The sequence below is a fragment of the Rhinolophus sinicus genome, chromosome 15 (genome assembly GCF_057876585.1).
Source record: "Rhinolophus sinicus isolate RSI-liver-muscle chromosome 15, RSI-T2T, whole genome shotgun sequence".
In the NCBI taxonomy this organism is placed as follows: domain Eukaryota; kingdom Metazoa; phylum Chordata; class Mammalia; order Chiroptera; family Rhinolophidae; genus Rhinolophus; species Rhinolophus sinicus.
Window position 1 is genome coordinate 115,900,409 of NC_142515.1, and position 144,179 is coordinate 116,044,587.

The 144,179-nt window shown below is 36.7% G+C and overlaps 2 protein-coding genes and 1 pseudogene across 3 annotated transcripts; 2 read left to right on the forward strand and 1 right to left on the reverse strand.

Moving 5' to 3' along the window:
* Window positions 1–4,319: 4,319 nt before the first annotated feature.
* Window positions 4,320–28,052, reverse strand: ABCE1 (ATP binding cassette subfamily E member 1). The gene is made up of 18 exons (XM_019730763.3): window positions 27,915–28,052; window positions 22,291–22,420; window positions 21,160–21,245; window positions 18,950–19,047; window positions 17,854–17,971; window positions 17,367–17,504; window positions 17,111–17,180; window positions 16,348–16,444; window positions 15,248–15,337; window positions 12,430–12,551; window positions 11,160–11,381; window positions 10,105–10,164; window positions 9,951–10,009; window positions 8,399–8,509; window positions 8,182–8,324; window positions 7,939–8,061; window positions 6,440–6,551; window positions 4,320–4,829 (listed from the first exon to the last, which is right to left on the reverse strand). Exons 2-18 carry the CDS (start codon window positions 22,391–22,393, stop codon window positions 4,782–4,784), a joined length of 1,800 nt encoding a protein of 599 aa, XP_019586322.2. The 5' UTR covers window positions 22,394–22,420; window positions 27,915–28,052; the 3' UTR covers window positions 4,320–4,781.
* On the forward strand, window positions 27,435–81,326 carry ANAPC10 (anaphase promoting complex subunit 10). 2 transcript variants are annotated; one of them, XM_019730764.3, is made up of 5 exons: window positions 27,435–27,572; window positions 29,718–29,844; window positions 37,055–37,145; window positions 49,335–49,455; window positions 80,947–81,326. In XM_019730764.3, the coding sequence occupies exons 2-5, from the start codon at window positions 29,730–29,732 to the stop codon at window positions 81,175–81,177; spliced, it is 558 nt and encodes a 185-aa protein (XP_019586323.1). In that variant the 5' UTR covers window positions 27,435–27,572; window positions 29,718–29,729; the 3' UTR covers window positions 81,178–81,326. The 2 variants fall into 2 exon arrangements, with proteins under 2 accessions (XP_019586323.1, XP_019586328.1); XM_019730769.3 differs by lacking the exon at window positions 27,435–27,572 and adding an exon at window positions 28,094–28,235.
* Window positions 37,450–39,149, forward strand: LOC148755289 (small ribosomal subunit protein uS8 pseudogene; annotated as a pseudogene).
* Window positions 81,327–144,179: the final 62,853 nt, after the last annotated feature.

Sequence of the window (144,179 nt, forward strand, 5' to 3'; positions counted from 1 at the left end):
AGAATGGCTTCCCCAGAAAGCAGAGCCTGAAAAAAAGGCTACATTCAGTACAAGGGTTAGATAGAAAGGTGATTTAGGACCAGGAGCAGCAAGCTGGGAAGAAGGATAACAAGTTAGAGTACGGTTATTGCTGTGTCACAGAACCTGGGGGGATGAGAGGGAGAAGAGAATGTGGGAAGGAAGCATTTATCTGTTAGCTAGCTATGTGAGTGCTAGTGCCTTTCCCAATGAGTCTGTTGAGAAGCCAGAGTATGGGGAAGAAAGCAAGAGGGGTGTTGGTGTTTGAGGGAGTCACTTGAAGTGGATGGTATAAAAAGGTGAGACCACAAGACCAGTGGGCCACAAGAAATGCCCTGTCTAGGGTTTCTCTATACAAGTTTTCTGTAATTAGAAGGGCCTGTTTTTCACTTTGAATAGTTGTTATATTTTCACTTTGACTTTTAGGTCTATGTCTGGGGAATAATAAAAGTAAACACAACCTCAGAGATACTAAATTTATAAATTTTAAGAAACTTCCAAGAGTGAATCATTCGCTCAGAATAGTGAAGCTACAGACTGGTAAAAACGTCATATTAGAATATTTTGGATTGATCTATGAATTCATTAGAAAAACGAGCTTCAAAGTCTAAATACATATTCCTGTGATTAAATTTTATTTTTCACATTTATAAAAATCTTACGAAGATTAAAGATGTAAATACGGAAGATGAACACTGGTTTTTAAGGCCTCCTGTCTTTGACTATTCTAATAATTGAACTGGCAAGTTACTGAGTTCTACAAAATTCTGTGTAGTAAGCTAATTTTTGGACCAACTCCCTCAGATGCATTAGAAAACAATGCTTGTACCTACTCAGGCATATACCTGTCACTGTGTAACTTGTTGCATGCTTTCAGTAAGTTATTTCCTAAATTAGGAGTTAGTAAAAGATGTAAGTCCTTTATAATTTTGTAAATTAGTGTACAAATCGGGCCACAAGGGAGATCAGAAACCAGAGGCACACATGTGACGTGACACCAAGGCTGTGCTGCTCCATGAGATGGATGAAGGGACACGGTTACTAGTCTCAGCTGAGAACTGTCTAGATACGGGCAACAGCCTTGGGTATATGCAAGGTTGGGAGCTGGAACACATTTAAAGCCAGGAGCACCCCACTAAAAATGGCAATTATGGTAAAAATGTTATAGATAAGCCTTTTCTGGCCTGGGTTTCAGATTCTTAAAGGGGAAATAAACCACAGAATGTTAACCACATTTGTTCAGGTTTGAGGTCCCGGAATCTGCACACTAAGATGAAAAGGGGTTCCAAGTGGTAAGATACTTGGGTAACCTGGCAGAAGCAAACTGAAAGTCTTTGGAGAGACAGACCTCAGTGAAGGAGCCAAGGTGACTTTAACCAAACCAGTTTGACTTAACAGTAGCTTAAACAAAAAGTGTTTGTTTCTCTTTCATAGGAAATGTGGAAGTGGCTGCTAGCAGTTGGGCAGTGTTTGATGTCAGGACTAGCATCCTCGTGGCTTTCTTGGCATCGCTCCTCACCTGAAGGAACGACACATCCACAAGAAGCAGTACCAGATGTTTCCTTTGATTAGGAAAGCCAGAGGGCTTTCTGAAATACCCTATGAGATTTCTACTTTCAACTTAGTGGCTAGTGGGTCAACATGGCCCATTCCTAGCTGCAAGAGAGACTAGGGAAATACGAAGAGGACTGTCATGGTTGTCTTAGCCTAATTATGACCCACCACCTGGGGCTGGGCATGCTGCCTACCCTACCAAATGGGCAAGGAACAAGTTTTGAAAGGAAAGGGAGTGTGTCTGGCACACTAAACCTTACAATTGACACAGATAAAGCCTCACAAACTAAAATACAAGGAAACCAAGAGCAAGAGGTATCAGATAATGCACAGTAATGCAAGAGTTAAGTGAACAAGCTCTAAATATTTCAAAAGATTAAAAGAATGGAAGAAAAAAAAAACTTGATAATTCTAGCTGCTTCTAACTGGTTTTGCTTGTCTCTTCTATCCCTACTTTGAACATGTTCAACATCTCATTTGAATCTTGAAGGCGCTCAAGTCCACTAGAACCTGCGTGTGTTCATCTTCTCCTTTCACTAATCTCTTCAGTGACCACGCTGACTTCTGCCTCTGACCTGACATGTATTCTGCTTTACATGGATTATTTATCATTTATCATTATAGGTGCTATTTTTCCTGCCTCTCCAACCCAGAACAATTTCTCGTCTGAACCAGAGTGCTCATATACACCAGGGACTGGGGTAAGGGCTTGACATACACGTATCTAAATGTTAATACAAATGAAATTCTAGAACCAACTGAGTAGTTATCCTGTCCTTCTATTTTCTGTGGTAAGTAGACTCACTCCTTCAATACAATAGGCAAACTGTACACTAGACACCAACAATATACTAAGTTACAAGCAAGCAAGATATGTGACTGGACTTCAAGATGCTAAAAAAGTAATTTCTAAACAGTTGATATGTACAGAATACAAAAATTCAAAGGTAATTGGTATATATGTGTATATATAGTATCAAAAAAATATACATTTTAAGAAAAAACTATTAATATTGTAATATATACTGATAATCTGAATGCAAGTCACATTTGACTAAGGCAATTAAAAGAGGTGCTCAAAATGGTTACCACCGGCGTAATTTTAATACGGTTTTTTCTTTAAAATGTGTATACTTTTTGGACACCCTCTATATGTATGTCTCTTCCCTGTTCTTTAACGAAGCTATTCCCAAAACTATTGTTTCTTGAGTATCCTTTTGTGTATTTTATTATTTTGTGTATTTTCATATAGTTGGTGGTGTAATACGTAAACAGTTGAACATGCTTTTTTGCTTAGAGGTTTTTTCCTAATCAGGACATACTGAGAAGTCTCATTCTTTTTGTGACATCTGCATTGATGATATGTCTGAGTTGGTAATACTGATTTTACAGAAAAATTTTTTCTGATGATACAAACTAAAAGACTTCTATTGCTATATAAAATTTTAAGTAACATCTAAATCCATATTTTAAAAATCCCATTTACATAAAAATTACAATTAATACATATTCTATCATCAGTAAGTAAAAACTGTGCTCTTAATATATCGTAAGTATTTTCTTTAGGGCAGAATACAGCATCAGTAAATATAAATAGCTTTTGGTTTATTTTATTTAATATATTTGAAATAATCATTCACAAATTTAACCTATCTTTAAAAATAGGCACTACTTATTTTAGTATAATCCCATTTATGTACAAAACAAAACTTACATATTCACACTCAGGTAAGTGCACAGAAAAAACATAAAAGGATATATATTATTAAATGCAAACACTGGTAACCTTTGGGAGGGTAATGTGTAGGGAGATAACTTTTTATTCCATGTGTTTCTGTATATTTGAATTTTTTACAAACGTATTTATGGATTACATTAGTTTTTAAAAGGCCTATTTAGGGCCCAGTTAAACCATACTTTCCACTATTTGCATATTAATCAAAGCTTCTATTATTTCAAGGAGCTCTAAAAGTCTGTGCAATAATTTATACTTTTCCTCTCTATTTTGCTTGCTCCATTAATTTAGTAAAACTCTTTTCCTCACTTGAAGCATGTTAGTCCCAGTTCATTTATTAGTGAGAAGTATAATCGAAAGTGGCTTCACACTACAGTTACCCCACTGTTCAAACTGAGGGACTCAAGACTTGGATGAGTTTTTACAACTCTTACTATCCAAAACTCAAAAGTCAAATAGATGTATACAATGTCCTCTAATATACAAACTTAGAAATGAATATAGGAATATTTGGTTCCAGGGGACACTTTGTATTGCTATCTGGGCACTTGTTTGCATTAATGTTGCCTTTAGGTAAATGGCTCACATTCCTTGGCCTGCCCATCAGAAATGCTTGGAAGTTTAAAAAAATACAGATGCTTAGGCACCAACTCTAAAGATTTTGAGCCTGCACTTTTAAGGGAAGCAAACATTCTTTAAAATGCTTTTTCCTAAATGTTGATCAGTGATTATATAAATGTATGTTTAAAGAATGACATTACCTTGAGAATAATTACAGAACATAGAATCTAATAGAAGGCTGAAATAGTAATTTGTATTAAAGTTAGGGTTTTTTTCTTGGCGGGGATAAGGAGGTATTGAAGTAATTTTTGATAGTTTCAAAAGCACCTGAAACATTGTAAACAATGGTTATGTTGGTAACAGCCATTTTCTGACAGTGGTGTTTTGTAATAATCTTCCTCTGAAAGTCTAAACACACCGACAATATAGTGCAAAGACTGAAAACAACAAATATAATCCTGATGTTTATTTATCAAATTTCATCAGTGTTGTCTACGACCAGCTTTTAAAATAAGGGCAGTTTCATTATACTGATACACTTGGCAAACCACGCAAGTACAGAAACCTTTTCCAAGATTTTCCATATTTTTAAAAGGGGGCAACACTGGTCAGCATTTGGTACATGAATATAATACACCTACTGAAAATCTTCCCATACATCATGAAAATTTGGAGGTAATTAGTATAATTTGAAATGTCTTCATTTTAGAATGTTATGCACAAAAAGGGCCTTATCATCAAGAACAGAAAAGTGGCATTTTCTGTGTTCAGACTACAATTTACAACACAACTGGCTTTTGAATAAATTATACTTCAGGCTTCAGAATATGTGGGGCATAAAACCTGATTAAAGTTTTATATGACAAAAAAGCCAATAAATGTTTCTTTTTAAATCCGTATTCTCAGGTTCAGTCTAATCATCCAAGAAAAAGTAGTTTCCACTCTTCTTTTGTTCTACATCCTAAAAAATAAAAGAGAAGCAACAAAGATCAACAACATTGTCCTGTATGTAGGGTACTTCTACTCACAATATTACTCCGCAGTGTTCAGGACAGTGTACCTACCCCTTCCCTGCACACAATGTCTGCTTCTGGATGTCCTGGGTTTGCTAGTCAGAGGCACGATCTACCTTTGCTACCGTCCCTACCAGAACACCTCCCTTGGTTCACCTCAAGTAAAGCTCCTTTACGTAAAATGCCTTAATTACACATGAAATTTTGCTACATAAAATACTGTTTCCAGGAAAACTATTAGATTTCATTTTCGCCATTTTACCTTTAAGCTCCTGGTCCAATAGGTCCCTACTGTCAGTTTGAGAACTGCCTAATACACAAAATGCATATAAAACTTTTCCCCAGTACTATTTACTGACTGGCCAGTAATGATCCATCTACCTACTTGCCTAGCTGCTCCTTTAACTAGGATTAAGGTATAACTAGGATGAGTGGACATAGAGAATGATGAACGTGTGTACGTGGGGACTGAACCACGAGTTTCTACAAAAGAAAATGACAGTACAAAGTTCGTAATGCTTTAGAAGAAATTTTTAGGAAAATAAAGCTGTACATAGTGTTCCTGAATTTAATTCCTGTTTTCTGCTTAATATGGTTTTCAAAACTGAGAAAACTCTTCACACTTAAGTCAGAATTTGTCATTTCATTATCCTGGCCAGAGAAGAACATAAGCCCTTTATAAACAAAATATATAGTGAAGGCTAAAAGCATCCAGACATCATGTTAGGTGCTTAAGAATACATGATGTGTACGATGACCTTGTTGTCTCTGCCTTCCAAGAGCTTACAGTTTAGTAGCAAAGCTAGAGGAGTACAAATATGAAAATAATAAAATTCAGTAAATGTGACAGGTGTGTATAACATACTTCTAAAGCTTGTAAGTATTAAGGATGATGGCAAGAGGACTATGAAATGTAAGCAGCCTTTTAAGGAGGCACTGCAGAGGATACTAAACACATAAAAGGGGTTCCTTAGAGTTCATTCACTTTTTCTTTTTTTTGAGCAACCAAGAGATTATTGCCTTCTAAAAACAAACCATATTTCACAGACTACATCAAGTGTAGGGTACACAATTATTTTAGGTACCACAAAGAAAAACATTGCCAATTAAACTGACAAAACGTTTTTCTACTGTTTGGAATTGTATACTCATTGAAGGAGCTTGTTTGAACTCTACAGTTTACTCATGTTGCTCCTGTGCATCCACAGAAGAAAAATACATGAGAAACTGATTAAGGTATGCATACAAACTTGTTTCAATGAATTAGTGTCACCTTCCTGAAGGCATTTTAAATGGCAATTAAACTCAACACATTTCAACAGTGTGTACAACTCAGACAATATCAGCTCTCAGAGAGACAACTCAGGCAGTAATGGCAGCTACATCATAATCGCTGACTATAACACTTAAGTATGCCACCAGATATTAAAATGTGAAAAACATGACTTAGAATTAATGAAATACACAGATTTTAATGAAACAGTCTTCCAATTTGAAACATGCCTTTCAATTATTTGCACTGAGACGTTACCCATAATTTAAGAGTTTTTCTACATACCTTAATTGAATTGAGTTTGTTTATTCTTGGCCTATAATTGTTTGGGTCCCTTCTGAATGTAATTTCAAGCTGAGACAAAAATTTATTCATGCCAGCCAAAAGGGTCTGAGGACTAGGAGAAAAAAAAGATGAACTGTGATTAAGTTTACCCCCCAAATTTGACTACTTTTTGGGATAAAGTGTATTAATCACTGTTCCTTCTAATTCCCCAATCATAAGTCACCTGATAATAGTATAATCACAGCACATTATACACTCTTTATGTTCAGAAATGAGTTTACTTAGACTTATAGTTTGGCCATAATATTTTTATGCAAAACAAACACTTTCTGATCGGGAAAAAGAAACTTAAGAAGTACCACTTTAGAAAAAAATAAGTAGGAAATTACAGAATTTTAAATCTGACATTTTTAGGGGAGAAGAGACTTTAACAGAAAAGACATTATTAACTAGAAATTTGGTGCCAAAGGGAATATGTATAATATAATGGTTTTGAGTAATAACTCCCTTTAAAATTTCTATGCTTTATTCATCTTTTTTACCCAAACTAGGTATTAAATCATGCTAAATCACATCACACGTGGAAATTTTAAGCATTTTGTAAATACAAAGGGAGCATCATTTGAGTAAGTAATCTTTATATAGTCTAAGAACTTTCCTAACTCTCAGAGAAATACATAATTCTCAATAACTGATATAAAAATTTAAAGTGAAAATAAAATAATTCTGGGAAGAAGTTCAGTAAGGTACTTTTATTGGTTGGATAAATTATTCAAATAGCAACTCCATTCCTCCCTAATATGTGAAAACATTATGTTGGAATCACATGAAATTGCTGTTTTTATAGCTAAAAAATGGTTGAATATCAGTAATTTCATATGGTTCAACCAAACACAAGGTTTTAGCACTAAAAGTTAAGAAATTCCTCATAAATTGATTTGAATGTTAGACTTCTCTACATCACAATTGCTCTCAATCAAGCCAGTAGGAAAAAAGGGGAAAAGGTAAAATCATTCATTTTCACTCTGCTATAGGTCAATACCAGATACGTTGGGTCTACTGTGAACTTTACTACTAGCAGAGTAAGTTGGGCAAATCATGTAACCTATGTGGACCTTGTTTTCTTTATCTGTCATGTAAAACACCTATGGTTTTCAAGGAATTATTTGCAAATCCAAAATCCTAATGTGTTTTGGAAATCCAGATGATGTGGACAAAAGTTAACCTGAAAGAACAGGTGAGGGGCTCAGAACTCTGCATGCTTATCCACGCCAGCTCCCCCCCTCCCCCAAGTCAGGATTTCTATACTGTAGCCTGAAAACTATTACACCCAGTCCCATCCAATATTCGATCTGAATAATTTTGGAAGTCAGCATCATTTCTAGAATTTCTGGCTCTTTCCTTCTTAAAATGATATGACTAATGTTTATAAGCTTATCGGAAAATTTTAAATAATTTTCTAATTGTTAGAGCTCATTATTTTTAGAAAGTAGTTTTACCTATTTGCAAGTGTATTCTTAGATGGAACACCATCAAAAACGATGACTCGATCTGCTAGGTAGGTAGCCATGATGAAGTCATGTTCCACAACAAAGGCTGTCTTCTTAGCATGGAGTATGAAACTAAAACACACAATTTTGAAATCTTTCATAGTTTTATATCATCAAATATTTACATGCTATATTAAGCATGTATGCCAGTACACATAATCAAAAGTAATAGTCTTACAAATAGGACATTACCGTTTGACAACTCGAGCTGCCATCAATCTTTGTTCAGAATCCAAATATGCAGATGGTTCATCAATTAAATAGACATCAGCAGGTTTGCCCAAACAAAGAGCTAAAGCTACTCGCTGCAGTTCACCACCAGATAATGTCTGTACCTATTTGGAGAAGAAGTTTAGCAAACCATGCAGACATCCAGTTTAACGTAATAAAACAAAAAAAATTTGAATACCTCTTGGTCGATGATGTTTTCAATTTGCAGAGGCTTCATTACATCAGTCACAAATTGTGGATGAGTGTAAGCATCTCTTATCTTTTCATGTAGTAACTGTCTAACACTTCCCTGTTTTTAATGGAAAAAGTATTGAAATTTTATTTCAGTACAGAACTAGTCTAAATATGAATTGTAACGAAGTTCCAGAGCAAAAGTATATCAACAGGTATAGATAGTATTTTTATGCTTATCTGTTATTTATTGCATGTTTTAAGATTTTTCAATTAAAAATCCATCATGTCCAACAAGTTAAAAACAATAATTTTAAAATCTGAAAATAGTAAAATAATAAATGTTTCAGGGGAGAAACCATTTGAGAACAGGAATAATTCTACAAGTCAATGTGGGTTTCAAGTTACCTTAAGCAATCAGATAGCACAAAATATACGATAGGGACGAATCTTAAGATGCTGGCTGGTTGTTTTTTCAGGAGAGGGCTGAGTTTAAGAACTTGAAAGGTAAGCTTATCTTAGTAGAAAGTATCAATGACAAAATTTTTATGGTAAGCTAAGCCATCTCAAATAGGCCTAACATACAGTAAGTGTTGAGGTACTGTGTGTAGATACTGCAGTTAAACTCATTACAACACCTGCAGAAACCAAAGGAGATTAACTTCATGTTTTCATGGTTCATCCATATTGTATCAGTATTTTATTTCTTTTTATGGCTGAGTAATGTTAAATTTTATGGATATGCCACATTGTGTTTATCCATTCATCAGTTGATGGACACGGATTATTTTCCACATTCTGGCTATTACGAATAATGCATCTGTGTGCAAGTTTTTGTGTTCAGTCTTCATTTCCCTTAGGTAAGAGTGGAAATGCTGGGTCATATGCCACTATGTTTAATTGCCTGAGGAACTGCCAGGTTGTTTTGCAAGTGGCTCTATCATTTTGTATTCCCACCAGCAAGTACATGAAGTTCGTATCTCTACATCTCACCAATGCTTGTGACTGTCTTTTTGATTAAAGTCATTCCAGTGGGTGTAAAGTGGTTTCTTATTGTGCTTTAGATTTGCATTTGCCTAATGACTAACGATGCTGAGCATTTTTTCATGTGCTTACTGGACATTTATATATTTTATTTGGAAAAATGTCTAGTCCTATCCTTTTGTCTATTTTTACATTGAGTTGTAAGAGTTTTTTTATATATTCTGGATACGAGTACCTTATTAGACCTATGATTTACAAATATTTTCTGCCGTCCTGTGGGTGGCCTTTTTACTTTCTTGATGGTGTCATATGCAGCACAAAACACTAGGTTTTTAAAGGTTTATTTTGGAAAAAGATGCCAATCAGATTTTAAAAGCATTTTCCCAGCAGTGGAAATGAATCAACGACTGTAGTCCTAATACCTTCTTTAGCTACTTTTGATAAAACTGTACAGAAACTAATTTGGACAAGAATTTTGATATAATGAAAGATTAAAGTTACAGGAAGTTACAGGGTGTGTGTGTGTGTATGCGTGTAAACAAACTTTAATAACCAAATAACAGAATAACACTCACAGTAGATTTGGGACTGATTTTCTGTGGCTTATAACTGACATTTAAAACTGGTACTTCTCCTGCAAAATAATGCAAATAAATAAGACAGTAAATGTGAAAGATGTGCGGTTTTCAGTGTGGAACAGAGTAACAGGAGTCAAGATTGTAACAGTACCTCCTTCGTCAGGTTTAAGTCGTCCAGCAAGCATTCTGATAAACGTCGTTTTACCAGTACCTGGCGACGCAACATACAGCAGATTGACTTGAAAGATGCTTCACATTTAGAGTAAGTCTATGTACTACTGGGTTTTAACTGAGAAATTCGTTTTATTTATTTATTTTTGAGAAATTAGTTTTAAAGATACATACTGACACTACTGAATTCTGAAGGTTTTAAAAACAAAAACTTAAACATTCATGATTCATCGCTCAAATATCCTACATTAATTAGAAGGAATATAAACTAGTTAAAGCTTATAATGACCATTTTAATAAATGATAAGCCTATGAAGTATAAGACGGGTTACTTTATAGAAGACTTATATTTAGCTAAAATATCAATGCACACAATTTATTAAGGTAGTATAGTATTGTTATGATAGATATCATTATAAAGTCCATCTCTATGAAATATTTAAGTTAAATGCAACCCAATTCAAAATTCCTCCATTAACTAAAGACTGATACATTGCAACAATCCTAAGTTTTCTTCTACAGTTTTGTAAGCTGTAAGTATACAATTCAAACATTTTTTAAAATCATGAAAGCAATGCCAGATATATGATACTCAAATTCATCTCATATTTATAATGGCAATCTAATATTTAAAAATGCTGGTAATATAACTATTTACAAAGGTAGACCAGTTGTAATTTAAAATAAGAAAAGCTCCAAATGAAAGACTGCATTTAAACTAGATTGCTTCTAAATTACCATTCCTTTCATTCCTAGTTTCTAAGATGAATAAATGACCTACCAATTTGTACAAAGAAAAACTAGCTTTTAAAAACATATTATTATTACTGATTATGAATCAAAATAACAAATATGAACCTGACTGAAATTGAGATTAAATCATAAAATGTGACAAAGTAAACTACACTGAAATGTATGGATTCAATCCAGGCCCCAAGCCTATAACTGAATCAAAGTTTTTCATGGAGGAGTTAAAACTAAGTTACTAGGTAAACAGAACAGACTTTCAAATATCACAAAAGAAGAAAAACTTACCATTTTCCCCCAACATCACCATGATTTCAGAATCTGTAAACTCTCCTGCTACAATTGCTAGCTCAAACTCGCCCATCTTTTTCCTCATTCCGGGATATTTATACATACACATCTTTTTAACCTCCTCTTCATTTGCTGTCTCAGCCACTTTAAAAACAAGTGATGCATCTCTGAATCTCAAATTTTCTGTTGGAACGTAGCCATCCAAAAAAATGTTTATGCCTGTTGAACAGTCATTGACAATAGATTAGTAAAGATTAAGTAAAGACCAGACTTTCTACAGCAATAAATTATTACATAAAAGCCCAAACCCCAGGTTCTCTTGGGAGCAATCTAAGTATAGATTTTAAATTTCTGTGGATTTATGGTAACATGCAGTGAAAACATGGTGTTTTATGTATCTAATGCAAGTTTAAATCATGCACATATATGAGCCTATCACATACACACATACAAAGCATTCTTTCATTATGATGTGACTTTATATAAGACTTTTCATCAGGTTTTATGCAAAAATGCCATTTCTCCTGTTATTTTAAATAAAAAAATTGCAATTTTTCTCTAAAAATTTTAAATACTAAAAATGTAATTTTTTCATAGATTGACAAATTAATAAAATAGTTTAGGGAATAATTTTTTAAATAAACAATTTAAATTGTGACTTCATTTTCACATGAGCTATAATCATACATTGAAGTTATAATTTACTGCATTTTCCCCAGTTTGTAAGAAATTTATAATGAACTTCATTTTTTGCACTGGTATCTGTCTCAGGAACCACTTAGTGGTGGGCTAGTTTTCACTTTTGTCCAATTGCTTAGGTAGGAAGAAACATGGGAAAGAGAGGTCAGACAGTCCCTCTTTCCTGAAAGTTGAAGTAATAAAAATATACTTACTACGCTATTTTATAAGATTTTTAGTCACTGACCTATAATATACTTCTAAACTCTTTTATTTGAACTACTTACTAAAGTATTTTATTAGACTTTTAGATAGTTCTACGAACTTAGGGTACAGATAATGTATACCCTTTATATATAACCTTTATATAATTCTGTTGAGTTATTAAATTCCAGAAGAGCGAAATTTTAGATAAATAATAGAGTGCTATATTAACTATTAGGTCGGTGCGAAAGTAATGGTGGTTTTTGCAATTATTTTTAACCTTTTAAGCTGCAACTACTTTCGCACCAACCTAATATTTAATGTCAACATTTTCTAAGCATTAGAAGTAACAGAATCCAGCATTGTGAAAAGTTTTTCAGGTTACCTTCTCTTACACTAAAAGGCATAGTGACCACACCGTATGCACTTGGCACTCCGTACAAACAGCAGATGAAGTCCGAGAGATAGTCCAGGACACTTAGGTCATGCTCCACCACAATGATGTACCTGCAAGTCAACACAGAGTCTTCAGCGCAACCTCACATGTAGAAGCAAATTAAAACTGTATTGAATTACAACTGCTACATAATGGTTTTTTTAACGACAGTGTCAATTTCAGGAAAATAGATATATTTTTAAAAAATTAAATGTAAAGACCATTATGAAACAAAAGCCATTAAATAAGATTCATTATCAATGTTCATATTTCAAATTGTTTTCCTAAACTAAAAGTTAACATGAAACAGTTATGGATATATGAAATACATGTTTTGCTATAAAGAACATATTTTTAAATAACTTTACAAAGCCAAAACAATTATTATCGACTTAAATCAGATGCAGTGCGGACCAGTGGCTCAGTTGATTAGAAATCGAGCTCTGGGCAATGGTGCTGCTGGTTCGATCCCCACATGGGCCAGCAAGCTGCGCCCACCCCAACTAGAATGAAGTCAGTGAGCTGATGGCTCAGTTGGAGCATGGGTTCTTAACCACAAGGTTGCCAGTTTGACTCCCGCAAAGGATGGTGGGCTGTGCCCCCTGCAACTAGCAATGGCAACTGGACCTGGAGCTGAGCTGCGCCCTCCACAACTATGAAAGGATAACTTGACTTGGAAAAATCCGGGAAGTACACACTGTTCCCCAATAAAGTCCTGTTTAAAAAATATTTTAAAAAAATCAGATGGAGCCTAACCTGTTTATTATTCTGTTTAACTTGTGCATTATTAAGCCCTTCTAAGCGTCCCATACTTGCTGTCCTAGGGGATACAGAGAATATGACAGAATCCTTAACCTGAGAACTTTCAGTGTAGCTGGAAAAGATAAAGAATAGATATGAAATAATACCAAAAAAGACTATACAGCAAAATGTGTTCTATAGATAATAAAATCCAGTGAAGGTCAGAAAGGAAATAAGTGTGTCCTGGAGCACTTTATAAATGGTATGGGATATGAAATGACTTTTGAAGTGACAAAAGTATTGCTAGTGTAGAAACTATTAGGCAAATAGTCATTAACATTTTTTTCTTTTAAGACTTTTATTATTGGGGAAGGGGAACGGGACATGATTGGGGAAGTGTGTACTTCCAGGACTTTTTTCCAAGTCAAGCTGTTGTCTTTTCAATCTTAGTTGTGGAAGGTGCACTTCAGGTCCAGGTCCAGTTGCTGTTGTTAGTTGCAGGGGGCGCTGCCCACCATCCCTTGTAGGACTCGAATTGAACTGGCAACCTTGTGGTTGAGAGCCCACTGGCCCATGTGGGAATGGAACCGGCAGCCTTCGGAGTTAGGAGCATGGAGCTCTAACCGCCTGAGCCACCAGGCCGGCCCCCTTATTACTTTTTTGTAGTATATATTTAGGGTTTTGAATCCTTCATTTATGTTTTTAATTATTTTAAATATTATTTTAGAGTCTCTTTGAAAATATCACCTGCTGTCTGTTGTGTCTGACTCATTTGTAAATGGTTTCCTCCTGTCATTTATAACCCTGGATTTGAGCTCATGAATCCTGTGTGACTGGGGTTGAGTGCATATCCCTCCAGAGTGGTTTTATATTTGCTTTGGCTAAGTTATCAGACTAAAGATTCTAAGACCCTCTTCTTATGTTACTTTCTTATCATGGAGGGTCCTTAGACTCTCATGATTATATAAATTTCAATTCCATATCCATGTGAATAGATTTGAAGGGGGGCCCATCCCTCTACTCCCAGCTAGCTCAGTGAGCGACAAATATAGGTTTTCTTGACATCTTCATGTGCTTTCCCTTTTGCTGATGAGAAAGCAGTCCTTTGAGAGTTCTGGAATTTTATGTTTCATAATCCAATACAAGGGCTTGCTTCGTTCCCACAAGTGGTTATTAAAGCCCAAGACCTATTAGAGAGACCAGTAACATTCCTCCGGAAAGCCACATCCTGTCTTTTCTCTTTATAGTTCTCTCTCTCTCTCTTTCTCTCTCTCTCTCTATTTCTCTCTCTCTCTCTCTCTCTCTCTCTGGCTTCTATTCTCTAGGGATTTCTCTTGCTTTCTTGTAAGATCAGCTGTGTATTAAATCAGTCACTAAGGAGAGGCACAGAAAATGCTGTGTAGGAAAAAACCCTGCGTTCTGATCATAGCTTTGCCATATAGTAAATTTATAACCTAGGATCGGTGACTAGCTTTTCTGAACTTCAACTTCATCTGCAAATGGAAATACCAGCTAAAGAATCTAACTTAGAAGATTACTATGAGGCTCAAATGAAATGGATTTAAAAATTCTGCAAACTACAAAACCACCCTATAAATACAGGGTGTTGTGATTACATGATAGAGGTTATCAAGAACTCTCTTGTGCTCAGTAAGACTCTAAACTACCAGAATTACTCTGGTGATCCTGATAAATGTTCTACTTTTTTTGTGTTTGAATGACATGTCCATTAAAGGATCTGTTAAAGTTAAGGATCTACTTCCCAGAAACCCATTCATATATTCCAGAATTTGCTTATCATTTCAGAGTATTCCTAGTTCCCTGGGAACAGGCAGGGCAGTAAATGAATTTTGCATTAAGAACCTCTGTTCTAGATAGAGGAAGGTAAATTCAAGTAGTAGCTCCAGTAAACCAAAATGGAAAACACGCACATGTATATGAATTTATGGTCCCAGTGTTTAACCTTTAGAAATCTGTAAAACTCGCCAAACAAAATAATACAGGCATATGCCAAATCTGTACTTACCTATCTGGATTTATTAGAGATCGTATAGTAATAGCAGCCTTTAAACGCTGCTTAACATCTAGGTAACTTGAAGGCTCATCAAACATGAAACTATAAAAAAGAAAAGCAAATATAATTTGAAAGACAAATATGACATAATTCTATCTTGCATGTTATTTTAAAGCACTGTAATATATTAATAGTTTCCGATTTAACAACAAAAATCCCCTTTTATCCTAATGAAGAGTCCACCCTGTAATGGTAATAGCCATGCTGTGCAGAGTATCTTCTGTGCAGAAGCAGAAGAAAAAGCAGGACTGCATATCAGGTCTGGGGAGAGACTCCAAGATTAGGCTAACTTACAAATTGTTACCTTCTCATGAAAAATATTCTGATATAGCCCGAAGAAATTCACAGGGCTTTCCTTTTAATTAGCTAAAGTCAGTTGCATTAAGCACATAACGTTTTTGGAAAAGAAGCCAGCGCACAGAATTATAGACTACTCTGTGAAGAGCTAGCCTCCTTTGGATGCCAGAGCAGAAACGTGGAAGAAGATGGGAGCAATAAATATCTGGGAGGAGAGAGGTACCAGAAGGCAGAAGGGAAACTTGTCCTTTTTCTTCCCTTGTCAGTCTCACATGGCATATGCCATCCTGATTTAGAGGTATTTAAAAAACTTAATTTACATCAAAAAGCCCTGAAACCCATAAGTTGTAAAGTACTTATCTAAATAAATGAGTCCCCCCCACCCCCCCGAAGGAGTAATAGGGAGAACGGGCATGGATGCACAACTGTTTCAACATCTTATCTCAAAATTAGAATCTTAGGTACTACTGTGTTTCCCTGAAAATAAGACCTAACCGGAAAATAAGCCCTAGCATGATTTTTCAGGATGACATCCCCTGAACATAAGCCCTAATGCGTCTTTTGAATAAAAAATTAATATAAGAGCAAAAGTAATTGTAGTTTAAAAGGTTAAAAATAATTGCAAAAACCACAATTACTTTTGCACCAACCTAATACTTCTATTAATTTCGCTCAAAACCACTGCTTTATTAGCAGCATTACAAATAAAACTCTAAAATAAGGATTGAGATATATAAAAGTTGTAAGTAACCTACATATCAGCTTTCTGTATGCAAACGACAGCACAAGCAAATCTCTGCAATTCTCCTCCTGAAAGATCTTCCACATTTCGTTCTTTTAGATGGGTTAAATCTACAGAGAACATAGAGGCATTGCATTTAGTGTTTTAAGTTTTATTTCACCTCTTCAAAGCAAAACATACTGCATGTCATTCTGAGTTTGAATATTTTGGTTGAAAATTGTGTAACATAAAAAGTAAATATAACACCTACTAGCGATTTTCCCATTTATTTCAATAATCCATATAAAGATATCTTTATAAGTTCAGGGCCTATTACAACACATACACGATGTGGTATATATACACAATGGAATACTATTCGGCCATAAGATGAAATAGTACCATTAGCGACATGGATGGATCTTGAGATTATAATGCTAAGTGAAATAAATCAGACAGAAAAAGTGGAGAACCATATGATTTCACTGATTTGTGGTATATAAAACTGCAAACAACAAAAGAACAAGACACAAACAAATGAAACAAAAACTCATAGACACTGACAATAGTTTAGTTACCAGAGGGTAAGGGGAGAGGGGGGTGGTAGATGAGGGTAAAGGTGATCAAATATATAGTGATGGAAAGAGAACTGACTCGGGGAGGTGAACACACAATATGATATATAGATGATGTATTATAGAATTGTACATCTGAAATCTGTGTCTTTGCTAATAATTATCACCCCCAATAAATTTTAATAAAACGAAAAACAAAACACACACGAAACAAGCACTTACCAAGCTGTTGACATACAATTGCTTGTGTCTTTGTTTCATCCTTTCGGTCCAAAATAGACCCCACTGTCCCCTGCCATAACATACCAAAAATACTTATTACTATTTTCTTTCAATATTAAAATTAAATCCAGTATTAAAATTCCTTCAATATTTCCTCCAATATTAAAGAGTTACAAAGTAAAACAAGTTCAATTTGATATATCTTTTATATGTCCATTGATATCTATAAAACAAATTACTCCTAAAGTCAACTGACCTTTGCAGCCTTGGGAATCTGGTCTACATATTGAGGTTTGATAATAGCTTTTAGGTCATCTTCTAGAATCTTGGTAAAGTAATTCTGTAATTCAGATCCACGGAAGTAAGTCAAAATTTCTTGCCAATCAGGTGGATCCTAGAAATACAAGTATAATGATCTGAATTTAACAACAGAATTTCAAAGAGGATGATTATATACAAAACAGAACCCATATTCAAATAGTAACAGAATACTTCTGGCTTCTAAGTTAAGATTGAGGTGGATTTAATTTCAAATCAAGGCATACCAACTCATAACAGTTTAATGAAGCTCAGAATAATCAGTTAAGTAACATCAACAGATTTAAAAGGAAGTTTTATCTATATAGTTTCTCAGCATAATTCCACGCATAATCTCGGGAAAAAAAAAATCACACATACACTCTCCTTAAGAGTCTCATAAAACCGACCCAAGGTATTCATTTTTATAAGGTGGTAATACATACATCATACTTTCCAAGGTTTGGCTTTTGTTTTCCTGCTAAAATTTTTAAAGCAGTTGACTTTCCAATACCATTAGTTCCAACTAATCCCAAAACTTCACCTGGTCGAGGGATAGGCAACCTGTCATAAGAATACAAAAATAATAAAACTCAGCCTTAGGTAGAAAAGCTACATATTAGAATGATGTATTTTAACACACTCGCACTCCATACACATCCATTAAGCTAAGGGATATATGACAGATATTATTGGATATTAGAAAAGAACCCAGCCAAGATTAACTTAGACTGTTAATTGTTAGAAATGCATCTATGACAATATTACTCCAAGTTTTATTCAATTTTCATTCAAAGTACATTCTAAATTAATAGTTCTTCTTTACATAAGGCTTAGTTTTAATGTATAACAGAAATGCTTTGATAAAAAATTACACAGCAGGTGCAATCTCACACTTTTTTTTTTGCCTGCCATTTACTTACAAGGAGAAAAGTGCCACATCAACCAGAAATATTCCACTTCATTCTCCCTGCTGCAGCAGGCCCCTTAAAGCTGGCAGGTTGAGAAATACCTTTTTATTAGTTAGATCTAGACTCCCAGATTCAAAATATTAGTGTTTAGTAGATTAAAAACCTCAAAGTACTCCTGTGATTTAACAATGTATGTCCAAGGGCAGAGTAATATTCTCTGTAGATCATGAGACTAACAGATAAATAAAATCAAAGACAAATTTCCTCAAAAGTTATTTTGGGAATAGGGGTATTATTAAAAACAATTATTCTCAACCCCAGTTGTGTATTAGAATCATCTGGGAGCCTTTTCAACTTACTGAGGTCCAGACTCTTCATCCAGCGATATGATGTAATTCAAATGGACTGAAACCTGGGCATTAGTAGTTTAGAAAAGACACCCAGGTAATTCTAATGTCAGCCAGAATAAACCATTGACATATACAATATGATTCTGAATGATATTACAATATTGTATTTCTCTTTAGTGGAAGTATAATACAACTTTTTTCCAATTTTGCATTTCTCTGAAAATTCCAAATGTATTTAACTCTTGACTGAAGTAAAGAGGAATGTTGACTTGAAAATATACCTGTGAAGTTTGAAGGCATTGGCACAATATCGATGTGTTGTTTCTTTTTCCAAGTTGCTTGGTAAATTGACAATTGATAAGGCGCCAAAGGGGCATTTCTGTTATTTAAAGTAAAGAATTAATTTTGTGTTAATTTTTAGAAGTATACACATGACTAAAATGGGTAAAGAACTTTTTATAAGTAATCTTCCAAATGTGGGAGTTGCACAAAGATGTAAAATACCATTTCATTTCCTTTTCTTATTTACTAAAAAATAAAAGTTAAGTTCCTCGAAGGCAAGAATCTTATCAATTAATTTTGTGTTCCCCTTTGTGACTGCCACGATCCTAGGCATTTAAAGCGTGTTCAATTCTTACTGAAAACCTTACAGAACTTGAGGTTTTGTGTGTGTGTGTGTTTTACATTATTAGATAAGAGAAGGCTAAGAGACAAGATAAAACATGGTTATTGAGTACTATACGATTGAATATTCAGCCTATGACAGATGCCTTCCTCTACTTCCTTCTTCCTGTCTTCATTTGCATCCTTTTCTACCTTGCAAAGTCCTTTAAGATCATGGATTGTATCTTTTTTGGTCTATTCCTGTCCCATCAACAGATAGCATACCATTTACACAGAGCAAGGATTAACGTCTTTCTGTTGTGAATTTTAACCATCCCACATGAAAAAGATGCTTCTTATTCCAACTGAGTAAATTTGCACTAAAAAAGGCTTATTCATAGAAAAACTTATTCAAGTAACAGTTGACTATCAATCAGATAAACGTCTAAGGAACAAGAATGGCAAGAACTGGAGGGTCACTTAAGAGTAGTAATATGACTAGAAAAATTTCTCAGGAGTACTGATAACTTAAAAAAGGTACATCCAAAGAGTGTAACTCAGATTAGAGAGCTGTTTAGCAGAACTGTTCAATGAGCTCAGGGACCAATTCAAAAGTCTGTGTGTATAAAGATTTCAGTGAATTCCCATTTTATAAGTCACAAGCACCAGGGAAATTAAAAACAAACAAAGCTCTTGTTTTCTAACAAATTACCACCCTCTAACCAAAACTATTCTTTACATGAGATATTTTTCTGCCAGTGTAGTTACCTCCATTTATAGAATTCTCTTTATTCCACCAATGTACATAAAATGCTTATAGATGGCAAGTAATGTAAACTTGTCTAAATCTACAAGAAAAAAAAATCCATACTGTTTACATAAATGCATTATAATCATCTTAGTGTTCAGGTGGTATATACTACCGCACCCCAGAAAGACTCATCACATTAGTATTTTTACAGCCACTGAAGTGCATACCCAAATTCTGGAGCCTCATGTTTCTATAGCAGTGAAGAAAGAAAAGAGTTCTTCATAAAGTGAACAATGTATTGTTCAAAATCAGATTTCCAGCACCCCAGAACATTGGCAGGCATACAATTAGAGATTAGTAAATATTTGCTGGAAGAAATGCTTCCTTGCTTATATTTTCAGAACAAGGGAAATGCTTTCAGGTACCAATACCAATAAAATCTTCTGGATAGTTTACTAAGGATTCAGAGACCAATGCAAAATATACATAAGCCTTATTAGAATGAATAACAGGGTGGTAAAGGTCGTTTCTGAAATATACCATCTAAGAACAAAAATATTTAAATTACGAACTTCATGCACTGGCTCCTAAATATCTTTTATTAACTAAAGTTGGAAATTCATCATTCTTAAGTCAAAAACTCTAATGAAACATTTTGATGCAACAAAAACTAATTGAAAAATTACACTATTGAAATAAACCTAACAACAGAAGAATGTGTAATACAGAAGAAGTACTTAAAGATTAGGTTAAATTTAAGAATTCTGGCCACGTGCATTTAAGACTTGAAAAAAAATGTCTGTACTATGACTCTTATTTTTTGTATTCATACTTCCAAAAAGTTCTGGGGAAGGTATGCTACAGAATTTCCTTCTTATAAAAGGGTAAAGAAAGAGAGATTAATTCTGGTTGGAAATGGCTTTACAAAATTGAGTATGGCAAGGATAGCTTTTAAATAGGGTGGTTTAATTAAAAAAGCAACAATATTAGATTATTGATATAAAGATACAATTTTCTTAAATTTGTATTCTTTATTGCTTTATATTTTTGCCTCTTTCAAAACAATTATAATGTAGTCAGAATTTTCAGATTTCATTTTCCGGTTACAAATTTAATCCAACAAATAAAATATCATACCTTAATACAAATACCACAACCAATACAAAGAGTTTCAGAAATCCATGCTATTTTGCTCTGGGGTGTAACCTCAATGCATAATTTTCCTGGCAAAGGAAAAGATAAAATTAAGCCATTTTTCCTGACATCCTAATTTTTAAAACATTGTTATTAAGGCAATTATGATTCAAAATTTCCATACAGAAGCAGATTTTCAAAAAACAAAGGCCACACATAGAAATACACTGTCTTAAATCAGTGCTTTGTGGGGATAGATTTCTGAATTTATTACTTACATGAATACTCTTGTCAGGCAAGGAGACGACTCTAAATTTTAATTTTAATTTACTACTGGGGAAGAAAATATGCTAGTAAAATTGTGGCCGATCTTCAAACAGTTTTATTTTTAAGCTGACCGGAATATGTAATTCACAACATACGCCTTGGAGATGATAATTTGACATCAAAGAAAAGAATGAAAAATGTTAGCTAGATCAGTGAAGTTCTATATAGGTGTGTACTCATCTGATATACAGACAAAATTAAAAACTTGGTATTAGGTATATTAACCACAGAATTTCTGAAAGCATGGTAGACTATAACAGATGACATCTAAAGTTTCTTTTAAGATTCTGTAAGCCTATCTACCTCACTAGTATATTTAAAGTAACAATTACTTTAACAGAGCCCTTAAAGACTACCAACAATTCATCAGTTCTGAATGGCTATAAATGTATTTAATCTTGAATATATAGCAACATCTCATGAATAGTCCTTCTTAAGCTCTTTATTCTTGCTTTTTAATGTGAAAATATTATCAAATACATACACATTGACATTCATTTCTCCATGACTAAGAGTAATTATAGGATTTTGTAGAACAGAAAGAATCTTAGTAACTTGAACTCTGGTTTGATTTTATATTCAATAAAGTTAAAAAAGTAATGATACTTATATATTATTCTATAATTAAAAACAATAGAATCATTTAGTAATAAGCAATAAAATAAAATTTAGAACAAAATTTGGTTTTTACATTTCAAAGAAACGAACAGCTAAAGCCAAGAGAATTATGAAGCGATTTCATTTCTCTTAAAATCTTAAATGAAAAATAAATAAATAAATAAATAAATGATCCTCAGAACAGCTTACCCATTCGAACAACAGGGCAACTTTTTTTGCACTCCTGCCGACATTTCTTAGGCTTACATTTGTCATGGTTGACAATAGAAATTCTTGTTAATTTATCCGCCATTATTCTAAGTAAGAATATGCAGCTCTCCTATTAAAGAAAAATGAACAAAATTATGGCACAATGTAATTAAGAGAAATAAGTCATAATGTGTATAAAAATTAGCTAGGAACACAAATTATCACTATATTCAGATATTATCTGGAACCATTATGTTGGTGCAAAAGTAACTGCAGTTTTTACAATCATTTTTAACCTTTTAAACTGCAATTACTTTTGCACCAACCTAATAGTAAAAAAACTAGTAAAAGTAATAAAATAGTAAGGTTGGGAAACAAAAATTTACATATATACTATTTATCAAAAAATTTATATGAAGAAAGAAAAAACCACCATTTTCAACAGTCACAAAAAAAGATATGGGAATCAACAAGATATATACATATGTCAGGAAACATTCAAAATACCACTGAAAAACATAAAAGACCTGAACAAATAGAATAACATGCTGTCTGTTTTTACAATAGAGAATTTATACATTTAATCCAATCTCAAGGAGAAAAAAAATAAACTGGAGAAACCTAATCTACAGCTCTCAATTAAAATGAAAAGTAGTAATAGCCAGAAAAACTGAAAAAGAGCAAGGAGGATGGGGGAACTTACACCTCGCAGATGGAAGAAATGATGCAAGCCTTCAGGAATTACTAGTGATCCCAGTGTGTGAATACAGAATAAAACAATATAGAGACCTGACATGAAAACTAACACATATGATAAAGGTGTTTACTCCTTCCCTCAAACTAATGTAAGATGTCTTATCCATCTGACTATAATGACACTACTGATGAAAATGGCAAATAATTATTAAGGTGCTGACCATCATGTTGACAAACTAGAAAAAATAAAAACGCATTTCTCTAGGAATTTGCAACACAGCTAGGATGAATTCTATGCTAACAGCATTGAAATGAAAAGGAGACCAAGTGACTGCATATATAGACTGCTTACTTTTAAAGCTTTTATAAGTCTTAATATTTAACAGTGCCATCAATTAGGTAGCTAAGGTCAAAGTGAACTTAGAAATCTTTTAAAGTGAACTTAAAAAATCTTTTACAACATTGGGCTTGGTGACATCAGTTTTCTTAGAATGGTGATTAAAGTAAATAATTCCAAAAAGTACCTTAATACTCCAGTTTTTTCCAATACATACAAAAAGCTGAAGCCAAAAGATTACGTATTGACAAAGACATTCTGTTGGCTTTTTCTATCAATGACTGTGATCCTCAATCCTCTTTTTCTTTTTTTTTTAACAGAATGCTTTCCCTTGTAGACGGCAAATATTTCTCACACCTCAGTATCATTAGGCTTGGAGACGGGGATAAGAGGTATCTTGCTCCTCAATGCTGCTTCCAGACTATTATCCTCTCTCCCCTTCACTAAAAAGTCAGCTTTTGCCTCTCAAATCATCCAGCTGCTTCATTTACTGACCGTCAGTCAGATCACTCCATTCTTTGAGGATTTCAGACCTTGGCTAACTTGCACTCTCTTTTACAACCCCTGTCATAATTCTTGGTGATTTCAATATAGTCACAGATGATTCTTCATTAATAGCCTATCCTCTGAGTTCATTAACCTCTCTCCTCCAATGATCGTGTCTTTCACTCTACCTCAGCGCTACTCATTCCTTTGGTCAAACCCTTGATTGCATTACCAGCAACTGCAATCCTTGCATAACCTCCATTTCAAATACCCCATTCTTCAACCACCATTCCTACCTTTTCAGCTCACCCCTCTCATATGCGATCTAATAACCCTTTGAATTCCCGCATTTCTCAGACCTACTATCACTGTCTCTGGATTCTACCACATTTCAATTGTCCCTCAGCCCTTTGTAACTTCACTTCCCTCCACACCCAGCTAAAATTCCCTTGTCCATTACTTATACCCCTAACTACAATCCTGGTTACAGGCAACGCTTCATCTGCATACATACAGCTGAAATAGGTAGAGAAAAAACAAAGCTATGCTGACTGCTGTCATCTCAAGTAAACACTTATGCCAAACAGCAATCACACTATATGTATTTCCAGAGCTAAGTCCATTTGTACACTAAAAGACATCTAAGGAGAATGTTCCAACAATTCTTCCTGTCTTTCACATCAACTATTCTTTGCACTGGCTTATTCCCATCAACATTCACACACTCTGTTATCTGACCCCATCTCCCCCCACCCTCCATTGCTTTATTTCTCCTTCCTTTTATAGCAAGACTACTTGACAGAGTTGCTTATAGTCAGTGTTTCAAATTTCTCTCTCTGTTTTTTCTCTGCAATCCATTCCAAGCTTTAGTGCCTATCATTCCATCACAACAGCTTGTCAGGCCATGACTCGAACAGCTTCTGCACAGATCTCTTTGCTCCTACTCTTACCTCCTCCTACTCCGACCCTTGACAGTTCATTCTCAGTACAGGAGCCAGAACAATCCTCTTGAAGTGTAAGCCAATTCATGTCTCACTCCTCTACTGCAATGGCTTCCCTACTCACTGAATAAAAGCCAAAGTCCTCAATATAACTAACGGGCACTGATCAGCCTGTTAACTTTCTGATGTCATCTCCAACTACTCTACCTGTTAATTTTGTTCCAACCACATTGGTTCCTTGCTGTTCTTAGACATGCCAGACATGTTCTTGCTTCATGGTCTTGGCATTTCCCTCTGCCTATAATGCTATTCCCCCTAGTGATTTGCATAGCTCACTCCTTCCAGTCTTTAATGCTTATTTCTCAGTGAGCCTTCTCTAGCTATACTATCAAAAAATATACCCAAGTGCTCTTCTGTCCCTCTTCCCTGCTTTGTTTTATTTTCCTTCTTAGCTCATTCTATAATATGACAAGTATATCTTTTATATACCATGTTTCTCCAAAAATAAGACCTAGCCGGACAATCAGCTCTAATGCGTCTTTTGGAGCAAAAATTAATATAAGGCCCCGTCTTATTTTACTATAAGACCGGGTATGGTATAATATCATATCATATAATAATATCATATCACGTAACATAATATATAATACCGGTCTTAATGTTAATTTTTGCTCCATAAGACGCATTAGAGCTGATTGTCCGGCTAGGTCTTATTTTTGGGGAAACACAGTATGTATATATGATATATATACACATTTATCTGTATGTGTGTGTGTGTATATGTACATGTATATATATTCTCTCTACATACAGACAATATTATTCCCTCCCCAAGTAGAATGTACTCCATCATGAGGGCAGAAATTTTTGTCCATTTGTTCACCCTAGTGGCTGGACCAGTGCCTAGCACATAGTAGGAGCTAAAACATGTGAATGAGAAAATAAATTTAAATCTTCCTATAGTTTATTACAACTTCAGAAATCTTGCAAGTTACCAGTATTTCATAGTGACAGTTATCCACTAAAGTATATATTGAAAAGAAAAAAATCACTCAAAAGGAGACTAAATATGTACTTAATAAACAAAGTTATCTTAACTAATATGTTCACTTTATACTCCCTTTAAAACCTTTAAAAACCAGTTAAAGTCTCATAATGATTAGAAGAGGAAAAAATTAAATGACTTTTGAATTGCTATGAAAAAGCCACCATTCTAAAAGTGACAACTCCCTCCAAACTGAAGAGTCTTTAGTTAGCTATCAAAATAAAACTGAACACTATACAAATCACTTGGTGAATGACTATGATGAATTCCCCTCTATGGGATAAATCTTTTATCATGAAATTGTTTAAAATTTATTTCTGCCAAACTACTAAAATGTTTCACCTAATATTTTAAAAATCAAGCGACAATAAGAGACAATTCTTACAAAGAAATAAAAACATACCAGATGGTTAATAAGCTGATCGACATGGAAAATGATAAATTATAATGCATTTAAGAAAAATGAATACAGATTATTGTAGAACTGTTCATTAACTCTGTAAACTTACTAAATTTCTATATTAGTTTCAAGAATTGGGGAGGGGGGATTCCTATTCTCTTTTTCAGTGAGAAAGATACAGCACAGTAAAGCTTGGAGGGGGAAAAGTATAGCAGATTCCTGGGAATAAAGAGGGATTGGGAGGTATTTCAGATCTGAAAAAGTGTGTTCCAAATCATTCTCAAACAATGATTCATCAGTCATTCTTCCAGCTGGGGGAAAAAAAGGAGTGAGGCATATATGAAAAGCAAAATTACTATAATACTGTGTAAAAGCATTTAAAAGACAACTGTTATTGAATGATGCTAAGTATCACGTGAAATATTCTAACCTATGATTATTGTAGTTATTAGTCTTATAAAACACGTAAATTGGGAACAGAGCACAACTCTGACTTGAGTCTTAAACTGAAGACATTTAAAAGGAACACTAAACTCATATTGCTTTCTCCACCCCCCACCCCACCAATAATATTAAATGTTCTTCCTAAAAAATTATTTTATATAGGAGAATTTCACTAAAAAACAAAACAAAACAAAACAAAAAACCCCTTTGGTTCAAATACAGGTAAGAGCCCTTTGTTAATACTAACAAAAGCATTATTGTCAGGTAGCTGGTGTAGAATGCATAGAATGTACTGAGGACTGCTACACACATGCCACTATCATAAATGCCCAGTTAGCGGTCCTGTGGAAGAGAGGGTAAAAGAAAAATAAAACATTGTTCTGACAGTTCTCACTCTTACTGACTGAACCGCAAAAAAAAAACACCCCAGAAAAGAGACTTTTGTAGTTTATGGGACGTGGAAATCGGCTTTGACCGTCGTGCCTACAGTCGAACCACTGAAGGGAAATAAAGGCATTTTGAGTAAAGACACCTCCCCTGATATCAAGGAATTTAAATCAAGGGGAAAAGGAAAAAGTCACCACGGGGGAAAGTGCCGAATGCTATGAAAGCGCACCAAAAGAAGCTAAAGGCGGTCAAATTGGGAGACTACCTGGGATAACACCAGCAACAGCCCACAGTACATGTTGCTCAAAGAGAAATTCAGAGCGACGTCTGACCGTCATTTCTGTCAAGACTGGGAGTAGACGAGGAGTATTCAACTTCATGGCGGCAAGATGCCATGACTCATTCCATAATCACCAAACTGGAAAAGGTCACGACTTTCCATAATCAAATACGCACATGTGAGAATAGATTCATTTTACTGTGAAAGTGGAAGAGTGGAGATAGTAAAGAGGATTCCGATTCTGAAGGTGTCTTCCTCTCTGCAAGGTAGGAGCGGGGGAAAGGGGGAGTGGGCGAGGTGGAGGTTGGATGGTTGAAGAGATGGCATCTAGGTCCATTCTCGTAGCCTGTGGCGGGGGTGGCGGGCAACAGCTGCCGAGAGCCGGGTCAGCTGCACCGGAAGCACGACGCGCCTCCAAGCCCGAGCTGGCTCCCGCGCTCCGGCGGTTCCAGCTGTCCCCTCTCACCGGAGCCGGCTGCCACGCGCCGCTGCCATCCCCATCGCCGTCACCTAAGGCCTAACCAAAGGTTCTCGGAGAACGTCCCTACAATCTTTACATCGCAGCAGACCGCAGCCCACGGCCAAACCCCTCTGGGCTATTCACTTACCAGGAGAGAACGATCCCCTTGCGGAGAGGAGCGCAGAGGCCAAATCAGTTCTCGCCGTCACTTCTCAAATACTCAACGTGTTCCTACGGCCTCCAGCCAAAATGGCGGTGCCCAGCAGCCGCCTCGCGCATACCATAGGGACGTAGTGCGCGTGCGCAACAGAGATCGCCCGGCGGGACGGTGAAAACTGACGTAATCGTGCTGCGACGCCAATTCAATGTCGTTGGGGGAGCCAGGTTGTCCAGAGAAGCTGAGTGGGAGTGGCGCGGAGCTGCAGGGCATCCTAAAGCTTTGAGCTGCGGCAAGCCGGGTCTGTTAGCTGTAAGTGCGTGAGCTTTTCCCGACGTGGAGAATGGTTCTAGCGTAAGCCGATGGTCTCTTCCCCAACCCCAACCTTTTTTACTGCTCCCAGTCTTCCCAAGGCCAGCGGGTCAGGAGGGGAGCGTTAGCCATTGCCCATGCTAGCACTTCTAGCAGAGATGTCTAGCAAGACCAACGGAGTCTGGTACAGACACTGCTCGCGGTGGCGTTTCCTCTGTGGCCTTAGCTCCTTCCAAACTGTGTGGCCAGGTACCCAGTCTTACCCGAACTCCGTGTTTTATCCACTTGGTGGCGTCCAGTACCAAGTCCTGCAGTTGAATTTTGCTCGGTGATTAGGGATGAGCCTTTTTTTTTTTTTTTTTTTTTTTTGACAATTTGACATTTTTGGACATTTGACAATGATAGGACATTCAGCTTGTAATATGGCCAGAGGTTTAATTGTCTCGTCATAGACCTTACTTAACTTGCTGGTGGCAAATACTTTAGTTTATGATTGGACCTATTCATTCTTGTATTCATTCAGCAAATTGCTAATTGAGCGTTTAAGTTTTAGGCTTTTGTGAAGTTTACATTCCAGTGACTCTACTATTATTTAGTGAGTATCCAGTGCTTGTGTGGGGATTAGGGAACAACTGACCTCTAATAGGTGTCAAGGAGATGATATACATAATTATTGGTTCAGATTTATAATAGCATGTATAACACTGTGCAGTAGCTGTAACTGCATTACGAAGCAGTTTTACATATTGTTCACTATCCAAGAAGTATTTTTTTTCACGTTTGCTTAGACTTACCAAGATTAACAAAAGATGTGAAAGCCAAAGTAAACTTTTTGTTTAGAATAGGCCAGTTATTCACTTCTAGATCTTGAAGCCATTTTTCTGACTTTATCTTCTATGGTAAAAGCATGTATAAGTGGAGCTCTTGACAACTAGTGGGGAGATGTGATTTTTCTCTGCATCGCTTAATGGATTATTTTAAATGGAGACCAATATTTACATTTCTTGGCATAAGAGTGTTTCAATCTGAGTTTTCTACGGGAAAAACTCAAAGGTCTATGTCTTCCTTTGAATTAAGAATTTTTACTCATAGAAGTATAGGACTATATAGCAGTATAGAATTATAGAGCAAATCAACCTCTGACCGGAAAAGAAATAAAGCCCAGACTTGCCAAAGTCTAGGCTAGAAAAGGAGAGGCTGAAGCTAAAGCCCTGATTCTGTGCCCTTTTGCCTATTATACTCTGCTCTTTTGCAGATCTTGTAAGTCATATTGTATTTTAGAAATTAAAAACCAAATTCCCAAGATTTTTCAATCACAGTGATTGAGTTATCTGTATTTGACAATTAGATAATTAATATCATCCAATGAATTAATATCAAGGGTATACTAGTGATCCATTTTGCTATTACATTTTTATTTTTACCTTTTGTAAAAAGATGCTCAGGTCCTGGTATAATGTGGATGTTCTTTTTTCTACGTAGACTGTTTTAAAAATGACCACACCAAACAAGACACCTCCTGGAGCAGACCCTAAGCAGTTGGAAAGGACTGGAACAGTACGGGAAATTGGGTCACAAGCTGTCTGGTCACTCTCATCATGCAAACCAGGTAAAACAAAACAAAAAAGCTGTTTATTTAAAGAACTACTTACAGGTTCCTTGTGCTCTGGAATGACTTTAATATTCTTTTTGTTTTTATGCTTTATTTTAACTCTGAAATAAATTTATTTGGGTTGTCATTTGTTATGTATTTCTTCCCAATTGCTTCACTAATATCCACTTCAATTTAACTGCATATGTCGTGAGGTCTCCTCTGTATCTTCCCCTGTCTCTGCTATGATTGAGTTATTTGGTTAGTATTTTGTTGTTGTTGTTGTTGGCTATTTCTCTAGATGGGATTAGTGGGTGGTACATTTTCTTGAATGATTACATATCCCAAAATAACTTTATTTTACTCTTGGTTGTGATAGAATTCTTGAGTGTCAGTCCTTTTTCTCTCGAAAGTTCGTGGATTCCATTTCACCATTTCCTTTTTTATCATGTTGCAAATAAGAAGGCCTATGCCTGTATCTCTTTTTCTAAGTAACTTGTTCTTTCTCTCTGCAAGCATTTAAGCTTTTTCTGTTTATTCGTAGGATTCAAGACTTTTGCTAGGTTATGCCAGCATACATACGTATCTTTTCTCATCTGTCTAACCTATAATTTTATGGGCATTTTCAATCTATAGACTCAAGTTCAGAGAAAGACTTTTAGCTTTAGGAACTTTGATTATGATGTTACTGGTTTAGTAGTTGCTTTTCCTTCAGAAACTTGTATTGTTTACACATGAAGACTCCTATAGCCATCTTCCCAATCAGGCCTCTTCTATTTACCCTTCCAATTCCTTTCTCTCTCCTTTCATCAGTAATTTATTGAGGTATAATTTACTTACAATAAAACTCACCCTGTTTAGGCTTATAGTTCTATGAATTTTAACAAACACACAGTCATGTAAGCACCATCAAAATCAAATACAGAATATTTCCATCATCCAAAGAAATTCCCTCATACCCCTTTGTAGTTAATCTTCTGTCCCCTGTTCCCCAAACCCCTGACAACCTCTGATCTGTTTTGTGTCCCTTTGGTTTTGCCTTTCCCAGAAGGACATATAAATGTAATCATACTGTATGTAGCTTTTTGGATCTGGCTTCTTTCACTTAGCATAATGATTTCTGCTAAGTGAAGAGGCTCTCTGTGATTTTTCCATGTATCAGTATTTTATTCCTTTTTATTATTGGTTGCTATTCCACTGTATGGATCTACCACAGCTTATTTATCTGTTCCCCAGGTAATGGACAGTTAAGTTTGTGGTAGCCAGCTTCCAAAATGCTCTTGGTCTCCTGGTATTCATTCCTTTCTGTTGACCCCTCCCACATTGTGTCCAGGTTGGTCTCTGGAGCGGTAGAATATGGCAGAAGTGATGGGATGTGACTTTTGAAACTAGATCGTAGAAGACATTCTGGCTCTGCCTCACTCTCATTTGGATGACTTACTGTGGGGGAAGCTAGCTGCCATTCTGTGAGGAAATTAGTGTCCCCGTGTGGAGGTTGGTATGGCAAGAAACCATGGCCTTCTGACAATAGATAATGAGGAACTGAAGCCTTTTGTCAAGAGCCAGATGAGTAAGCCATCTTAGAACAGATCCTCCAGGGCCAGTCAAGCTTCCAGATAATTGTTTCAGATAACCGTACTTCAATGAGAGTCCCTGAGCCAAACTGCCCAAACAAGCTGTTCCCAAATTCCTATCCCATAGAAATTGTGAAATAATATATGTTTAGTATTTTAAACATGTACCTGCTAAGCTTTGAGGTAACTTGTTATGCAGCAATAGTTAGATAAGGTTGCTTCCAGTATTTGGTGATTATGGATAAAGCTGCTGTAAACATTCAGGTACAAGTTTTTGTGTGGACGTATGGTTTTGTTTTTTGGGCATAAATACTTAGGAGTGGAATTGCTGGGTTCTATTGTTTGTATTTCTCCTTTTCAATCTATACTCGTTATTTCCTTGTTTTTCTTCCTGTATTAGCTACTACTTCCAATATGATGATGCATAGGAGTGGTGAGAAGGGGCATCCTTGTCTGATTCTTGAGCTAGTGGGAAAGCTTCTAGTTTCTCACTATTAAGTATGATGTTAGCTGTTGTGTTTTGTAGATATGTAAAGTTGAGGAAGTTCCCCTCTATTTTTAGCTTGCTGATAGATTTTCTCTGAATGGGTGTTGGATTTTGTCAAATGCTTTCTCTACGTCTATTGATAGGATCATATGACTTTTCTCCTTTAGCCTGTCGGTGTGATGGATTACAGTAATTGATTTTAGAATGTTGAACCAGCTTTACATACCTGGAATAAGTCCCACTTGATTGTGGCATATAATTGTTTTTACTAATACTCTGTTTGCTATATTTTCTTGAGGATTTTTGCATCTATGTTCATGAGAGATACTGTTCTTTAATTCTCCTTTCTCCTAAGTCTTTGTCTGGTTTCGGTATTCCAGTAATGCTGACCTCATAAAATCAATTAGGAAGTATTCCCTCTGCTTCTACTTTCTGCAAGAGATTGTAGAGAATTGGTATAATTTCTTCCTTAAATGTTTGGTAGAAATCACAAGTGAAACTGTCTAGGCCTGGTGATTTCTTTTCAAAAGTTATTAATTTTGTATTCAATTTCTATAAGAGATTCAGATTATCTATTTCTCCTTGTGTGCGTTTTGAAAGAGTGTCTTTCAAGGAATTGGTCCATTTTTATGTTGTCAAACTTGTGCACATAATACTTCTTTATTACCTTTTTTTATTACCTATGGGATCAGTAATGATGGCCTCTCTTTTGTTTCTGATGTTAGTAATTTGTATTTTCTTTCTTTTCTCTTGGTTAGGCCAGTTAGAGGTTTATTGATTTTTATTGACCTTTTCAAAGAACGCGCTTGTGGGTTCAGTGGTTTTTCTCTATTAATTTCCTGTTTTCAGTTACATTGATTTCTGCTCTGATTTGTATTATTTCTTCTCCTTATTTTGGATTTAATTTGCTCTTTCTTACGTAGTTTCCTAAGTTGAAAGTTTAGATTATTGATTTTAGATCTCTCTTCATTTATGTATATATTCCATGCTGTGAATTTCTCCCTAAGCACTGCTTTCACTGCATTCTACAATTCTGATAATTTGTATTTTCATTCATTCTCAAATATTTTGAAGTTTCTCTTGATATTTCTTCTGTGATTCATATGTTGTTTAATCTCCAAATATTTGGGGTTTTTTCAGTTGTCATTCTGTTACTGATTTCTAATTTAATTATTTGTGGTCTGAGAGCATACTTTGTGTGATTTCTCATCTTTTAAAAATTTTTATGTGTATTTTATAGCTCACAATGTGGTCCATCTTGGTGAATGTTACACATGAGCTTGAGAAGAACTGTGTATTCTTGAGATGCTTGGATATTCTGCTGTCATTGGATGAAGTGATCTATAAATGTCAATTTGATCCAGCTGATTGATGGTGCTATTCAGTTCCACCACATCCTTACTGATTTTCTGCCTAATAGATAAAGGCTGAGATTCAGAAGCTAAAATTCCTTTAGTGTCCTGGTTTTTAGTTCCCCTGTTATCTTTGGATTTCTCGAGAGACTCTAATGGAGTCTGAGCTTGCAGTTCTTTGACTTGTGACTTCCTGATATTATATAGGACCCCTGCTGATATATGGTGGTAGGTTGGGAACAAAAGTGTTCTATAATCCTGTGACTAGATCTCTGTCTTTTAGTGGGACTATATTCATGAGTGTGACCCTCACAAGTGCTTCTCGCCTTTTCTTCTCCTTAGGTGAGACAGGAAGGCTAGAGGAGGCTGGAATTAGGCATATTCCCTCTCCATGTTAGTTAGGCTGTGGTAAAACCCATGTTGATTAGGCTCTGCTAAAACAGTGTTCCTTGAAGTCAGGCCTTTATTAAGGAAAATAGAATGTTATGGGTGTGTTCTACAAGGTTCACTTTCCCCCTCCTTCTGCAGGGAGCACTGGAATTTATTTTCTTTATGTCCCATAGTTTTTAGGTGCTCTTTTTTTTCCTCCCCCTACTCTTTTTTTCCCCCCTCTGTGTTTTGCTTTGGATATTTTTTTTTTATTGGCCTACCTTCAAGTCTACTGCTTCTTTCTTTGGCTTTACTGAGTCTACTGAGGACTCTGTATTCTAAGGGATCTTTCATCTCTGATATGGTGGCTTTTTTTTTTTTTTAATAGCTTTTTCATTTGACTTTTAAAGGAGTTTTCATCTCTGTTGAAATTCCCTGTCTGTTCCTGCTTTTCATGTATTAATACCTTTTCCCTTAAATTATTTTGCATATTAATCATCATTATCTAAAGTACTTGTCTGATATGTCCAACATCTGGGTCATATCCAAGTGTATTTCTATTGATTGCTTTGTCTTTTGATAATATTTGTTTTTCTTGTTTGTGTGTCATAATTTTTTATTGACTGCTAAACGTCACAGGTAGACTAGTAGATACTGTGAGAAATGGTACTTGTACTTTGAAATGGATACCTCTTTTCTACTGCCAGTCCTTGATAGTGGGGGGTTGAGTTAGTTAGGAACTGAGCTGGGTGTGGTTTTTTGTTGTGGTGGTGGTGGTGGTTGTTTTGTTCTGTTTTGCTATGGTTACGTTCAGTACCTCACAGGCTTCCTCTAAAAATTCAAATTCCTCCAAAGTCCTTATGGAGGGAGCTGTTGTCCCAGAGGAGTTTTCTGAAGTGTTCCTCCTTCACTCTCCTCTTTCACCTGCATCTATATATACTGTGCTTCAGAGGGTGTCTTTCTACGGTCTTGCTCTGCCTCCAGCAGTAGAATGCTAGGCCTTGTTACTCACTTGTGGGGATGAGAGGCAGGGCTTGTTGTCTGTTTTCCTGGTCCAGCTTCAATCTTAGCCGCCCTTCTGTGCCTGGCCTCCAGGGTGGGGCTTTCTCAGCATTTTGGGCCCTCCTACCTTGATAGCCAACCTCTGCCTGTATCTGTGGCTGGTCTTTTGTGGGAAAGAGTTTTCTGCCCCACTCCTGAGGAAGGACTGTTTTCCTGCTTCTCCCCCAGGTGTAGAGGTTTTTTTCTTTTACTCTTCTCCCAGCGAGGATAGGTCTGTATCTGGGTCCTGGAGTCAATAGGTTTGTTTGATGCCCCTCTCCCAGCAGCTTAAGGCCTTTGTTCCGTAGGAGAGAAGGGTTTGGGAAGGAGGGTAGTACTTTTGCTTTTCCTGTAGTGGTGGTCATGCAAGTACCACTGACATAGGCTTTCCAGTCTCCTGCTCTCCCCCATGTCTTTCTGGGTGTACAGAGAGGGCCTTGGAAGAGTCTGAGAGTCAATGTGAGTTCACCTTGTGTTGGCAATGTCCTTGGCTGCTGTACTTTTATGTTAGCCCACGCTCGGCCTTTAGTAGTTTGTTAAAGTTCTACCAGATTTATTCTTAGGTGTTTGGTCAGTGTTCCTTCCTCCCTTGCTTTACCACACTTGGGACGGTCTGTACGTCCTTTTTCTCCTGAGCCTGGGAGCTGCCCCTTCTTGAATTCCGGGCTGTTTGGTTGGTGTGTGGTTTCAAGCTCTCGAGTTTTCAAGAAAAACTATGAGCTTGTTGCTTATCTAGCTTATCTAGCCTTTTCTTGTTGTTTGAATAAGGCTGATGCTTTTTTCCAGCTTCCTGTATCCTAGACTGCTTCAGAAGTTTCTAATATGCTTTATAGCATCAAATATTCCTGAATTTGCTCAACTCTAGCAATTTTCCATTGCTTGACCTAGTAGTATAATTCTACTGCTGCCCTACTGTGTCAGTAATGGGGTATAAATCAGTGCGAGTTCATGTCCTTTGATGCTATGGCACTTGCAGAGGGCAGCACATAGAAGTCACTGGTTCTCTGAAGATGCCCCAGTGCTCTGACATCGCCTAGGCACAGAAGAGAACAGTAGTTGCCACCACCAGAAGGGTGGTAGGATCACTTAAAAAATGTGTTGGGTATGAAAGTCATGACATTGTAAGTGCAGTGTCATACACTGTACTGCATGTGACTTCTAGCTTTGGACCCATCAGTGAAGTATCACTATATGATTATCATTTTACACATTAAGAATGACTGACTACTCTTTATTAATGAGAAACAACATGAGAAAGTTAATTGTATAACCTTTACTTTGCTTCTCTATGGTCAGGTATTTTTCAGGTCAAGTCAGCAGACAATTGCTAAGTCTGTAACACTGTTGGAGTGTAAAAGATAAAAAAGACACAGTCCTTGCTGTCAAGGAGTTTGTGATCTAGTGGAGGAATTATAGCTTTAAACTAGTCATTATTATGCAATGTAATAATGTATAACTTCTGTTTAATACTTAATAAATGAAAGGTCCTGTTCTAAGTACTTTACTGTTTAAAAAACAATTATCTCAATAAAGTCTCCAAAAATCATATGAAGTATGCCCTCTGATGTATTTTTATCATTTTCTAAGTGAGGATACTGTAGTATAGAAATACTAAGTGATTTGGCGAAGATCACATAAAAAGTGGGAATGCTGGAATCAGGCAGCAGGCCCCACCATGGCATACTGCTTTCCACTAAGTATCGGCTCGGTGCAGCAGTGGCCCAAGGGAAAAGTGATTGGTGCTGCTTGAAAGGATCAGGGAAGTCGTCTTGGAGATGATGCTTATTCTGCGTGATGGAGCAAGAATAGGATTTCACTGAGTAAGGACATAAACGCAAGAGGAACTTTTGTGTTTTAAGTTTACTTTGTCTTGTCCTGTGTGAATTCTTTATGGTACTTTACACAGTATATGCAAAAATGTACAGCTTAGACAAAATGTGGCTCATTGAAAGAATTGGAAGTCATCAGTAAGTTGGGAACAGAGGGAAGTGGCCCAGGTAGAGCTGGCTAGTTAGGGAGAGGCCTGACCATAGAAGCTGTGTTCAACAGTTCATACTTGATTGTAGGGATAGTATGAGGCATTGAAAAATTGTAAGTGTCAAACAGTCAGTGTTTATTCACATTTCAGAAGTGAATATAAATATATACACAGTATATTTAGATGTTCTTTAAAAATTAAAGCCAACAACCAAGAAAACTTGGTCCTAATATAAGCATTTGTGTGTGCAAGTGGTATTGCTTTTAAGACTTGAGGTCTGTTTTAGAGGATAGAAGAATTCTGATTCATTTTAATTTCATCCTATTTACCAACCTTTCTGGACAAATATATATATGCTAATACTACATTTTGAACATATAGTTCTTTCTTGATTGTGAGAACTGATTGTCCCTTGTGGTGTTTTTAGGATTTGGAGTGGATCAGTTACGAGACGACAACCTAGAAACTTACTGGCAGTCAGATGGCTCCCAGCCCCATCTAGTGAACATCCAATTCAGGTAATACATTTTTGAGTTTTTCAATTTGTGTATGCTATAAGTGGACAAAGAAATCTATTTTGCTTACATAAAGTTTAAGAACATAGAAATTATGGTGAAGTGCACTTAACTCCGCTTTTGGTAAGTCTCAGAGATTATTTTTCTGCTTACTTAGAGATTGTTTTCAGTTTACTCTGTCTTATCCTTTCTGAATTCTTTATGGTGCCTTACACAGTCCTTTTATATAGATAATTCTCAAATATACATTTTCATATAGCTTATTTCAGAAAAATATGCTTTGCGTATAACCCAATACAATGACTTAATGCATTGCAGTGAGTACACCTGGAGAGAAGATTGTACATTCTTTAGCTATAGAATATTCATATAACTTCACAAATTTGTATTTCTTTTTTTTTTTTTTTCATTACTTTATTTATTTATTAAAATTTATTGGGGTGACAATTGTTTAGTAAAATTACATAGATTTCAGGTGTACAATTCTGTATTACATCATCTATAAATCCCATTGTGTGTTCACCACCCAGAGTCAGTTCTCCTTCCATCACCATATATTTTCAAATTTGTATTTCCATTTGGGGAAAAAAACTGATTTTAACTTAGAACTTCTAAGGACATTTTCAGTTTTGAAATGCTTACTTTGGGGCGGGGGGTAAAGGAAAATAGCCATATGTTTATTAGTTGCTTTCAATTTTATTAACATAGATGGAAACCAGTTAACTTGGTTATCTTTTCCCATTTCTGCCATTCGTTTAATATTCTGTAGCATTGTATCTTTAGTTTGTTTTTATCTTTCTAGGTTACAGATGAGCAAATTTCTTATGAAAAAGCCAGATAATAAATATGTTAGGCCTTGCGGGCTATCAGGTCTCTGTTAGAACTACTCAGTTACCCCATTATAGCATGAAAGCAGCCATAGGCAATGCCTCGTGACTGAATTTAACTGTTCTAGTTCCACTTTATCTTTCAAGAGTAGGTGGTGGGCAGGGTTCAGCCATTGGCCTGTAGCATGCCAGCTCCTGGCGTAGGGTATTAAATGTATACACTAGAAATAAAAACAGCAACTAATATTTTTTTTAAAGACTTAAAATACCAGGTACTTTGCTAAATGCCTTACCCATTCATTTCATTTAACCTATAGCTATTTTTAGTCCTTATATTGTAGTCTCGGAAGTAGAGACTTAGATAAATTAGGTTACTTACCCAAGGTCAGACAGCAAATGAGTGGCAGAATTGCAATTTGAACACAAGTACTCTGAACTGAGAGCCTGTGCTTTTAACCATTGTACTGTATAGCATAGGGTAAATCGCTTTTCTGTGACAACAAAGGATATTGTTTATAAGTTGTATAATTTAATTGTATTGTATTAGAATGGCAGGGTTTTTTCAGCAAATACAGTTTTATACAGAAGTCCAATGTATTGAACAAAAAATAATGAAAATAACTTATTGAAATAGTGAAGAACAGAAGAATGTTAAATATATCGAAAAGGTCTACTAGCTTGCTGTGTTATTGAAGCTAAAGGCTGATAGTTTAACAGTGGAGATAAAAAAATTTTTTTCAAACAAAAAGAGAAAAGGTCAGGCCCTTCACACCATTTTTCCCTGCTGCCCTCATGGTGCGCAGATGTCCTGGCCGATACTCTCAAGCGCATGGACAATGCCAAGGAGAGAAGCAAATGCCAGGTTCTTACTCGGCTCCAACGTCATCGTCCAGTCGCTAGTTGTGTTGATGAAGCGTGGTTACATTGGCGAGTTTGAAATCATTGGTGATCACAGAGCTGGGAAAGAATTGTTGTGAACCTCACGGGCAGGTTAAAAAAGTGTGGAGTGATCAGCCCCGGATTTGATGTGCAGCTCAAAGATCTAGAAAAACGGCAGAACAACCTCCTCTGGTCCCATCAGTTTGGTTTTGTTATACTGACAACCTCAGTGGGCATCATGCACCATGAAGAAGCAAGACGAAAACACACAGGACGGCAAATCCTGGGATTCTTTTTCTAGGGATGTAATACATATGCGCAAATAAAATGCCTCTGGACAACAACAAAAAAAGTATTTACTGGAATCTAGTTGAATGAAAACATTGATAGCCATAAATGCCAATGTTATTTAAAATACTTTGAACAAAAAGTACCAATACATGTATGGCCGTAAATTGCTTAAACCAAATCATACAAATTAATTTCCCCTCCTCTGCAAATTGCAGACTGTCCATAACTTTTATACCTTATAATTTTGTAAAGTTTTAGGTTTTTAAAATATATTAGTTAACAGATGAACCTCTTGCATGATTGCACTGCAATTTCAGCACTTACACTTCTTTGTTAAAATGCACATGTGCAATTATTGAATAGTTTATTACATTTCTCCCTTATTTTTAAGAAGTAGAGCAAATGGAAAAAATCAAAGTGCTGATGCCATTTAAAAAATAATAGATACTAAGCTTAACAACTTAAGACAATCGCGACTGTGTTAGAAATCATTAACCTCAACCAGAAATTCATTGGACTTTATGAGTCAACTTCACATTGAATGTGGGGAAAAAAAACAACAACAAAGGAAATGTTAGAAATTTATTGTCAAAGATTATGACTAAAATATTGTGGTGTAATTTAGGATTGGGTAATTGAGATTTTTTAGCTCTTAGGAACCAACTTTCACACCTCCATTATGTAGCCCCAACATTCAACTTTCTTCATTTGATTTTCTATGTGTTTTCATGAATACGTTATGAACTAAAGGAAGGAATTTGTGTATTGAAAAGAAATTATATTATGAGTAAGCTTGAAAGAAGTTCAGTTTGGACTTTATATTTTTTAAGAGGAAACGAAATATTTAACTCCTTAGGTTATTCTCGCCTTCACAGGGAAAATAAGCAACTTAATTATTATGGCAGTTTCTCAGTTAGTTGAACGTTTAGATTTTAGAAATAATCAGTATGTATTAATGATGTATCAGGGTGAACTTGTAGTGCACAATTACAAAATCGAATTTACTTTTAGATGTTATTGCTCCTTTAAATCAGAGGCAAGTTCCTTCTTGCCCTGGGTGAGAACTCGATAAAGAACAGGTATCACATTTTTGGGTAATATATACAGTTCTCTGTTCATTTCAAATAGCAAAGGATAGGTTAGAAATGAAAACATTCAATCCTAGCTACCGTAGTAGTCCTAGATAATAGTGAAATATTTGCACGTATATATTACATCCCTGGAAAAAGACTGCCAGGATTTTTCCTCCTGTGTGTTTTCGTCTTGCTTCTTCATGGTCCATGATATCCGCTGAGGTTGTCAGACTTAGAAAGTCTCTTTCTCTCCCTAAGCTTGAGTCTGTTGCAAGTGGAACAAGAGAAGTGTGGCTTACTTCTCTTTTCCTACCTTGCTTCTATTTGTCTTCTCCCATATTCTTAACTGTTCCTGAACTCTCCAGGCCTGTTAGTATGGGAGTGGAGGAGGAAAATGCAGAATTGCGATTCTATCTTGGTTATCTAGCATGGGTGCTCTCTGTACTTGGGTGTGTGTTGAAAGCTAACTGTAGCTTATGGATGCTTTTGTGGTGGAGAGAATCTACTTTCACAATTACTTAATGCCCTGGGTGATTCACCTGCAATTCTTTTGGTGAGGATGTATTCGTCATTTACTCCTCCCTCAAATCCGAGGCCTTTGGTGATACCTCCAGCTTCCTGCGGAGGATTGTTGCCCCTTCCTAGCCAGAAACTGATATACCCTTCAGGTTATCAGGTTGATTAAGGAAGTTCCCTTCTCTTCCTACTGTGCTTAGACTCTTTTTTAATGACTAGGTGTTGGATTTTCTGAAATGCCATTTCTGCATCTACATATATAATCACATGGTTTTTCTTCTTTAGTCTGTTGAGATGGTGAATTTCATTGATTTTTTTAAATTGTAAAATATACATAACTTTTAAAACTTTGAAGTACACAGTTCAGTGGAATTAAATACATTCACATTGTTATACAACCATCACCATTATCCATGTCCAGAACTTTTTATCATCCTAAACTGAAACTCTGTAGCCATTAAACAATAGCTCTCTATGCCCTCCTTTCCCCAGCCCCTTATTGTCACTGTTCTACTTTTGTGTCTCTATGTATTTGACTCTTCTAAGTATCTTATATAAGTAGAATCATACAATATTTGTCCTTTTGGGTCTAGCTTAACTTAGCATAATGTTTTCAAGTCCATCCACGTTGTAGCATGTATCAGAGTTTCATTCCTTTTTAAGTCTGACTAATAATTCCATTGTGTGTATGTACCACATTTTGTTTATTCATTCATCTGTCGATGGACCTGTGGTTTGTTTCTACCCTATGGCTATTGTGAATAATGCCACTGTGAACATGGGTGTACAAATATCTATTTTGAGTCCTGGCTTTCAGTTCTTTTGTGTATACACCCAGAAGTGGAATTGCTGGACCAAATGGTAATGCTATGTTTTTTAAGGTACTGCCATACTGTTGTCCATAGCAGCTACCATTTTACATCCCCACCAGCAATATGAAAGATGTCCAATTTATCCAGATCTATGCCAATACTTATTTTCTGGTATTTTTTTGTGTTTTGTGTTTGTTTTTTTTTTATAATAGCCATCCTAAGGGGTGTGAAGTGGTATGTCATGCATGGTTTTGGTTTGTTTCTCTAGTGACTAGTTATATTGAGCCTCTTTTCATGTGCTTATTGGCCATTTGATACCTTTTCGAAGAAATGGCTATTCAAGTCCTTTGCCCATTTTTGAATTGGGATTTTTGTTTTCTTGTTGAGTTTTAGGAGTTCTTTATATATTCTGGATATTAATCCCTTATCAGATGTGATTTGCAAGTGTTTTCTCCCCCTCTGTGGGTTACCTTTTTACAAAAGTTTTTAATTTCGATGAAGTCCAATTTGCCTATTTTTTATATTGCTTGTGCCTTTGGTGTCGTATTTCAAATGGATTGGTTATAACTGTTCTATTTTATTGTTAGTTATTAATCTTTTACTGTATCTAATTCATAAATTAAACTTTATTGTAGCAATGAGACTCCAATTACATACAAGTATTATTCTGCTTTATACTGTCTCATAGGCTACTGATATTTTATTCATTTGAATGAGGGGTGAGAGCTTTTTCTTTTCTATACTTCATTTGGGAGAGTTTCTGTAGCTATATCATTACATTCACTGTCTTCTGCATTGTTTAAACTGCTGTTAATCGAATCCAATGAATTTCTTCAGATTTTTGTTTTATGTCCAGAAATTCCATGATTTTTTAATATCTTTCATCTCTCTCCATTTTAATCTTTTCTTTTAATTCTTTGAACATATTTATTACAGACTATATTTTCCAGTTTGCTCACGGCATTATTTCCTATCATACACGCTCTTCTACAGCTTTGCTACTTCCTGATCAAGAGATGGCATCTCTGTCTCCCTTCTTGAAACTGATCAGGCCTTGTGGATTTCTTACTTAATAGAGTGTGGATGTTGTGGTACTGTTATTTCTAAGGCTGGTTCATAAAAGGCAATACAACTTCTGCCTTGTTCTCTTTCTTTTATGTCATTCTCTCCCTTGATAGCCATGTATAATGCTGTGAGAAAACCCACATGAAATGGAGAAGCCCATAAAGAAATGAACCCAAGCCCACGGCCTCAGCTAAGCTCCCAGCTGACAACCAGCACCAACTTGCCAGCATATTAATGAGGTGTCTTGGAAGTACATCCTTCTGATCTCAAGGCAAGTTGCCACACCTGACGCTGTGTAGAGCTTTCCCTTCTGAGCCCTGCCCAAATTCCAGATTCATAAACAAAATAATGACTATTTTTTAAAGCCACAAAGTTTTGAGGTGGTTTGTTGTACACCTATAGGTAGATATTTATATTTTTTATTTTTAAGTCCTTTAATCTCTGTCTTTTCCATATCTGTCTTTATTGACTGATTTTTTTCCCCTCATTATGAATCACATTTTTATTTTTCTGATTCTTTGTAGTACATTTTGATTGGATGCTGGATATAGTAAATTTTACCTTGTTGAGTACTCAGTTTTTTTGTTTTTGTTTTTTAAAGATTAGACTTTGTTCTGGCAGGCAGTTAAGTTAGTTAAGATAGTTAAGGATCAATTTGATCTTTCTGAGGCTTGACTTTAAGCCTCTTTACAGTGGATCTAGAGTACCCTTTGCTCTAGCATGGGGGTCAGCAAACTTCTTGTAATAGGATAGATAGTAAATATTTTAGGCCTTGCAAACCGTATTTTACACTGTTACAACTGCTCAACTTTGCCATTGTTGTGCAAAAGCAGCTGGGAACAGTGTGTAAGTGAATGGATGTTGCTTTGTTTCAATAAAACTTTATAAAAATAAGTGCCAGGTCACATGTGGCCTGTGAGCTGTGCTTTGCTGATCCCTGCTCTGGGACACCAGTTCTCCAACTTTTTTGTTTCAGTGCTGAAGTCCTCAAAGCGCTCTTGTTTCTTTTTTATGTCTATCAGTGTTTACCAGATTAGAAGTTATAGCTGAGGAATTTTAAAGTATTTATTTATTCATCTAATAATATTAAATAATAATTAACCTATTACATATTAACATAAATAACATTTTTTTTAATGAAAAATAACTGTCTCTTCCAAAACCAACAAAAAGTAGTGAGAAGAGTGTTATTGTTTTACTCTTTTGTGTATCTCCTTAGTGTTTCGTTTAAGAGAAGAAAGCTGAGTCTCATACATGCTTCTTCGTTAAATCTTTTACAACATCCCACCTCAGATAGCATCTGGAAAACTCCACTGTATATTCATAAGAGTGATTCTGCAAAAGGCAAATCACATCTTAGTATTACTAGGAAAATAGCTGTGACCTCATTGATTCCCCTGAAAAGGTCTTGAGGTCCCCCAGGTTCCCAGACCACTCTTTAAGGTGACTTCTCTAGGGCAAGGCTAGCCTCATGGTTTGCTAAGACTTGATCCTTCTGGGATCTCCAGTGAATGTCCGAAATATTTGAAGAGGCATTTGGACTCAATACTACGGTTGTTGGGAACTCTAATGATTCCCTGCGCTGTGTGACCTCTGGGAATAGTTTGTCTTACCGCTGCCCAGGAATTGTTCTTTCTTCAGCAGTTGCTGTTCTTTGCGTGTTTTTGTTCAGTGTCACCCTTTGGATGTGCAGATTGGTATTCATCCAAAGCCTCCAGGGGACTCCATGCCAATTTCTGTTTTGGTTTTTTCTCAGTGTAGCTCCTTCCTCAACTCTGTGAGACTGCTAGGTTCTGCTGGGTTTCCATAGGGCTCACTGCATTCGTTTCCTTTCCCTCAGGACTCAGTCCTGTACTGCCTGTTGTTCAGTGTCGGCAGACAGTTTTTCGTACAGGTTGTCTGTTTATTCTAGTTGTATAGGGTGGGAGCGTAAGTGTCCTGTAACAGTTATTCTTCATGGAGAGACATCCATGGCTTTTTATTTGTTTATTTTTAACCATTATCTGCTGCTTTGCATTAAGGTCTTGTATGTTCTATTAAAACAAGGTCTTTGTTGTCTTAGTCTTCAGTGAAAACTTTCACTTTAGCATCCTATTAGCATTGATTAGAAACAAACTTTTATACAAAGAGGGTATTTTCCACCTTGTACCAGGAACAAAGAAGAATAATCATTTATATACATATATACAAAGAAGAATGTAATCATATATATGTGTGTGTGTATATATATTGGTTGCATGTATACAGAGGGTGCCAAAAAAGTGTATATACATTTTAAGAAAGGAAAAAACTATTAAAATTATGCTGATGGTAACCACTTTGAGCACCTCTTGTAATTGCAGAAGACAAACATGACTTGTATTCATCTTTTGTTATCAGTATATATTGAGTATTACAATTTTAATACAGTTTTCTTTTCTTAAAATGTGTATACATTTTCTTGGCACTCCCTGTACATTTGATTACGTTCTTTGTTCCTGATTTATACACATATACACACACATACAGGCACGCGTGCACACGGTGCCAAAAAAATGTATACACATTTTAAGAAAGGAAAAAACTGTATTAAAATTGTGCTGCTCAATAGCTACCAATAACGAAAGATTAATACAAGTCATGTGTATACGTTTTTTTGCACCTCCTGGATATATATATATATATTTTCAATGTATGTAGCATATTAACAGGAAATAATAGAATTTTATAACTTTTTTTAGTTTCGTCTTGTACCTTAGGAGTTTGTAGTTGTTCTTATATAGTGTAGAGTGTAGTCATACAGAACTAGGTTCAGATTTTGGCCCTGTGTTTTACTAGATGTGTAAATGAAGACTAGTTGCTTAGCCTAATCTGAGCCCCAGTTTCCTCATCTGTGAAGTGGGCACAATGTTATATTAAATAGGAATGAGAACTTCTAGTAATAGAGCTTCTAACAACAGTGTTTTAGACAGTGTGGAAATTTATTTCTTCTACCTCGTCATAGAAGAGGAGCCTGGCATTCCGGGAGAGGTATGGCAGCCCCAAAGCATGTTGTGGACCCAGATTCCTTCTCTTTCCATTCCACTGTTCTTAGCTCATTGATTCTATCTACAAGGTTGCATCATGATCCAAGATGTCTACTAGAATTGCACCCATCATGTCCACATCCCAGGTAACAGGAAGGAGAAGGCAGGAAAGGTAAAAGGACATGTCTTCCTTTAAAGAAACTTTATAACACACAGTCACTCAGTTTAAATCTTACTGGTCATAACTTAGTCACGTGGTCATACCTAGTTTTAATTGAAGCTGGGGAATATAGTCTTGCTGAATGTTATGAAGAAAGAAGGGAAAAAGGGCTGTTAGGTTGGCAACTAGGAGTATTTGTCGCTGATGTCTTCTCTTGCAATGTCATGGGTTCCAAATCAGTTGAGAAGTTATTCAAGAGTCAGCAGATGGAGACCAAAATATCACCCTTATAAAACTGACAGAGGGGCTTATAGCTGCAGTGAAGTGTTTCCTACCATGAACCCTAGAATTAAACAGACTTACCCATCCAGTTATGAAAGTGCTAGACCAGGCAGAGTCTGTCCCTATTAAATTTGTGGCAGGAAGGAACAAAGCAAATGTTTGCTTCCTGTCAGCAGCTTTCTCAGCAGAAAGGGAATAATGGGTGAGGGAGTAGAGAAGCTGGAAGTGTTACTTATGGCACCAGAAATGGGGAAATATTACTACAATACTCCCTTCCTACAATATCTTATCCCAAGAGTTTAGCTGGATGTCTGGCATATAGTAAGCATTCAGTTTATGGTGATTATTTTTGTAATGATGATTTGAGCAAATCTTCCCATGTACACTGCTATTGATAAAGAACATCATTTTCTATGCAATATTATATTTTAAATTCATCATGAGATAAAATTTATAAATAATTTAAAAAATATTTTATGGGTACATTTTAGAGTAATAGTTTTAAACTTTTGGTTAGGTCACAGTTTCCTTTACAAACTTAATGAAACTATATAGCATAAATTTTACGTAGGATTTCTCAGGATACATAGACGTTAGGATAAGATCCATGGTGTAGAGAAAATTTAAAGAACTACCATGTTTCCCTGAAAATAAGACCTAGCCGGACAATCAGCTCTAATGCGTCTTTGGAGCAAAAATTAACGTAAGACCCGGTCTTATTTTACTATAATATGAGACCGGGTCTAATATAATATAATGTAATAAATATAATATAATACCAAATCTTATATAAGACTGGGTATGATATAATATGATATAATACCTGGTCTTATATTAATTTTTGCTCCAAAAGATGCATTAGAGCTGATTGTCCAGCTAGGTCTTATTTTCGGGGAAACACAGTACAAACACCTACATGTTACTGTAAGCTGGTATTAATGACTGTTGAATAAGCTAAGTACAATTACTTAGTAGGAAGGTGATAGTGGTTAAGATCACACGAGGCAGGCGGACACACATTTGAACACCTACCAGCCTTTTGACCTTAAACCAGTTATAAACCTGAGTGTTGGTTTTCTTAAATCAGTGAGATGCAGGTGATACCATGTTTCCCTGAAAATAAGACCTAGCCGGACAATCAGCTCGAATGCGTCTTTTGGAGCAAAAATTAATATAAGACCATGTATTATATTATATTGTATTATATTATATTACATTATAATATATAAGATCCCATCTTGTATTATAGTAAAATAAGACCAGGTATTATATTAATTTTTACTCTAAAAGATGCATTAGAGCTGCTTGTCCGGCTAGGACTTATTTTCCGGGAAACACAAGGTTGAGGAATAGATGAGATGTAAAACATTACCACTGGGCCAGAGTATTCATTTATCTGCTGTTTGCCGCTGTTGCTGTTTTTATAATGATTAGTGTTATTATTTGCCTTTCTAACCTCACCCTGATTATCTTGTAGGTTCCAGTGACTAATTTATACTGAATTTCATAACTTGGAGATAAAATTATTCTGAGCATAAAGCTTGGTCCTTTCATCTGCTTTTGTTTAAAAAAAAAAAAAAAAAAAGTCCTTAGGAGTAATCTTCATGATCTTTGATCTCTCTCTAATAAGAAAGACCTTTCACTGCCTGCCTCTGGCTCATCAGGGGAAAAATCTTTTGTATGCCCTTCAGAATTTCCCCTTCTTCCTTTGCTTTCTCTCATGTCTTCTTCCTGGCCCAACAGAAATAGAAAGATGTCAGTTTGATACCTCTGGCCTTTTGAAAACCTGGTAATGGTATTTATCCTGTCAGCGGTTCCTGGGTATTTAGCGTTTTACATCTTCATCTGTCTTTATTATTTAAGGGAAAGTCCTTAACTTTCCCCATCCCTTTCTGATGAATAGCTTGGCCTACAGAAGTTTGATCGCCTCATAAGAGCTACAGATCCCCTGCTGTTTTTATAGGTTGACTTTTGACACAGACTACTTCTGTTCAAGGATCTCATTGTTACTCAGTTAGTGCCAGTTTATACCAGAACTTAACTTTTAAAGCATGTTTAAATAGACTTCTTAATGGTTTTTCTGGTTAATATTAAAATTGTCTAATTTTTTTTCTAATGACCAAAATAACACACACTTATTTTAAAAAATTATTCAGAAAAGATAGAAATCCTAAAGGAGAAAATTAAGATCTCCTATAGTTCCACTCCCCACCAAAATATCCACTTTCACTGTTTTTGTATGAGTCTGTCTAGGTCGTTTTCTATACATTTATATAGTTTTATAGGCCTTTAAAATATTGTTTTTCCTAAAATGAGATCCTTCTGTATATACTGTATTGTAAAAATTTTTTTCCTGCTTTATATATATGCATGATTATTTTAAATGGTTGTATAATATTTCATTGAATGGATAGATTATAATGTATTTGATTAATTCCTATTGAGATAGATATTTAATTTGTAATTTTTTAGTAATTTAACTACAAGACAGTAAACATTTTTTCTGCATCCATTTTTGAGTAATTGTATTATTACTGTGTTTTAATGCATTGTTAGAAGTTGCAATTGCGGATCAAAGCTGTGTACTAACTGGCTATGAAAGTACCTTTTCTAATCAAATTTGGGTATTAGCTGTCATTTAAATATTTTGCAATATGATAGCAAAGCTAATGTCTATGTGTGTTTTAAATTCTATTTCTTTGATTCTTAGAGATTGAACATCTTTTCATGTTTTTTAGTGATTTGCATTTTTTCTGAGATTTATTTTCTCTTACGTAGTTTTTGCTTATCTAAATATGTATATTTTAAAAAACGGCAGAATTTTATTGCATTAAGGAATAGATGATACTTTCTACTTAAAAAAAAATGCCTTTCTCTTTGTTGGACTTAATTTCTCAATTATTAACATAGGAAATTAAGTGATTAACTAGTGAAAAAAAACCGAGCTTGTCAGTAATTTCTTTGTCTAAAATATAAATGAAGACTGAAGTTCTTAATTCTTGTTTGTACTCTAAGGTGCCTATTTTGGCTTAACTTTTCCTTCTTTGCTCTCTCTCTAATAAGAGAGATAGAGCAAGTTCTGGATAAGAGATGTGTGTGTAAATAAAACATGTTATCTATATGTTTATATATTCTTTGCTTTCATCGTTAAAAGTAAAGGACATAGAAACTGTTGATTTAAATACTAATTTTAGCAGACTATGATTTTTAAAATCAGAAGATAAGATGTTTTAGATATCTTTCCACATGATAAAGGTCATGTTTTTACTTTATTACTTTTAGAAGAAAAACAACAGTGAAGACCTTATGTATTTATGCGGACTACAAATCTGATGAAAGCTATACTCCAAGCAAGATCTCAGTCAGAGTAGGAAATAATTTCCACAACCTCCAAGAAATTCGGGTATGTCTTTCAAATTTTAGAACCAGTTATCCTGTAACTCATGTTCTTTAGAAGATAGTTACATTTAACATTAGATTAGAGAAATTAAAATGTTATTATAGAAAAGGAAAATTGTTGGTATTTAAGAAAACATTTTTAATTTTTTTACAATCTGTCCATCAATCCGACTAATTTTTACATGTATTTCGAAGTAAGTTGCAGCTATCTGTACATATCACCCCCAACACTTTCGTATAATAGATGATAACGGGAGTTACTAATATTTGCTTAAGGTTCACTTTTTAAGGTAAAATTTATATAAAATTTGCACAAATCTTAAGTATATTATTTGGTGAGTTTTGACAAATGCATATGTCTGTGTCACCCCAACTCCGATTAAGATATAGAACATTTCCGTTACCCCAGAAAATTCCATCGTACCCTTTTCCAGTCAGTCTCCATTTCCTTCCTACCCTCAGAGGTAACTATTATTCTGATGTATGTATGTATGTATGTATGTATGTATGTATGTATGTATGTGTTCATTCACTCCTAGAGCTGTTTGCCTGTTCTAGAATGTCATAAATGGAATCTTACAGACTGTAACTTTTACGTAAGGCTTCTTTGACTCAGCCTGAGTTTTTCAAGATTCCATCCATGTTGTTACATGTATCATTACTTCATTCTTTTTCATTCCTAAGCTGTGTTCCATTGTTTGACTTGACCACAATTTATTTATCCTCTGTATAACTATTGAAGCTATTAGGATAGTGCTTTTGTGACCAGAATTTTACCAGTTCCAAAATATTTACATTTGAGAGATATTTTCAGTGATTTTGAATTATATACTTGTGAAGTTTAGACCCTTAGCATTTTTCTTGTCAGAAAATCATTGAGTTCAAATAATCATCAAAATCTTTTAAATTAGTTGGTTGTGAGAGATCTGGGAAGCCTCTGTGATTTTTGAAAGATTTCCAGTTAATTTGTGTCCTGGACCTTTATTTGACTTAGTGTATATATTTAGACCATGTCTCTACAGTTTCTGTTTATCACATGATTGGGTCACTCTTATTGAGAAACACTTTGGGAGTAGAGTTGCCTTGTTTTGGTTTAAAACTAAAGCTTTATTATGTAATTCCTCAGGCAGGTTGAAATATGTGAAACACTAGAAACAAAATGTTTTGATCCAAGATACGTGTGGTATATATTGAAATGTTCGCTAGATGTCACTGTTGTCCTTTAATTGCTAGTCTCATAGCCGAGTTAGTAAGTTCAATGCCTCAAGCAGTGTTAAGTTGTACTAGTTTTTCGTATATAAACACAAAAATTCTTTGATGCATTTTGGGAAATTTACATCTTTACACATGATTTCTAGATTTATGTGTTAAATATATGTCTAATATTGTGTTGTAAATTGTAGGACCTTTAAATGTTATTTGGGCCATTGTTGGAATATTTTTAATCTAGTCTTTGCTTCCGTTATATCATGTAAGTGCTAAACATTAGCCATATAGAATAAGGGCTCTTTTAGGTAGTCTCTTAATTTTATTCTAAGTGTGTTTATATTTCTGTGTAGTGACCACATAGCCTCATGAGACCAGTAATACTAAATATTACCAGGTGATAATGTAAGTTGTTTTCCTGAAAAATGTAATGAACATACTGCTTTTCTGCCACAGTTCTCACTAAGGAACCATAATTTTTGGATTTTCCTTTAAAATATTAGTGCTGCCTTCGCAGCTCATGATATAAAGGACACTTCATCTTTTAATTGCATATCTTTATATGTGATTTATTCTGTTTACCTTTTTTCCTTTATAAGTTAAAGAAATAAGAATTTGACAGCACTTTATTTTTTAAGGAAAAATAAGCAAATCATGTTTTTGTTTGTTACATTACTCCTCTATAAGATTGAAATTGTTATTTTTTAAAAAATCTTTGCTTCTTCTAACTCAGATACTAAATGATTAAAATAGTGTGAACTTTTATGAGGTTTCAGAGCCATCATTTCATTAGTTATAGGACTGATTTAACTGAGTGGAAAATCCAACTAAATCTTGTTATATTTTTCCATGGATGTTTGCCCACTGGAGGGTGTAGTGTGTATTGAAGTGTTTTAATAGGTTTTCCTTTTTTACTAGAAATTATGGATTTGTTTACTTGAAGCACTCTAAAAACCTATTTTCTGTAATTTTATTATTGATTTGAGTAATAACTTTAAAAAAAATTTAGTTCAGGGTGAGGAAAGTTAATACTATCCTACTTATCCCAAAATCATTCTTTTTCTATCATGTTTTCCATCATTTCAGTTATGAAGCATGAATTTTTATCTAGATCTTTGTTACATTTATTGAAAAATCTCTACAAAGAGATCAGGCCCTTCCTTTACTATTCTAGAATACATATTTTAGCCTCTCTACATGAGAAGGGACTTAAAATGGAAGTGAAGTTTAGACTTTATGCTTAATGGCTGTAAGATACTAAAGCTGGGTTTGGCCAGAACATTTTGACACCACAGTTGAATTTATTTATGTGGCTTATTCTATCTTTTTCTTGTCTTTTTTTTTCAAAGTCATTTATCCTATACAAATCGGAAACCAACAACTTAAGAACATTGTTTATAATATATTGCTTCTATACAAGAGACTATTTGTAAATAGAAGTGAGCTTTAGCACTCATTTACATGAGTCTTTATGTCCTTAGCTTTTCAGAATTCTTTATTTCAATTGCGTTACTTTTATGCTGGAAGTCAGGTTCATGTGTTCAAGATGTTATTCAAGAGAAGTTTTCAAATAAGGATATAAGTGCTTTTTAAATTTTTCAATCCTTTGTATTTTAGCATTATGTTTTGGTTTTTAATGTTCTTTTCCTTTGTTTTCAGAGTATACGTGAAGGAGATTTTTTTGTTATTTAGAGTGAGGAACCAAATAATACTGTATCTCAGATGTGACCATTTTAACATTTTAGAAAACATCTCCAGTTTTGTCTTCCCTCAGAACCCCCTCCCCAACCAAAATCTGTAAGATGCCCAAGTCCCTTATGTCAAATGTGTGGCATTTGCATGTAACCTATGCCCATCCTTCTGTATACTTTAAATCATCTCTAGATTATGTATAATGCCTAACACAATGTAAAGCTATGTAAATAGTTATACTGTATTGCTTAGGGAATAATGACAAGACAAAAAAACTGTACATGTTCAGTACAGTTTCAACCATCATAGGCCTAACTACAAAGTATACGTAACTTTTTATTTCCCCCCAAATATTTTCTTTTTTTTTCCCCCCCAAATATTTTCTGTCTGTGGTTGGTTGAACCCATAGATGTGGAACCCACTGAGGGTATTTCTCTTTTTAAAAACTATTTTAGAAATGTTTGTACTTAAATGTAAAACTAAAGTGGTTTATTAGACACGTAGTCACAGCTCTCAAAATTATTCTATTCAGTTCTATGAAAAATAACTTCTTAAGGTTAAGTAGATATTTTCAGCGTATGTGAAAGTTGTCCTTTGGTTCATTGTTAGCATTTTGCTTCTAAAATTTGTGGCCACCAAAGGATAAAGTATTGAAGGAGCACAAGATTGAGCACTTAAGTGAATTTTAAGCCTTGTTTTTTTTCTGTCTTCAGATAATAAAGCTGTTATTGAGTGATTTTTTTTTTTTTTAAAGCGGTGGCTTGAAACAAGTCTTCAGTGTTAAGAGAACTGTAATGATACTTGCCCTTTCTTCCATGTGGGCGAGCCTTTTGGCTCTCTACCTTGTATATTAAATCAGTAGCATGGCTGTGGGAGTCCATATATGGTACTTTGACAGAAGTGGTTAATAAGTTAACTTTTCTGTTAAAATAACATTTACTATTCTAATTTGAGCTCCATTAATGTATGTGGTAGAATAAGAAGATGCAGACCAAGGTATTGACTATATCCATTGATCTTTGAATCTACTGGTATTAACTTTCTTATGAGAGGCCTATTTTAAACAACTTGATATAAAGTGGAATGATTTAGGCAGTATCTACAAACATAAATTGGTTTGATAAGAGAGAGTGTTTAATTTATTGAACCTTTGGAAAAAATGGTTTTTATTGAATTTAACTGAAAAAATATTACTTAAAATTAGTTTTTATAACTAACTTTAGAACATCTTTGAAATGAGTATAGAGTGTTTGGTGTGATACACATAATTTTTAGGCCAGATATGTTTACCCTGTCTTAAAAGTAACATATGAACTTAAAAAAATTATTCATAATTATATACATTACTTATTTCCAAAATGGAGTTGAGGTAACTATGCATTTGGGCTGTATTTCCTTTTGAAACTAAAGTGTTTTGCACAATAGGATGTCATAGAGAAATATTCTGTGTCTCTTTTTTTTGACCACCAAGTTAGACTGTACATTTTTTTTTTTTTTTTTTGACTATAAATTTTTAAAGAGATATAGCCTGGCATTCCCATACAAGACAGATTCATGCTTTTTTCGGTAATTTTTCTATTTAGGGCCTGCCAAGTGCCAGCACTGTGTTAGGTACTGGCATACAGCTAAGATAGTCACTGTTTCTGCCCTTAAATACTTCGTCTTCTGGTGGAAGAGACAGGTAAATAAATGTCAACAGTTACCATAGTAAATACATACAGTGGGCTGGGCGAATGCATGGAATACTGGAGCAGTAGTTTAAACAGTTTTTCTCAAAGAGGTGATGGTTCAGCTGAATCTTAAGGAGAAACATAAAGCCTACTCAGGTGGGGAACACAGTGGAGGCATTCTGAAAGGGGCACAGTGTACATACACTAAGGTGTGGAAGCGTGAGGTCATGGCGTAATGGCGGAGCTGCAGGTAATTAGGTATGCCTAAACGCGGGGGACGTGGGGGGAGTGCTGGGAAGACTGGGGACGTATTCATTCAACACATTTATTGTGATGGTAATGGTAACGTGGCCTCTGGGTAGCAGGAGTTTGCATCCTTGCAGGGAAGAAGCATGTAATTGTTACAGTGAAAACATACGCAAAAGTCAGACTGTGCTGTCTGTCAGACATCTAGGGAGTTTAAATGAGGAAACATTGATAAAGTTTAATCTTGGGAATGCTGGGGCTGGAGCCATGTGAAGACCAGGTAGGTAATAAATACCCAGGTGAAAATGGTGAGGATTTAACTCAGGCTATAGATGTAACTAAGCTGGGTGCATGGCTGTATCTGAAGTAGAATCAGAGAGTTGGTGACTGATGGCTGCCCTGGGTACTGGGCATATGGGCAGGAGGTTCTAGTGGGTAGAAGGGCACCTGGAATTCTCAGGTTTGGCGAGTGGTCGAATGTGCCATTGATTAGAAGTGGATGCGGAGTTAAGCAACATCGGGGCGGGGACAGAGACAACGGTCAAGCTAGTGAGATTAGTTTTTGTCACTGACTTTTGGTATCTTTTCAGACGGAGGGCTTTTCAGTGGATAGTCCAGTATATGGATCTGAACCTGAGGAAGAAGTCTAGGTTAGAGGTGTAGATTTGGGAGTCATCAGTGTGTAAAGTAGAAGCTTAGGTGTGAGTTGGATTCATTTGGGGAGTGTGTGTAATAGAAGAGTGCCAGGGCTGGAACTGTGGAAGTGCTAATTTCAAGGACTGGGTAGAAAATGATTATCCAGTGAAAAAAACTGAGAGGAACTGCAAGAGCTAAGAAAATCAAGAGAATATGATATCACAGAGGCTGAGAATGGTCTGAATATCCAGTTAGGGACGGAAAAGTTTTCTTCACAAGCCTGTGTTACCTGTTTTTTAACAGGCAATTTATTTAATGCAATTCTGAACTAAGGCCGTCTTGCAAGTAGTTTAATCACTCTTTGGAGTAATAGTCTCTAAATTTATAGATTTGAGACTAATGAAATTATTTGTTTTAATAATAGGAATTCCAACTTTTCTTACCATAGTATTTGTTCCAAGTAAGAAGATTGTGAAAGAGATTCTTGTTTTGCTTCCTAATGCTTTGAATCGGAAGGTTTTGTGCTGCTGATGCAAACTTAAAGTAAACTTTGAAGTTGATGAGGTTTCTTTCAAGAGCATTGTGCTGTAAGGTCATTTTTTTCAAGTGCTCTTTTGCAGCAATTATGGATGAACTGCACTGTTTCTTGTAGGCAGTGTGACAGTAGTAACAGCGAAGGGCACAGAAAATAAAAAACAGAATGGAAAAACCTTTTATTTAACCCTGTGACAGGATATATAATACAATAGAAATACGTACTTTACTTATAAAAGTGAAAATGACATGGCTTTACAGAGACAGATTATCAACTCCTTTTATATAAGGAAAGTCTACTGAGCGAGTTGTGGCCTGCTGAACAGGGTAGGGTGAGCACTTAGCTGAGAACCTAGCATACTGTTGTAAACAATAGGCATTTAATAAAAAGTTGTCAAATAAATATGTCTGCAGTCAGTCCATAGGTTTGCCACTGACCCTTGCTTGTTTACTTTGCTTCAAAAAGATTATCTGGGCAAATCCAATTCCTTCTCACAATTTTTGATTGTGATAAAAAAAAAACACAACACATAAATTTGACCATCTTAACATTTTGAAGTGTAAAGTTCAGTGGTGTTAAGTATATTCATATTATTGTATAACAGATCTCCAGAAGTTTTCACCTTGAAAAATTGAAAATCTGTATCCATTAAACAACTCTTTCTCATTTGCTCTCCCCTCTGCCTCTGGCAACTACTATTCTATTATACTTCATTTCTATTAAGTTGACTACTTTAGATATTTCATATAAGTAGATGCATAAAGTACAGTGGTACCTCGGTTTTTTTAATGTCTCCGTTGACGAACATTTCAGTTTGTGAACGCTGTAAATTTTATGGATCTATGGTATCATTAGATAGTAAAATTCATGCTAAATTGCTGTTTTAGGGCTTGATTTTAAAGATCTGGAATGGATTAATCCATTTTGCATTATTTTCTATGGGGAAACCACACCTCGTTTTTTGAACGGTTCAGAACTCGAACGGTCTTCTGGATGGATTATGTTAGAAAACCGAGGTACCACCGAGTTTGTCTTTTTGTGACTGGCTTATTTCACATAGCATAGTTTCCTCAAGGGTGATTTAGGTTGTAGCATGTGACAGAATTTCTTTCCTTTTTAAGGCTAATATTGTATTGTAATATATATACCACATTATGTTTATCCATTCATCTATTGATGGACACTTGGGTTGCTTCCATCTTTTGACTATTGTGAATAATGCTGCCATGAGCATGGGTGTGTAAAATCTCTTTGAAACCCTGCTGTTAGTTGTTTGGGGTATATACCCAGAAGTGGGATTGCAGGATCATACAGTAGTTCTATTTTTAATTTTTTGCCTCTGTTAGAGATATGACTCAAGAAATGGGCAAGTTAGAAGCAAGACTTGGTGCAGATAGATAGTGATATGGAGAAGGTGGGTAAGGTGAAGGGCCATGTGCAAACTGAAGTTTTTAGGTTCGAAGGATGTAAATTTTATGGGAAAAGGTAAGGTGGTGTAGAATGAATAGAGTCGCTGCAAGAACAAAGACAACCGAGAGAGAAAAATAGAGGAACCAAGTGACTGGTACCCCCAATATTCTTCATTTAGTCATCTCTCTAATATCTGGTTCTTTACATTTTCCAGCATTTCCCTGGGCATGTAAACTTTTTAGTAAGCCCCTCTTCCTGTAGAAACTTTTGAGTGAATCTTTATTCTTGGAAACTAAAATGTTCCTGATTAGAACAATCTTATTGAAAATTACCTGCTGAAGGAGCAGGAAAAAAACAATCTTATTGAAAATTACCTGCTGAAAAATTTTATCATAATTTTAAAGTATATCTTAATCTCCAGATGTTAGAGGCAAATAGTTGGTGTTCTTGATGGGACGAGTGTTGCATTCAGAAGAGAAGAATCAGCATATCAGCATTGATTTAGATTGGATTGACCACCATAGAATTGTTTTTGAGTAATTGTATGGTGGTCAATACCATTATTTGTGTTTATTGTTACCTCTACTATTTATTAAGCACTTTTCTGTAATACATGCATGTCACTGTGCTAAGCAGTCGCCACTCACTATTTCATTTGGTCTCTCCAAAGCTCCATTGGTGGTCAGATGTTATTACTATCCCCATATTCAAATAACACTGACACTTAGAGAGGTTAAGTGAACCTCTTGCTATATGGTTCACTGTAAATGTGAGAATGTTGGAGCTTAAAGAAACTTTAGGGGTGATCTATGAGATTTCATCAAAAAAGTTAGGTGCTAAGCAGCGAGGCAGGTAATGTAACACCAAGAGTCCATGCGTTATCCAAAGGGACAGCTTCTATTTAGTTTCAGCCTTTGTTGCCAAATGGGAATGTAGAGCCAGTGTGCCAATTACACTTTTTAAAGAGAAATCAGAAACCTAGATTTGAATGTGAAATTTCCCAATTTTTAAAACGTGCTGGGCAAACATGTTATATCCGCAGGCTGAATGAATGTGGCCACAGGGCCACCAGTTAGCAGCTTCTAATCAAGTACAAGCCCCTTATTTTACAAATGAGACAGAGAGGCTATGTGAGCTACCCAATGTCACATAGCAAGTCAACGTAGCTTGGAATCAGCATGCAGTACATATTCCTTCCATTTATCCCCCTTAAAAATCACTTTAAAGTTGCTAAAACATTTCTTTATGTGTTTAAGAAAAATTAAAGGGTCTAGCTGAGGAAATGAGCTAGTGAATGATGGGATAGATTGACTATAGATTTTTGAAATGTGTTTAAAAATTGTTTACTTTTTAAATATATTTTATTGAACATTGATTGATATTTGTAATGCTAATGATTTTGGCGTAAACAGTTGTACGTCTAGACAGTGATTGTTATTCCCTGCTAAAAAAAAATGCTCTGTCAAGCCATGAAAAGACATGGGGGAACCTTAAATGCACATTACTAAGCGAAAGAAGCCTATCTGAAAAGGCTACATACTGTATAATTCCAACTAGGTGACATTCTGGAAATGGCAAAACTATGGAGACAGTTTAGATCAGGAGTTGCCAGGAGTTGGGGGTTGTGGGAAGGATGACTAGGCAGAGCACAGAAAATTTTTTTTAAACACACCTTTTTTTTTTAATTTAATTTTTTTATTGGGGAACAGTGTATTCTTCTAGGACCCATCAGCTCCAAGTCAAGTCATTGTCCTTCACTCTAGTTGTGGATGGCGCAGCTCAGCTCCCAGTCCAGTTGCCATTTTCAATCTTAGTTGCAGAGGCTGCAGCCCACCATCCCATGCGGGAATTGAACCGGCAACCCTGTTGTTGAGCTTGTGCTCCAACCAGCTGAGCCACCCGGCCGCCCCCGCAAAAGATTTTTAGGGCATTGAAAATACTCTGTATGAGACTGTAATGGTGGATACGTGTTATTATACATTTGTCCAAACCCATAGAATGTACACCACCAAGAGTGAACCCTTAGTGTAAACCCTGGACTTTGGGTGGTAATGATGTGCATGTAGGTTCATTAGTTGTCACAAATGGACCACTCTGGTTGGGGATATCAATCGTTGGGGAGTTATACATATGTAGCGACAGGGGTTTTATGGGACAGTTCTGTACTTTCCACTCAATTTTGTTGTGAATCTAAAACTGCTCTAAAAGTCTTTTTTTTTTTTTTTAAAAGAAAATACAGGTATTCCCTGCTTTTTGAAAGTATGAGTTATGCCGCTTTGCTTTTATGAAAGACATACATTAGTACTTGTTTTCACTAAACAAAAGAAATCCGAAGAGGATTTTCACATTTAGGAAAAAAGGCAAAAAGCGAAAAGAGGGTTCCCCGTTTGTTTTGCATGAACCATTATAAAGCCAGCACGCACCCTGACAGTGAGAGTGGCCCCACCAAGCTCCTTCCCCGAGAACCACACTCAGCATTTCAGTAACAAGCCACCAGAGCTTTGAACTGCATCTTTGAGCATCTGTGCTTTATGTTAATTTATTTTGTGCATCCATTAGCAAGATGTGTCCTAAGGTATCAGAAAAGCCTAAGAGAGAGCTCTTAAGGGTGTTACATGTAGTACAAAACTGGATGTAAGTCAGTGTTTTGATAGTGGTGAATGAAATACGGATATGTGTGTGTTGAACTTGCCTGCGTCCACCATACTATTAACACTCAGACAGAAAGAATCTTGAAAGCTGCCGAAGTTATTATTGATTCTGCTAGTGGCAAAATGGTCTCTTTGAGTCTGCCATTATGCATTGCTTATTTTATTCAGTAATAAAAAATGGAAAGTCTGTTGCTTGAGTGGCTCAATGGGTGTACAAAACATGTATTTATCATGTCATTCCTGATTTTACACTACATTACTGTTATTTTAGGTTTTATGTTTTAATGGGTATGATTTAGCAGGTCATTTTCGGGTCTGGGAATGCTCAAAAAATTTTCCATATAAATTAATGGTAATTGCTTCTTTGCTTTATATTGTCATTTAGCTAAGAAAGCTCTCATAGGAACGCTCTACTTTTGCATAGTGGGGGAACCTGTGTGTAATAATATGCTCAACTTTTCCTCCCAATCACCCAGGATAAGAAGTTTTCTGAGGGTTTGACCGGCCCATTGAGCTCAGATAATAATTATAACATGCTGGCAACTTCTATTTTGTCTGCTTCTTCTCTGAGATTACACATTTGCTGCTAAGCAAAGAAGATTTCATAACAATGAGTACCCAGGTTTTTTTGTTTTTTTCTGTAGGAAAACATCTCTAATTTTATAATAGAAATAAAGTAATTATAATAGAAACTTATAGCCAGTAACTACTAAATACTGTTTCAGCATATTAATATATCTATTTTATCTGCATTTAGAAAGCAAATTTGAAAATATATAGATGCTAACTCTGTGAATGTTTACTCTAAATAGTGTTATTTTACAAAAAAAAATCAACAGTTAAAATGATCTTACATTCTTTAACTTAATGAATTTCAATTTTGTATGAATTAACCTAGATATTCAGATTCACTAAACTCTGAAGTTGAGGAAAAAGTACTCTGATTATTTAATGATAAATAGTATCCTTAGAGTAAATTATGCTTTTTAGTATATCATCTTTCAAGATCCCATTTTTGCTTTTCTCTCATTTCACTTAATTGTAGTGAATCTGGCCAGTCAATATATGTTGTTTACATATTGTATCTCTTTTTGTAATAATGATATACAATAACTGGCTTTTGATTTATTCCTCTAATTGTAGTTTCTTTGAGATTCATGAGAAAAATGAATAGCCTTTAAAAAAATATTGCATGTATTTTAATTGTCCAAGTATTACACTCATTTTAAATATAGTTGCTAGAACCTCAGAACTTAATCTGAAAGCTTTATTTTACTATGTTTTATGAACAGGGCAAAACTTAAGAAATGTATAAGAAATGACTGTGATGCCAATAGTCTTAAAAACGTATTCTTAGATCTTCAGACTATTCTTCCAAGAGTCAGAGTTCCTATTTTTTTTTTTTTTTTAAATTGGGAACTGCTTGAAAGACATGCATGTTCTTTAGCTGTTATAAATATTAAACTTTGGCTGTAGTATTTCATTAAATTGCTTTTATAGACTTCTCTTTAGTGTTAATCTACAGTCCTACATTGAAATACATAAGAAATTACGAAATTTGTTATTGTAATTCTGTTAGAAATATTGTTGAAGACATAGTTCACTCTATTACAGAGTCACCTTTTTCTACAGAGCCAGAGTAAAAATTTCCTTCAGATCTGAATTCAGGAAAACCAAAATGCTTTTCCTGAATTTTTATCTCTCTTTCTCTCTCTCTCTCTCTCTCTCTCTCTCTCTCTCTCTCTCTCTCTCACACACACACACACACACACACACACACACACACACGCACGCGCGCGCGCGCGCACACACACACACACATTTCTCTGCTCCAGAACTTTCAATTTAGGAACTTTGATAGATATGAAAAACCTACCTATTGTGAGGGGGCAGTTGGGGAAGAAGTATGTCAACCCTGTTAGTCACCAATAGATAGTATTAGCAGTTTCTTGTGTAGTTAATATATTTATTTCCACCTGTGATTAAATAGACTTAATACTGGTTCTGTGGAAGCTAATCTGTTTGTAAGAAGAAGAACCTCTGGATTGTGTCAGAAACAATAATTATGGGGCCAGAGTCCCAGAGAGCAGTTCCCAGGCTTACAGCCTCACGTGGAAAGGTGCTGGCTCGGTTATTAGATGGCCATCAGCTGTAATCAGATGGCCATCAGCTGTGACTAGTTGGCCGTCAGCTGTTACCGGTTAGCCATTAGCCACTGATATAACTGCTGAGGCTATAATAAGGAGTTGGTTGGTTGGTTGGCAGAGAAGCGGACGGCGGTTGCGGATTGCGGATTGCGGATCATGTAGCTCCTGCTTCCTGTGTCTTCGCCAGCGAGAATATAGTGGTATGACTCCCCTATCCATGGCTCTGTGGGTGTTCCTTTTTGGCCTCACCATATCCTGCGTTCTTGTGCGGGGAGCAGGACTAGAGTCCCTGCATGACAAAGATAGTGAAGGAGCATTTGTTTTAGCTTTACTGAGGAAAAGGGTCCAAAGAAAGGTTAGTTCGTAAATTGATTCTACCCCAGCAGCCCACTTTCTGCTATGAGCATGTGATTTTAGAGAAGATAATGACTAAAGGGATTGTAATTTATTTTAGGAGAATCAGGTAGACTCATAACTTGCCTCTTATCATGGCCCAAAGGTGATAAGCTCAGGTTAAATATGATAAGGAAGGCACTTTAGGGAATAAGAACAAGCTGAGGAATAAAAAGAAATCTCTGCCTGCCTTCACTCTTCTACCTTAGTGTTTAGGTAGCTGCTTCCCACTTAAGGTAATAAAAGGATAAAAAGTCAATTTTTTTCTCAGCTAGTTTGTAAAATCTAGTTGTTAAACGTTAGCTTTATCCATTTAAAAAAACTGTCATTTCTTTGAGAAAATTAGTGAAAGGTATTGAGAAGTGTTCTTGGCTTTAAAATAGTGATTTTGTATGAAGAGCTGCTTTGTTTTGAGAGAGAATTGTCTAAGGCAAATGTGGAATTCAAATTTGAAAATTTTCTGTTGACTGAGATCAGGATTATCAGTAGCATGGAATTATCGTGTCTCACTGAACTCCATTTAACCTGAAGTTGTAGTCCTTTGAAACTTGCTGCTATTTCCCCTAGAGTCACATTGTACTCACCATTGGACGGGGAGTTCTCTAACCTTGACTTATGGGGCAACAATCCAGTCTGTTTCATAATCTGCAATCTGGGTTTTAAATATCCTACTTAATGTGGGACAGAAGGACGAGACCTAAGCCAAAGGAACATGTTTCTAGATTGTCTTTGCCACATGCTGCTGTAATTGTAGGTTTTGGAGTCGATCTGATCACAGTTGGAATCTTGGTACTATCAATTCTCTATTTTGTGATACAAGACAAATTTCTCTGTTTTTTGTGAGCCTCTATTTATTTTCAAAAATGTCAATCATAATACCTGTCTTGTTTGGGTGGTTGCGAAGATTAAATGAGATAAGCTGTGTAAAACATCTGCGGTATACCAAACACATAGTAGGTTTCTCAGTCAATATATGTTTATGTCCTTCCATTCTTCTGTTTTCCTTTAATTTTGTAGTGACTGCTTGCTTTATCCTTACTCATACATGACTACACAAGATCAGGACGTGTGGGATAAATGTCTTCTCTTTATTAAGTTATGTTCCAGTAATAGACAGTAGATAGGTTGTGTTGTATTCAAGTTCTGCCAGATCTAAGAATGAAGTGGTTTAAAAAAAAATTGATGTTGATATTTGGCATTTCAATATCAATTGTCCAAAGTTGGACTGAGCATACATCCCATGTAGGTTTTCTAGTTTTTTGTTTTTTATTTTAATGCAATTTTCATTGGCATTGGGTTAAATATATGGATTTAATCCTCTGAAACTAGAGTAGCAGTGGCACTATTATTTTGTGGCTTTTGGAAGGGAATACTTTAACCGTTTTAATCTTTCTGATATGACCCATTTAATAGCATAAAACCTATTGCATCACATGTTGATCTACAGTGTCAAAATATTAGGTCTCTCTGTATTAACTAAGGTAATAGTTTACTAACTTGGATACTTTGATTTTGTGTCTGTTCTTGAAATTTTTTTGTGCTCATGGCCTTTATTTTGATGTGATTTATTTTTTTTTTTTAAAGCAAAGCTGATTTAATATTGATTACTCTGAATTCTACTTCTTAGCCCTAATACTTTCTCTGCAGGGTATATTCTTTTAATCTAATACATTTTTTAAAAGCCGTAAAAACAGATTTTATTCGGTACTATTGCAATAGGGGAAAAGAGACCTCAGTATAAATGGGGCTCAATCCCAAAGACAGCATAGGCAAGTGGAAATTTATAGTCCAAGAGCAGGGGGGCCAGTGGATGAAAAATTACTAAGAGGAAATATCAGGGGTAAGGGTGGATTCTAGCGGGATCTTTGATGAAGACAGGTTATGTGATCAGACATCACCTGGAGGATGGTGGAGGATGAAGAATCTGATCGGATATCGAGATAAACTAATACAATATTCATAATAATAAATTTATAGAGTAGGGGATATAAGAGGGCATTTTAAAAAAATGTTATTTATGCACACCTTAAATGCCATGACTTTTAGTCAAGTCAGTATTTTTCTTTTCCCTCTTCCGCCTCCCCCGCCCACTCTAGTTCAAGCCATTGTTTCATTGTTTCTCAGTCTAGTTGCATAGGACACAGCTCCCTGGCCCATGCTGGTGGTATTATGAGCCTTGCGCATCCCTACTGCCCTTGAGGCAGTCGGTTGCCAGTCATCGGTGGGCTGCTCATGGTAGCTCTCGCTGGCTGCTGGCCACTCACGCTGGCCGCCGGCCACTCCTGGCAGTACACGGTAGCCCACAGCAGCACACAGCAGCCCATGCCGACCTCCAGCTGCTCATGGCAGCCCAGCATTAGGGGCACGGGGCTCCAACCACCTGAGCCACCTGGCCTGCCCTCAAGTCAGTATTTTTCAACAAAGCTCTGTCTATCCTAATAGCACAAATATTTTTGCAGACATTTCCACTAAGCGGTGAATTAAGCCCTGAGAGTCACTCTAGCCAATCTGAAGGCTCCCCTCACACGTAGTAGTAGTAATTGAGTTTTGGAAATGCACAGGGTGTGCTCCTGTTCATAGACATTTGCTTTTAGAGCACTTTTGCCTAACAGTTGAACAAATTGTATCTGCTTGAATTTGTAAAGAAAAACCAGGTAATCACAATACAATTTCGCTAGAATATATGTTAAGTTGGCTCACTAGATCAAATAGTTTTAAAAATATTACTATATGAAGAAGTTACTCAACTTATTTTTAAAAATTCTTTGCAAAGAAATTGCTATACCTTGATGCCTGTGGTATTAAGACAACTTTTCACTTCTTTGTGGCCTAACATAATAGACAATACTTTTGGCTTAGAAACAGAGTAATGGGTTGACAGTTTGGATGAGTTTGTGTATATCTGGGCAGGTAATATATGGGTGCGGGCCTGTGTGTGGAAGATCACATATAGATTCGTATATGTGAGTGCATTTGGGTTGGAAGTGATAAGAAAAACGGCAGTATTGTCTTACTGTTAATAAAAACCTTAGGGCTGATATAATTATGTGCCTGTCAAAACACCCTTGTTCATTCATTCATCTTGTAGTTGTTTTTCAGTAATGATTGGACATCCTTCTTTTATAGAATGGTTTTGAAGCTTGATAACACTCTATGATCCAGTTGATACAAGATACTGGGCGATGGCTAGAGATTAGCTCATATTTTTTAGGCTGAGTGATGCTGAAAGACCACAATTTAGCAAACTAGACAGTTCTGGTTTCAAATCTCAGTTTTGCCACTTACTAGCTGTGTGAAACTTGGGAAACACATTTAGCCCCTTTGAATTCTGAGTTTCCTCATACACAGAATAGTGATAATAGTGCCTGTTTCATTGGATTCTTGAGATGACTAAGTAAGATAAAGTTTGCAAAGTACTTGTTCACAGCATCTAACAGGCAGTAAACACTCAATTACTGTAAATTTGCTTTTGTGTTTTAAAAAAGTAAATAATAATTGACAACTTAAAGATTTTTTGAATACTTGAAGTAAAATTCAAATTTATTTCTACATTAGCTGTTGGGAGAGTAGTAGTGCTTTCTGTACCTTGGGTGAAATCTTGATAAGAGCACTGGAAATTGCATATTAAAGGCTTCTCATATTCTGTATTTGTGTAAACCACATAGGCAAATGTAAGCATAATAGGGGATTATTGTCTTTAAAACCTTCAATATTTTTATGGTGAACTTTCATAAAATAGAAATGACATAACTTGTATACCATAACTTACAAATTAATTCAGTTTGAGAAAAATTGATTACTTATTGATTACTCTGAATTCAGACAATATACCACCAATTTGGGGAAAATTACATTACTGTGGTATGTTAAAGTAAACCTAAAATCCCATTAAATACCGGTATTGTCATGTTTCTGATGTTAATTGGCTGCATTCAGTTATAGGTTATGAACGGTCCCACTGGAATAATTCACCAAGTTATCAGGCAGAAAGACCAATAGTTCACAAGACTAATTGACCTTGTCAGTATAATAAAAACACTTACAAATAAAATTTTTTTTGCCAACAGCATTGCAAGTGAAAACCCCAGAAGAAACTGTTATGTCCTGTAACTATCTTGGAATGCTATGATTCAGTTAGCAGACTGTGGGTAGAGGTGGGTCATGGTAGACGGGAGTTGAGGGCAGGGAAATGGGAAGTATAGGAGGGAGAATTTTGGAGGGAAATTAATCAGGCAAATGTTAGAAACACAGCCTTAGAAATGATTTTAACCGTCTTGAATCTCCAAAAAGTAGTGTCTTTAAGTTCATTGTATTTTCACCCTTCTTGTTCTGTATCTTAAGCCCTATGTATAGATTTGATAGTCATTATTGCAACGAGTTCTTTCTGAAGTAAGAACACAACTTTGACAAAAACGCAGTGCTGAAATAAGGATGCAGCATGTTTGCCACCCTGCAGTCTTGCTTCATTTACCAATATAAGACAAATATTGTCAAGAGCACCATTATATCCTTGAATCTAAAGTGGCTTTTGGTTGGTTCATTGGTTGGTTGGTTGGTTGGTTGAGGTTGGGATTTGTGCCAGAGTGGGGGAAGGGAGGAATGTTGGGAGGCTACACACAGAACAGTCACTCCATGATAAATTTTGACAATTTCTCCAATCTCTCTCTCTCTCTCTCTCTCTCTTATCTTTTTTTTTTTTTTTTGGGGGGGGGGGGTAATGATGAAAACCATGTATTTTGTTAAAGAAACCCCAGAGTAATATATCAATCTTTCTTAAAGAAAGCAAATATTTTTGAATGCTTTAAGAAGCTTAGTGAACCAATCAATATCAGAGCTTGGTCTTTAAAGGGGGGTGTGGGGGGAGAGAGAACTTTAGCTTAAAACTCATTTGGTGGCTGTAGGTCCCCAAAGTTAGCTATGAGAAACTGCAGCAGATATCAGCCTTCATTGGAATACTGTAGGAGGGTGATGACATTCCTGTTGCATTTTCTTTTTTAAAAAGGTATCTTTTACATTGTAAGCAAACGACAATCAAATTGTTAAGTGGGCTTCAAAAATAGTAATAAAAAAAGATTTATAATGGAAAGAATTGATGGTATATTTCACCTAGAGTAAGAAAGACAATGTGTAATAAGGGATTTTGTGGTTTTACAGCTCACTGCATGTGTTTGAAAGCTGTTCTCTCAGCAACGTGGGTGGCAGGTTATGCTACCATATAATGTATTGTAGTTGGCTCTCCACACTTGTCAGGGTTAGTGTTCAACCATTCGGAAAATTTTCCCATTGTTCTATCATGTGAACCAAGACTCATGTTGAATTCCCAATAACTTACAAAAAAAGGTTTAATTATAAAGTTTGAAATTTGATTACATCTTATTGTTTTAATACAGTGCTATATATTTTAGTATTTTATCTACTATTGCAATTATTTTTCAGTCAAAAAGATACCAAATCAAAACCTCATCTTATTCTTTAAATAGGTTTTACAGAAATCTGTATACTGAATCTTGCCCTTTTTTCTGTATTAACACTCTATTTCCATCTTAAGCATTTTGCTTTAGATGGACCATGGCTCTTGGCAGCTAGTGCATTTTTAGCAAATAATACTGTTTCTAGTAAGAGTTGCAGAGAAAAAAAAAACTTAGTGTGAGGTCCTTGTAAACTGAACCTTTGGAACATTACTTTATTTCTTTTTTCCCCCTTTTGTGCGTCTTCTCTATTTGTGTAATGGTTATAAATTACATCCTTTGAAAAGAAGAATTAAAAACATTTTGTTTTGTTATTTTTATAGTTGATTTTTTTTTTACCTGTTATTTTAAAGATACACAGAGAAATAAGCAATTATGGTATTGAAATTCCATTGTGCCAGCACCTCCAGAGCATAATCCAAAAAAAACAGAAAGCCGCCTGCTGGGTTGTCTGCAGTATGCTTGTGTGAACATCAGTGTCTGCCGTTCACACATCATTTTTTTACTGAAAGTTCCTCTTGGAATAAAGACTCTGTGTTTTCTGAGTGTAGTGAAACATTCGTGGGTCCTTATATGTTAAATTTGTGAGGATTTCTGTTTATAGGATTAGTTGTCATAGATTTATATTCCATGATTGTCACTGGCACATCGAGAAGTAGAGAAAAGGCTTATATGTTTATATACTATAAAATAATGAAGAACTTTCAGTATCGAAGGTAAGAAATAATGAGCTTTTGTTGAAGATATAGATGAAGAAGGATTGATTTAAATATTGGCTTTGCCCTCAAAATCTATTTTATTTATAAAGTGAACTGTATCTTGGCTAGATGAATATAAAAATATAAATTTGTCCTGTATTTCCCTTGAAATTCAGATCTTAAATATGATGGCTTCTTGACAATATTGAGTTAATTTTTTTCAACTGACCTACGTAATCAACGAATGTATTAGAAAGTATATTTATGGATCCTTAGTTAATTTTAAAAAATGTTTTTATCTTATTCACTTCATTTTTATTGTTATTATGCTGCTGGGTGCCATATTAGATATAGATAGCAAACTTACAAAATGTAATCCACTGTGTTGGCAGTCTGAACCTTTCACTCAGACTCATAAAACATCAAAAAGAGAAAGAATTTACCAGATAACAGGGAATTTCGGTTTTAAATTTGGTGAAATTGAAGTTGATGCCCACAGTCTCCTTTAAGGTTTATTTGAATCGTTTAACATCATTTGTTTTTTTTCTTAGAAATTTCCACACAGAAGTTAATAAAAGAGTAAACATACATGTCTTTGCCGAAACTAGGTTTTTACCCATTAGAACTATTTTTCATTGAGAGATAATTTCAGGCTTGTTTGTTTCTGAGTTTTACTCTGAGTTTCTTGACCAATTAAAATGTACTTTTACATTTCATAATAATTGTATCAATCTTTTAATTATTGTTTCTTCTGATTATTAGAATGAGATTACTGTCTATGTGGGACCAGTCATTACATTTAGTCAATAGGTCCAGTAGGCAGTGACACTTGCTAATCTCTCACCTGGTCTCCTCAGTTTGCTTTGTATTAGTCTTAACCTTTCTTCAGTCCTATATATGGAAGAGATTGTCACCTAAATAAGATATGTCTCACGTGCGCCTCCTGGAAGGGGAAGTAAAAGCATCAAGTCCTTAACCTTCTAGTTTTATAAGGGCCTAAGACGCCTGCGTCTCCTGATTGCCACGAAGCCTAATTGCTCACAGGGCAACCTGGCACGCTGCCATTTCCCCACTGAGCTGTTGGTTGGTACTTGTGAATAGAACAAAAATGTCTTTGCTTTTTCTACTCACTTGTTGCTGACTGCAGTTTTAGGAAACAAGTTAACATTTTTCTCAAAATGATAGTAATTCACATCAAGATGAAGTCAAACTTCATAATATCTAAGGCATAAGTAGTAGAGTTAGTTTAGTGCTTTTAAAATTCATGTTAAATAAAATTTATTACTTCTTACTCCAAATATTCATTTTGTATAATTCCACCTTAACTATTCTAGACAGCTGTTTTAGATTTGGATAAATACTTTTAAAAGTAAATTATGAGGTGGATTTTTTTGTACGTTTTGTACTTTTATAAACAAATTTTGTTATATATGAATTATGGGACCAATGGAAATCACAGATCTTGCAAGCAAAGTGTGTGTGTGTGTGTGTGTGTGTGTGTGAGTGTGAGTGAGTTCAGCTGTTTTGAAAACCTGTCATTGGGAGTACTAGAGATGTTTGCATTCAATTTTTAATATAACAGGAGGTGTATATTGAGTTTTCACCTCTGCCTGGACCTGTAACAAGAACTTCATGTTTTCCCGTTGTCATGCTTTACGTCTAGGTACCATAACTAATAAGAAACAATGAGTATTGCGAGACTATTACACAGTTGAGTTACTTTCTTCTTTTCTTCCCAATTCCCTTCAGAGTTCCACATCTCTTTAAAGCATATACAGGATTATAGATTTTTGAATTGCCAATATTTATTCGCTTGTACTCACCTCAGTTATAGTGTTATTTTTATTTTGGACAGACATACTTTAAGACTATTTTATTACTTTGATATTCAGAGTCAAAGCAGGGAAATTACTTTCAAATCCTGACATCATCTTTCACCAGCTACTGGGTAACCCTTAGCAAATTACATAACCTCCCTATGAACTTCAGGTTTCTTAGGGATATGGTGTTGGGATGATTAAAACAAATGCATATTAAGGTCCTGGCATATGATAGCAACTCAATACATGGTAGCTAAAAAGAGCAAAGCCTTGAAAAGTGGTAATGTTTTTATAGGCTGTAAAAGCACCCCCTAGTATGCTTTCCTATGTAATCTCATGAAATTGGGGGGTTTTAGGTACACAAAACTATTGGATATACATTTATATTTTTGAGTTGATAAAGATCCAAGAGCATGGGCTTTGGAGTCATCTACTGGAGTTTGAGTTTTATGCTCTTGCACTTGACTATGAACCTTGCAAAGTTAGCTTCTCTGTGCCTCAGATTTCTTGTGTATAAAATAAAGATGAAAATAGTCTACCTCATAGGGCTGTTACAAGGCTGGATTAAAATCAGTACTGTTAAAACAATGCCTGGCAAAGAGAAGTGCTCCAAACATGTTAGTTGTTGTGAACTATTATTATCTTATAGGAAAGGAAAGATCATAAAGCCAGAAAACTCGAATGGAGTCAGCCTTAATTAATGGATATCTCTTTCATCCACTGCTAAATAATTCTCATTACCTTTTTTCCAATCCTCTTCAGAGCTCCACATCTTAAAATGTATTTAGGATTATATTGCAGTTCGAATTATGCTTTTTATTTATTACCTCCATATAGAATTGTGATACCCTTGCAGTAAAAATCTTTACAGATCTCCTAATCAAATGTATCTGTTGACTTTGTCACCTACTTCTTAAAAGTCTTGTCTGAGTTTTTTTTTTAAAGTATGTTTTTATTTAAAAAAAAATTTTTTTTAAAAAAGATTTTATTGGGGAAGGGGAACAGGACTTTATTGGGGAACAGTGTGTACTTCCACGGCTTTTTCCAAGTCAAGTTGTCCTTTTAATCTTAGTTGTGGAGGGCGCAGCTCAGCTCTAGGTCCAGTTGCCGTTGTTAGTTGCAGGGGGCGCAGCCCACCATCCCTTGTAGGAGTCGAACCGGCAACCTTGTGGTTGAGAGCTTGCGCACCAACCAACTGAGCCATCTGGCACTGGCCCATGTGGGAATCGAACCGGCAGCCTTCAGCATTAGGAGCATGGAGCTCCAACCGCCTGAGCCACTGGGCAGGCCCTGAAAAGATTTTTCTAAAGTCTTCATTGCTATACTGAGCATTTTTGAAAGAGGTAATTGGGTCTCCATGTATCCTTCTGCTTCAACTGGATTTTTAAAATAAGCAATTATTTACTTAGTTTTTAAATGATTTATATAAAAAGCATTTTATAGTGATTCTTTGGGATCTTAAATTCCTGATTCTCCCATCTATTTTTCAGTGGTTTATAATCCAGTGGTAGGCCATCAAATAGCCTGTTTCCTTAGATATATTACTGACATGTATACCTAAAGGCTGCCTTTAACCTTTCATTGTTTTGAGTATTTATTTATTATCGAGATTTATGGTCATAGAATGACAGTATACGTTTTTGCTGTACCTTAAAAATTACACACACGAAAAGCCTCATTTGTTTGTATTTGCATAAGGTTTTCTCATTACTATTGCACATACTTTTTGTTCTAGAATAAAATAAATTAATGTAAAATGTCAAGGAAATATGCATTCGTTTATTTTAGAGCTCATCTAACAGCAAATTGTAATGTACCTGGAGTATCAAGGACTTGGTAAAAGCTAAACCTCATTTATAGCAGAGGTTCTGCAGCTGTGCGCTGGGGTTTCTGTAGTTGTTTCTTTTGTGTGCTTAGCGCTCCCTCCTCCCCAAAGTTCATGAAACACACATATATGGTTTATATGCGTATATAACTTTTTTTAATGTAAGGAATAGAACTTTATGAGCATCCCAGAAGGAGTATGCCCTCATCCCTTCCCTATCACAGCCCCTTCCCTACCCTTTAGAGGTAACTACTATCTGAACTTTTTGTGATAATTTCCTTAGCATTTTAATATTTTTACTACCCTTTTAAGTTTATTTATACTACCGTAAAACGTGTACATAGGTTAAGTCTGAAAGGACTGCAGTAGCATTTATAAGAAATAGCACATCTCTCCCTATCCCATATGCTCCGCCCACTCCTTGGGAGCAATCCTTAGTTATTTTAGCCTTTTTTGTGTGTATTTGCTTCCACATTTCTAAATAACATATGTACACAGATATCTGTAATAGATATGTACAACTCTAAATAATATATGTGTACATATCTATATTTAAAGACATGATATCTTACTATGAAACATCAGGATTTAGCTCTTCAAGCCTGTTTCTTCTCTCATATACTTACCTTTCTTCATCTTCCTAGTATAGTTTTTTTTTGTGGTATTTGCTGAAATCGTTATACACATTTTCATTATTATGACCATATAAGTATTGTTTATATCTGATTCATGTCATGTCTAATGATGAAATTTTCTTCTTAGGCATTTTATTTTTTCTGGAATTAATACTTGCCTCATTTTTTTCTTAATTTTAAAAATGTTACCAAGTCATCAATATATCCCTAATTCTCTGATAGATCTATAAAATACCTCTTGAAACAGTCACATATACTTTCTTGGTTCCACATTTTTTTCTTGGAAACATCCCTCCTGGACTTGCAGCTCAAATACTGTGTCAGTGTTAGTTCTATTAGAGAAGCAGAGCACTAGTGTGTGTGTGTGTGTGTGTGTGTGTGTGTGTGTGTGTGTGTGTACAGCATAGATATATGTATGTGTATATATATGTGTATGGGGTGGTGGGTCGCAGTATGTAATAAGGGATTTGTTACAGGGATTTGACCTTACACAAGTAGAAGTTGGTTAAATAAATCTTTAAAGCTGTTTCCATGTGTGATGCTGGAGCTTGAAGTCTACAGGCCTGGCTGCTGCCCCATGACAAAGAGGTGAACCAGCAGATAGTGACATGTGTGATCTACAAGAGGGCTGACTTCACTTGAGTGTAAACACCAAAATGGCTGCTACTTCACTTCTGCCCTCCAGATCTTGCATGGAAATATCTCTTGTGTCCCACCCAACCAGAAACATGCAAGGAGGGAATTCTGGGAAATGTAGTTTAGGCTAGCCAAGGTGATACATACAGAGCCACCACAGGTGGCCTAAGAATGTTTCTCTCAGATCTCTGAGCCTAGGGAGTAAGTGACTGATGGCCCAGCTGCTGCTCTCTGTAGTTCATTACCACATTAGTGTCCAGGCCGTGCCTTCCACAGTCTTTCCCCAGCCAGTGAGTGAGCACAGCAGGGTTACTAACCACTGGCTTACTCCTGGGGACTCTGGAGTCTCCGGACAGGCTGCCTGTGCCAGGAGTCCCTGAAGCGCTGCCACACTTCCCCTAGACCTGCACTGCAGTCTGACACGGATCCACCCAACCTTCCTTCTGTGTCTCCTTCCCCTGGGCTCAGACCTGCGTCACTGTCGGACAGCTCTGCCAGCCTCCTCCGGCTCCCTCCCCATTTTCTCTCACAGACGTTTCCCCTAATACATTTCTGGTATGTCTGTTCATGTCTTGGTGTCTGTTTCTTGGAGGACCCAAACTAACAGCTGTCTCCTCAAGACATCCCTTCAACATCATCCTGGGAATTCCCTTCACCTTCTCTTTTGGTAGATCTCTTGTTTCCTGGATCCAAGGTCTTTATCTTTCTTGATTTACTTCCTTTTTTGATGGAATGTATACTCCACATGGGAGTAAAATTGTTGAATCCTTGCATGACTGAAAACTTTATTTTAATCTCACCCTCGAGGGATGATTTGGCTGGGTATGGAATTCTAGTTTGGAAATAATTTTGCATCAGAATTTTAACCACATTCTCCATTATCTCATAATTTTCAGTGTAAGTGTTGAGGAATACAACGCCACTTTTTATTTTTGATGCTTTCTTTTGAGTGTGATCTGTTTTTCTTTGTAGAAGCCTATACTTACTCTCCTTATGCATCATGTTCAGAAATTTCACAATGTTATGCCATACGTGTGTGTGTGTGTGTGGTGGTTTTTTTCACTGTGCTGTGTGCTCAGTCGATCCCATCAGTGAGGAGACACATGTGCTTCAGTTCTGGGAGGTGCTCTTATGTTCTTTGATATTTTCCTTCTTCGTTTTCTCTGTTGTCTCCTTCTGACTTCCTATTTGTTAGCTGTGATACCTCCTGTGTTGAGCCACTAATTTTCATACTATACCTTTTGTTTCCTATCTTTGAAGCAGTTCATTTAATTTCAGTTAATTTAAAACAATGTGCATGCACACACGACAGATGACCCATTTTAAATGAAATACAATTAATATCTCTTTGCCATCTCTTGATCTTGGGAATATTTTCAGAGTCAGTTTCCTTTACAGTATAAATTTATTTTTACATTATTGCAGATTATATAGCTGAAATGTAGGTGAAGGACTATTCAAGATAAGGCTGAAGAGGTAAGCAGGGACCAGCATTGGTTCTAGATCTGTACTGTTCCCTTGCTGCTTCCTTCAGAAGTTATCTCTTAAAACGGAGATATAAAATTTTAAATCATCAGCATATGTCCACTTGATATTTAGACAGTGATACATGTCTGAGCCCAGGAAAAGGAAATAGGTACCTGAAGTCATGGGTCTGGATTCAATTATATTGGATAATTGTGTAGATTAAACTCTGTATTGTGAGACTAGTTTTAGGACAGAACTAGGAGGAATACAGCACTTAAGGAACAGACAGAGGAGTCTCCAGAGAGACAAAGAAGAGATGAGAAATCAAAGATGAGAAGAGAAGAGGGAGGAGGAATACCTGAAGAATGTGAAATCACAAGAGGCCATGAGAAGAGAACGTTTCAAAAAAGAGGTTTCATCAAGTGATGTAGAAAGGATAAAAAGGCTTGAACTAAAAAGGATCCCATGGATTTAGCAATAATGAATCTTATTACCTTGCAACTTTCCTGTGAGGAAAGTATAAAAATTACATGGGAATAAAATTACCCTGATTTTGTTTTTTGTCTACAAAAATGACAATTTCATATGATTTACCTAACAGTTGGAGAAGTAAAGGTGTAGGAAGGAGAGGTAATTTGCTTAAACTCATGACTAGAAGTGGTAATTCAAATCTCGGTCTTCTTTTGACATTGGATCTGATGTTCACGCCTCTGTACTACATATTTTTATCTATTGTTGTTTATTGATTATTCATTTACTTAGGTAAGACTTTTAGCCTTCCTTTTATAACAAAACCAAGGCATAATTTTATTATGTATGTATACATATTTTATATTTCTGGTTTTATTTTTGATAATAGTTAAATCTGGTTAATTTGGGAAGTCACTTTTTTTGTTGTTGTCCAAAAAGTTTTTTGCAATTTCTTCATAACATTTCTTTACCATTTTGGGCTTTTGGTGAAATTATTATTTTTTAATTGACATTGACTTCAAATTAATTCAAAATTGTTCATGTAGGTCAGTAGAACACTATATAATTCTTCTCATTTGTTAGGCCTCTTTTTAAAAAACAGGTTAACTTTAAGACCAGTTAAGCTATGTAATCGTAACTCTTCAGGGACTCTTTCTGGAGTAAATTTCTCTGTATAGAAACTTGTTCTGACTTGTCCAAAACTGAATGTCTTGACTACCTGTAGGAGGAGTGACTGATTTTGACCTTAAAGTCACCTTCGTAGGTGGTCGCCTTCTTCACTAGGGCAAGAGAGCTTGCTTTCCATACTGAGCTCTTTGAGTCAGATTCTGTCTTTCTTGTTAAGCTGCTTTTGTGGTATCCTTACTTTTAACACATTTGAAATTCGTGAAGTTTCTTTTGGATCATATTTGACTTTCCTTCTCTACAAGTAGGTCATCATTACTGTAACTGGTTCTGTTCCTTCCTAAGTGAAAGGATGCTTAAAATTCCAGAATCTGCTGCTTCATGTGTCGACAGTTCTCATATTGCGATCCTGTAGAATATCATCAAGTCACAACTATGGTTAATGAAAGAGGAGAAGGTAGTGAGAATAGGGAGCAGGGGACAACTTTTGTGAAGTAACTATCAAGTAGTTGTTCCTTCTGTCATTTTATTTTCCAGCGATATGTGATTAGCAATAGGAAAAGCCATGTAAACAACTTCATATCTCATATTTGACATAATTTTTGTTGATGATTTCTGCTTTTTTTAATGTAAGCTTTGTTTATGGTGGAGTTCGTACTTTAATCAGTATTTTCTCGGAGGGGTACACCTGTCCTTAAATAAATAGAGGTAGTGACTGATTAAATTGACTAAACAAAATCATGGTCACGTAATGAAATGAAATGTTGAAGAAATACTTATTTCAAATTAACACTAGGAATTGTCTCAAATACTCGTAAAATCTTAGACATTCTTTAGTGTCGAATTTTCACCAGCCTTATATAATTTTTTAAATATTCATTATTCATCTGCCACCCTTGTATATTACTTTTCTATTGCGGTGTAACAAAGTACCTTGAACTTAGTAGCTTAAAACAACACATATTTATTTTTTATTTATTTTATTTTTATTTATTTTTTTAAAAGATTTTATTGGGGAAGGGGAACAGGACTTGATTGGGAAACAGTGTGTACTTCCAGGCCTTTTTTTCCAAGTCAAGTTGTTGTCCTTTCAATCTTAGTTGTGGAGGGTGCCGTTCAGCTTCAAGTTGTTGTCCTTTCAGTCTTAGTTGTGGAGGGCGCAGCTCAGCTCCAGGTCCAGTTGCTGTTGCTAGTTGCAGGGGGCACAGCCCACCATCCCTTGTAGGAGTCGAACCGGCAACCTTGTCGTTGAGAGGATGCACTCCAACCAACTGAGCCATCCAGGAGCTAAGCGGCAGCTCAGCTCAAGGTGCCATGTTCAATCTTAGTTGCAGGGGGCACAGCCCACCATCCCTTGCGGGACTTGAGGAGTTGAACTGGCAACCTTGTGGTTGAGAGTCCAGTGGCCCATGTGGGACTCGAACTGGCAGCCTTCGGAGTTAGGAGTTAGGAGCATGGAGCTCTAACCGCCTGAGCCACTGGGCTGGCCAACACATATTTATTATCTCATAGTTTCTGTGAGCCAGGAGACTAGGCGTAGCTACATAAGGCTACAGTTAGGCTGTGGTCTCATCACAGGCTCGACTGAGGAAGGATCCACTTCCAAGCTCACTCAGGTACATGTATTTTTAAGCACATAATGTCAAGTATCCTATATAGCTTAGCATTAATTTCTTCATCTTTAAATGTATATATCTTTACTGAGTTACCAGTTATTTTCTGTCATTTACAACATTCTCTTACTATCTTTAGTAAACCATGTTATACATTTTGTGTACGAAACTATTTTTAAACTACAATATTATATAAAGCTTTATATAGATCTTGGTCAGGCACATCATTAGATAAAATCCAGAATACAGTAATAAATTGTATCAAAGAACTGTTCTGACAGGCAATCGATTTGGCAAGGTGGGGGTCACTGGTGACTTTTACAACATTGGTTTCAGTGGTGGGGACAAAAATTCAAATAGGAAGGGGATAAAGGTAACTAGCAGGTGAAAAAATAAAAAAACAAAACAACTTTTCAAGTGCATAAATATATGGAGAAAGGAGCCAAAAGGGGAGATGGTAGAAAGAAAGAACAAGGAGGAATATAGAAAAAAATTATATCTTAGTGGTGATGAAATTTTCATTTATTGAGGTCCAAACCTGAAATGGGAGAAAAAAATTATTTTGACAAAATGTTGCCTTTTATTAATTCTGTTTAAGATATTAAAAAATAATTTTTTTTTGCTTAAAATATATTAACCTTTTAATCAGACACTTACAAAAATTAAATTTGTACATACTATATATACTTGAAATTTTTTAAGTCTATGAAGTAACTTAAAATATGGCAATATCAGAATAATAGCTTTTTAGAGATGACTCTTTGAGAATTTCAAACTGGGCACAGTAGAACTGAAGTAGATACATGAGTTGGTGTTTGTGACTTCCAAGCAATATAGTCGATGGTGAAGCCATTGGAGAGATGTTAACAGCTATACATACTTTGTAATATATTTTTAGTGATTGAGATCAAGAAACTTTATGATACATTCCAAAGAAATAGTTTATTAATTGTATTTGTCGAATAATTTGCTGAACATTTATAGTTCTGTATATATTATGCCAAAAATTATACATGCTATAAAATCTTAATACAGCTTTTAATACACTGAAACACATAAAATATAAGTACTCTAAAAATAACATTGTGTCCGTCAGAAATATGGCTAAATGTGTCAAAAACATTCTATTAGTAAGGAGTTGAATTTAGGACCTTAGTTTTACTTCTTGTTTATCATTGAGATATGTTATTGTACATTTACCTGGAGAATAGATTATTTTAACCAAAAGTACTTTCTCCCTCTAAACTCCCATGCATATCTATTATAATAGTTTCCTATTTCTGCTATAACAAATTACTACACGCTTAGTGGCTTAAAACAACAAACATTTATTATCTTACAGTTCTGGAAGTAAGAAGTCCAAAATGGGTCTAATGGATTAAAATCAAAGTTTCAGCAAGGTGGATTCATTTCTGGAGATTGTAGGGGAGATGTGTTTCTTGCCTTTTCTAGCTTCTAGAGGCTGCCTGCGTTCCTTGGCTTGTGGCTGTATCACTCAATTTGCTTCTGTCATCGCATCTCCTTCTCTGTCTATCCTTCCTTCCTCTTATAAGGACCCTGGTGGTTCGGCCCACCACTGTAATCCAGAATAATCTTTCCATCCCAGGATCTTTAACTTAATCACATCTGCGAAGTCCCTTTTGCCGTGCAAGTTAACATATTCACAGCTTTGGGGCAAGGATGGTGGACATCTTTCTACTACACCTTTCTTCTTTTATTTAGAATCATTGAATGTTAGAGCTGGAAGGGACATTGGATGATAACTTGTTCAATCCCTTTACTTTATACGTGAAGAGATTGCATTCACTAATATCCAGAGTGGATATTAGTCTGCTTCTACTTTTTTTTCACAGTTTGGAACAAGGCCTTATTTGTATTTTGTATGCTTAACTATACTTAGAACAATACCTTGAACATTTTAAGTACTCAACAACTATTTGTGGCCTGAATGAATAAAAGCTTAATGATAGAAACCAGATATACCTGGTCCCTGAAGCACTCATTTTAAGTTATTGCTAATGGAAATTTGTAAAATGCCACTGACCAAAAATATCCTGACAGGTAGAGATTCAATTATTCTTATATTTTGTAGTTAAAAGGAGGAAATCATTCAGTGTTAAACACAATTACCTTTTTAAAGATTATGGTTCTCTTCCCCATCTCTACCCACCCTCTTTTGCCATAAAAAACAAAAAGAAGGAAAAAAAGAAGAGAAAGAATGAAAGAAAGAAAAAGGAAGGAAAGAAAGCATGAAGGGAAGGAAAAGAAGATACAGTGGCGTTCATTTAATTGTTTTTCCAGAGTAACTCATGGAATCCTGATTTTTTGACACTCGTTGCCATTTGATTATTGATAAGATAAACCTGTATTTTCTGTGATGCATATAGTCCATATGTGTTCAGTAATTAAGATAACTTAAAAATCAATATATTTTTTAAAAACTACTTCATAACTTTATGAAAATTTTTAGAAACTTCAGTTTACTTCCCCCCCTTCCTTTCCCCCCTCCCCCACCCCAACCCCAATCAAGCTATTGTTGTTCTCAGTATAGTTGTGGAGGACGCAGCTCACTGGCCCATGTTGGTATTAGGAGCATTGCGTTCTACCTGGCTGAGCCAGTTGGTCACTGGCCGTTGGTCGGCCCCTCATACTGGCCACCAGCCACTCACGCCGACCTCCGACCTCCGGCCGCTCATGGCAGCCCAGCTCCAGGTCGAGCTCTTCACAAATCTAGTTGTAGAGGGTGCAGCTCACTGGCCCAAGTGCGACCTCCGTGTTAAGAGCAGAGAGCTCTAACCACCTGAGCCACCTGAGCCGCCCAGCTGCCCCTCAGTCTACTTTGAACTTACGATTTTCTTTCCCTTGTTAAAGGACAGTTGGACTCTTCATTAAAATAAAATTAAAAATTAAAAAAATTAGTATTTCTTATTGAAAAACATTAAAAATCTAGATTTCAGGTTTAGATCATGATCCAGATTAGATAAATCACTATTTCCAAGGAAGAAAGCTTTGTTTCATGCTTATTTAATGACTGATTTTATTTTGTTAATATTCTCATAATTTATATAGAATCTGATTGTTATATGAGTTAGGATGTATTATGCATGGTCCTTGAAATAAAATATACAAGAAGCATAATGTTAGACTCTTTTCCTACTTGTGTCAGCACGGTCTTCTATTGGCTATATATATATATATTTCTACATGTCTAATTGTAAACTCGTGTGTTATACAAGTTTCCATAAACACTAACACTGCATACATGTTTTTTTTTATTTTGCATACTAAGATGATGCATGTAAAGTGCTTGACAACTGTAAAAATGTACCATGGTAAAAGTGCACAATAACTGGTAATGGTTATGTCATATTGTCATTCTCTCAGTGAGCAAGATGTTAATTTTAAGTCAACTTTATTTGTATTCTTAATAGAATTTAAAACTTTGTTCAATACAGTTGGCATACAATATTGTATTAGTTCCAGGTGTACAACGTGGTGATTAGACATTTGTATAACTCATGAAACGATCATCCTGATAAATCTAGTATCCATCTGACACCATACATAGATAAATCAACTTTCGAATGTATTTCATTATAATAAATTATATTAGTTGGGTGGAAACCTAATATGACTTTTCTTTTCCTGGCAGCAACTTGAATTGGTGGAACCAAGTGGCTGGATTCACGTTCCCTTAACTGATAATCATAAGAAGCCAACTCGCACATTCATGATACAGATTGCTGTTCTAGCCAATCACCAAAACGGAAGAGACACCCACATGAGACAAATTAAAATATATACACCAGTGGAAGAGAGCTCCATTGGTAAATTTCCTAGATGTACAACTATTGATTTCATGATGTATCGTTCAATAAGGTGACTGAAAACAACAAAAGTCATTAAACATACTTTTTCTCTTGTCAGAAAATATTATATCTGGTATCTTTATTGAAAAAGCATCAGTTATTTTATAATGTTTGCATTGAAAGTTATTTTATTACAGCTTTAATAAAGAAATTTTGGGTCATACTATCTTTATTTTCTTTAACATATAATAAACCTCAGTATTTTACATTATTAAAAACGGGTTTGAAGCCAATCATTAAAATTTTACTTATAACAAAAGAACCAGTTGAACTGAAAATTTTAAGATATATATATGTATATAATGTTTTACTAACCAGGTGATTATTTCATATAGTGATCATGCATTAAAGTAATGATTTACTGCATGCTTGGGAACAAACCTATTTTATCAATAGATATTTAATAGGTCCAAATTCTCCTCCTCCTCCCCCTCTCCCTCCCCCCTCCCTTCCCATTGCCTCCCCCCCTTCTTCTCCCTTCTCCCCCCTCCCCTCCCTTTTCCCCTCCGCTTTCCTCTCCTCCCATCCAGATGAAGCTTATTCTTTTAATACTGGGCCTTTTTAAAAACTGTCAAATTAAGCTTAGCATTAGGTGTCTGATGAGAGCAACTCTGATTTGGGGAATATAGTTAATTGTGTCATAATTACTTCCATGAAATACTTTTAACCCTAGGGTTGTCTATATCCTGATATCATGGCAGAGACTGCCAGTATAATCTGTTTATTCTAATTCTAGTGCTGCTATAGAAGAGTTAGTTTCAAATTTGTGTCTGACACTGAAGCATTCCTGAGGGATAATATGTCTCATGAAAATTTTAAAAATGTTTGAAATTATTCTTTATATAGAAAAAGATACTAAAGGAGCTTAAAAGTGTTCTTTTCCATGGTTTAAAGTGAGTAGACTTAGTTCTGTGTACCCTTTTCTGTACCTGTTACTTTTTGGGAGGAGGATTATTTAGCCACAAAACTTCCCCAGATTTGGGAAAGATTTCTTGGTGGTTCTTGTATTACTGGATAGACTGAAGTCTTAAATAGTAAAGTTTAAAAAATAATTATTTTTGCTTTATTCTAGCAAAGTACTAATTTACATGGATACTATAAAAAAAGTTTTCACTTTTTTACTCAGCAGAATCCCTGCTGTTCTTTCTGGGTTTCACAAAGATTTCGGCGTGTGAATTTTGTTGTCTGAAGAAGTGTGGTAGGTCACCAAATGGTCTGTAACCAGACTCCTTTGGGGTCAGCAATTAATCCTAGTATAGATGTGGGATACTGGGAATGGTAGAAGAGAGGATTAAAGGAAAACACATGGATAGGAATTAAAAGCTAAGGAGAGAATTAAGGAAATTAGAATAGCAATATACACTAGGCACTAGAGTAGATGTTTTGCCTTTTTTAGTCTGATAAGGAAACATTCATGTAAACAAGAGTCTTAGTTTAAGAGACAGATAATTCTAATAAAAATATAGGAGATTTTATTAGTAATAATGTTACTACTTGCTGTTTTTTAAAAATTTGCTTAAAAGAAAAAAGGAGGAAGATGAATTACCATTTATACGATCCAGTCTGTTATCTCCTACTAATAGTTTTGCTAAGAGACTTCTAAAATTAAGAGGAATTAAGAAGAATGTTGAGAAAATCAGTATGCTTTCTACTACTTCCTTTCTTTATTTTTCATATAATAGTTGGCTGACCACCTTATTAGGTATTGAAAATGTGGTACCTGAGGTTTATGGAGATAATGCTTTCCTTTATTGTAAGCATTACTTAAAGATAGACGATTAAAGCATAATTATCTAAAGCAGTTGCATTTCTTTTTTTAAAGTACAGATTATATATTTGACATAGGATTTGTATCTAGAATAAAGAACTCTTAACAACTCAACCGTAAGAAGACAGTCCACTTAAAAGTGAGCAAGGAAGACATGATTTGTAAATAAGCATATGAAAAGATGCTGAACTTCATTGGAATTAGTGAAATGCAAATTAAAACCATAATGAGAGACCATTTCACAACCATTAAAATGACTCCAATTAAATAGATGATCACAGGGGTTAGCAAAGATGGAGGAACTGGCCTTCGTAGTGCTGGTGACGATGTAATGAATGTATAACCGCTTTGGAAAACCACTTTGGTTTGATAATTTCTTCAAAAATTAAACGTATACCTAATTATGTGACCCAGCCATTCTACTCCTAGGTATTTACCCAAGAGAAAAGATAGCATACGTTCATAGCAGTTTTATTTGTAATGTCTCCAAACTGAAAACAAACCAAATGTGGTATATCCATATAGTAGAATACTACTCAGCAATAGAAATGAATGAACAATTAATACTTGCAACAACATGGATAAATTTATTTCTTACTGTATAGGATCCGGGAATCAAAAACTAAGATTGAAAAGCCATTTTAACAGTTAAAACGACAGCATATTCACCGATTCATTTGTAATGAGTGTACATTTTTGAGTATTAGACAAACCGTACAGTTCTAAGATTTACATTTTTAAATTTCACATGTAATTTAAGTATGAGACACCTTTAAAATCACTTTATTAGCTGAGGAAGTATTTGTCACAAACTCTGTATAAATGCAAACTGTGGAATTTTAAAACAGCAATTCATTGAGTACTAATAAATACATAGCTCTAAAAAAAAACAAACACTAATAGGTACTGGGCGTTAAATTAGATGTAATAAGGAAACCAAGATAAATTTGATGCAGACTTTACTTTCCAGTTGCTTACAGTCTACAAGGGGAAATGATAGTTCTCTAAACAGCCAAGTCAGAAGTGAGGTGAGATCTCTGACTGCTGAATGGGAGTGCAGCGGAGGAGACAGCTGACTTCCTGTTTAGGAAGACTGAGGTGAAGCTGAGTGTGACACTGGAGGAGGTGGAATTTTGGAAAGAAAAACTGTTTGTAATAGCTAGTTATTAACTTTTCAAGCCTATTTGGTCCAGATTGTCATTGTTTTTATATGCGTAACAACAATTAATTTGAAACAGATGATTTATGTGTTCGGAATCCAGTGATGTTTTGCACATTTACTCTTATTTGAAAGGTTCCAGCGATTAAAACAGACAAATCTTGAAAAATAATTTTAGACACCATGCCTTCTGTTCTTTTAGCCATGATGACTACTAATTTAGTAGAGATTAATACAGTGCAGTATAAATTTTTGAGTATAAAATTTTATGAGTCAAATACAAATATTTGACACATTTCTAGTGTTTTGGAAAATTGTTACTGCTCTAAAATTCTTAATAAGATGTTGGCTTAGTATTTTTTATTGGATTCTTGATTATGCGTTTATTTTATCAATTACCACTTTAAAATGATAAGATTTGCAAAATATGTTACATTAAAGCATTAGGGAAAATAATGCTTTGCAGTTGTGGTTCTATGTGGACACTTTTGCTTTGTGGATCTTTTACATCAAAATTATCTTCTTTTGTCCATGTTCTGGCATTCCCTACTATAACTGTAAAGTGTGGTGTTTGGAAATTTTCCTGGGCAAGGCTATTGATCAGCCTTCCACAAGGTAGCTCTGTGTGCCTCATGGTCTGCATTTACTTGGATCTGTTTCTGTGCAGTGGTGTCTAGAAAGCCTTAGAAAGAGGAACATGATGAAAAAGAAATCCGGGATTAGTTTATTAATTATCCGTGATAACGTGATAACGATTTATTAACAATACAAACCTGAAGGCTAATTAATTAGAAAACCCCCCACTGTAAATCTAAGAAAATGTCTATAATCAATGGCAATTTTATATGAAAAGTTGAAATTAGTTCTTCGTACTATTAATCTGTTTTTCAGTTTTATCTGAAAGTATCCCTCCTTTATTCCCACCACCATTGTTCATCTTTTGTCCTTTCTGGTTAATAGAACCAACTTGCTATTTTGCAAACATAAGCTAAATTATAAGTCGACCGGTTTAGGAGAGTTCTACCTGCTTATGAAACCTTTTTCTGAGTGAATTTCTATTTCAGGAAATGGTATTTCACATCATGTATAATTTAAGCTGTAGCATTTATCATCGCAGTCATTTTTAAAAAAAATTTTTCATAGGCCGCCCCCCATCACAGTCATTTTAATTGCTGCGTTTGTGGCAGTCAGCTTTCCACTGATGCAATTCAATGATCATCATAAGATGTTCTTCTGTTAGGCATTTGCTTTTCTGATGTTGAGAGCAAATTACGCTTCTCCTCCTGTGGTCCTGGAAATAACTCCCCAAACTGTTTTTATAGACTTTCTTCTAAGACTAGCTCTCCTCTTTACCCTGGCATTCATCTATAGCTGGACATCCAGATTTTAACAGATCATTTCCTGTTATTACTACAGCAGTATCAAAATACTGATCACTTACCAAGAAGCAAAGTATCCAAAAGACTGAAGCAGAAAGTTCAGCCAGCTGTTTGTTTTCAACTGTGAAAATTTATAAGAATCACATGTTAAATGGATATGGAGACAAAACGAAGTAGAAATAGAGGGTAGCCTCGGTAATAGGAGAATGACACTAATCCACTCGACTGTTGTTATAACGTACTCAGGTGCTTACCAAAGACAAAGCAAAGGAATTTTCCTATTTATTTTAAAATAGTGCTTATTTTTTAAGCATTTAGTAGCTAATAGGAGATGCAAAGAACCTAGGCTTAAGAAGTTTTCTTTCATTTTTTTTAAGTCATCCAGTCTATTTAGAAATTATCAATTGTTTGGTGTAATTTTCTGTAATTAGGTGTAATTTTGACTCCTTGCCTTCATCTTTTCATCCTCAGTAACCCATCTCCACATTAATTATCACTTTTAGTTTCACCCCATTCACATCATTCTAGGCCAATTGTGGGAAGCTCCCAGATGGACCATTAGGCTTTATACTAAAATAAAAGTAACCAAACAGTATTTCATCATATGGCTTTCTGTAAATACCTAAACTAACTCCATATTACTTATATACATCTATCTGTATAAATGAACCTGAAGTCCTTTGGCGTCCCTTCAAGGCCATGCCTCTCCCCTACTTCTTTTATTACTTTTTTTCATTCTCAGATTCTCAGTCTTTCTGTTCTAGCCAAGCAAATATGCGTGTCTGTTTTATGCACCCTCATTTTTACTTTTTTATATGTAACATCTAATGGCCTTTGATCTTGTCACTATTCTACCAATGAATACCAATGTCCTGAGCAGAAAGTAGCTCAAAAGTCATACCCTCCAATGCCTTTACGTATCCGATTTTAATCCTATTTTTGTTCACTCTTTTATTCTAATTCCTCTCAGCATTTAATGTAAGCTGCCAGTAACTACTATATTAACATATGAATGTTATACTGTGTATATTGCTAACTCTTGAAGACAAGGAATCAGTCTTATTTATCGTCTGTATTTGCATTATACATTTCTCAACATATAGTAGGCATGCAGTAAATACGCGTTGCTTTTCTAAGATCTTCAGTTGATATCTCATTTTCATAAAATCACTGTCAGGATTACATTTAGCTATGAATGATAGAAATTCCTACCACAGTGACTTAAATAAGTTTTTATATTTCTTATATAGTAACAGATGTAGAGATCTGTGGTTGCTTTATTGGCCCAGCAGCTTAATAACAGCAGAGACTTGCTGAGAACTTTTAGGTCATTTTCTCATGGTCAAAAGACAGTTGTTGTAGTCCCAGCTGTGACATTGGCACTTGAGAGAAAGGAGAAGAGAAGCGTTCATATCTGTCCTCCTTTATCAGAAAGGGACAAGTTCCCCAGAATTCTTCAGCATACTTACATCTATCTCATTGGTCAGAACTGGGTCGCATGGCCACCTCTGTCTGAAAGGGAGGCAGGTTTGGGAAGGCAGGGAGTGGGATTGTCGTTGTTGACTGAGGCGAATATTGTCTTCTAGGGCTAAACACATTGTCTCTCTGGGAAAAAAACAAAAGTAAAAAACAGTATGCAAGGAAGAGGGGAGAATAGATATCAGGTGGATAATGCAAAATATCTGTCATACACAGCCTTTCTAAGCCTCAGCATCTTCAACTGCAAACTGGAAATACTAAAAGCAGTACATCTCAGAGGATAACGTGGGATAATAAATGTAAGCACTTAGCCCAGTGCCTGGCAAATAGCAAGTATTCAATAAAAAGTAGCTGGAATTTGGTTGGTATTGTTTTGTGTTTGGTTCATGTAGTTTGATCCAAGAAATCTACGGGGGAGAAATGGCTGTTTTCCCTTCTCCCTCATGAGTTCTGCTAGATTTAGGAAGACAACTGCCAGTTCTGGAACACTGCATGTATGGCAACCTTGGAATCCCTTTTTGAGCAGCTGTATTACATCATCTGCTATATATTAACACCTCACTGTAATAGAAATTATTTCTATTTGCTACACAAAACAAGAATTTCTAAATTCTGCAAACTGTTACAATGAATGGGGGCTAAAACACCTCTTTAGCTAGGTTAACTACATTGTTTGTCCTTTTGAGCACATGCAAAAACCGTGTTTAAGACCTAATAAATAAGTTACCAGACAATCCACTCTAATGCGTCTTTAACAGCAAAAATTGATATAAGACTCGTAATATAAGACGGAGTCTTAACATTAATTTTTGCTCCTAAAGACGCATTAGAGCTGATTGTCCGGCTAGGTCTTATTTTTGGGAAAACATGGTATCAAAACTGTTTCTTGCATTTTTCAGTCTTACCAAAAAAGAAAACATACCCGATAAAACTTCTAATGTTGGAAGCTGGCATAGATGTTTAACAACTCTAAGTTCTTGAAGACACATGCTCATTACCAGAAGTAGGAAATGAGCATCGTGTGACCAGAGAATCTCCAACATACTCACTACATCTAACTAGTTCTAAGCCCTTACTAGGCCCATACTTCTGATTCTAGTTCTGAATTCCTCAGCTGCACATAGCTACTTCTTATTTCTGTTCTTTCTTGGCCCTTTTGGAATTTCATGATGAGCAGTATTTTTCTAGCTCCAAACTTGCCTCCTCTGAATGTTCTCTCAGGTCACTTTGGGTAAGTTTTCCCTTTACTTCGATCAACTGAACAGAAGTCCCTATTTTAGACTATCTCTAATAATATAACATAACTGATCATGTTAGTAACATGGTGTCAATGAAGAAAAGTAAATGCACTTGGCATATGACTTTTACTAAGGCTGAAAAGCATGCAATACATTTTATCAAGATAGGAGGGAGGAAATAATCCACAGTGTCATTTTTTAAATAAGGATATTTGATTGCTCATCTCTATCAAATAAAAAAGATGTTTACAATGCTGTGGTCAATTGTATTACATAAAGTTTCCAGGAGAAAAACACTGCGTCTTTTTGAAACAGTATACACTGTTGAATGCCTTATATCCTGTGCAGAATATGAATAAGTAGAAAACATGTTTCCTATTCAGAAAGAATTTATAGTCTAGCTGATGATGGCTAGGGACACACAGAGACATTCACACTCCATGCTGGTCGGATCGAGTAAAACAGATAAGTATTATTTTAATAAAGGCAAATCTCACCAATGCTCAGGATGGTAAGGAAGGTTCTTATGGAAGAGAGAAATTCATGTACGTAGGCATATTTGAAGAGGCCTTCCTAGGTTCTGTGCAAATTGAGAAATAAATAGTGAAGAGGAAGACCAAAATCTCACCTTTTTTCTTGATAGGTGACAGATTGACAGGTGTGTTTTTAAGTCTTAGCTAATTTGAGCGTCTAACAAAGAATCTCTAAGATTCGCGTCATAGCTGGTTGCACTGAAGGGTGGGAGCTCCCTCCAAGGAGGATGGAGTCACATAGTCTCAATTATTCTTCCTATATTTACCAATCAGATGTTTGCCTCCTCAGGGATGGAGCACAGGGCTGGAGAGAGGCTCAGAGTAGAGGAACTGAGCTTCCTTCCAGTTAGTGCTCGTTAGGAGTCGGGACGTTTCCGTAAATTTACACTGTGGTTCCAGAGCAATGTGTAGATTTAAGAGGAGAGAGATGAAATGGGAGGACATTTTAGGCAAGGAAAACTACCAATCTGTGGATGAGTGAGGAGACTATAATCAGATGACAGTACAACAAGATGTTACTACAAGTAACGTAACATCCTTAAGTTGCAGGATGGATCAAAGGTAGGGTCAGGTGGGGTGAAAGTTTAATCTTTCCTTGTTATGTATAGGGCAACTAGTTTTATGCCTGTACCCTTATGTAATTCTTCTATTTAATGCTGTATTAAAACTTTGGAGCCTTAAAGAGGCAATATGGGTAGCCTAACACGCACCACCATTATAGGTTGTGAAGGAGACTGGACTAAACGCTGTTTTTTGAAACAATTTTATGTAAATCAAAATATTTAGTGAATATTTGTCACATGTAATTATTTAAGGTTAGGCGGGGTAGAAGGCTATCAGAAAGTTGCCTGGGTAAAAAGTTGGGTGGGAATCTGTGCTTTCCCAAAGCACATTCCTTAGAGGATGATGCTTGTGGAATCATAGAAATGTCCACCCAATTTGAATCCATTGTTCCAGGTTTCGTCCTTCCATTCCAGAGATTTAGATAATACATGGCATTCTTAGAAAAATCCACTTGTAAGCAAGACCGTCAGAAATCATACACAGCTCCAAGTAAGGCTCTCAAGTGGCCATTACAAAAATATTTGAGTTCTTGGAATATGTCATGCTGTGTGTTTAAACAAAATCATCATTAGTAGGAACACAACTTGATTCCATTGGGTCCAATTTGTGCTTGTCTTACATCTAATTACTTTTGGATTCAAAATAATAAAGCCTTCTCTTAAAACTGAAGAAGTCTTCAAAACAGTATTATTCATACTATCCCTTTTAAACATGTCAATGGAAGCATGAAATCTACAGTGATATGAAGAAACAACATAGTGTAAGCGAAAGTTTTTTGCAGATACTCTTTGTGTAGTTAGTGAATATGACGAGTAAATATTTTAATGGAAAGATTCTGTATGTGAAAATTTTTCTCTCTTGCCAGCTAAGAGGAAGTAACTCATTACTATGGGAGTTATATAAGCACCTGACTCCTATCTACTGTAATCTGTGGCCAATTTTGTCAGCCTTTTTTTATGTGTGTGTGTGTGTGTATGCATGTGTGTGTATGAAGCATAATGTACATACAGTGAAGGGCACCGAGCACCAACTCAATGAATTAGGTCAAAGTGGATACCCATGTGCATGCTGAGTCTCTTGGAAGCCCTCTTCATGTGCCGTCTCAACCACTGTTCACCCCTCCACTCCAAGGTTAGCCTCTACTCCAAGGTAAATGGTGTAGCTAAGTTTCACCTATGTTTAATGTATATATTATGTATATACAAGTGGACAATATATTTTCCTTTGTGTTGGTTTTCTTTGAGTCAGCATGATTTTTGTATCCATGTTACTGCATGTAGCTATTGTTTGTTCATTTTTACTGTTACATATATAGTATTGTAGGAATATATCATAATTTTTTTCATTCTGCTGTTATTGGAATTTTTATTTTGAGGCTATTACAAATATTGCTGTTATGAAAATCTAGTACCCATCTGTTGACTCATATTGCATGTGCATTTCTGTTAGATGTGTACCAGCGGTACTAAAAAAATGTATACAGGTGGACACTTGGGTCAACATTGTTCAAGTAGTAGTTCACCGTAATCAGAAGTGTCTGGACTCTGGTAACCACTCTGAGCACCTCTTGTAATTGCAGAAGTCAAACGTGACTTGTATTCCTCTTCTGTTATCGATATATATTGAGGATTACAATTTTAATACAACTTTCCTTTCTTAAAACGTGTATTAACTTTTTTGGCATCCTCTGTATATAGGAGCCAAATCTCTTGCTCAAAGGGCGTATGTGTGCTCATTTTTTTGGTAGATAATGCCAAATCACTTTCCAAAGTGGGTGTACCCATTCACTTTTCCACAGCAGGATATGAGTTAATGTTGCTGCAAACACTCACCAGTCTTTACCATTGTTTGTCTTTTTAATTTTAGCCATTTTGATGAGTGTAGTGTTATCTTATTATAGTTTTAATTTTTCTATCCCTAATAACTAATGAAATCAAGCCACTTTTCATGTTTGTTGGCAATTTGGATAGCTGGGAAGTATTGTAGTCTTTTGTTTATTTAAAAAATTTGTCGTATTGATTTATAAAGGTGCTTCATGTATTCTGGACATAAACCGTTTGACAGTAATGAGTGTTTTTACTATTTTATCCTACTTGGTGGTTTGCCTTTTCATTCTCTTAAAGATGGTATCTCTTACTGAACAGAAATTCTTATTTTTAATGTAAAACAATTTGTTAATCTTTTACATGACATTTAGCGTTCTTTTGTGTGCTAAGAAATCTTTTTTCATCCTGAACATCATGAAGATATTCTTTTCTATTATCTTCTAAAAGCTTTATTTGCTTTGTTGTTCAGATTTTAGATCTACAATCCACCTTAGGTGATAGGAGCTAATTTTCATATTTTTTCTTTTTTATATGGATATCCAATTGACCCAGTACCATTTGTTGAAAACTATCTTTTCTCAGTGTTCCGTAATGCCAGTTTTGTATTCACGTATTCATATGTGTGTTGTATGTTTTTGAGCTCTCCAATCTATTTGTCTATTCTTGCATCAGGATCACACTGTCTTTATTAATTACTGTTGATTTATAATATTTTTGACATCAGATCAAGTTCTCACAGCTTATTCTTTGTTAACCGTGTCTCAACTATTTTTGGCTTTTTTCATTACTATATGCATTTTAAATTCAGCTGATCAGATTATACACACACACACACACACACACACACACACACACCAGATAGAATTTTTATTGGGGTTGCTTTGAATGTATAGATCCATTTGAGAACTGACGCTTTTACAGTAGTGAGTCTTCTAATTTACAGAAGACTCCATGTATTTTGCGTCCGTAGTATCTTTCAATAATATTTTATAGTTTCCTAGGAAGACATCTTGTACATCTTTTGTAGATTCCTAAGAATTTGATATTTTCTGATGTTATTATAAATCATACTTTTAAAAAGTTTAGTTTGGTTAATTGAAATAAAATTAATTTTTGTATCTCGAGCTTACGTTCAGAAACTTTCCAATGTACCTCTTATTTAGAATAATTTTTCTGTAGATTCTTTTAGATTTTTTTACACCCCTAAGTGATGGCTATTATATTTCTTTTCCTTTCCTTATATCTCTTGTTTACCTTTTTCCTCATTGTATTAGGTACTCCCTACAGTAATGTATTATACAGAAGTCTGAGATGTTAAATTGAACATCGAGAGCAGACATTCTTACCTTGTTTCTAATCCCAATAGAAATCTCAAAATCTCACCATTTTCAATGATATCTGCTTAGTTTTTTTTCCCCTTAATAGAATTAATGTTAGTCCCTTCTATTTCTAGTTCATTGAAACTTTTTGTTTTTAAATCATGAAAAAATATTGAGCGTATAAAATGCCTTTCTTGCATCCATTGAAAGAGCCATATGATTTTCTTCTTTATTTTATTATTATGTTGAATTATTTTGTTTGACTGTTGAATGTTAAACCAACCATTGTCCCTGGAACAAATCCAACTTGGTTATAGGCATTATCCTTTTTTATGAATTACTGTTTGCTAAAATTAGTTTAGGAATTTTTTATTAACGTGCACCAAATGGTTTTTGCATTGTGAATGCGATTGGCCTGTAATACTACTTCTTTGTACGGTCCTCTACATGTTTTGGCAGTGGAATTACTTTGGCTTCATAAAATGAATGGGGAATATTTTGTTTTTGTTTTTATATTTTCTGGAAGAATTTGTGTGAGATTAGAATAATTTCTTATAAGAGTCACTGTGAAGGTATAATTATAGGTTTGATTTCTAACTCTAAGCAGATGGATAACTGTTCAGATTTTTATACTTCTTCTTTTGTAAGTTTTGGCAATTTATATTTTCCTGGGAGTTTATCCATTTCATCTACATTTTCAAATTTCTTGATGCCAAATTCTTCATATTATCATTTTATAATCTTCTAACGTCTATAAATCTGTAGTTAGATCCCTCATCATTCCTGATGTTGGTTATTTGTGATATCTCTTTTTTCCTCTTCATTAGTTTCAGCGGAAACTTAACCAATTTGTTAGTCTTTTCTAAGAACCAACTTTTGGCTTTATCTTCTGTATAGAATATACCGGGGGTGCCAAAAAAATGTATGCAAGTGGACACTTTGGTCATTGTTGCTCAAGAAGTAGTTCGCCGTAATCAGACGCTGATGGTAGCCACTTTGTGCCCCTCTTGTAATTGCAGAAGTCAAACATGACATGCGCTCATCTTTTGTTATTGGTATATATTGAGTAGTACAATTTTAAGAGTTGTTTTCCTTTCTTAAAATGCGTATACTTCTTTTTGGCAACCTCTGCATTTGTTCTATTTCATTAATTTCTCCTTTTTATTATTCTATTTCTTTGGGCTTAATTTGACTTATTGTTCTCAGTTTTTGAGATGAATACTTAGATTAATGGTTTTTAGCATTCTTTTTCTCTAAAAACGAAGAATCTGCCCTTAAAACTGTAAATTTCCCTTCAAGCACAGCTTTAGTCGATCTTACATTGTTTTTTTTGTTGTTGTTGTTTTTGTTTTTTGTTGTTCTTTTTTATTTATTATTGGGGAAGGGGAGCAGGACTTTATTGGGGAACAGTGTGTACTTCCAGGACTTTTTCCAAGTGAAGTTGTTGTCCTTTCAATCTTAATTGTGGAGGGTACAGCTCACCTCCAGGTCTAGTTGCCGTTGTTCGTTGCAGGCGGCACAGCCCACCATCCCTTACGGGAGTTGAGGAGTCGAACCGGCAACCTTGTGGTTGAGAGCCCGGGCTCCAACCAACTGAGCCATCTGGCACTGGCCCATGTGGGAATTGAACCGGCAGCCTTCGGTGTTAGAAACCCAGAGCTCCAACCTCCTGAGCCACCAGGCTGGCCCCAATCTTACATGTTTTGATACAAAATTATCCATTATCATTCAGTTAGAATATTTTCTAATTTCTATTAGAATGTTTCTCTTTGACCCATGAGTTATTTAGAAGGACATTTCTTAATTTTCTTTAGAAATATGTGGGGATTTTCATTGGTTTCTAGCATAATTACTCTGTGGTCAGGGAACATTTTTTGAAATTTGTTGAAACTTGCTTTAATAGCCCAGCATATGCTCAGTTTTTATTAATGTTTTATAAAAATCATATTTGGGGTGCAGTGCTCCATATATATTAATTAATCCATATTCTATGGATTTTTTTGCCCACTTGTTCTATCAATTAATAAGAAAGTTATATGAAAACCTTACATATGATTGATGGTTTTTCTACTTCTCCTTGAAATTCTGTCAATTCTCTCTCTATATTTTATGGGTACGTTATGAAGTACACATTACACACTTAGAATTGTTATAACTATCTGATGAATCAAAGCATTCATTATGAAGTGTACTTTGTCTCTAGTAATTTTTTTGGTCATAAAATCTACTTTGTCTGATTTAATAAAGCTATACTAGTTTTCTTTTGATTAGTGCCTGAATATTATGTCTTTCTCCATTCTGTTACTTTCCACCATTTCATATCTTTATTTCTTGTATATTTTCTGTCATAGAATATAATTTTTGTTTTTCACTCATTTGACTTTCTGGGAAAAAGAAATCTATGTGGCTAATTTGGAAGATACTGCTTCCCAAACCACTGCAAATAAACATCTAGGAGAGAGGTGAGACAAAACTTTAGAAAGATCATTTCTGGCCAGATTTTGAAGGGCCGTTTAATATCGAGGTAAAATGTTTGGCCTGTGTCTTTCAGGGAACCATTGAAGGGTGTTTTGAACAGGTGGGTGAGTGACATGTGTTATAAGAAGGTCAAATCAGTAAGATTCAACTGGAGCAAGAAGTACTGGCGGCGATGAAGATAGGTTCTGAAACCATCTTAATAATGTAGTCTCTAGAACGACAGTACTTGATGCATGGTAAGCTGGCAATAAAATATTTGATGACTAAATAAAAAACCCAGGTGTCGTGTGCTGAGGACCAGATAGGAATGAGGCAGTGGAAATGGCAAGAAAGGAATGAGAATATGAAAATAGACAGAATTCTTTAGGTTAAAGATAATCAACAGATATTTAAACCATGCTGTCTGTATTATACGGGGTCCTCAGAAGAATAAATTAAGAATACACAGATCATTAATTCATACAGCATTACAAATAGTTGAACATAGGAAATATTTAAAAGATGGGTATAGTATTTTTCCTCACCACCACCTCTTCCAACGTTCAAACTACCATGTTAGCTTTGATGTATAGACCAAAATCCTGCAAATCTTATATAGGTATTTGCTTGCTGCACCTCAATGATTTTGCAGGTACTTTTGAGGAAAGAGCCTAAGTTTACCCCTTTCCAAGAGGGGGCCATGTTTCTCTATAGTCGCTAACTATTAAGTGCATTCACTTTATGTTATTACGTAGTGCCAAAATAATTCAGTGGCAAATAATTCAATGTTTCCTATTTCTGGTTTGGCCTCATCTTCCCTCCAAATGCAGTTAGTAATCTTTCCCTTAACAGCTGCTTACCTATTTCTCATTTTTATATATGTTAAGGAATGCAGAATTTGTAATAGTTATCAGAATTTTAGGGAATTTTGGACGAAAAGTTAAAATATGTGATAATCCTTTTAGTCATAATTTTTTTAGTAGTTTCTATCAGACATTTCTATTGTGTTAATTTCTTGGGTGTTTCCATCTGCTGTTTTTGGCTGCTTAGTATAGATTGTTTTCTGTTCTGTTTTAAATCTTGGATTGTGCGTCTATCTTCAGTAGGTCTTTATAAAATTCCTGTGCAGCCTGGGTTAAGAATGTTCTTTCTGGAGAGTTTTGGGTTTACTTCTATGTACACTCACTCATTGGGGATCCCTGCTTAGGACTTAGTTCTTTGTAATTTCTTGCTGTGCCTTGCTAGACCACATCTGACATAAATTCAATCCTCTGTGTTGTGCAGGCCATCTTATGAATTCTCAAGTGACTTATTTTCCCCCGTCAGAGCCCAAGCACAGGTAAACAGCTTTGCCTAGTGCCAATTGTCTTGTTTTGCTAATGGGCAGATTTTCTCCCCCTCAACTGAGAGTGTAGCCCTTCCACTTTAATGTGGGGATCTTAGTTTCAACGAGTTCTCATCTCTAACCCTTTGCATTCCCTTTAAAACCAAACTCTTAGATGGCAACTACTGCTCACTACCTGCCATTGAGGCAAAAACGGTAGCCTACTCATTTGCCAGTTCAGTTTTCAGTCGCTTCATTATTCCTGACACCTGGATATTTTTCTTTTATGTGGACTTAGCTGTGCAGTTTTTAAAAGAATGTGTAATTTTTCTCCAGCAGTTCTAGTTGATCTAGCAGGCGGGTTTTTATGTATAGTCGCCCATATTGCTGAAACTCAAATCTTGAATTCTTTCCACATTTATACAGTTTTATTCTTCCCATGTTTCTAAATAACCTTGGGTTTATTTAGTATTATTTTTTTATTTAAAAAAAAAATTATTGGGGAATAGTGTGTTTTTCCAGGACCAATCAGCTCCAAGTCAAGTTGTTATTCTTCAGTCTAGTTGTGGAGGGCACAGCTCAGCTCCAAGTCCAGTCGCCATTTTCAATCTTAGTTGTAGGGGGCACAGCGCACCATCCCTTGTGGGAATTTTACCAGCAACCTTGTTGCTGAGAGCTCGGGCTCTAACCAACTGAGTTATCCAGCTGCCCTTATTTTCGTTTTTAAACGGGCATTGCATTTCACAGTTGGATTGGCCTTAAAATGGCATATTTTTGATTTAATAGAAAAAAAATACCTAATTCTGATATCATTAGACTGTGCCACACCATAAATTCAAAGGGAACAATTAGCTCTAAAGATTCATAGAAAACTAGCCCTTTTATCTTGGCCTGAGAGAGTAACCTTGATAATATATCCCATGTGAATAAATAACACCAAATTCAGTATGGTGATTACCTCGGGGTCCATGGGAAAGAGGAATTGAGAAATGAGGTGGGGCGGGGGGGATTCAATTACATTTGTAATGTGTTATTTCTCAAGCTAAGTAGTGTATACCCAGAGGTTTATTACATTCTCTACATTTAAAACAGTATCTGGAGTATTTCATAGTAAAAATTATTGTAAAAGGAATTATCACCATGAAGAAATTGTACCATATCTTTAATTTCATATAACAGAAGATACACATGGTATCTGTCATTGTCGTATGCTTTTGTCGAGTGAAAAGATAACTTTCCATCCTAAAGAGGTAAAGGAGTAAGCTGTTATTCCAACTACTGTTAAGATTTAGTTATTTCAACATTAGACTCTGTTTCCTCATGCTTATTGAAGATGTATTATGACTGACCACAAACTCCAACCTTTCCAGTGGTCATGCTGTTTCTGGCGGGGGGGGGGGGGGGGAGTAGTTCTAGTATTATTCAGAGTAGCAACAGGATAGATCTGAATCATCTTCTGTGCTTAAAAGGTCCTTTTAAGTGTTTCTGCAATCAAATTCTCTGCTGCTTTTTTTTTCACGTTAATTACAAGCGTTGCTGTTTAGTGATCTTGTTTCACTCACATATTTTAACACTGAAATGTGAAAGAGGAAAGAAGGCTTGGCATGTAGAGGGACCCAGGTTCTTTCAAATGTTGACTTAGGCCTGGCACTCTTAATTGATTCCTTGCAAAGACTGCCTCTTGTCCTCAGAACATTAAAAATAGTTAAAATAGTTAACATTTACTGAGTGCTTTCTTTATGCCAGTCATTATAATGAAGAATTTTTTATGTATTGTCATATTTAATCCCTATAATATTCCCTATAATTATCATTATCCCCTTTTTTAGAATGAAGGAAACAGTTTGATTAATTTGACTAAGTTGCACAGGCACTAAATGACTAAGTTGAATATTTACTTCTAAGTAACTCTGAAGTCCCTTTTTCTGTCTATCTGTAGCTAGCTATTTATCAATCATCTATCATCTTCTATATCACGTCATCCAGTGTTGCATATCACATACTAGAAATGATTTAATATTACTTGAACATCAGAAAGATTCATGTAGAGCAGGGGTGTCCAAACTGCGGCCCGCGGGCCAACTGCAGCCCGCAATCCACTGTTAATTGGCCTGCAGCAAATTCCAAAAATATATTTAGTTTACTTAAATAAACCAGGTGAGGCAATACGTACTTCACCTCGAGTGAGTGGCCTGGCTGTTTGTGTATTTTACTGCATATGGCCCTTGGTGAAAACTATTGAAAAAAGTTTGGACACCCCTGATGTAGATGTTATGAAATGTTGGTAGCTGATTTCTATTTACAAAAGTTGATAAGAGGAAAATACAAGGAATTGATGAACAGTCAAAAGAAAGCTGGGTCATCAGGATATGAGTGGTTAGGGCGCAGAATACTTTCAGAATAAACTGCCCAAGGCTGTAGTGGAATACCGATTGATATTGATGGTATGTGTGGATAAGATAGGTATGTGGCCTCTGGTTTTTTGTTTTCTGTCATACCAAAGAACATGAAAAGGACACTATTGTCCTGGGATTCTCACCTTTGACCTAATCAAATAAAACCTTCCCTCCCCGTATCATTACAGTTAGGAGAGTGGGGAGGGGATAGGCAGGATGGGGACACAAAGATAAAGAAATACAAAAAGTTGACCAGGCTATGTTGTTTCCTGTATCTTCACAGATTAGGTCCATTGCTTTTCAGAAAGAGTGAGAGAAGGCAGAATGGAGGGATGGATGGAAGGACAAAGGTGGAGAGGAGGAAAGATTGATTTGATACAGAGAAAAGTATTCACTTATGTTTCTTTCTGTGACGACTTAGAGAAGATGCTTGCATGACTATTTTGGGACTTTAACTTTGAAAATACATCAGTGTGATTTAATGGAACTAAGCCTTGTAAAGAGTAAGGGATCTCTTTCCGCCAGTCTTTCATAGAGAAACATATCTCTAAACTTAGTCTTGAACTATTGTTTCTACTTCATACTGAGGCTTGTGTTTAATTATTTTGGCCTTGTGTAAGTAATTCTGGGCCTGGGGCACTTAGATACTTAGGGGCCCTTCATTGGATTAGCAATAAATCACAAATGAATTAGTATAGTCTCAATGAAATAATACTTCATCTATACAATTTACTATTGCCATCTATATGTGGTCTCATCTAAATCCTACTATGATACTGTAATAATTATTAATAAAGTAGTAATAACATTGGCTCATAGGACCCAGAGGCATAAGTAGGGGTGTGAGCAGATGTTTTCTTTTGCCTTCGGAATTTTACAGGTGTCCAAAGACATTGTAAAGATGCAAGAAGGGGCCAATCTAAGGACAAGTGCCCTGGGGAGGCCAATAAATAGCTCTGCTTGCTCAAATATTTTGCTGCTTTGTAGTTAAAAAAAAAAAAAAAAATCAGTAAATTAAATTGAAATTAGGGCTTGTGGGAAATTGCGACTCTCTTTTCTCCATACTTGCTTAGGAAGATTCAAGTATTTTCAGTGCTCTCCCTGATGCCGGATTTTGAGCTCTCTGTTGTCTGATTCCTTGGGCTGCTGCTACCTTGCTACCCCTTCCCTTCAGTTCCTAATGAGAACAGTAGGAAATTTTATTAGGAATCTTTTGCAGTCCTTTTGAAACATTTTGGTGAAAATTTCTTTTAAAAATGTATTCCGTTTTCTGTACACATAACAAGAAAGTGAATTATTCAAACATTTGGCAAAGCCTTTTATTGTTTACAGAGAACCATGCCCATTGCCTCAATTAGATGCTTAAGGCAACCTTGCCAGGTAGATAAGGCAGGTGTTGGCCCCAGAAGGCAGATGAAACTGAAACCACAGGTAAGTGACCTAGGTCTTCCCACTCCTGATGCAGTGCTCTTTCCTTATTTTGACTAGTTTCATGACCAAATGCCAATATAAGGGCTTCATTTTAATAAGGATTCTTGGGTTTTCATCTCTGATACTAACTTTTTGAAATTTTTTGGCATCATTAGAATAATAACTGTCAATCAGAGGGACAATTAATAGTTGATAACTTCTCAGTCAGTTCTCAGTGACTTTGCTTTCTCTCCCTGTGTGTATTCTGGGTCTGAAGGGCAGGATCAAGTGTGAATGGAGCAGCTGGAGCCTCATACTAAACACACATTGAACTTACTGCTGCTGCGTGGTAAACGTGGAGTAAATTGCAGCTTCAAAGATCATTTCAACATGATACAGAAGGAGATTCTTAATTCAGAATCATAGGATTTCAATACCTTCTTCATTAATGGAAATGATGTTGGCGGCATACACTCAAATCACTTCTTTTTACGACTTGGGTGCTCTGTGTATCCTTGTGTGGTCCCATATGAGCAGCGTTAGCCTCAAGTGTGCTACGCGGATGCCCAAAGGTTGTGAACTCGAAACCACTGTGTTTATTTTCTGAGAATCGGGTCAAGATTAGCCGAAGCAGAGGCACCAAATAACCTAGGATCACAAGCAAAATGGGAAATAAAATATATTTTATACTGAATCTTTACAGATGGATTTCTCAAAGAACAGTAATTAACTGTGGGCCCAACTGGGGATACGTTTTTAATGATTTGCAGGTAGTCTAGAGAAAAGATTAAAAAAAAAAAAAAAAAATTCCAGCCCCGACTGCTCTTCTAAAATGGGCTAAGAACTATAGCAGTGAATTAAAATAACCTGTGAATTTTTCTAACCAAAATAAAAATACAAGTTATGAAATATTTCTTTTACTCTTTGCCAGTTCTTTAATAGTCCATTAGGTATTTCTAGGAGGTAGAGTAGTTGAAATGAAAATTTGAGCTCAGAAACCTGAAAGGCCAGAATCTTGAATAAACTGACTGAGGCGAGATAGAACTAGGTGTGAAAGGAGGCTTTTTCTGGGGTAGATTTGCCTTCAAACCGGGCATGTGTTTCATTTGGAATAGTCTTTGAAAGTTCCAGGAATCATTGAAAAAAGAGGCTTGAAGAACTTAGAAATAACTAGTTTAATCCTCCTGCAGCCTAAGAGTAGGCCACTTCATGGAGAAGGTATTCAATCGCTTCTGTATGATTTAGCGAAACTATTCTGTCCTTTTCAGATTAAAAGTTGTCACTCAACTCGGTTAAAGAATCCATTCTTTCAGCCCACTCCTTCCCCCCATTAGAACCTTGTTATAAAACCGGATGTCTTGTATACGACGTCTCTTTTGCCTGACCCAGAAATGATTGAATGTGTTATTCTTTATGTCATTGTTTATAGAGAGAGCCAGAATGAATATCTGGCCTTTACACTTTATTTCATTTCAGCTTCATATGCCAACATTTAAGAACATTTTAATCTTTCTGTTGCTTGCACTGGAAATGCTGGTAATAACGTGGCTAATAAATATGATTAGTAATTGTGTCCAACAGTGGAGCTGAATATAGTTTTATTCTGATGCATTTTCCTCTAGGAAGTACATAGGAGTGATATTCAATTCCCAGGTCCTTTTCAGAAGAACTAGGCTTTATTTATTTATTTTTTAAACCCCTTAACTACAGTAAAAATAGTTAATGGCCCCGTCTTTTGTGGCCCCTTCTTTTGTGAGGCTATTTACATCACAGGGATACTGGCATGGTATTTATTCTCTATAGATAGGTTAAAAGACGATGCACTTATATGTGGCATTACTTCATTAAAAAGAATTTCATTCTAAATTATAACTTTATTCTCTTTTTTTAATGACTGCTTCTTTAAATAGCAGCCATTCCTTGTTTCATTCTTTAAATACCATTCTAAAGGAGGAAAGCTAAAATAGGTACCTTCAGCTTTTTTTGTACCATAGAGATTGAAAAGAAAAAAAATCAAATTTCCTTGAGGCAAAAATTGGAAATTTGGCTTTGTTCCGCGTTCTTCAAACTCCTAGTTACCTAAGGAAAAAAATGAGATAGAACTGTGGAATGTTAGCTGTAAAAGCCATTTAGTTTAATCTCTTTGTTTAACAGTCAAATAAACTAAGGCCCTATTGACCAACTAGTTCTCTAGTAGATTATATAGATGGGTGGTGGAGAAGTCTGTGGGGATTTCTCTCAACTCAGAGTGTTCTGTTGAACCCCGTGTATTTGGTTGGATTTGGCTTGGGAAGTGGTGAAAGAAGGGAAGCTAAGGAAAAACAACCCATGACAGGTTTATGGCCAGCTCATTAAATTAAATCCTTTGCTTGACACTGTATTGCTTTCTTTGCTGGGTGTGGATTGACAGGTATTGATGAAATGTCTTAGGTTCTAATTCAAAATGCCTGGTGGCAAATTATAACTTTGACAAGTTGAGGTTATCAACAAGCCACAGGGTGAGTCTGTGGACTCCAACCTGCAGCAGCCATTCTACTGTCTCTAGTAAGATTCTGTGCTTCTAACAGGGATGCACTTAATCTCTTCACCCGCAAGGACTAGATTAAGTACTTCAGTAAATATGCCATTAAGATATTTTGTTGTACTAAGCCATTAATACCTCAAATACAGTGTAAGCTGAGGGCCTTCAGCCACCCAAAAACCATGTGAATGGCCTACAGAAATGCCTAATGCTGTATCTACTTTGATACTTCATTATTAAATACAATTTAAAAATTGCTTTGGAAGTAATTTTTCTATTGGTGTGAATAAAATCAGAATGGAGAAAATAGCAAATTTCTTTCTAGGCTCCTCTAAATGATTTCCTCTGCTACCATGTCTACTTTGTTGGGATTCCAACTACATTTATTCCTTGACCTTGGACCTGTGTCTAACTACAGGTTTCAGAGTAACTTTTCACTGCCAGCTAAGCCTCTCTGAGATTTCACTTCTTATTGAAGAAGCTAAATTGGAAGCATTTTAGAGATGTGTACTATGGATGTACTATTTATGTTTGTTGTCTTGGTATTTTATGTCTTTTCTGGACATAATTCTCATGATAATAGAATAACATGGAAATAGAATTTTAATACCACATTGGGCCCAAGAAATCATTTAACTCAGCTCTTCATTTTGGAAATTATAGATCAAAGACATGAAGAGACATTCATATTGTCTTTGCTCTCTTAAAGGGATGTGGTTTAAATTCCTTTCTTAAAAATATAAATGTATTTATCTTCTCTAACCCTTAGTCATGATTTGGTTATCATCACCTTCTAATGATTGATACAATGTTTTGGGTGACAAAACTTAGGTACAAAGGGATGACTTAGCCAAAGTCAGAGATTGAGGTAAGGTAGAGAAAAACCTGGTGTTGAATTTCCAGGTGCTAGTCTGAGGAGGGCCCTATTTTTAAAAAAAATGTAAGAAATTAAAAACCTGCATTTTTCACACCGATCTTTAATATTTCATCTCTTTCAAGAAAGACTTCTGAGAAGCCAAATACAACCTTCAATTTTTGTAAAACCACCCTTCGAATGGACTGGTACATTGACTTACTAAATTTAGATAATTTTATAAGTTATTTGTCTTTTGTGGGGGAAAAGTGGTGGTTATGATTGATTTCAGTGAAAGACTTTAGGGTGAATTGGCAGAACCGGTAATGAATATGAATGCAGGAAAAGTATTGTCCATGGAAGACCTCTTTGAAAGGCACCATAGTGGTATGAATTTCCACCAGTGTAAGAAATTGTCTACCTGACCCTTAGAATCATGATGATCTCTGTATTCCGTAGACTCAACTCACTTGCTAAATTGTGATCTAGAAGCTCTTTTCTTATCACTAAAAGCTTAAATAAAACAAAACCAAAGGCCACTGCTCTTAAGTAAATGCTTTTTCCCCCAGTTAGCTCTAAAGATATTACTTCCATGAGAATGAGTAGGTTTGGGGTGTAATCTACTGACCATCATTGTCTTTATTCAGGAAAAAAATAGTTAAAAATAATGGGAGGGTGAAATCAGAATGGTGGAATAGGTATTATCAGCCTTAATATAGACTAATGAATCGATGTGAGTTTGTCCCTTTTCATAAAGATTCAACTATGCAAGTCCCTCCAAAACAGTAAAATGATGGAATTGTGGATGATGTTTTTTCACAGTAAGCATGTGTTACTTTCATTATTTCAACTGAAAAATATCAGAAGTAAAAATAATGATTTTTTATGGTGATTTTTTTTTTTTCTGATCAGATCACTTTTTAGTTTTCCCATAAGACCAGGCGTTATAATACCACTACTGAATGTTATTTCGTTTCAATTTAATGCATTTTCAGGAAACCTAGATACCAGGAATACAACAGAGATTGACAGTCACAAGTCAACCTTGTGAAAATGTTTTAATACTCATTTGCACTCTTTTCCACTGTATCTTAAGTTCTTCCAGGACAGAGACCATGTCTCGCTCATCTTTGTATCTCTAGTTCATAGGACAGTAATGAACTCACTGAAGATCTTGTGAATGAATTAAATTCTATAATTCTGAGTTTCTTGTGAGTAGGATAAATTCCAATTCTAAATACTTAACACAGGGTAGTGTTAAGTCCTAATTTGGTATCATAGTCACTCATGTATAACTTAATACAGCTGTTAAATAAATGGGGGAGGACACTGCAAGGCATAGTAAATAGAGTATGTGCTCTTCTCGATGCTGATGACAATGTTTTATTAACACAAACCAGGATTTTCCTTTAGAAGCTGCTGAACCTGTTGCCTACTTACTGTCAGAACAGTTTAACATCAACTGTGCTACAGCGAAAACCATTGTATTCTCCAGTATTTACATGAACAATACTAAGTAACCCCATACAACAGGTCAACTCATTCAGCTATTGGAATGTATATTTTGCAGCTAACGTACCGGTGCGTCCATCCCATCGGGATACAATTCTAAGTGAAAAACAAAAAAATGTAGACATTCACCGAATGCTTTTATGGTCCAGGCAGCCAATTGGTAGTTTTTAGAGTGCCTGGTCTAGGAACCACCCCTCCTCCCTGCTCCGCAAAGAGGATCCTAAGCCCTCCTCACAGCCGGTTTGCTCAAGATTACATGAGTCTTTAGATTCTGAATAAAGCTGCCAGCTGCCTTGACAGGAAAACAGATAAGAGAAACATTCCTGAGAAGAGGGAGTGGCCTGCGATAGGAGGGAGTGGAGTAGAACTCCTGGGGCAGCTGAAGGGATGAAACACCCACAGAACAAGTTAAGATAAGTGAACAAAGGCTCCCCAGAGCCTGGGCTGAGATAGGATAACAAGGGGAGACCACCAGGATGGTGGGTGAGGATGGCCAAGGGGGAGGTCACTTACTGGGCCTCAGGGGAGGATGACAGAGAGAAGGGCTCAGCTGCCTAACCGGTTTCTGCCTTCGGATAGGGGCTCACTCTCAGGGATGTATCTTTGCTTCTGCCGTTGGGCAATTGATCTAAAAGAGCAGAGACACCTCTGAGAAGAGTTCTCAAGCTGTGTAAACAATAGGGGCACATAAGGGAGATGCCGCTCCTGGAGGAATTACTGCAAGTACGAAGCCTGGTAACAGGTAACACCAACCTTCAAAACTTCTCAGGCCCAAATGATCTTCCTATTTCATGGCACAGAACCCTAGGGGCTCAACTGAACATTTCACCTGAGTGTTAGAATGGGGTCGTTGCTACTTTTTGGAAAAATAATTTCGCGCTGTTTATAAGGAAAACCCCCATGTCCCGTTTCTGCACAGGGATGGAGAATGTCAGGTTTTTAGGAATTTTAAAAACATGAGGTCGGCTGTGTCACACATGGATCCCTGATATTAAATGCTTGGCTCTTTTTTAAAAAAAAAAAAAATTTATTTAAGTGTTTTTTCAGGACCCATCAGTTAATTCTAAGTCAAGTAGTTGTTTCAGTCTAGGTGTGGAAGGTACAGCTCACAGTGGCCCATATGGGGATTGAACCCGCAGTGTTGTTAAGAGCACTGTGCTCTAACCAGTGAGCCATCCGGCCTCCCCACTTGGCTCTTTTTTAATGAGCACTACGGATTGTTGACATCTCAGACACTAGTAGAGATTTCAATTGTGAATTGACAGCAATTTGCTTGTCAAAGTGTGGCTGAAATACCTATTAGGTTAAAGAGATCTTAGGGCGGAGGGCCAAGTAAACTCTATAGAAAAAATTTTTTGTTTCAGTGGAAAACTTTGCCTCATCTATAGCATACCCTTCCAGATGATCAGATTCTAGCCCAATTCGTTGTCTTTGAGCTATTTTGTACTCTCTGTAAATTGTAGGTCACTGATAGATAATGTACATTATGTTCGATCAAGTAGTGATTTTAATTTACTTCTCCCCTGTGGATAAACTATAGTTTTGTCCCTATTTGCAGTTCATCTCAGTGTTCCTTTAGTCATTATAAATTTGTGCTCTTTTGACTTTTCCTTTGAACTGGTTTTAGCATCTGCCTGATTCCCTCGTATCATAGGATTTAAAAAAAAAATTCTTTAACGTGTTTATTTTTATAGGGTTATAGGAGCCATGATTTTACCTTTTTCTGGAAATTATCTTTTAATAATTCTCTCTTCTGCTAGCCTCTCAAAGCACTATTTCTTTATTAGGGGTTACAAGAGAATCTAATATTTACATATTTTATGAAATGTTCTTGAAGTGACCCAAAGAATGTCTGAGGCAAATTTGTCAGGAAGAAAATTACGCCCACTTAGCTCAAGCCCCACACTAGCCTGGTATTTTGATTGTTTTCCTTGACATTCTGGTGTTTCTCCGGTGCCTCTGTTCTTTCCTTATCATCCAAATGCTTGTGAGCTGTTCTATCTCTGGAGAGGTCGCTTCAGGGCTTCTGAGCATCAGTGAGGTGAAGCTTGCCAGTTCCTGCCTCTTCTGGCACCTTGTGAACTTCCATAGGTTCTTTTTGAAGAAAGTGGACTATATTAATCCCTCAGATCATTGCTTCCCCGCCATTTTTCTGCTATCAAATGCCAAAAGAACTCAAGTTTCCCCTGATGTTCAACAAGACTAATTTTATCCAAAAATGACCTTTTCAGGATATAAGGTATTGTTAAGAATTATAAAGAAAACATATTTTACAAATTTTGCTCACGTGTGGAGTATTTTTGGTATTGCGTTGTGACTTGGTTACTAATATTTGCAGTTTAGTCGATGCTTACTGAGGCCTATTGTGAGCTAATCACCATGTAAGATACTCAGCTGCAAGTAAAACAAATCCTTGTTTTCAAGGAGCTCACAGGAAAAAAACTTACATGCACAACTAACCGGAACATAAGTGTGAGATCACTGCCGTATTTAGCAGTATGAACACAATGGGAGAAGCAGAACGGGTCCAAAAGGTGAATACAATTGCTTGGTAAAGAAACCGATTAAAAATTTGTAATTGAAAAGAGTTGAAAGTTGTCCAGTCTCTTTACAGATGAAGAAACCAAGCCCCAGAGATGTTATATGATCACAATTCATCTATAAGCACAGATATATATTAAAGTATGTGATAGCACTACGGTTCAATAGCAAATAGACTTCACCTCTTGAACTATAGCTGCTATTTTGTCAATACAGTGAATTAACCTGCAAAATGTGTTGCTGTGTTTCCAGTCTACTTGTGAAAGTAAAGAAGTCATTTGTAAAAATCTTTTGGCAGGCTAACATCTCAGGCCTGGGGGAGACTGTCTCAGGTTTTTCAGGGTATCCCGCTATCTGTGCTGTTGTCTGGGCTAATGGGGACAGCCTAGTAGCTGTGGAAGTTGGGATGGTAGTGATGCTGGTACCGAAACAGGGTCTGTCTCCGGGGCTGACATGAATTAAGTGAAGTGAGGGCTGCAACTCTTTTGGCTGGGGTTCAGGGTGGGTTCCTATCCAACAGAGAGCTAGGGTGAAAACCAGAAGCTGGGCAGGAAGCCATCAGATCAAATCGTAGCTCAGTTCCCAGAGGTCTCAATTCACCTTCAGGAACCCTGGATAAATGACTTCCAGATTCTGCTCTCTCATGAGAAGGAAGCTTCCAGCATATTGACAGACTGAGCCGTCCTCAGCTCTAGGCTCAGGTGGGGAGCAGTTATGAGTTGGAGTAGTCAGCGATTGACAAGGATAGACACTATCTTTCATAGATTTGGGATTTCTTATAAAAATATACCTGTTGATAGTAGAAAATACAGAAAAGAATAAAGAGGAAACGTTAGAATTAACCATGAATTCAGACTTCCAGTCTTCTCTCTCTCTCTCTCTCTCTCTCTCTCTCTCTCTCTCTCTCTCTCTCCATATATATACTGGGGGGTGCCAAAAAATGGATACAAGTGGACACTTTGGTCAACGTTGCTCAAGCAGTAGTTCGCCATAAACAGAAGTGTCTGGACACTGATGGCAACTACTTTGAACACCTCTTGTAATTGCAGAAGTCAAATGTGACTTGTATTCATCTTTTGTTATAGGTATATATTGAGTATTACAATTTTAATAGTTTTTTTCCTTTCTTAAAATACATTTTTTTGGCACTCTCCATATATATGATTGAGGTGTGATCAAAACATATGGTAAATGTTTAAATAAAAAAAATTTATTACAGCAAAAGACACATTGCCATTAATTCCCCTCACAATACTCCCTGTCTAACATTGAACACACTTATCCCATCGTTCTTGCCACTTTCTGAAGACTTCTGAAGTCCTCTTTTGTGAGTGTCTTTAGTTGCACTGTTGTGGCTGCTTTGATGTTCTGAGTCGATTCAAAACGTTTACCTTTCATGGTCGTTTTTGCTTTGGGGAAGAGCCAGAAGTCGCTTGGTGCCAGACCCGGTGAATAAGATGGATGAGGACACACCATAATGTTTTTATTTGACAGAATTGCTGTACCAGAAGCAATGTGTGACACAGAGCCTTTCTGTTGTGATCACAAAATATGGTGAATGCTGCTGCCGAGTGCCATCCAATGGAAAGGCAGGGATCTTCAATATAGGAAGCGGCGCATCGAACCCTAGTAACAGTGTGTCACAAGTTTCAACTTGTTCGGTGCAGTCAGGTGTGAGCTACAGTTGAGAGAAGGTATGTTTTAATGTGTGCCATAAATCATCCTCAATCGTGACAACACTCCATATCACACATCACTTCTTGTATACGTCAGTTTCTGTCAAATAAAAACATTATGGTGTGTCCTCATCCACCTCATTCACCAGATCTGGCACCATGTGACTTCTGGCTCTTACCCCAAGTCAAAATTATTTAGGACATTGAGGCAGCCATGACAGTGCAACTAAAGACACTCACAAAAGAGGACTTCCAGAACTGCTTCAAGAAGTGGCAAGAACGAGGGGATAAGTGTGTTTGAAGCAAGGGGAAGTATTTTGAGGGGTATTAATGGCAATGTATCTTTTAATTTTTTTAAATTTAAGCATTTACCGTATTATTTGATCACACCTTGTACTTTAGGGATTAAGTCTCAGGAACCCTAGAAATAGGACTTGGTTGACCTTTTCAATGGGGCTCTACCATAAATGTGATGCCCAGTCACAGTGTCTTTCCATTCCAAATTTTAAATGGCAGAGAGAGAAACAGAGAGAGGTGAATGGCCAAGGTCATGCAGCTGCATGGCTACTGGACCCCACCCCTATAGCCATGAGCCATTCCCAGAGATAGAGAATCATGGAGAGGCAGGTACCATTACAAAGTTTGCCTGCTGTAATTTTCAAACAAAAGTGGTCACCTTTTTCACTAATCATTGGGTATAGAAATATGAGAAGAGCCTATTCCTGATCTCTTCCCTTCTGTAGTCCCTGTTTCTCTGATTTTCTTTGTTGCTATTTCTCCTTCACAGAGAGCATGCATTCTAATGATTTTAGCAATTCACATTTTGCTGGTGACACCCAAATGTACTTCCAGCTTGAATCTCTTTTCTGAGTTCCCCCCTCATACCTCCAAATGTTCTGTCACTACTTAAAGTTCAATGCAGCCAAAATTGGGTTCATCATATGTCCCTCCCAATTTCTTTATTTCTATCAAGATGTTACTGTTTTCCATGATAACTAGCATCTGTGGCTCCATCTTTGTTTTTCAAATACCAAATCCTGAACTTTAAAATGTGAATTTCTTTAATCTTTCCCTTCCCTCCTTACTGCCAACTAGAGTTCAAATCTTTATCCACTCTACTTTAGATCATGACCTGTTACCTTGCCACTCTCCTCCACCTGTCCAATCTTTCATTGCCGTGTAGATTTTTCTTAGACTCCACTTGTATCATCCCACTGCCCACCTCAGGAAATATTTAATACTATTTCAGGACATTTTATGTATAAGTCTGAGGTTGTCTCCACAAGATATCACTGGTAACTCAGAGATCCCCATTGCCAGTGACCTACTTAATAACTATGTGAAAAGAACATTTTTTATAGAATACAAATATTCTGAGATAGATAGCCAACTCTATTAGAAATAAATAGCATAGTGTTGACATAAAGAACATGTTTCGCATAACCATTAACCTATAAAAGGAAAAACTATTTATTCACACCAACTCTTCCTGACACCAAATCTGTGGGTTTTCCACAGCATGCAATTGTGCAACTCTCTGGGTACCAACTGGGTATTCTATAATTGAATTATGACATTACCTGTGCAGGCCCCACAGATTAAGGGCTCTGGCCCACAAGATTGCCCCCACTTTAGATGGTAATTGCAAGTCCAGATTGGGACCTGTGCTTCTGACTCAATGGCTATAAATCAGAATTTCCCATGACCCCCTCCTCAAGTTTGATAATTTGCTAGAATGGCTCACAGAATTCAAGAAAGTGCTTAACTTCCTAGATTCCTGATTTATTATAAAAGGGTACAACTCAGGTACAGCCAGATGGAAGGGATGTATAGGCAAGGTGTGAGGGGGTTGGTGCGAAGCGTCCATGCCCTCTCGGGGCACCCCACCCTCCCAGCACCTCAATGTGTTCAGCAACCCGGAAGCTGTCTGAACCTCCATGGTTAGGGTTCTGAATGGAGGCTTTCTTATACAGGCACGATTGATTTAATCATTGGCCATTAGTGGTTTACTCAGCCTTCAGCCCTTCTCCCCTCTCCAGAGGTGTGAGGGGTGAGGCTGAAGGTTCTGACCCTCTCATCACCTGGTTGGCTCCCCCAGCAACCAGCCCCCATCTGGAGTCTCTTCAGGAGCTCACAGCGCCCAGTCATCTCACTAGCATACAAAAAGACACATCACTTCTGAAGACTCCAAGCGTTTTTGGGAGCTGTAAGCCAGGAAGCGGGGACAAAGACCAAAATATATGTTTCTTTTTATATCACAATATCACATCTGTTAATTTAAATTTTTTATTTTGAAATAATTTCAAATAATTTCAAAATAAAAAGTTACAAAATTCATAGACTTTCCATATGCCCTTTACTCAGCTTCCCCAAATATTAATATGTTATAATTATAGTACAATAATCAAAACCAGGAAATTAGCATTGAAACGATATCATTAACTAATAGACATACTTTATTCTCATTTTGCCACTTGTCCCATTCAAGTTCTTTGTTTTTCAAAAAAATTTTTTTTTTTTAAAGATTTTATTGGGGAAGGGGAACAGGACTTTATTGGGGAACAGTGTGTACTTCCAGGCCTTTTTTCCAAGTCAAGTTGTTGTCCTTTCAATCTAGTTGTGGAGGGTGCCGTTCAGCTTCAAGTTGTTGTCCTTTCAGTCTTAATTGTGGAGGGCGCAGCTCAGCTCCAGGTCCAGTTGCCATTTCTAGTTGCAGGGGGCATTGCCCACCATCCCTTGCGGGAGTTGAGGAATCGAACTGGCAACCTTGTGGTTGAGAGGATGCGCTCCAACCAACTGAGCCATCCAGGAGGCAGCTCAGCTCAAGGTGCCGTGTTCAATCTTAGTTGCAGGGGGCGGAGCCCACCATCCCTTGTGGGACTCCGAGGAGTTGAACCGGCAACCTTGTGGTTGAGAGCCCACTGGGCCATGTGAGAATCGAACCGGCAGCTTTCAGAGTTAGGAGCATGGAGCTCTAACCACCTGAGCCACCGAGCTGGCCCTCTTTTTTTTTTCTCTCTAATTTTTATTGGGGAATATTGGGGAACAGTGTGTTTCTCCAGGGCCCATCAGCTCCAAGTTGTTGTCCTTCAATCTAGTGGAGGGCGCAGCTCAGCTCCAAGTCCAGTCGCTGTTTTCAATCTTTAGTTGCAGGGGGCGCAGCCCACCATCCCATGCAGGAATTGAACCGATAACCTTATTGTTAAGAGCTCGCACTCTAACCAACTGAGCCATCTGGTCCCCCCTAAAGTTCTTTTTATGGTCCAGGATCTAAGATTCCCACTGCATTTAATTGGCATGTCACTTTAGTTTCCTCTAATCTGGGACATTCTTCAGGTTTTCTTTGTTGCTCATGATCTTGATGCTTTTGAAGAATTCTGGCCAATTATCCTGGTAGAATGTCTTTTGATTTGGGTTTGCCTGATGTTTCCTCATGTTGAAACATGCATGTTGAATGACACATTTTTGGCAAGAATACCACCGAAGTGATGTAATATCCTTCTCAGTGCTTCATACCAGAAGGTACATGATGTTGATTTGTCTCATTACAGGTGATGTTAATTTTGATCACTCGGTTAGGAAGGTATCTGCAAGATTTCTGCACCTAAAGTTGCTATTTCCCCTCTGTGATTAATAAGTATTTTGTGGAAAAATATTTTGAGCTATGTAGGACTGAGAGAGGGTTCTAAGACTAAGGTGGGAACAGGGCGGTGATGCGATGCCCGCATAGAGGAGCATTCCTTGGAGGAAGATGTTCTCTATGGGGTAAAAGGTACAGAAAAGTCAAATCACTTGAGGACTGAAAAGAGACCAGCAATTTTAGGAGATTTGGAGGGTCTTAAATAAGAACTCCTTTAGAGTAATGTTGCAGGGGGAGGATTGTGCAGATCTAAATGTAAGGGTTTATGGAATGACCAGGTGAGGAAATAGAAGAAGCTACAAATTTGGTAAGTAGGGGAGTCATGAGGGAATATTGTGTTTCCCCGAAAAGAAGATCTACCCTGAAAATAAGCCCCAGTTAAGATCGTCAGCCAGACAGACGCATTTAGTACATTATGACGATGTTCGAAAAGAAGATGACATGACTGTATTTGAATAAATGTAGATTGCTTTACATGAAAAAAAATAAGACATCCCCTGAAAATATGCCCTAATGTGTCTTTTGGAGCAAAAATTAATGTAAGACCCGGTCTTACTTTTGGGGAAATAGGGTATCTAGTCAGACAGTGATGATGTAAAGAACATCAATTCTAAATTCTATATATTGTCCTCATCTGTTAATCTTTTTCGGTAAAGTACTGAAGCAAAAAATTAAGAATCCACTTGCTAGACTCTAGACAAATAGAGAAGGAAGTTTTTCTTTTCAAGGTATTTCTTTTTGTTCTGCACAGGAAGACCACAACTGTTTTGCGTCTGAATGAACTTTGATGTAAGTAGTAGCACTACAGCTAGACCCTAGACAAATGCAAAATGAAGTTTTTTATTTTTCCTTTTCTTTTCAAGATTTGTTTGCTTTTCAGCCCCAGTATTTTTTTTATAATCATTCTTTTGAATATTTGGAGGGTTGGCTAACTGTACTTATCACTTTATAATATGCAGGGCAGGTGTGTATGTGGACATGTGAGCTAGAGATAGAAGAGTGTGTCTAAATGCTCAGTCAATTAACATTGATCTGGCTCATAGTGAAGCATACCACGTTATAAGAAAAATAAATATAACTTAAAGGCAACGAAACACTAAACACCCAGTTAATTTATGGTGAAGCATACTTAGTTTATGATTTTGGTTAATACATACTTTAACTAGAACAGTGTTCTGCACTCATTTTTATTAAATACTGTAGGTGTTTGCTGGGGCATGAGGTAATAACCCAAATACAATTAAAATGACCATAAAATTAGGGTCTCCACATAGGCTCCCAAGGATGGGTCTGTTTGAGGCTTCTAGTCATCAGCATTGGGTGGTCTGCTATTGGTGCATGATACCTAAATAGAGCTTTTTCCCCTTAGGTCTGTAAGGTGTTAAGGTGTTTTTATAAAACCCCATAAACCCTCGTTAAACACTTTTTTTTCATAAAGAAAACTTAAATCTTTATTTGACGTGTTTTCTGTGGCACTATTTTGGCATTTTAACAAGTCCTTTAAAGAATCACTCTAATAATTGCATACACCTCTGGGGTGGGGTGAGGGGTATTTATTCAGGTTTTTGTACATCAAACTGCCTGACCCACTAGGCAACAAGCACAGAGTTTTGGCACATTTTAATTTAATAAGGAAAAAAGATCAAAAGAATCTCCAGGTGGAGAAAGTTAGGCTAATTTCAGTATTGCATATTAACTGATTGAAAGGAAGGTTGGACTACTGACTGAATTAACTATGATTCAAACAGATTAGATTATTTACTACAGCAAGGGTTTCCCTAAACACTATGGAAGAAATAGCAGCATTTTCCCCCACCCTGACACTGCTCGTTCCCTGTCCCTGATTTATATTTTCTCCATAGCACTTACCACCTTTGAACACAGTGTATGAATTTTGTATCTACTACTTTTTGTCTGCCTGAATGTAAGCTCTATGAGAAAGGGACTTTTGTCTTTTTGTTCACTGTTGTATGTGTTAGATGTCTAGGACAGTGTTGGCATACAATAAATATTTGTGGAAGGGAAGAAGGAAGGAAGGAAGGGAGGGAGGGAGGGAGGGAGGGAGGGAGGGAGGAAAGGAGGGAGGGAGGGAGGGAGGGAGGGAGGGAGGGAGGGAGGGAGGGAGGGAGGAAGAGAAGAGGAGTGAATGATTAAGTTACATTTCATTTGAGTTTCAAGACAGAGCATGAACTTCAGTTCTCTCAGGGTCCAGATTTCACATGTGCGTATATTTCTCTTACTTAAAGATCTTATTTCTCTCTCCTTTCACTCCACATCTTGAGTCACAAAATTTTGGCATCATTAGGAATAATATTTGTATGTTATAGGAATGATGTGAGGTCAGACCATGGTTTCTTGATGATGTCATGAAGCAGTATTCCATATAAATGCATTTGCACTCTAGAATTTCTTACGAGTAGAAACAGGTGGTTATGTTAACTTTTTTTTTAACTTTAAGAGGAAAAATACCTAACTTCAGAGCAATGCTGATATTTGCAGCCTCTGTATTTCTTAAAAATATGTAAATGGGGAGGACGATTCTGGGAAGATGGTGGAAAAGTAAGTACCAGATAGTATCTGTCTTCTCACCTAGAAAAGAATCGCACGGGCATAATCTGTCTGATGTGACTATTTTGGAACACTGGAGTCTATTGAAGTCTTGCAGCTTCTAGAGGAAGGGTTGGCCAGTTAAGTGCAGTTAATTTCAATCAATTTCAACTCTTAGCACAGTATAGATCCTTCATCTCCTACTCCCAGCCCAAGGCACTCAGCTGTGCATGTAATCCTGGAGCAGCTTACAGGAGCCAGGGTGGGCGTTAAGGACCCTGTACTCTAAATACTGAAGATCTGTGTGTGTTCTTACTGCTGCTTCTGATCATGGAAGTGCAGATACAGAGGGGGCCAGCCATTGTTTCACCATCACCCTCCATTGTTACAAGCCTCTTCCCAACTGGCTCAAGTGACTTTCAGGGGATTTAATGAGCTGGCACTCCCTTTTTGTTACACCATCCCTTCATTTTTTCCTCCTCTTTTGGGAGCCAGACATTAAAGACTAGGACATTCAAAAGCAGCTGCATATCCAAGGGAAATTAGAAAGTCATGCACATGCCCAAGGAAAGTCTCAGCCTCAGAAAAGACCTGTGAAGACCGTATATTTGTGCCTCAAGCTGATCCTCAGCAAGAAAACAGCCTACAACAATGAAAACAAAACAATAGTAAACCCTTGAGGAAGGAGAAGACTCTGGTTTCAAGAGATACCACATTATTAGATTCAAATATCCATTTTTTTCAACAAAGAAATCTCAAGACATACAAAGAAACAGGGAATTACTGCCCATTCAAAGGAAAGAAATAAATGAATGGAAACTATCCTTGAGAAAGACCAGCCGGAAGACCTATTAGACAGACTTTAAAATAACTGTCATAAAGATGCTCAAAGAACTAAAGGAAGATGTGGAGGAAGTCAAGAAAACAATGTATGAAAAAAATGGAAATATCATTAGACAGAAATCCATCAAAAAAGCCAAAAATATTCAAAAGCTCAAAAGTACAATAACTGAAATGAAAAATTCACTGGAGAAATTAAAAGCAGATTTGAACAGGCAGAAAAAGACTCAGCAAACTCAAAAATAGGACACTTGAAATTATCAAGTGTGAGGAACAGGAAAAAAAAAGACTGGAGAAAAATGAACAGAGTGTGAGGGACATGTGGGACACTATCAAGAGGACCAACTAATAGTTTGTGGGAGTCCGAAAAGGAAAAGAGTGTGATAAAGGGAAGGAGAGATTGTTTAAAGAAATGTCTATCTTATGCCTGTCCCATCATTAGATTTTGGAAGCCCATTTACATAACTTTTCTGGTTTCATAGTTTCACAGCTAGAGAGGAATTTTGGCTCATTGTAAACTTTACTTCGAATCTCACCTATATATGATTTAGATGATATTCTAGATTAGACTTTGGACTTTAGACTTTGGAGTTGATACTGGACTGAGTTAAGGTTTTATGTCCCCCCAATTCATCTGTTGAAGGCCTAACTCTCAGTGTTGCTGTATTTGGAGATGGCATATCTAAGGAAATAAAGTTAAATGAGGTAGTAAGGGTGGGGCCCTGATCCAACAAGATTAGTGTAGTTATAAGAAGAGACACCAGAGAGCTTATTTATGTCTCTCTCTCTCTTTCTTTCTCTCTCTCGCTCTCTTTCTTTCTTTCTCTCTCTCGCTCTCTGTCTCTTTCTCCTTGTGCACAAGAAGAATTCATGTGAGCACACAGTGAGAAGGTGGCAGTCTGTAACTCAAGGGGAGGATTCTCACCAGACACCATCTCTGCTGGCATTTTGATCTTTGACTTCCAGTCTCTAGAACTATGAGGAAAATAAATTTCTGTCGTTTAAGCCACCTAATCTATGGTAGTTTGTTATGGCATCTCAAGCTAAGACAAAGACAAATGAAAATGAAAGCACAGCATACCAAAACTTTCAGGATACAGTGAAAGCAGTGCTAAGAGGGAAATTTATGGTTATAAATACTTACACTAAAAAGCAAAAGAAAAAAATCTCAAATCATCAATTTTAACTTTACAACTTAAGGAACTAGGGAAAGAAGAAGAAACTAAACCCAAAGTTAGTAGAAGGAAAGAAATAATAAAGATTAAAGCAGAGATAAATGACAAAGAGAATAAAAAAGCAGTAAAGAAAATCAATGAAATCAAAAGTTGATTCTTCAAAATGATCAACAAAATTGAAAAACCTTTAGTTAGCTTTACTAAGAAAATAAGAGAAGATTCAAATTACTAAAATCAGAAATGAAAGTGGAGACATTACTACTAATTCTATAGAATTAAAAGGATTGTAAGAGAGTACTATGAATGATCGTTTGACAACACATTGGATAACTTAGATGAAATAGACAAACTCTTAGAAACAGAAAACCTACCAAGACTGAATCATGAAGAGTTAGAAAATCTGAGTAGACCTATAACTAGTAATGAAACTGAATCAGAATCAAAAATCTCATAAGAAGAAAATCACTGGATCTGGAAACTTCACTGGTAAATTCTACCAAACATTTAAGGAAGAACTGACATCAATCCTTCTCAAACTTTCCCAGAAAATTGAAGAGGAGGAAAAACTTCCTAACTTATTCAATAAGGCTAGTATTACCCTGATTAAAAAAAAAAAAAGAAGAAAAAAAAAAGAAAAGAAAAAGAAAAAAAGCCAGAGAAAGAAACTACAAGGAAAAAAAAAAAAGTAACGTACCTAAATGTGTTATGAACCTTGATGCACAAATTGTCAACAAAATACTGGTAAACTGAATTCAACAGTATATTAAAAGGATTATACACCACCACGACGTGGGAATTATTCTTAGAGTACAATAATGATTTAACATATAAAATCAACAATGTAATATAACACATTAACAGAATGAAAGGAAAAATAATCCATATGATGATCTTAATTGATGTAGGAAAAAGCATTTGACAAAATTTAATACTCTTTCATGATAAAAACACTCAACGAACTAGGAACAGAAAGAAGCTACATCAAAATAATAAAAACAATATATGAAAAACCTATAGTGAACATTATTCTCAATAGTGAAAGATTGAACGCTTTTCCTCTAAGATCAGGAACAAAGCAAGCATGCCTGCTTTGGCGACTTCTATTTAGCATAGTAATGGAAATCCTAGCCAGAGCAATTAGGCAAGAAAAAAAGAAATGCATCTAAATTTGAAAGGAAGAAGTAAAATTATCTTTGTTCATAGACCCTTTTTCTGCCTGAGGCTTTTGGAAGATACACTTATTTTTTTATTTCCCTAGCTCAGTAAGTAGAATTTCTCTAGTCTCTTTTAACTTACAGAGAAGCCCTCCAGATCTCTGGTCTTAGGCATGTAGCTCAGTTTTACCTCCCTGGGGCACAAGGTCTATCCTTGAATTCCCTTGCTTTCCCAGGCTTAAAACCCTAGTTCCTAGATAGTAAGGCTGATCACTGATCGTTATTACCTGGTGAGCCCTATATCTTTGGCTTCAGTTTACCACTTATATAAATTTACTAGGGCTGCTGTAACAAAGGACCACAAACTGGATGGGTTAAACAGCAACTATTTATTGTCTCACAGTTCTGGAGGTTAGAAGTCTGAGATCAAGGTGTCAGCAGGTGTCTTCCTCTGAGGGCTGGGAGGAAGACTGTTTCGTGCCTCTCACCAGATTTGCTGACAGTGTTTGGTGTTCCTGGGTGTGTAGGAGCATCTCCCCGATCTCTGCCTTCATCTTCACATGATATTCTACTGCATATGTGTGCCTTGTGTCTAGACTTCCCTTTATAAAGATAACAGCATATTGGATTAGGGGCTCACCCTACTCCAATATGACCTTATCCTAACTTAACTAATTACATCTGTAGTGAACCTGTTTCCAAATCACATGCTGGGGTAGGGGGTTAGGACTTCAATGTATGAATTTTGGAGAGGACACAATTTAACCCCTAACACTACTCTTCAAATTCCTTCTTCGTTTCTAGCACCTGCATATTCCTCTTTTTAAATGTATAACTCAGCTATTTAATTTTGTTTCATTGGATTATTTTATTCATCATAGGTATGTATTTGAAGGGAGGGGGCAATGTCCCACATCAGCACAATCCACTCATTGGCTGAAATTTTGTCCTTCCATGAGTTAAATGGTGAGAAAAATTTTTTAAAGAATCACCAACTAATATATTTTTTTAAAATTAAATAATTAATGGCATAAACAAAGGAATAAAAAATTTAAAAAGATACTATCAATAAAAAAAGGTAGATTTCAAAAACAACTGAAGAAAACTTCTAGAAATCAAAAATATAGTCATTGTAAATACACAACACAAAAGATAGGTTAAACTGTATGTTAGACACAACTGAAGAAAGAATTAGTAAAATGAAAGATAGATCTAAGGAGCTAACAAGGATGCAGCACGGGATGGGGAATGAAAAAGTAAGAAAAGAAAAAAGTAAGAAAGAGGTTAAAAAACATGAATTTTAATTTAAAATCACTTTAATTGCAATTTAAAAATTAAAATGAGGTTTAATATTTGCTTCATTAGGAGTTCCAGAAGAGGAGTTGGGAGAAATAGAGAAAACTGGTGATTCCCATATATGAAGAGATAATTTTTCAAAATTGAGAAAGGCATTGATTTAGCAAATGCCAAATGTGGCTAATTCCTAATTAATTAGGAGTTGACTCAATTGGGTCTTGCTTCTCCCTACTGCCTAGGGATGAAATTCTTAAGGAAGACCCTTAATTTTGTGTTTGTATTTCTGGGAAAAGACTTTGTTGGCGAAGAGGTTAAAACTACTGGCTGTGAGGTAAAAAGACCTATCTGAAGACTTCTCACACTTTTCTCCATTTCCAAATCACATTACATTATAATAATACAAGTTATGCCTTTTTAGTTATTGAATGATATATCATCAAAATAGACTTTATTGCATTTGTGCTATTGAACAGGTTAATGAATAAAATAATGTTACGAATTCAACTTTCTCATCAAAGAACATTTAGAAAATTGTTTAGACTGAAACTATGGCCATACATACTTAGGGTGTGTTTTATAGTGCTTAGCTAGTATGTGGTTCTTATTCTGAATGTAATGCTTGTTTTGAAATTTAAATAATAAACAGTATTTTATACACATTTTTGCTTAAAGTCACATTTTGTCATATTTGGCTGCAAAACATATGGTGGAATCCGCACGGTGCCTATCCAGTGGAAATATGAACAGGACCACACAAAATGATTCCACTGTGTCATTTTGTTCAATGTGGCTTCACGAAAATAAACTCTTCTCACCACAAAAACTTGCTTGTCATTTCCCACTTTTTAAAGAGATCACTTCTAGATTCCTTTCCAGCGTCTTATCCCTTTTTTAACCGTTGTCTACTCTAAAGTGACTTGAAGATTTGTTTATTTTCCTTTGGGATCCCTCATTCTTCATTTTTACCACATTTCTAACTATAAAATGCATATTATTAAAACATGTTGAGCCTTTGGGATAGTTTGATGTTGGTAATGTAAGATTTTTGGCTCATTCATTTAGAGTTTTGTGGTATTTGTATTTTCAGTATATTTGATATTTTTCTACGTGTTTTAACTTTTAGAAATTTTCTTTTAGCACATAATTGAGGACTGACTTCTCAAGTCTCTAGAACATTCAACTTAAACTTAATTCAGCTTTCTTTTTTAGCCTATTTATGAGACTGTATTTGTGAGCATTTTTTTATCCAGGAATCTTAGATTTTTCTTGATGCTAACCCAAGATGCAGAACTTATCTTCAAAACAGGCATGAATTATTTCCAGATCTTCTAAATAGGTGGGAGGCAGAGTAATAACATAATGTTCCTTGCATAAGCAGAAGAGCAAGATGTGGGCAATCATCATAGAATCTATTTCCAATCATTCACAGCCTATACTTTCTAAAGGGTAATATCCTCAACAGGACACAGTATTCTAATAGGAATTTGGTACAGAATACTGTTGAGGGGGAAATTTACATGCCTATCATCATTCATTTTGATATATTCCTGTATCATATAAGTTTTCATTGGTTTGTTTCTCGACTTCAGCACTATTGAAAATTTGGACCAGGTAATTCTTTGTTGTGGAGAGCTTCTGTTGTGTGTATGATGTATAGTAGCATCCTTGGCTATTATCCATAGATGCCAGTAGCACCCTCCCCAATCATGATTGTCAAAAACATCTCCAGACTTTGCCAAATGTGCCCTATACAGCTAAATCATTCCCTGGTAAGAACGGCTGGTTTAGGGCATTATGTTGCTAACTTATTCTGCTCAAGGTCAAATCTGGTCTTGCCCCTTTATCTCCCAGTTGTTTTCTTTTGTACTTAAGGTTTACCTGTCAATTGTACTTTATTCTGCATATGAATTATTTATTTTAGTTTCTAAATATATATGTATTTTTGTCTCTGCATTTTCCACCTCATGTTGTAGGAAATTTACCCATTTCATCAAAGTCATCTGAAATTCTTTTTTAATAGAATGCAAAAAACTGCGTATTTTCAATTCCTTTTTTCTGAACACTAGTAAAGATAAGAAACATAAGGTTTTTCCCCTATGAAACACAGCTTGGAAGGTTTCTCCAAATTGATATTGTATCACTGATAAATGCCCTTTGATTGCAACCCCCATATCAGTCTTTACCTTCTTTAATGTACATGTGACCCAAAACCCATTTTTCTAAATGTCTTTAACTTTGTTTTGTGAAACAATCAAAATGCCATATCACAATCAGGAGAGATTGCATCTCTACTTCATCTCTCTTTGGTAGAAGCAATTTAATTAAGTCTTCCAAAGTTTCTTCTTCACACAGTCACCCTAGTTCCTTGCTAGTGATTGAGTGGAATAATTCCTGAATTATACAGGAGAGCACTATACAGTCTGTGCTATTTTGTGAAATGGAGTATACGGAGAATGGCCAAGATCTGTCAATCAATGCCCTTTTTATAAATCATGGGTGGTGAGAAGGGGCACTTCTCTTATAGATGCACAAAACCTTTATGATTGGGCATGGTTAATCATCTTTTCTCCCAGACTTCTTTCATCCCACCCTCTCATTCTTCCTTCATGTATTTATTGTCTATTTACCTATTTATTCAACTAATAATCATTGATTACTCGCTATGTGTCAGACATTGAGAGTAGAAAGATGAAAATAACAGGGACCTAGCCTTCAAGGAGCAGGAAGACTGATTTGGGCATTGGTTGGGGTGGAGGAAGACAAGTGAATGGTTATTTCCACTGTAATATGCCAAATGTAGTGATAAAGGGAGCACACCATTATAGGAGGGGTGCTGCCAGGGCGTGCTTCTCAGATAGAATGATGCCTAAATCCAGGATTAAAGGTGGAGTAAGAATTATTCTGAGGAAAAAGTGGGACAGATATTCCGGATGAAAGCGGTGGTATGAAAGGAGACATGAATGGGAAAACTCAAATGGTTCAGTATAGATGGAAAGTTATCCTCTTTGATCAGAATTAACTTGAAGACAATTGAATAAACTGGAAGACCACCCATGATTTACATAAATACAGTTAATATCCATAGCTCATGACCTTTTTTTTCTTCCCCTCCTTAATTTCTACTTGTAATGGGAATGGCTAAAAATTGCCACATCATTTTTGAGTGAATGTTTCTTAATGGAGACATAGTTTTTCTAATGGAGTATCAGCAAGGAAAAAAAAAAAGAACTGTTGTTTCACATAATGATTCTACTTTCAAGTCAGCATTAGTTTATTCTCATCTTTCCTTATGCTTTCAATACCACATTATGCTATTTTGTACCGATATGTATTTTTAAACTTTTATTTATTTAAGTGTGTTTTTCCAGAACCCATCAGCTCCAAGTCAAGTAGTTGTTTCAATCTAGTTGTGGAGGGCGCAGCTCACAGTGGCCCATGTGGGGATTAAACCAGCAACCTTGTTGTTAAGAGCAACGCACTCCAACCAACTGAGCTAACCAGCCACCCCCTATACCAATATTTTTAATTAAGTCATACCTAGTGTAAAAAGAAGGCAGCCACTATATAAGCACTGTTTAAATCCCAAGGAAATTAATGCTTCCTTTCATTTATTCACAATTGCCATGGTTTCCTTCCTAAATCTTTGTTCTTTTCTAAATTCTTATTTTCTAATTAATTCTTCCTTTTTCTCTGGCCTTAGAACTCCTGCCTTATCTTACCATATCTTGTTATATATTGGACTAGACCATGCTTGCTGTTCTCTAAAAGGATGAAGAATTAGATTACAGGGCATAAATAATCCTCATGTCTGCTTGCAAATGGGCAGAATCATTTCCATACCAGTTGATTATTAGTTGAGAACAAAAACTAATCTTGCTCATCTTCATTTAGTAACTTAAAAAAAATTAAACCAAGACATTGGTTTAATATGCTCAAAATAGGCAGCAGTAACTATCATGCACTTTGACGATAAAGGGGTGAAAACAAGAAGTGAACTTGTAGAGAGTTTATATAAATCAAGGAACCTAGCAATAATGAAGCATGATGCATTGAATCGACTCTGGGTATATCAAGAATATATAAAATATCCCAATTAGACTTTCAAATGACCTTTCTTATAGTTGAAAAACTATGATACATATTTTTTTAGATTTCAGTGATGGTATAGTTAATATATCTAGAATTTGCGTTGCGAAGATGCAATTTGCTATCATAAAAGAAACTCTCCTTGGTATCGTAAGCATGTGCTGCAAAGCCTCTCTTGGGAAGAATTGGTTCACACTGTTAGGCATCAGTATCTAATGGAGCCTGAGAAAAGAGGTAGGCAGAATTATGGTCCCCAAAGACACGCATATCCTAATCTCTGGAACCCATTAATATATATATGGCAAAGAGAATTAAGGTAGAAGACAAATTTAAGGTTCCTAAACCACTAATCTTAAAATAGGTAGATTATCTGGGTTTGTCTGGGTGGGTCTGATGTAATTGCTGCGCTTCTTAAAAGTGAAAGTGGGAGGTAGAAGAAGAATCTGTGTCAGAGAGGTGTCATGTGAGAAAGACTCAACCAGCCATTGCTGGCTCTGAAGGTGAAAGGAGGTCGCAAACCAAGGAATGCAGGCAGCCTGTAGCAGCTCATAGGAAAGAAAATGGAGTCTCGCTTGGAGTCTCCAGAAAGGAATGCAGCCTGTTGACACTTTGATTTTAACCCAGTGAGACCCATTTCAGACATTTGACCTCCAGAACTGTAAGTTAATAAATTTGTGGGTTTTTTTAGCCACTAAATTTATGGTAAATTGTTATAGCAGCAACAGGAAGCAATACACAATTATAGAGAGGGAGTTGAGATGAGATGGAGGATTCATCCAAGTGGATTCAGCCAGTACCCCAATTCTCTTATAATTAAAAAGTACATATATGTGAGAAGAATTAGAATATTGGAATATCAAAGAAGATCTCTTCTAACTAGACATACACACCCTTTGGTAATAGCAAAGTCAGATTTGATGTAAACTAAATGCACCTGATTACAGTACTTGCATTTTGCTAAATTCAGTGAACTATTTTCAATTATTTACTGCGTTTCCTACAGTCGATTATTTTTTTGCTGGTTTTTTAGGAGGAAGAAAATATGGCCGACAGAAACCTATTGACAGCTGAGTTTTGCTGACGCTCCGACAATCACTGGATCAATCATCATACGCTCACGGTACGTTATGAGTTCAGTATTTGCTGTTTGGAATTTTTATTGTCCTGATACTTTCCTATGTTTTATGGAAATACTAATATCTAGGATTGTGGTTCAGTAGGAAATGTTAGTGTTATTTACTATGGGATACCCAAAGAATGACAACAGTGAAAGGACTTGGAATCCTGTACCACTTCCATACAACTGGGCATAAAAACTGACACAGACATTTAGAATCGCCAGTGTCACTTTCCTCAGCTAACTCATCCATGTTGCTAATATTCACCCCACTAAATATATGTGCAATCCGTGATGTCCTATTTCAATAACGAAGTGAGAACTTTCAGCTATATGCAGCACACTTATTTTTTAGCATATTACCTTTCAAGAAAAAAAAAAAGCATTGAAGAAATCTTGCTTGCCACTAGTATTCTGTTGGCTCTGGACTTGACACGAGCACACTTTCTGGAATGGCAAGCAATTATTGATTTTTGCACTTGTATATCACAATAAAAACAAGCTCCTGCTTTTTCTTTTAACTCCTATTTCTACATTTTCATTGCAGGAAATTGCTACCCTAGTTCATGATGGGTATGGTAAACTGACTGAAGTGTTGATCCCAATTCTCTATCCCTACCTGTCATAGTACCCTTTGCAATATGATTATAACATCTTACATCAAGAGGTAGAGTATATTTCCCAGCCCCTTGAATCTGGGCTGACCTTGTTACTTGCTTTTGTCAAAAGAATGAGGCAGTAGCAGCAATTATGAGATTAGGCCTTAAGAGGTTTTGAGCCTTTCAACTTTCTCTTGGAACACCTGTCTGTACCATGAGACTAAATCTAGGCAATTTGCCTGAGGGTGATAAACTGCATGAAAATGAGCCAAGGCGTCCTATCCTCCCGGAGCTGGAGCCCAGAAGCATAAGCGTCACCCATAATTGACATCTGACTCACCCAAGAGGTAGGGGGGAGCCCAGATAAGACCAAAAGAATTACTTTGTTGAGTCTAGCCTAAATTGTTGAGCCAAAGAATTTTCAGGTAAATAGTGTTGATTTAAGCTATTACATTTGGGTTGGTTTGTTATGCTGTCAGTAATACCTAACTGATGCAGTAGGTTTTATGGAGGTTTATGAACTCTGAAATTTTGTGTAAAATTTGGTGTGTACTCGTGTGTATGTTTTTCTGGGAAGAATTTTTAGCATTTAGCTATTCTCACACAGTGTGGTCCAGAAAAGTTTACAAATCATTGCCTTATTGGGGTAGTGATAGACTTAATCACATGCCAGATGTCAGACCCATTCATCTCTTGAATGAAACTACTCAGATTCTGGTGAAGACAACTTTTGTTAGAGTGAGAGTAAACACACACATGGAAAAAAAACACAAAAAAACAATTCATGTGTGTATGTGTGCATGCCTATGCACCCTTTTGTTAATTGAACTAGAAATTTTTGGATCTCTTTTCTAGGTAGTATGTCTAACATACCTTGATATCACGTTATGTAGTGCTTAAGTCTTTTGTAGCATTGCCTCTGACTAAATGCTGGAGTATTAGATTAAAAGATCAATTTTAAATGCTAATGCCCTAATTAGATTGCCACTACAGATTACATTCTTCTTTGAAGTGTTTGCTGTTAAAATACCTTATAAAATACCTCCATGGTTTAGGATAATATCTTTCAACCCTTGCCCCTTCCATCCTAGTTGTGAGCTGATAGCCTTCCCTCCCACTTCATAGACAAAAGGTATATCATCAGAGGGAAACTTTCTCAACTCTTACAGGACGGCAATTGTGTGAACTAAATAAAACCTGTAACACGTGACCGTTTGCTTAGCCAACAAAACTAATGGAAGCTTTAGCAATTGTTTCATTGTTAAAACATTGAAAAGTTAATATATATATGTGTGTGTGTGTATATATATATATTTTTTTTTTTCTTCTTTTTCTTTTTTATATTTTTCTGTTCCCAAGGTGTTGGGCATGTCATTTCCATCCGATGGCTGTGGTGTTCTTTGGTGAGCCCAACACACAGGGCTCTGCTTGAATGCGTAGCATGTACTTATCTACCATGTGCCAAGGCTTGAGAGCCGTACGTTTTCCCCAAACTCAGATCTTCTGGCTCATTGTCAGTCAAGTCGTGCCAGAGCTGCTAGCCAACAAAAGCATATAGGGAAAATAAATTTGTCATAGGAAAAGTACAGAAAAGCGATCACTTTCAGGCAGGACTACAGTAAGAACACTGTTAGGCTGCATTTCACTAATGTTAAAAACAAAATGCTTTGCCAAATATCTTTAAATTGTGTGTGTGTGTGTGTATGTGTGTGTTTGTGTGTGTGTCAATTAAAGCACAAGTGTTTGGATACTTCCACCATATAGTCAGACCAAAATTCAGTTACACACAGAAAACCATAGACATTTGCAAGAGTTATTTACCCAGTAACCAAGATGGTTATATTTTAACCCTTCCCCCACACCTGACCCAACGTGTTTTTGCTAGCCAGCTCCCAGGTGTAAGAGATGTGGGTAGGGCGGTGGGGGTGGTTTGAATTTCAGTAAAGCATAGCAGGTGTAATGGTGGTCTCAGAGAAACACCTCCTTTCTTTCCGCAGAATAACAGGTCATTTCACTGAGAAAAGAGCTGGGTTTTCTCCAGCACTTGCACCTTATAGCTTCAAATACATACCACATGGGGAGGATTTCCAGAAAACTACAGAATGGCTGCTATAAACACCTAGTGGTGGGGAGTGGAGGTTTCTGTCAGTTCTTTGTCTTTTCTCTAAGGTGGAACATAATAGTAATAATGTTATGTCCCTTCTTTTTGGTTCCAAAATTACTTTGATGTGCATATGAAAAGATAAAAAGGAGGTAAGGCAATCTATAAAAGATTGATGTTCTAGACATTTAAATACTCTTTTTCAAAGACAACATTTTCTACTCTATATGCATCAGATTATAATAGATTTGTCACCCAAACATACAGAATGGAATAGCAATAGAAATCGAAGGTGTCCTTCAGATACCGTATTTGCCACAGAAATAGTTTCTGACATTGCTATTGCAGGGACTTGGCAATTTGGTGGCCTCACATGCTGACGCTGTGAGGACGAGGTACCTGAATTTCCTCAGTGAGGTAATGGTAGGGGGCAAAGTAGGTGGTGCCTACCAACCAGTGAAAAAGAAAATGAACCCCACATAACGTCTGTGCAATTTCCCAGCCGTTGTGAGAGTCTCCTTGCTCCTTCCATATTCCCTAAGTCACATGTCCCTTTGTTACATCTGCATCCTTTCTTTTCCCCAGCAAGGTGGTCCTTACTGTCCATTTTCACTTGATATTATCTGTGTAAACAATTTGGATTTGCAGCATGGGAGAAACACACTGTGTTTTTCCCTGACTGCATGTCTCCTTAAGGAAGGCTATGTTTATTACACACTATCCTCAGAAGGTGAACATGATTTAGGGGTTGCTGTTGTGCTTGTCCTGGGAGCTATGTGTTGGAATGAAAAAATCCCACCCATAGAGATTAGGCACAAGTTGAGCTCTGAAGTTGCATGCTCTGTTCCCTTTTATTTTTTTCTTTTTAAGAAAATGTTCTCAAATTTCCCTCTTGTGTTGACCCAAGATAGTCTTTTGAGCAACTTATAATTTTTCAGTGGCCTCCACCCTCTGTTTTTGGATTGCTTTTGTTTTCTAACTCATGCGGCTACTTAGTTATTTACTCGTGGTTCAAGAAGTGTCATAAAGCAGCAAAGTTATTTGCTAGATATACATAATTACTGACATACACACATAAAATATATACACATGTACACCTACACACAAATTCATTTCCAAATGGATTCTAAGGTGGCAGGATTCTAAGAGAGTCCACAGTTGGTCTAATGTAGCTAAACTTGTTTTGACAGTTTCTTCCTTTAGCAAAAAGAACATTTAAAAAGTTTCTATATTAGATGAACACTGATAATTTTTTCTTAAAAGTATTTTGTGCTGTACAGATAAAGCTCAACTATTCTTAAAATGTACCTAATCTGTATTTCAATTCACGATTTACAGAAATTTTAAGGCTCAGCGTCTTCCCTGGTTTGTACAGTTATCTACAGCTTAGAAGCAAGAGTACAGGCAAAGCCCCAGTTCCCAGTACAAACTTAGGTCTCTGCACCATCATCACTGACTCTAAACTTGATCTGAAATACAGGGATATAAAAATGTTCACATTTATGTAAAGTTGAGGGAATCGTATGTTTATGAGCTATATTTTAAATGCCATAGAATTTGATATTTGAAGAATTCTATGGTAAATCTCTCTCTCTCTCTCCATAATTCTCACAGAATCTATTTTGGGTGTAGATCCAGACCTTCCTGTCTTGTTGGCTTAGGTGACACATACCTCTTATACGGACTCCTTTCCTCCTAGCCTGTGATATCTATATAATGAGTTCTATTTTATTACTTAAAATAAATACAATACTCGAGCATTACTTCTGAAACTTTTGCCATAAATACCCTCAGTGCTAGAGAACATGAACATTAAATTCGTCTGCCTCGGGGAAGTCTAGGCCTCTGCTCACAGTGGTCTAAATCATGTTCGGACTTCCTTTGAACACTTTACCTTCCATATTAATGCAACACTTATGCTATGATTTATACTAAGCCCTTGCTTCTTTTAATTTAAAATGTTCTAGATGACTTACCATTATGTAAAATCGGTGCAATAGGATGAGGTGCCGTGTTCATTCTGTTCCATCCAGGCTGCTAAGGCAGCAAACAGAATTCTTTATCCACTCATTAATGTATTTAACATTAGCAAATGTTGTTGTTTTCCCCCGGTTTTGTTTTGTTTGTTGGTTGGTGTTTGGTTTGTGTGTGTGTATGTGTGTGTGTGCTTATTGGGTTTTCAGCACTCTGCAAGTTGCTAGGGAGAAAGAAGGCAGATTCTTCAGTTATCTAGTAATCTAGTCGGGGAGGATAAACCTGATAAACATGGAAACTCATAAATATAATAAAGCCTATCACAGCTATGATTGAATTGTGTAAACAACACAGTTCGGCCCCAATGCATGGGGGAAAGGTTCACAGACAGAGGAGGTCACATTGCAAACTGAGTAAAATGGTCACCAGGAGCAGGAGAAAGGACATTTTAGACACAGAAAGCCACCTGAGAGGCATCGTGGAGGTGTGAGAGGGTTTGGGTTTCGGGACATGTTTCAGTGTGACTGGTGTGTGAGGGTGCAGGAGGAGGGCAGCGCAATAAGGTTCGAGATGTAAGTGGAAGCCAGATCATGTTGGGCTGTCTGTGTCGTATTTCAGCATGGATTGTAGCCAGTGAGGACCCCCTAAAGAGTTTTAAGGGACTAACGTGATCAGTTTAGCAGCAGAGTAGATGACAAATCGATGAAAGTGACTTGAGGCAAGAAGATGGGTTAGGTGACTGTGTAACAAGAGCCCAGGTACGAAGTGACACCAGCTTAAACTAAAGCCATAAAAGTCAGATGATGATGAAGGCACATGCATGACATGTTATAGAGATAGAATCCACAGGACTTGGCGATCAATTTGATATGGGAGTTCAGGAGAGAAGATAATAGGAAGAGAAGAGTTTAAAATAACTCCAAGTTGTGGGCTTATGGGACGTGAGTCTGGCCTCTGTGGTTCACACGTTACAGAAGGATTCCTGGTGTGTCTTTAAGGTAGATTCCTACTGACTTCCTCCATGGCTGAAGTACCCAAACTTCTCTAGAGTCTGCTACCTCTGCTCTCGACCCGCCTCCAGCTGAGGTCCGTAGGCTTGACTCTGCCCCGACGTTTCCAACTCCAACTTCTACTAATGCAAGGCCAAAGTTTTTACGCAACCTCTTGGTCATTTCCTCTTTCCTTCTCTAAGTATATAGCTGTCATGTGGCCAAACAGTTGCTAAGGGACAGTGACTGCTGCGACTGCTGGGCTTGTTGGCCACACTCCCATAAATACAGTTGATAAGGAAAGAATGAGTCAAATGCACTTAGACAGTTGCTTGCTCACGGCACAGCAGGCAGACAAGCTTCCCATTTGCATCAGTTCCTCTGGTTCCCCAAGTCTTACGGGTAATGTGAAGCAGACCTAGTGAATGCTAAGCATACAGGGGTCTGTCAGAGCCGAACTCTGTGCAAAGGGACTCGCCCATCTTTTCAAGAGGCCTCTAGCAAAGCTGCTCAGCCTTTATCCACGAGGGACAAATTATCTTTATTTTCCTGGTCAGGAAACGTGGGTCCTCTGACCCAGAGAGAGACACTACCTGTATCTTCCAAAGTTGTTTGCTGTACTAACGTCCTTGGAAAAGTAGTCTGAGCTAAAAATGCCATAAAGAATTGTCTCCCAACAATAACTCCCATTTTCACCAATTGCTGATGGTGGAATCCATGAGTTTGATTTGGGGATTACTAAATTTGAGGTGTCAATGGGGTTGTTAAGTTAGATACCCCTCAGCATAAAGCCAGGAAGCAGTTGGCTATATGTACTTACAGTGCCAGGGAAAGGATTGTATAAGAAATTGATTAGATTTTCCTCCATAGGGGTGGTAGTTAAAGCCATGGGACAAAATGAATTTATCCAGAGAGCATGTACTATGTGAGAAAAGACTTTAAGTAGAAAGACCTTAGGGCTGGGAAAACAGAAGCAACAGAGGAGTTTAAGAAGGAATGGTCAGGAATTCCTCCCCAGAAAGTCTCTTGAGGAAATAACCCAGAGCCGGAGAAAGACAAGGGGAAAATGGCTGCTTTTCAGGGACGGTTGACATTCAGGGATGTGTCCATAGATTTCTTTCAGGCGGAGTGGGAATGTCTGCACCCAGCTGAGCGGAAACTGTACATGGATGTGATATTGGAGAACTATAGGAAACTGCGCTCCCAGAGAATGAAGGAAGCCTGGGATGTGAAGAGAAAAAAGACAGTGCCCATCCACCCAGGCAAAAAGTAATCATGAGGGGCCAGCCCAATGGCTCAGGCGATTGGAGCTCCGTGCTCCTAACTCCGAAGGCTGCCAGTTCGATTCCCACATGGGCCACTGGGCTCTCAACCACAAGGTTGCAGGTTCAACTCCTCGAGTCCCGCAAGGGATGGTGGGCAGCGCCCCCTGCAACTAAGATTGAATACTGCACCTTGAGCTGAGCTGCCTCCCGGATGGCTCAGTTGGTTGGAGCGGGGGCTCTCAACCACAAGGTTGCCAGTTCGACTTCCCGCAAGGGATGGTGGGCAGCGCCGCCTGCAACTAATGATTGAACACGACACCTTGAGCTGAGCTGTGCCCTCCACAACTAAGACTGAAAGGACAACAACTTGGAAAAAATCCTGGAAAATTACACACTGTTCCCCAATAAAGTCCTGTTCCTCTTCCCCAATAAAATCTAAAAAAAGAAAGTAATCATGAGGTTTGTCATCTGCCTTCCTCAGCATGTTTCTCAATATTGGTGTACTTTAATCTCAAATGTTGATTTATGGATCACTGATTCTGTGATGTTTTACGTTTTTGTTATTTAGAAACGAAGGGATTTTTTTTCTCTATATAATGCATTAGAGCCTATATATTTTCTGTAAGAATAGTGGCAATATATTAATAATCTAATAATTTCTCCAAAAAAAAAAAAAAAAAAAAAGAAGAAGGAATGGTCAGAAGGGAGAAAGAGAACTAGAAGAAAATTACAACTTGGAATTCAAGAAAAGGATACATTCCAAAAAGGGAGGAAGCAGTAATATCAAATACAACAATGAAATCAAATATGATGAAAGAGTCCATTGGCTTTAGCAGTGTTGAGGACAGAGACGACCTTTGCAAGAGCATTTCAGTGGCATGGCAGGTAGTGAGGTTTGATTGCAGCAGATGCAGCATGAGAGGGAGCTAATGGAGAGGGGATAGAGCATGCAGACTGTTTGTGAAGTGCTTACCTACAAAGGAAAGAGAAAGAGGTATAGAGTTACATACACACACATACACACACACACACACACACACACAAAGGTGGAAGAAAGTTGCAAGGCTGTATGGCGAAAAGGAAAAGAGACAGTAAGTAGAAGATTGAAAGTGTCAGAGAAAGAAGCACTAATTGATACAGCAAGATCTTCCTCTGGCAAGGAAGGCATATTAAGTTCCTATGGTATATTAAATTTCCATAACAAGTTACCAAAAACTTGGCTTAAAACAACAGACTTGTATTCTTTGATAGTTCGGAAGGCAGAAGTCTGAAATCCAGGTGTTGGCAGGGCTGCCTCTCTGCAGCCTGCGGGGTTGAGCAGAGCCCTACCTTGCCTCTTCTAGCTTCTGGTGTTTGCCACCTTTCCTTAGCATTTCTTAACTTATGGCGTCATCACTTTACATTTGCCACCGTCTTTCCGTTGCCTTGTGCTCTATGTGTTTGTGTCTCCTCTTCTATTTCCAATCTCCCTCTGCCTTTCTCTTACAAAGACACTTGTCATTGAATTTAGGGACCACATGGATAATCTAGGATAATCTTCTCATCTCAAGATCATTCACTTACTTAATCACTTCTTTGAAGACCCTTTTTCTAAAAAAAAGTAACATTCGCAGTTCCAGGGCTTAGGATGTGGACATATCTTTTTAGGGACCACCATTCAACCCGCTACAGAAGGGATCAAGAGTGAAGGTAAAGGGATGAGTCTGGAACTGGAAATGGGATATGAAGAGACTGGGGAAATGCAGTTAAGATACGGATGTGTAGGAATTGGCGTTGGTGGGTCAGAAGCTTTAAGAGTTCTCACCTGGAAGCCTCAAATTTCTCTACAAAGCAGGGGACAAAGTCATCTGTTCAGAGGAAAAGCAGTAGGGACAGACCTGAGTGTAGGAGGAAGATGAAATATTATAAAAGCTGTGAGTATGGGAGAAGGTGACAGAACCGGTAAAGGTGGGGGAGCTAAGGCATCGATGACTGTGTATTTCTAGATCTTACCTTTGTAGATTTGATCAAACCTTTACACATCTCTGGTTGTATTTTTCATCAATAGAGTGCACTGAAGCAAAGCAACTACAACAACGAATAAAACAAAGCAAAACAAATGCCTATGAAAACGAAGCACAGTCTGCTTGGTCTAGACTAGCCCAGCAGATTCGCTGCTTTCTCATCATGAAACCCAGGGAAACACTGATGGTGACTAACACATGGCCAGAATTAATGTGGGAGAGAAGGGAATGAAAGCCTTCAGTCATGGGGAGCTCCAGGGGGAGCAGGGCAAATTGAGCTGCATTTTCTTTGGCTTCTGATCTGAAGTTTCTCCAGAAAAGGCTTTTCGAGGAAATGAGAGAAATGCCAAGAAGGGGAGTGTGCTAAATGTGGGGCAGATAAGCCTGAACATACTGTACTCGCCCAAATGATCAAACCATAGGAGCAAACTTCAGTCTGCAACTTTAGCCTTATTATCACCTACAAAATTTAACATGGTGGCTGTTCACCGTGCACCAGTCCTGGGTTGGCCTCCATATTGCCCCGAACTCATATTTGGTGGAACTTGTGCCAGAATTGATCTAAATGACTCCAAGCCAGTTCTGATCTCCAGTCTTCCCACTATGTGTCGTCAAACCCATGTCCAAATGGCCAGACAGTTTTAATGTGATGAGAAGAAGGGGTCAGACATTTCTCTGGCATCCTTCATATAAGTTAATGAATTTAAATGGACTCTTGATATTTGGATTAATGGTTCCAGAGATAAGAGATGAGCAGGAATTTTGTTTTCTAAGTCCATGATATTAATATCTTGGTTCCTCAAGTTCCAAGCTAAAGCGAAGTGGGATGTAGTACACTGTAGTTGCCAGATTTCATATTACGTATATGTATTCTGCATGCACCAGGAGCCAAAGGAGTGACTAAACATACCTTATAGTAGTGCTTCTCAAACATTAGTGTACATAGGAACCTCTTGGGAATCTTGTTAAAATGTAGATTCTGTAGGTTTAGGGCGGACCTGAGATTTTGCATTTCAAACAAGCTCCCAGATGACACTAATGCAGCTGGTCCAGGGATGTATTTTGAGTAGCAAGATGTTAGGCTATTTAAACAACTTAGAGAACACATACACGGGATCCAAAAAACATGAGAATTGGTAGCTGTAACATTAGAAAAAATCATAGATGACAGCAAGCTATAAATGTTTTTCTTACCTTTTGAGAAGGTCCATTTTTTCCCCCCAGCTTCTCAGTAAGTCTTCATATTGACCATCAATACACTTAGCTTTCTCAGTGGTGAGTATCCAGCAATTAAAAGGAGCCAAAATATCTACTCTAAACATAGTGAGTGAGAAATTTCTTAGTTTTGAGGTTGAATGAACGCGGTAACTGCATCCCTAAGATGTATAGGGTTTTTCTTTTCTTTTTCTTTTCTGTTCTTTTTAATATTAAACCTCTTGAAAAAGCTGGACAATCTCTTGAGAAGGAAGAGCTTTTTGTTTTTATAATCATGATTTCAATAGTAGTTTTGGAGCCACTTTTACTAAGATTTATTAAACTACTTACAGGTTTAGCTATCAGAGAGGGTCAAATTGATTCCTCATTTAGCATCCATTTTCTCTTCCTTCTGTTCTATCAGAAATGAAATTTTGTGAAAGTACCCACGCCGCACCCCCGAGCACCATGGAGCCGTGTATTAAGGATAACTGGTGCCTCCCTAGGTGCAGCAGTGGGTCTGATTTATTTAAGGGTAATCCCATTTCTTTTGCCAATGGTGGTTTAGGAATGAGGTGTGGAAGCTTCTGGGGGAGCCTCCTGGACAAATTTTCTTGCTCCTAAGAGAGATCCACAGAAGAGAAAAATGTATCATCTGTATTTTATTGGGACACAAGTTCCAGAACTGCTGAGTCATCTTGTAACCATCCTGAGAATAAAGTCAGCAACAGTTGAGAGGATAGAACTAACATCTTTAGCCACTGACTTAACCAATCCTATAGCCCTCCCTCTTTCTGGACCTTTTATTATGTGAAATAATTTCTATTTTCTAGCATTCTGGCTAATTTGTTTTGAGATCTCTGTTACTTGCAACTGAAAGCATCCTTCTTTTTATCTTCACACCAAATAAAGTTGAGGAGGACAAAACCTGGAGGGCTCCCATCTCTGGATTAGTTGCTCTTAGAATCCTCAGGAGGATCACAATGTGGTGAAAATGTATAACTTAGGAAAATGTATAACTTATCCTAATAAAGCCATATGAACTCAATTTGGTTACTTTGAAATAACCAACCACATTGATTTTCCTCTGCTAGGTGAATAGAGGAATTTCTTTCATTTTAATTTTTTTTTCCCAAAAAAGTATTATTTAAAAAGTCAATTTTCAAATTACGCTGATAAATCTTAGAACTGAGCAAGTTTTTAAAGCATTGATTTATTTATTTTTATTTTCCATTTTATGTATTTTGGGTGGCTTCTGATGAGTGGCCCTAGATTATTCATGACTGCTTCTACTGTGAGTAGGTATATTTTAAGAAAAACAAGTCACCAGCCACTCTTTCTGCACGTCGAACACACACATCGCCAGAGTGGATACTGTACAAACATGAAAAATTAGAACTCACATTACAGTTGAGGCTGCTGCAATGCTTTGACACTGGCTTCTCCCAAAAGTAAATAGTCTTACTTTGTTGATCATTTTTTGTTAAAACTCCATTTGTGAGTGTTGTGAAACATTAAATAATCTGGACATTTGCACTGCGGAGTATGATGCTGTGTGAAGCAAAGGAGTCGAAGAATGACTTCTTTATAATAGCATATGGCAAATCTCTCTAATGAGAGACCATGAGTCTCCTACATGTGGTACTTGACAGCAGGTGTCTGGAGAAAATCCTGCAAACATTTTCAAGTATACTGTTACTGGCAATTGGCAAGAAAAGGTAAAGATCTGAATGTGGAGGGTTGAACCAGAAAGGAGAATAAACTGCAAAATGATAATGAACGAGAGAAAGAGAGAGAAAAAGAGAAAGAGAGAGAACCCAAAAAACCCCAGCTCACCAGCTTGTTTCTGCATTAAGGAAGTGTATAAATAACTCCATCAGAGGGCACTAAACATGACATATTACCTACACGAAAGAGAAAGGTCTTATTGTGCTCAAGCCACTAAGTTACCTAAGGCTCCTTTCTCAATAGAGAATGGATGCAAGTGACTGGCTCACGTCAGTGTGGAGTTTAATTAAACCACTCAACACTGGTCTGCAGAAGCTGAGAATGAAATTTATTGGGGGAAAATATTCATTTGGACAAGTTTTACATGAGAGTTTTGCATCCCATGCTTAATGTCAAATGCAGGGCTGTCACTCATAATTGTGTTTTTGTGCACTGAACAAAGGCACGTGGTCCAAGAGGTGAGTGGGAGCTGCAATCAAAGTCACACTGCACTTGCCAAGCTGAAACCCTGGCTAAGGGCTGGGTACCTTTGCTGGGAGTGAGGTCTAATTTTTTCATTCCACAAAGGTACTTTCTTTAGTTAAGCTCTCTGCTCTCAATCTTTTACTAATTCACCAAATGAAAGAGGGGACATTTTTTTTTTTTTTTTAATGATGCTTTTTCTAATTTATCCACCCAGTGAAGAGACACCTTTTTCCCTCTTTGGCAGAAAGGCACACATAAGCTAGCAGCTACCCTGTTCAAGAAGTAAGATTGAGTCTCTGCTCCCAAAATTGGACCCTAGGAAAAGACTAACATGGAGGGCAATTGGACATTTAGCTGTGGTCTGTAGGCAGATACTCTTATACTTGGAGCACTTTTGTTATTGAAGGGTAGATGTGGTCTTATTACCTGCTGGCTCGTCCAGGAACTGGCCTAGTCTGCTCCTGAAAGTTAATCCACTGCAGGGGGAGGAATAGGCTTGTGTCCCTGAAAGGTAGGCGCTACAGTCCTACACTTCCATTGCCACCTGGTTTTGGTCTTAGGAATGCAAAGTGAGAAGAATTAATGGGGAACATTTTTCTCTTATTCCATGTGACATATTACACTTTATATATGACCAGGGAGGGAGTGAAAAAAACAAAGCAATCAAGAGCAAAAAGAAATCACACACAGAGTCTGCTTTTTCTTTTTATCAAAGTTTTACTGGGGATTTTTAACTAATCCTCTTGCTTTGTCAACATCAAGAGACAAAAACATACTCCTCAAATAATTCTATTATCAGTGTGGTTGATTTTATTATTTCTCCAATTATTTTCTCCCCTTTCCTTGTGGGAATATTATACATTTTGTACCCAGCAGTTTCCACCCCTCAAAGGGTATTGTTCTTTGCCCATTGGTAGGGGTTTTGGCCATGTGACTTCCTTTGGCCAATTATATTTGAGCAGATGTGATAAATGACAGGAAATGATGGGCTATAACACTGTCTTCCATGTGAGGTGAGGGTGGATGAGCTAAACGGGTGGGCTGCTTCTCCAGCCTGGGTCAGAATGAGAAGCCGTGTGGAGTAGAATCACTACCTGCCTGCAGCCTACATGTAACATGAATGCTAAAGAAACCTTTATTTTATAAGCCCCAGGGATTTGGGGGATCAATTGTGATTACAGTAAAGCTGACAAGGTACCAGGAGTGAAATGCTGCTTAACAAAAATTCTAAAAGATGTGGCATTGGCTTCTAGCCAGTATGTGACAAGGAAACTTTAATTAAGAACAGGAAAAAAAGTCACAATCTATGATACGCAGTGGTGAATATCTGGTTTAACGCTGTCACAATAATTTGAAGGCAGATAATACACTTAATGTACGTGTGACTTTAGGTTAAGTTGTGGTAAATAGAATGTCATTATTGTGCCATGGTTGTAATTAGATGTGTTTGACAAGTAACTGTAAAGAAGACATGAGTTCAGAAAAGAATTGGCCGAGTAGGGATGAGAGGAAGGAGAGAATTTAGAAGTATTGAAACTTGCAGGCTTGAATATGCTACCGTTCCTCTTACCTACCAGTAAAAGATAAAATTTAGAAATGCACTTAGCAACAGAGGCCAATTAAGACTCAATCTTTGGTTGAAGAATAAGTCACAGGGTGTGCCTACCCTTGTTTAAACCTGTAAATGTATTAAGTTGTCCCCCTCCACACAAATAAATCCTTTCCGCTGGACAGAATGGCTCAGAGAAAAGAGATAAGAGCATGTCTCTCCAATAAAAAACCAGTAAGCTCAAACTGCTTGTAAGGAAGGAGTGGGGGGTGTCTTGAAAAAAGTTATAGCTGTGGCTATTGGCACATGGATCTAACCGGAATCAAATAGATATAAAGCCAACTGCATTTTTGTGGTTTCAGTGTGTGTGTGTGGTGGTGGGGGCTGGTGGTGGTGAGGGGGCTGTCAAAAGAGCCATCAGCCTAAATTTAAAAGGACCATGACTGTTCAAGACCAAAGCAAATGTTTGGGTCCCCAAATGTCTAGAGGCAGAAAGCAGGCTGTGAAAAATGCTGATAGACTCTTAGGAGCTCTCTTTTTGACTGGTTCCCCCCTGCCCACCCTACTCTGGCAAGAATTCCTCCCTTCCTTGATATCTGATCACCTTCAATATCTGATCAAACGATTCCTCATCTCCCACCTCTGATATCTGATCTCAGCAGCTTGCCTTCAGCAGAAATCCTGTTATCCCTGGACCTCTTCCTCTTACAATTTACATCCATTGGGCTTCCTTTTGCTCATTGACTATCCTTCCGGTATTTGGAGTCGAGCCCAATTTCTCTCCCTTCTAGTCTTGACATCTATTGCAAATGTCCCGAATAGTCTCCCTTACCATTTTAACAAATGTCAGAATCATTTTTTCTTTACCAATGCTCAGTCACAAAGGCGGGCATATTGTCCAGTGCAATGCAGTCAAAGAGGACACTGTAAAAGGAAGGGCCTCTTAGAAGGTGGAGCCAAGAGTCACGGACTAGAGAATTACTTCCAGAAAGCAGAACTGGAGCCAAGTCAAGGAACATTTTCTCCCCACAGAGGAGAACGCCTTTGCAATATTGGCCCAGGGGATGGTAGAATTGCTGTTGATAAGTGACTGCTACATAGTAGTCATCTCCTATTCTTCCCCTTTCTTAAGGGTGTTTATTGCTGTTATCTTACTCCTGAGTTAACACCTTGCTTAAATAATTGTGTTTTAGTCCCTATGTCTCTGAAGGAGTAGATATCTCCCGATATGAAATAGAGACTGTCGAGTGTGCATTGATAATGGAATGGAATTTTGCATGTGGGGAGGAGGAAAGCAACTCTTCATGATCCAGAGGGTGAACTGTGGTAGGTTGTGTCATTGTCCCCCCTCTATTTCTTCTCCCCTTCCCTCAAAGAAGATTATTCATCCTCACCCATTGCCATGTGATTTGCAGTAACCCTCCCCACCCCACTCTGCCACCACAGGAGGGGTATATATTGCGGAATAAGTAGACCACCCAAACGAGAACAAACAGAGGCTATTTATTCAGAGTTTGCTATATAGCAGGGCAGTCAGCCTCCATCACTTGCACTTGGCAGAGAGTCAAAGGCAGCAGGGAGTGGGAGAGCTATTTTATAGTGAAAGAGAGGGAAGGCTTCAGGTAGGCTGATTGGAGGTCCTGGGCCTGGGGAAGCTGGCGGCAGGCTCTCTGGAAGTGGGGGATGTTGTGTGATTGGTCTGAGAGCACAGTTAGCTTTCTCTAGTTGATCCTGAGTTTGAAGCAGCAGTGAAAACAACCTGGCAGCCATTGGCCAAGTCCTGACCATCTGGGGCCGAATGCTACAGAGGTTGTGGTTTGGCTTCCTGGGCTGAGTGCTGCCGAGATTGTGGGTCAGAGTTTTAGTGTATAAGTCTGGCCATTATCCGCTTGCATATTCTGTCTCTCCACTTCTCTGTCTTCTTGACGTCAAGCTTAGCCATGGGATTTCTTTGGCCAGTAGGATGTGAGTGGGCATGATGTATGCCATGTTTCAGCAGAAGGTGTAAGAGCCATTGTGTGTTTACCTCTGGCCCTCTTTTCCCTCTGTCGTGAAAATAGCATGTGCCACATAGGGACTGCTTCTTTAGCCTGGGTTCCAGAATATGGAGCAGAGCCTCAGCCTACCCAGTGCCAACAACACAGCTGCAATGGACCTGGAGTCCATGTGAACTGTCAGTGAAAAAAGAAACCTTCGTTTTATAAGCCATTATTAATTCAGGTTTGTTGTTTATGCAATAAAGCTAATTAATGCACTCATCCTCTGGTTTGGATCAGAGAAACCTCTGTTAAGAGATGGTTTCACTTTGAGAAAAATCTAAATAAAGGGTTCAGGGCATGTTTTTCTATAAGAAAGAAAATATCTACACCAATGAATAATAATATTAATAATATTGATAATAGTAGCTGCTATCTATACTTAGTGATTTTGAACTCTTCATATAATGATATGAAGCAAATGTAATTCACCAGAATTCCTCTTTTAAAAGGAGAGCTGTCTTTGCTAGAAAAATACTCCGATGACTAAGTGAGACAGGGATGGAGGTGGAGGTGTGGGCAGAACTATGCTTACTAAACGGAGGGAGGTTTGTTGTTGTTGTTGTTGAACCAAAGTGGAAAGCGGACTAGGCGAAAAGGCAGACAGGAAGCAGAAACAGGGAGGTGGGGGGAGACCTCAGGGCAGCAGGGTCCTCTCTGTGATCTCAGGTACATTTATGAAATTTGTGCGACATCTGCGTCAGGAAACCAGGGGAGATTGCAGAGTGGCTGGGCTTCCCTCTAGGTTGATATGCTGAGGTAGCCTGGTGGGTGCAGAAATATAGAAGTACGTTATGGACACGAACCACTGGAAGTTACAGAAGTTGTGGGACGGGCTTTCAATTGTCACAGATTGGAGAGTTGGGCCAAATTCAACCAGTGTTCTAAGTCTTAGAGGGCTCCTGCTGGTAATAAATTATATTGACAAAAGCCTACATGTAAATATTACTCCCATATCACTGATGAGGAAATTGAGACCCACAGCAATGCTATAACTTGCCTTAAATCAGACAGTGAGTAACTTGAACAGCTGGCATGAAGTCTGATATGAAGTCTCCAAAGGCTATGCTTTTGGTTCTCTGTGAATCTCTTCCATGCTAAACTTAAATTTTGATGATACATTTGCAGCCTCTCAAAAATTTTTTATGAAGGTAATTATTTATGGAAACCTTTACTTAAATTTTTCTTTTATTATTGAAATTCTAGCGATGTGCCTTGTAAATGTATTCAACACATCTTTTTTAACACTGCAAGTTGTTTATGGCTCCTCTGGCTTAAACCCCTGTAGAGGTGAAGGATCGAGTTCAACTTCCTTGCCAGGGCACCTCTGCCCAATCTGACCTGGGCCACCAGGCCCCTCGCTCCAGTTTCAGCTCACACCACACTCTGCCTCTGTTTGAATTCCAGCTGCACTGGCTTTTTCAAAGGCACCACTATAGTCTTGCATTTACCCTTTTCCTAGAAGGTTCTCCTCACTATCCCTATCCCCTTGTCAAAAAAGAAAAAAAAAATCTATCATGGAATTAAGCCCTACTCATTGTGCAGATTTCATTTTAAATATTTCTTCTTTAATGCAGCTTGTCCTAACAGCTGCCACCCCTCCAGATTAGGTCATGTCTTCTTGTCACATATTCTCTTAGCTCTTTGTTCTTCTCCTTCATGAGTACTTGTCTTGGGTTGTAACTATAAATCTCTGTGATCGTTACTTGAACGAGAGGCTGTAGAATTGTAGTGGTTGGTTACAATGTGATGAGGTCACATTGCCTGGGTTCAAGCCTCAGTTCTGCCATTTATTGACAGGAAGGGCCTGGCCCAGTTATTAAGCTCTCTGCGTCTCATTTTCCTCTTCTCTAATGGGCATGATCTAATAGTACCCACTTCTAGGAAATCACTGTTCCTCTATACTCGCACAAAGAACACTTCTGACACCGGATGTGTGTGTATCCCTCCTCCCCCCCCAATAATGAAATTCAGTTCCCTGGTGGAGACTGACGGATGTCTTACAATTTAACTCAGTTATGACACTAACTGCCCAGAGTTAGTGCAGACCCCACAGGTTAAGGGCTGGGTCCCACAAGACTGCCTGCCTTCAGATAATCGCAAGTGGTGTGTCCCCAGGTTACCCGCAATTTCTGTCTGAAACCACAAATCAGGGGTTTCCACAACCCCCTCCTCAGGTTTGATAGCATGCCACAATGGCTCACAAAACTCCAATAAACACTTACTTACATTTACTGGTTTGTTATAAAGAAGACAGATGAACAGCCAGGTGAAGAGGTACCTAGCTGAGATCTGGAAGGGTCCTGAGTGCAGGAGTTTCTGTCTCTGTAGAGTTGAGGTTAGCCAACCTGGAAACTCACCAAATTGCTTGGTTCAAGAGTTTTTACAGAGCTTTAATCTCCAGCCCTACCTCATCCCCACCCCTTCCCAAAGATTGGTGTCTGGGCTGCAGTTCCAACTCTGTAATCACATGATCTTTCTTGTGACCAGCCCCCTCAAGAGACTATGTAGCATAAGCTCATGTGTGATCAAAGGACTTGTTATGAAAAGCAAAAGACACTCCATCACTCGGAAATTCCAAGAGTTGTAAGAACTCGGTATAAATACCAAATGCTATAAGAAAAGATGCTCTTATCACCCTTATCACTCAGGAAAGTACAAAGGTGTTAGGAGCTCTGTGACAGGAATTGAGAATGAAGACCAAATCCACATTTCTCATTACACACTGCTTCATAGGGATATGATGAGAATGAACTGAGTCAGCTCTATGGAGTGCTTTGTGTAAAGGGGGATCACTCTCAAATTTAAATAAAAAACAGACCTACTCTTAAAATCGGTTACTTGGAGTTAAAGCAAATTGGAAGGCAACTGGATTATCGCTAGTCACCTTTGAAGTACCCCCCTTGGGAAGCTATGCACAGAAGTCAGCACCTAGTCCACCCTTCAAAGCAGTTTTGGAACTCTTTTTCTGGAATGGCCATCAGAGCACTCATCGTACCGTGTTTCCCCGAAAATAAGACCTAGCTGGACCATCAGCTCTAATGTGTCTTTTGGAGCAAAAATTAATATAAAACCCAGTCTTATAGTATATAAGACCTGGTATTGTATTATATTATATTATATTATATTATATTATTATATTATATAATATTATATTATATTATATTATATTATATTATATTATATTATATTATATTATATTATAATATTATACCCAGTCTTATAGTAAAATAAGCCTGGGTCTTATATTAATTTTTGCTCCAAAAGATGCATTAGAGCTTATTGTCTGGGTAGGTCTTATTT

What these genes read in the sequence shown, in the direction of transcription:
- ABCE1 (XM_019730763.3), bottom strand. Translation starts at nt 22,393, where the DNA reads ATGGCGGATAAATTAACAAGAATTTCTATTGTCAACCATGACAAATGT. An exon ending in GCCTTTTAGTGTAAGAGAAG is followed by an intron (nt 11,382 to 12,429) that starts GTAACCTGAAAA and finishes ACTGTTCAACAG; the next exon opens with GCATAAACATTTTTTTGGAT. An exon ending in AAGAATACACTTGCAAATAG is followed by an intron (nt 6,552 to 7,938) that starts GTAAAACTACTT and finishes TTTTTCTCCTAG; the next exon opens with TCCTCAGACCCTTTTGGCTG.
- ANAPC10 (XM_019730764.3), top strand. Translation starts at nt 29,730, where the DNA reads ATGACCACACCAAACAAGACACCTCCTGGAGCAGACCCTAAGCAGTTG. An exon ending in ACTCTCATCATGCAAACCAG is followed by an intron (nt 29,845 to 37,054) that starts GTAAAACAAAAC and finishes TGGTGTTTTTAG; the next exon opens with GATTTGGAGTGGATCAGTTA. An exon ending in CTAGTGAACATCCAATTCAG is followed by an intron (nt 37,146 to 49,334) that starts GTAATACATTTT and finishes TATTACTTTTAG; the next exon opens with AAGAAAAACAACAGTGAAGA.